The sequence below is a fragment of the Microtus oregoni genome, unplaced genomic scaffold, assembly GCF_018167655.1.
Source record: "Microtus oregoni isolate MIOR12 unplaced genomic scaffold, Mior012 000023F_ref0000262, whole genome shotgun sequence".
Lineage (NCBI taxonomy): Eukaryota > Metazoa > Chordata > Mammalia > Rodentia > Cricetidae > Microtus > Microtus oregoni.
In genome coordinates, this window is record NW_024543082.1 from 26,791,062 (window position 1) to 26,935,240 (window position 144,179).

The 144,179-nt window shown below is 40.3% G+C and overlaps 2 protein-coding genes across 2 annotated transcripts; both read right to left on the reverse strand.

Annotated features, from left to right (window-relative positions):
- Positions 1 to 948: 948 nt before the first annotated feature.
- Lnp1 (leukemia NUP98 fusion partner 1) lies at positions 949 to 19,608 on the reverse strand. Its single transcript, XM_041673367.1, has 3 exons — positions 19,276 to 19,608; positions 3,962 to 4,192; positions 949 to 1,346 (listed from the first exon to the last, which is right to left on the reverse strand). Exons 1-3 carry the CDS (start codon positions 19,435 to 19,437, stop codon positions 1,197 to 1,199), a joined length of 543 nt encoding a protein of 180 aa, XP_041529301.1. The 5' UTR covers positions 19,438 to 19,608; the 3' UTR covers positions 949 to 1,196.
- Positions 19,609 to 29,720: 10,112 nt separating this feature from the next.
- LOC121461630 (transmembrane protein 45A-like) lies at positions 29,721 to 55,501 on the reverse strand. Its single transcript, XM_041672720.1, has 6 exons — positions 55,430 to 55,501; positions 54,853 to 54,886; positions 44,992 to 45,180; positions 43,328 to 43,512; positions 33,642 to 33,787; positions 29,721 to 29,811 (listed from the first exon to the last, which is right to left on the reverse strand). Exons 1-6 carry the CDS (start codon positions 55,499 to 55,501, stop codon positions 29,721 to 29,723), a joined length of 717 nt encoding a protein of 238 aa, XP_041528654.1.
- Between the last annotated feature and the right edge of the window lie 88,678 nt (positions 55,502 to 144,179).

Sequence of the window (144,179 nt, forward strand, 5' to 3'; positions counted from 1 at the left end):
GGTCCTCCCACTCCTCCAGGCTATCGCCGCTGAGATACCAGCCCACTGGGGCGTGGTCTCTCTCCCTTTAAAAAAGCGGCCACTTCCCTCTCCTCTCTCTCTTCACTTCCTTCTCTGCCTGCGACTAGACTCCCTTCCTGGTTGTGCAGAGGGCTGATGGTGATCGGTAAGTTTTTTCTCCTTTAAATAAATACCACCCTATTAATCATAATTCCAAACTGGTGTGGCATTGTTTATGACTTACGCCTTCACTACCTGGTTCTTCAGCTTGCAGACAACCCATCATGACGCTTCTCTGCCTTCATCAGTAAGGGTGCCAACCCCCTGGTAAATCCACTCCTCTGCATTTCTGAGTTAGGATTTGAGGTTGCATCATCATGGAGGATGCCTTGTTGCCAGATGGTGGTGATGTTTTTAGAGGTGATGGAGACTGAAAAGTGAGGCTTGGTTGAAGGAAGCAAGTTATTGAGAGTATGTCTTTGAAGGGCATATTCTGCCCTTTCCACTCCCGTCTTACTCTGCTTCCTGAGCACCATAATGTGCCTTTCTCTGCCTCACCGTGCCCTGTCTGCCCTGAGGAACTGACAACCCTTACACCATAAAACTGAAGTTCTGCAGGCCAGGCGTTTTTCCACAGGGACCAGAAAGCTAATGTCGGGTCCCTTTAGTTCTGACTTTCAGAGAGCCCCAGTACAAGGTGTCACTTGAGTGTGGTAAGGGTTGTTTTAAGTAATGTGTGAAGACATTCACGGTAATACTTGGCATGCTAATTACTAATGTTCATAAGTAATGGCAACTACACAAGCTTAATTACTTGGGATAAGGACATAAAGTTATAGACAACAAGGACATTTGTTTAGGACAATCTGGGAGGCTGATATGGAAAAGGCATTGGTGATGATATATTGGTGGTTCATTAGAAACTACATTTTACAATTTCAGGAATTCTTTTATTTTATTCAAATACTTTTATTTTTTTTCTCCTACCATAGAAAGACATAAAAAGCAGATTGCACACACAAGTAAAATGCCAGAGTCCTTTGGAGGGTGGCACAAGCCATCTTGAGAAGCAGCTGTTCCAACTGCCCACTTCACTCTCAACATCTGTAGACAACCTTTCCAGCTGCCATTCTGGAGGAAGAACTGGGTCTCAGAACAGCCAGTGACATCAGCCACTGAGGTGTGGAAACAAAGCATTATTCAGGCCCCTTTGCAACCAGGGGAGCCATGGCTGCCTCTCCACGTGCTTCCTTCGCTGAGTTCCCTCTGTCCTCCAGTGTCTTGTGTGAGCTCATGTCAGTTCCTAGGCAATGCCTTTCATCTCTCTCCCTCCTGCCCTTGGGTCCCTGGAAGAGCATCAGAAAAGGGTCAAACGCACCAGCAACTGACCCTATCCCACATTTGTCCCAACAACTAGACGGGGAGAAAGCTCTGATTTTGAAGCAGACTTCCGCGTCTTACTTTCTAGTAATAAATTACATCAACCCAGTTTAACATATTAACAAAGGTTTTAACCATAAATAGAGAAGAGTTTTTACTAAATTTTAATGTAAGGGCTACGGGAAGAAGGCAGTGTTTAGGAAGGACATCCAACCAAATCAACATTCTCCAGTGGACTGGCTAGGATGGGAGTGTTGAAACCATTTACAGTAAATACTTCACTGTATCGAACACACTGTTGTCCTAGGAGCAGAATATACAGCAGTAAATAAAGTCCTTCTAGAAACTCCACATATAGGGGGTGAGACAAATACATAAGCCCAGGTATGCATTTCAGAGCAAAACAGTGGCATTGATATTGTATTAATGTGTCTACATAACAAACAAGAGAATTCTTTTTCCCTCCTCTTGCACTACCTGGGCATCAAAATGAAAGAAGTCTCCCCCAAAGTTCCTTATCATGCAGCCCTATTGGAGGTACGGGGCACAACCAGCTATTCGCTCATTTCCCTTTAGGCTTAAGTATTTGTCTCAGATTAGCTTTCCTCTTACCGAGATTAGATCACTAACAATCTCACAGAGACTGACCACAAATGCAAAATCAAGCCAGCCAATGGACAGGGGAGGGATTCATGAAGCCCCACCCCGAAGTGAGGAGCTATTGACAACTGGTGGTTCTAGAGAAGGAAGAGTCAACTTTCTTCAGGGACGGGGTCCCTAAGAAGCTGCTGATGCTCCTGCAGCAGATGGTCCTACACACACACACACACACACACACCTCACTCACACACACACACACAGAGAGAGAGAGAGAGAGAGAGAGAGAGAGCGCACAGGGGTAGAGGGAGAGCGGGCAAGTGAGAGGCAGCACTAAGAAGACTCAATAAGTTTTTAAAAACAAAGATGGAGAGAAAGAGAGCACAGAAAACTGGAAGATAGAGAAGGAGTTGGAGGGAGGAAATAGGGGGTAGATTAAATAAAACATATTATATGCACGTATGAAATCTCAAACAATAAAAATGGTTAAAATAATAAGCCTAAATTGTAACAGGACTAGTGCTGACTGATAATGATACAGCTTTATGAATATGTTCTAAAATTGAGCATACCCTTTACTTGAAAGGATTTTGAGTATGTGCATCGTAACTAAAAAAGAGGTTGGAAAAACTGTTAGAACTATATACTTTTTATTTGGAAATCAGAATATTCCTCTTTGAGTTTTAATACTAAAATAGGAGAATTTAGACAGACATGTTGACATATGCCTGAAATTCCAGGACTCAGAAGGCTGAGGTAGGGGAATAAAGTGTTTGAGGTCAGTCTGGGCTATAATGCAGGCTCCAGGACTGCTGGACCTTAACAGCAAGATCCTATCTCAGGAAAGGAGGGTAGGACAAGCAGAAGGAAGAGGAGCAGAAGGATGAGAAGGAAGGGAGAGAAGGAAGGGTAGGGAAGAAAAGGAAGGAATTGATTATGATCTAGCATCACTGGTGAAGAATAGGCCACAGATGCAGTTTGTGCTCTTTTCATGCTCAGATTTATAAAAATATGAAATATGAAATATGTTAGTATAATTGGTCTTTAAGCAAATGGTAACACAGTCAACCTTTCCTAACCATGAGTTCCACACTTGTGAATTCAACCAACAAACTATCAAAAATATTCAGGGAAGGTGTCTATACTGAAAACACAGGGGTTTTTTTCTTGTTCATATTCCCTAAACAGAACACTGTAACAACTGCATTCATAGCTTGTATATTGCATTAAACAGCAAAAGTAATCTAGAGACAGACTACATAGAAATATGTTTGTATGTTATCAAGGACTAGTACAACATTTTGTAAAAGAGAGTTGAACATCCTTCGATTTTGGCATCCTGTATTCTGACATCTTTGCTAAACCCAACAGTTAGTTTCTCTCTCTCTCTCTCTCTCTCTCTCTCTCTCTCTCTCTCTCTCTGTCTCTCTCTCTCTCTGTCTCTCTCTCTCTGTCTCTCTCTGTCTCTCTCTGTGTGTCTGTCTCTCTGTCTGTCTCTCTCTGTCTGTCTCTCTGTCTCTGTCTCTCTCTGTCTGTCTCTCTGTCTCTGTTTCTCTCTCTGTCTCCCTCTGTCTCTCTCTGTCTCTCTCTCTCTGTCTCTCTCTGTCCCTCTCTCTGTCAATAACTCTTTGTTTGTGCATGTGTATAAATTTATAGATAAATCCCACTGTTTAATATACATGCTTTAAAATTTATTGACAAATGCTACTATTTAATGCAGTTATCTTAAAACTACTATGTAGATTATTAATCATGGAAATGTACATTTTGCACTGATATTTTATAATATCCTTTATTTAGAGCTGATATAAAATAGATTTTTAATATTAAGTTATCATAAAAAACACTGAGTGGTGTTTTCAAGGCGCCTATCATAAGCTATGAGTATAGAAGTTAAAGTTGGCCTCCTCTAAACTGACAAGACAAGCGCTTTGGGCTTCCTTCCCTATGGCTTAAATAATAACAGTCCTATGCTGTTGCATACCGAAGACGGAGCATGCTTGGTTCGAAGGCGCAGGTGCTGCTCAAGGGACTCTGAAAACTCCTGCATTCTGGAATGAGCTCCCCTTTGTGATCCCAATGGCTCCTTCAGTGACCCATCCACCGAGAATTTCCTGTGATACTGCATGGGAAGATGCCTTCGGGATCCCTGGTCCTCATGAGAATGTCGTCTAGGGAGGCAGTCAGCTGATGTAATGCTGGAAAATGCAGGAAACTAGGAATATAGAAAAAGATTAGGTTTACCTCACTGTGGATATGTGCAATTCTAACACAAAGACAGGATACATATAAAATAACAACCAAAGAAATCGTACATTCTAGGAAAACTTTGTCTTCTTTTTCAGTAAGAGCTTCTTCTGCTATAAGGTGGCAGAAGCAGTGATTACAATACAGTCCAGAGCATCTCCAGACTAACATTTCTGCTTGATCTTCTACCAATAGACAGTGGAGGACTCCAAGCCTTGAGTGAAATTGCCAGAGTAATCCTTTAAATATTTAGTGACACTAAAGACATTTCAGAAATAATGAAAAGATGAATATTTATGGACTTTTAAAATAGGAAATAATGGAGGAGTTATGAGGAACAATTATTTAACCTTTATGTAAGAAATCGCTAATACATATCAAAAGCAGTATAAAATTAAGACTATATGAAAACCTTAAAATCCTATGCATTATCAATACCTAACAATTATCCAAAACATACATAACCATATCTTAAAGGTTTCCAGACATGGAGGTCATATAATATAATGACATCAATGTTGAGGCCACAGTTGAAAACAAACAAAGGACAGAGTTCAGAGAAGCCAGATTTCTGGGCAGAACAGTGATGCTCTCTGTTTTCTTCACACTCCAGCCCACTTCAGTGTAGACTCTGTACTAAAGACATGTATCTCCATGTTGCTAAATTCTGCACACTGTTTAGTCTGTCTCAGTCACTGCCTCCTACTCAGCTTAGTTTCCCACAGGTCCTCCTGGGGACAGGCGTTCCTCTCCCTGCCGTCACGCTACATCTTCAGCTTCCTTAGATCTTTCTATCATAGCAGCTCAGACATTTTCTTCATTTCTTCCTTCAGCTTTTAAGTGTGGGGAGTCTCCAAGGTTGCAGTTGGTCCCTTCGTTTTCTCTCTCTTTGCATCCTGCACTGTCCCCCTACACCTGTCTTAACATCAATTTCTAGCTATAATCCTAATTTATATCATTAATGCTGACCTCTCCCTGAGCTGTCTATTCCACTTACTGTACTGTTCCATAGACTCTCAAACTGACATGTATATCTCAGCTGCTCTAGAAAACTGTAGAAAGATACTGTTTTGGACCAGGCTTCCAAACTGGCTCCCAACAGATCAGGCTAGACTAGAAATGGAGTCATCCAAGCTAAATCTCCGAGTCACTGAACTAAGAGCCCAGAAGAAATGAGACAGCTGAACTTCCCAAACAGGCCAGTTTCAATGGGTGTGCTAATGAGGTAACCCCTGGTTTGATCCTTATGCAAAGATAAAGGCCGAAAGTATCCTCACATTAATCTATCAATCATTTTCCTACTGTTAGTCACCTGTTGTATTAATTGGAGCAGCTGGGCTGCGTCCCCGGCAACCCCGCCGCCTGCATGGCTAGCTTTAGCTTATGCCCCGAAATAATTACACGGAAACTGTATTCTTTTAAACACTACTTGGCCCCTTAGTTTCAGCCTCTTAACCCATTTCTATTAATCTATGTAGCACCACGAGGTGCGCTTACCAGGGAGATTCTAGCCTACGTCTGTCTGGAGTGGGAGAATCATGGCGACTCCTTGACTCAGCTTCTTTCTCCCAGCATTCTGTTCTGTTTACTCCACCCACCTATGTTTTAACCTATGAGGGCCAAGCAGTTTCTTTATTGCTTAACCAATGAAATCACCAGATTGATATATGACACTCCCACATCAGTCACCCTATCCAGTCTTTTAAGTAAGGAAACTTGGAAATATTGATCTGATTTTATCACTTGTTTCTGATGCTTTAAAACCAGTCTCACATCAGAACATGCATCCCATATGCAGACACAGAGCACGGTGATGAATCCACTAGCGATGCTTTCTCAACCAGTGCATCAGTTTGAATGATATTTGTGCCCTGCACTTCAAGAGCTGAGGGATCCAGGAAAGAAAGTACATTAGCACCTGTTTTCAGAAGATAAGAGGGAAAGACATGTTGAAGAAGTCAAGAAGAATTGCCTGTGTACTTCCTCTTCCAGCTCTAAGCAATGAACAACCTGCGGAGGGGAGAAGGAGGAACTGAATCAAGTCCTTAGACAGTGCACACAGATTAAACCTCTGGAACCATGTGAGACAGGTACCAAGGCAGCACTTCTCCCTCAGCTGTGAGGAGCAGAGGAAGCAAAAGCCAGCACATTGTAGAGCAGAAGAGTTACTACAAGACTTTGCATTCTAGCCCAGGGCCAGGGCTTGCTGCAGTGAAACACTCACCAGACAGAAACTAAAACCCCAAGCCTTGGGGTAGAAAACAGGTTCATAGAAATGGGTTAATTTAAGGTGTAACAGCCAATTAGTAATAAGCCTGAGTTATCAGTCAAGCATTTATAATTAATAAGTCTCTGAATAGTTATTAGGGAAGTGGCTGGAGGAACAGAGCTGATGGCAGTCCTGACAAAAGACTCCACCTACATCACTGTAGCTGGTTATAACAGTCTGGAAGTGATGAGTCTACCTGAACAACTGGCGATATAAAGCAGTGTGACCATGTGTCTTGCATGGGTGCTGCACTGTCTCAATAGGCTTTGAGTTTGGGCTGAGGTTATGAGCCAACATTCTAGTATCAGTGATCACATAACTGCTCATTGCAACCTTTCCAAAAGTCCAAACAGCATAACATGGAGAGAATACTTTCCACTTGGAGAACGTAAAGAGAGGCAAGAGCTAAACTGGCCTGAGAGCTTAAAGTTGATCTTTCCCAGTAAATTTTCCAGGAACTGGGCAAATTCCCATAGCCTAACTATAGGCCAAAGACTGTGGACAAACCCTCTGATCTACCTCAACCAAGGGGAGGCTGTGGGAACACAGCACCTTTTTTAGGCACTATTTGATTCATACTATGCCCAATTTAGGGTTTGGGACAAAACTGAGCTATGTTTCCCTCTAGTGTTGAAATATAGTAACACACCAACAGTGAGACTTCAACAAGAGTGCCATCTAGTGATAAAACAGCAGAAGTAACTTTAGGTTTGGGAAAAGAAGCAGGCACAAACAAAACTATACAATAAAACGACACAACAACAAAAAATAAAAACTACAAACCAAAAAAAAACCCCAGGTACAAATAGATACCTATCACTTAAATGTGCAGACAGCATTGCATGCTGTATTGGCTGGTATAGTGTGTCAACTTGACACAAGCTTGACAAAGAGCCATCAGAGGAAGGAGCCTCTGAGGAAATGCTTCCTTGAGATACAGCTGTAAGGCATTTTCTCATTTAGTGATCAATGAAGGAGAGACCAGCCCTTGGTATATGATGCCCTCCCTGGGCTGCTGGTTCTAGGTTCTATAAAAATGTAGGCTGAGCAAACCATGGGAAGCAAGCCAGTAAGCCACAACCCTCCATGGCCTCTGCATCAGCTCCTGCCTCTGGGATCCTTCCCTGCTTGAGTGATGAACAGCAGTGCTGAAATGTAAGTTTAATAACCCTTTCCTCTCCACTTGTTTTTTGGTCATGGTGTCTCATGGCAGCAATAGAACCCCTAACGGAGACATCACATCAGCAGGAACTTCCAGAGGTTTTTGATCTCACCTAGTGTTCAAAATATGATGCCAGAAATTGACTACATTCGTCTACATAGCAGCTCTTAGTGGATTCCTCAAAGGAGATGTTTCAGTAAACCCAATGAGCTTCCAGAAAAAAGAGAAATGATACAATACTCTAACAAAGGAATTTCACAGAAATATGGGGGCAGGTTTTAAGAACACAGCTAAAATCTTTGGGGTGAATAGTACATTAAGTAAAACTTAAAACAAAATGAAAGGCACCAAGAGCAAAATAGACCCAAGAGAAGAAAGAAAAATGGGAGTGAAGACAGGCTACTTGGAAATACAGAGAAGTTAAAAAAAAAAAAAAGGAAGAATGAGGAGAGTATGGGATCTGTTGGGTAACATGAGCAGAGAAATATTCAACTTACCAGGGCTCAGGGGAACTTGTGAATATCAAAGCGAAAGCTTGTCAGAGTTGTAAAAGGAAATTCCCCAAACACAAAGATGAAATCAGACACTCAGGTCAAAAGTCGTAGTCTGCCTCAACTCAAAAGAGTGTACTGTAATTATAGTCAGTTTCCCCAAACATACCACAGGAGTTAAAGGGAGTTTTTTTAAAGGTTAGAGATAAGACAGAAGACTCCAGCATCAGAACAAGTAAAGAAACAAATAGCAGGTACTTGGGAGTTTGGAAAGCATCGAAATGCTCTAAGCACTGCTTAATGGGTCATACTAGTAGGGGCATGGAAGACATGGTGCCTAAGAGTTGTTTGAACTATGGGAGATGGGAGATGTTTCAGAGGAGAAAAATTTTAGCATGTTGCCTAGAGATCTTTCTTGTAATATTTTGATGAAGAAAGTGACTGCTTTTTGTCCTTGTCTAAAGAGACTGCCTGAGGATAAAATGAAGAGTTTTGGATTAATTGTGTTGTCAGTGTAATGGATTAATAGAAATGCTGCAGATCCCCAGATCCCGGGTGGCTGCAGTGGCAGAAATGCTGCAGGTCCTCGAGTGGTGGCAGGCAGTGGGTCATGTAGTAGCAGGCAGGGGGCAGTGGGACCCAAGAGCAGCCAGTCCCAGGCAGGGATAGCACAATTTTCCAAGTGGCTGCAGCAGACCACAAGGAGAGACAGACAGATGAAGTCCCCGAAGTGGTGGCATGCAGCGGGTTGTGGGTCTTGAGAGCAGCCTATCCCAGGCAGGGAGCCATGAGGCAGGAGAGAGACAGACGGACAGGCACGGCATGGAGAGTGGGGTTGGATATTTATTTAGTGGGTTATGGAGGGGAAAGGAAGAAGGGAAGAAGAACAGAGAAACAGAGACAGAGACAGAGAGAGATGGAGAGAAGGGAGAGATAGAAGATGCCTCTTCTAGAGAGAGATGGAAAAGGAAGAGACTCAGGCTGTAAGCAGGAAGGAAGATCTGCCTGCCTCAGTTGGGGGGGAAGGAGTGAGGGAGGAGACTTGCCTTTTAAAGGGACAGAACAGATCATTACAGGCAGGTGAAATCACAAAACAGCCTAGTATAGATTGTGTCATGTGAATATTAGTGGTAACTCTAATGGTGCTATTTAATGAAAAGGAGCAAACTGAGCAGGGTAAATTACAAAAAGGAAATTTTGAGGAGGTAAAAGACCATCGGGAAGAGGAATGGAGCTAAATCCTGTGTTCAAGGAGATAAACAGATTAAGATATGTAACAAAGGGAATGATGACCTCAGAACAAGATCCCACCCAGCTAAATTTAAATTTCTGACTTGGGGAAAGAAACTAAAGAAAAGCTTAGAGCTGGCTATGGCAGGACACACCTTTGTTGTTGTTTTGTTGTTGTTGTTGTTTTTTTTTTGAGACAGGGTTTCTCTGTGGCTTTGGAGCCTGTCCTGGAACTCGTTCTGTAGACCAGGCTGGTCTCGAACTCACAGAGATCCACCTGCCTCTGCCTCCCGAGTGCTGGGATTAAAGGCGTGCGCCACCATCGCCCGGTGGCAGGACACACCTTTAACCCCAGCCTTGGGAAGGCAGAGGATGGTAGATCTCTTGAGTTTGAGGCAACTCTGGTTTATAGAGCAAGTTTCAGAACAGCCAAGCCTAGGCAGTGAAGGACAGAAAGCCAGTGAAGATAAGTGAACAAAGGGGTCATTTTCCAGCCCCAGCAAGCAACAGAACTTGGTAGCTTCAATCACATGGTTCTGGCTTTGGAGTTAAGGACAGAAGAAAGGAGTTATGGAATAAAACTGCTGAGGCTAGGCATGTGTCAGGACTGTTGCAGAAAAAAAAAAGGCTTAGTATAGAGGCCATTGTGTGAAGCTGAAGCCTGAACTGCCTTGAAGAATCCAAGATGTTAGAGATGCCAGAGGTGTGGGATACATGCCAAGGAGATCTGCTAACAGGGAGTGGAATCATTCCAAGAGAGAGAAGTATGTTGCAGTCAACAAAGCTGAACAGTGTTGGAGATCTAAAGAGCATTTCAACATCAGAAATGAAGATGCAAAGTTTTGAGTTTGCCCAGCTGGTTTTTAGTCTTGCTTTGGTCCGGTATTTCCTCACTGTGCTCCCCTCCCTACATTTTAGAATGGTAATGCCATTATATGTTGGAAGTATGCGATTTTGTAATAGTCTGCTCTGTCCCTTTAAGAAACAAGCTAGGCCCACCCCCTCTCCAGTCTGTGGAGGCAAGCTGATCTTTAGCTTCCAACCTGAGTCCCTTCTTTTACAACTTCCTCTCTAAGAGGCAGCTTCTGTCTCTCCCTTCTCCCCACTTCTCCCCTTTCCCCTTCTGTTTCTCTCTCTCTCTCTCTCTCTCTCTCTCTCTCTCTCTCAATCTGCCTCTCTTTGTGCTCTTCTCATTTTTTCCCCTTCCCCTCCATAACTCACTAAATAAATATCCAACCTCACTTTGCATGTTGTGCCTATCCATCTGTCTCTCCTTGTAGGACTGGCTGCCCCATCAAGATCTCTCACCTACCATATGGCTCCATGCCTGGGACTCATTGCCCCTCATGGCCCACTGCAGCCACTTGGGGAACTACACTGTTCCTGCCTGGAACTGGCTGCTCTCAGAACCCACAACCCACTGCCTGCCACCACTTCAGGGACTTGAGGAGTGGTCTCATGGCCCACTGCCCACTGCAGCTACTCTGGGACCTGCAGCATTTTACTTTTACCATTACAGATTTGCCTTTTGATTTTGACTTTACAGAGGGTGTTAAGTCGGGAGTGTAACCCAAGCCCCTGGCGTCCATCCCAGCCCCCTGGCCTGGAAGTTGCTTTGGTCTGGACTCCAAATCCCAGCATGCCAGATCCTGAGGAGGGTCAGGATTACCCCCACAGGATATTTAAGTGGACTCCCAGAAGAGGAACATGTGGTTTGGGGTTTGCATGTGCTCTCTGCTTTCCTGTCTCCCCGCCATGTGCTCAGCCATCTGAGAGCACTGTATTTAATAAAACAATGGACATTTTAATTTGGTTTAATCTGACCTAATTGGATTTCTTTGTGCCAGTGGCGCGGCTTGTCTTAGGATTTCTTCCTAACAGAGGGAGTACAGTTAAGAGATTGCCATGTGTCTCAGAAAAGACTTTGGACTTTGAAACAAGTTTGAGACTATGATAGACCATGGGAACTTTTTAACTTAGACTAAATGCATTTTGCATTATGGCATTGTTACAAGATTGTGGAGGGCCAGGGAGTGGATGTAATTGGCCCCTTTAATATCATAAGAAGTAGCACTATTAGGAGGTAGATATCATAAAGAAACCACAGATGGATGGGCTGTGCCATCAAGGAGAATCCAAACTTAAGAAAAGACTGGAAGAAATGGTAGAGGCCAAAGCCACAGTTAGACATGAGGGATGCCTTTTGTAGCCTTGTCAAAAGTCTGGAGTCAGCGGAGGACAGATGTTCTGAGCTTGGGGATATTTTAATATAAACTTCAAACATGGAGAAGCAAAGAAAACAGAACTGAAAACAAAAGTATACAAGACAAACAAGCAGAAAGGACCGTGAAGCAGCTACAGGGGGCATAGCATTTTAACAGGGATGAAAGAAGAAAAAAGGAACAGAAATGTTTAAAACAAATAATGACTGAGAATCTTCACAAATTAATGTCGGATATCAAAATTACAAACCTAGGAGGCAAGGTCTACAGTCATACCATACTGAAGGTACCCAATCTTGTAGGATCTCTGAAGCTAAGCAGGGTTGGGTTTTCCTAATACTTGGATGGGAGGGCACCAAGAAAGACCAGTTCAATGAACAAAGAACACCCATACCTGGGCAAATCCCTTATAAACTATTGAAAATGAGAGACCAAAGTAAAATAACATGTACAAAGGAATAAGACCCAGTCTGACTGGTCAGAAGTTGTGCAAGCAAGAAGAGAGCAAAGGAAAAAGACAGCACCATTGGTTCAGCGCTTTGTACAACACTAAGTTGCCTATCAAAGGTGAAGGAGAAATGTTTCTCAGACAAATCAAAATTAAGGATCTTAGATGCTAGCTGATTTTTATTTTGCCAACAATATTTTGGAATAAGCTCTTTAAGCAAAGAGAAAACGATACATCTTAGAGACAGTTCTGCATGGAGAAAAAGAAGTGCATCAAAAAGAGTCAGTGAAAGTAAAGAAAACATCACTTTACTTTTCCTTCATTTATCTGCAACAATCAGAAGTTTATTCCAATTGATAATAATACCACTCATACTTGCTAATGTATATCATATGTGTGTATATGTATACTATATGTTAATGCATGTCATATATACATATACACACATACTTACATGCTCACATATATGTGAATTGACAGCAGTGATTGAAGGAACAGGAAGGAGGAAGTGGGATTCTTTTGTGGTTATAAGGTGAGCTCCTTCCCATGAGGTGGTGCCATGTTTTATAGAAGTGAACTTGTAAACTCTAGAGCAAACACTATTTTTTTTTTAAAAAGATGTCCCATCACAATTCAGTGTCCCCACACTCAGTGGATGGCAGTACCATTTCCTTGGATTCAGGGCACTGTCTGAGGAACTGCCCTCAACACCCAGATGTGCAGTCGGCAGATCCCCCTTCTCAAGACCAATCATTTCTTCAGTCCAAGTCATCATTATCATCCTTTATTAGATTAGTGTTGTTCACCTAATGCACACTCTTGGGAGTGCACATCTTGTATCTACTCCCATTTCCTTTGTTTCCCAAAGCAGCCAGGATAGTTCAAACAACAACGAACTCTGATCAGTCACTTTTTCATTTTGTCCCGGCTCAGCCAAGTGACCCTGGCCTCCATGGTCTCTTCTCTTGCACAGGATAGTAACTATGGAGGGAGTCCTCCCTACAGTGATCTCATCCACTGCCATCTCTCTTCTCATCCCTAAGGGCTGTGAAAACCACTGATAAAAGCAGAGTTTGATGTCTCACACCTTTAATTCCAGCACTCGAGAGGCACAGACATGTGGATCTCTGTGAGTTCTAAGCAAGCCAGAGTTACATAGTGAGGCCTTAACTCAATAAAATAAAATAAAATAAAATAAGAGAACCTCTGACACAAAGATGTCCTCTATCATGCCAAACCCAGAAAAAACTCAGCAAGCAAGACTGGAAAGAGGAGTGTTCCTACTCTGCCTGCCTGACAATTTGTTGCAGAACTTTCCTCACAAAATAGCCAAATGTACAAAACCAACCAAACAAACAAACCACAAGAAAGTCCTGCAAACAAAGGATGGCTTTCATACTTCTTACACAAATCCATACTTGTGTAAAAGGATTCAGACTTTTTCACAATTGTAACAACTCTGACAAGACACTTTCCAACAATGGCATCTCCACCAACAAGCAGATGGTGACTCCTGCTTTGTGTCTTCAAAAATAAAGGCCTTTGTTTATAACCAGGGCATGTGAGTTCCTCCCTTTGTGCTAATAAAAAGACTTTACTGTTTCCTCCTTGACACTTTTTACCTGACACTTGACAGAGCATGGACTCCAGATTGTAATTAGTGTACTCATTCCTGAGTATAAAATTTGTTTGTGTTGTTTATTTGTTTATTTTCTATCCATTGTTTCAACTTTGACTTGGGTAATCATTTTCACTCTCAGAATAAGCAGTAATTCCCCATAAATCCTTTATCAGCCACTATGGTTGGGTCGGGTCTCTAGTAGAGGCTGTCCTAGGATCCCACATCTCTCCTTTGTGACACTACATAACTGTAACCAATGTTCTGGCCAACTGTCCAGTGTGTCTCTACCATTTGGCCATTTGCTCTACCATATCAAGGACCATGTTGTAGTACCTGGCCCCTTGACTTGTTCATACCGAGGGTTAGATATACACAGGAAGGATGGGTGCATAAAAAATTGAAAGAGGCAGAGGACTAGGGAGTCTGCTGTGAGATTGTGTCTCCTAAGAAAGTCAGAAACTACTCCTATACAGTCTCACCAACACAGCTGTCTACACAAAAGCTGAAGAAGGACAAGGCCAACAAACATGCTAATGTGTGCATGGGGAAAGCCCAGGAGGCCTCAACACTACGCGAAGAACTACAGGCCAGCAGCAGAAATAGTCTTCTCAAGCGATGAGATGCCAATTTGTTATCTAATACCAATGGCCAGCCCTGAAAATATACACACAAGTAAAATTATAAAGACTGAGCAGGTTGTACTTATGTATTTGTGAATATATATTATATACATATATTATATATATAAGTTATATATGTATATAATCAACAATTAATGAAAAAGAGGCCATGAATTTGAAAGAGAAGAAGAAGGGAGGTGTGAGAGAATTTAGAAGGAGGAAAAAGAAGGGGTAAATGATATAACTGTATTGTAATCTCAAAAAATAAAAAAAAATGATTTTTATATGAAAGATCTAGAGGAAAAATGCTTATGTTCTTCATCAAGATTATAAAAAATGGTCAACGATTACATAAAATAACAACTGTATCTGTTGGGTTATCATTTAAAAACATATTTAAACAACACCAACAGTAACAAGAGTACAGACATAGGACTCTCAATGTGTAGAGCATTTCCTGAAAGCCTTGAGATCTATGTGTCAACAAGCTGCTTAGATCTAGCCACTGGGCATTGCTACAGTGTGAGTTGTGTTGCTCTGAAGCTCGTCTTTGAAGCTCTCAGTAACTCAGAATATGGCTTTAACTTAGCAGGAGGGTTTTGACTGGAGCAGTTTGGTGGATGAGGCCTTTAGAATGAGCCCACTTCACTGGTTTGCTGTGCGATGTGTGGATGTTTCCTTCCTTCTCTTTTCAGTATTCTAGCAGTTTTCTTTGGCAATGTTTTATGATCTCTAATAATAGTGAGTACTTACTTGGTACCTGGTGCTGTCTTGAGCATTTATGTATATTAGTCACTGAAAGTCATGGTACCTTCCTGATGGAGGTATGACTACCACTGGTCCCATTTAGGGGAATCTGAGCAAGGACATTAAGGACCTTGTTTGGAGCCATGCTGCCCGTGGAAGCAGAAGACAACAGCAGAGCTCCTTCCAAATCTTTCACCCTCTATTACACCCCGTATAACAGCTTCCCCTCATCCCAGAGAAGGGAATAAAGACCACTGAGCATGAGGAAAACAGTTCTACTATTGCCGTTCCCTCTCTTTAACTACGGAATGACTAACTATTAAAATTGAATATGAATATAATGTAAAATATGAGAAGCCATTCACCGCCAATCATAAACTATTACAGTATCTGTCCTTTCCAGCTTTTTAGAGGTAACTTTGGGGCCCAGTTCCAGTGTACCCCATTAGTGAGCAACTACAGGGGAACTGCTATAGGAATAAGTATGTAACCACCTTTAGGGGCATCGTGGACAAAGATGAAAATTTTGAGAATTTATTACTTTAATTTGAAAATGTTCTAAAAGGATATGAAATAGAGAAATGGGATCTGAAGGAAGAAAAAGAGAATGCTGAATGTGGATGTAGAAACTTGCTTGTTCCCTTCAAATGACATCACAGGGACACATGGCGTCTACCCTGGAGCATGGAAGAGCTGAAGATTCTTCAGTCAGCACTCGGTCTCTTCCCTAAGTGATGTTTCATAACTGCAAGGTCCCTCACACAGGGCCCAGGTGATGCAGAACAAGACTGCAAGAACTGTAGTGAGCTGCGAAGATGAGCAGACAGTCGGATCCACTAAGCTATCAGAAATGGATTCACACAATGATCAGAATAAATGGTTAACATGGAAACAGGCTTGCCTCTGTTTTGTATCCCTGTGGTGTTGGAAAGGGAAGGCAGAATGTTTAATAATAGGTTGCATCTTCTCTTCTTTTTTTTTTTCACCCAAGGCAATAAGTTACAGCTACAGTTCTCCAATTCTTTAAATCAGCAATCACAGATTGAGTCCGAACAAAAAGCATTGTTCTATGAGGATTGACTTCACCCAGATTTACACTTCATTCTTTCTGCCAGCTTATATTTCCTACTAGACTAACATTTCCACAAGCATTAGAGATCATGTGTCTATTTTTACTTCATAATCCCCATGTTTGCCACAATACTGTGAACAAAATATGTGTTCAATAAATATGTTGAATGAATTAATGTTCTGTTGCTGTGTTAACCAATAAGACTGAGAAAGATGGATTAGAAAGCACATTCAGAACAGGCAAGGAGGAAACTGCCTATTCATTTAATAACAGTGAATCAATTATTTAGATTTAGAGAGGGAAGACGTTTTGATTAGAGCAGTGGGAAAAAAGAAAAGAGAATGAGAGAATGCATCCTTGTTAATCATTATTAATGAGATTTAAACAAAACAGTTAATCATTATTAATGACATTTAAACAAAACACAAAAACTGAAAACCACTATTGACCAGAACTTGACAGACCCTGTTCCTGAGGATACCACATTCTTGAGACGTAGAAGATGGAGCCACCAAGCTGGTGCTCACCTAGAAGCTATACCCCTACAGGTTTCTTTTCACAGTGTGGGGAGGCATGCTACTGAAGAAGACAAATAACCACTAATCTCATCCAGATGTTTTCCTCTGTGCGCTGCAATAACAACTGGGAAGACATGTCCACCGGCGCAATAGTGGAACAAATGTCGCAGGGTGATCAGCGACTTTCTGATTGGATTTAAGACTCACTCAACAAGATGAAACCCTTACCTGGCACCATTACTGGGCCAGGTACCAACCGCTAGACTGAGCACAGACCCCAGGAGAGAACCTACTGCTATTCTTCATTAGCTCCTTTCATTATACCGTAGATTAGTGCATCGGCATCCTTCATCAGAGAAGCTTCTGATTGCAGTAAATGATAATCAGCACAGCGACCCACAACTGCCCAAAGTGCAGGAAATAAGTGACATAGGAATGTCCAGCCCTAAATAGAACATACATCCCAAAAGCTCAGGGGTCACTGTCTGTGAAAGAGGGGGTGGCAATAATGTAAGAGCTTGAGGTGGTGGATGGCTACGGGGAAACAGTGTCTTCTGGTCACAGCAGAGAAACCGAGATGTGAACTCAATGGTTGTGACAACACACAGAAACCTGTGAAAGCTCAAGTTAAACCAAATCCCCACTCGGCGTGGCGGGGAGCACGACGTTCCACCCCTAGTCAAGTAGCTACGGAAGGAAGAGAGGCAGGTTTTCTCTGATAGAATAGCCTCTGATAGGTTGACCAAACTGCAGTGTAAGGCCACACACCTGAGAACATGTGAGCAGCACAGACTGCAAATTGATCTTGCTGGGGGGAAAGAGACACGAAGTGGGGTAGGAAGAGAAGCATGGGCAGATGTGGACGGAGTTAGAAGGCAAACACGGTTAAAACACATTGTGCGAAATTCTCCGAGAAATAATTTTCAAAGAAAAACGAAAACCATGTTATTCCAAAATGAGAAAAATTCTAGCACATTTTGGTAATAAAACCCAGATTTGATTTACAAATATACAGCATTATTTATTTAAATGAAGGAGAACTGGCAGGCTTGTTTTATGGACCTGCAGTCATATTGACTCTGTGTCCTCTGACTTGTGGGCTGGGTGTGCACTGTTCCCAGCCTCTTCTCTGGCGCTCAGATTTTAAATTTTGTTCCACATTTTGCCTCTTAAAGTACCTACAATCATGTTAGTCCATTAATTACAAAACAGATTGCTTATCTGGAGACTCTCGCCAGGTTAAATTAAGGAAACGGTCAAGTTAGAGACAAGCAGAAAAATACAGTATATGTATCCCATTGAGAAATGCTGTTGATGATAAATCTATGGTTCAACCCCCCAAATGCTGCAAGCTGAACATGAACTTCCTAGACAAAGTAGATGATATGTATTTAAAAGTATAAGAAACTCAAGTTTATTTGGGAAACTATACTTTGTAAAGCAGGGGACTTCTTTTCTTTTCACACTCTCCGTGACACTAGGAAGCCATTGCAATACAGCCAATCACAGTTTTCTCTTATTGCCTTTGTCTGGTCCTCATACCTGGAAGCCTCAAGCCAATTGTACTCCCGGTTCACAGATTTTGAAGATCTCATTAGGTCTGAAACATTTAATTCTGCTGAGATTGCATGAGACCACACCATGCTGGCATGTATTTTAAAAGAGAGAAATGGAAGGTTGGCGCTGAATCTCACTGAGCCTGGCTTCATTCTTCACCTAAGGAAATGGAAGTGAGGAAGGACTTCCACTGACCCTGCGGCACTGCCCGTTCATGTGGTGAGGGGCTATTTGAAATGTCTGTGTCTCAGAAAAGTCTCATCCCTCAAGCTGTTGACCAATGATAGTAAAAGCAATTCCTTGAACACATTACTGTACACTCATTGTGGACCTGGGCTCCTGGGACTGACCTTCAATAGGTTTACCCACAAATTTACTTTGTTCTGGGGTTGGCAATGAAGGGGTTTGGGTAAGCTGTCTATACTAGCTGGAATTCTAAGTGACTAGTGAAAAAGAAATAGCATTATTACTGCTGGTACCTGGGAAGCAGACGGCGTGTCTGTGAAGCCCGCCAGCACAGCAGCTGAAGAGGGCACTGTGCAAGCTGGAGTCCTGACCTGGCCCAGCATGCCTACCCGCTCCTAGGAGCTTCCCTCTAACACTGTGCCCTGCACCTCCAGCTGCTATGGGAAGGGATTGACAGTTGTTTCTTCTCTAATCATAAAAGCTATGGAAACCAAAAGAAAAAAGTGTATTATATTTATCAAAGGCATTGATTTGCTATTTTGGATCTCCAGTCCCTTAAAGGTCATCATATGCATGATCTAATTTCACTATTTCAACACCTATACAGAACAACTACAAATGCCTCTCCTTTGGTCCAAACACTGTCACTCGGTGGTATGAATTCTGATTTATCGGGGACTATGAGCAGTAGTTCAAGATATTGTAGGTTCCTGAAAATGAAGAAACTATTACTTAAAACTTAAAAAGACAGTTCTCTCAAAAGGCAACTCAAACACAGAAAAAGAATTTTTTATAAGAATGGAAAAAGGTTTGGAAATATTAATTTAAGCCAAAGAACTCCTCGAATATTCTCTAAGAGAACCCCCTTCCCTGCCACTCCGGCTCCCCCTGACTTTATGATAACTCACTGGGCATGGCAGGGAAGCCTTCCTGGAGCTGGCTTCATGTGGTCGGTGCTGGTCCCGGAGTCCTCGCTCATTCTTGTCTCTCCAGCTGTGACCCCAAAAGCTACTCATCCATTTGGCAAAAGACACATCATCATCATCATCATCATCATCTCTGTGATCCATCGAGATGTGACTCAAAATATTAAAGGCCTGCCCCTAGAACTGGCAGAAATAGTACCCCAAGATCTGATGAATCCACCCAGAACACTAAACGAAACTGGTATCTGAAATGGTCTCTGATAATGGTATCCTTAAAAAAGAAAAATTTACCAAACAACCACTTCATCATCAGGCAGCCTGGAGCAATGTCTATTTATAAACTCTGCAGCCCACACTCCCCTCCCCCTTGTCTCTTTAAATTGAGAGGCTGTTTAATCCTCCGGTTTCCAGGGCTGTGCCTCGCAGCCGAAGGGCAGACAGCACAGTCCACTGCCTGGTTTTCTCTGAGCCTTTCTGCCAAAGGCATGTGGCAGCATCTCCAGCTGTCAACGGTGATGAAGCGTGACCCTCACAATATGCTTGTCAGTTCCAAGCTGGGCTCTGAAATAGGGACACATTCAAAAGGCAGAAAACAGCAGCTCTCTAGGTAGTGAGCTGTTGGCATGTCATGTCTAAAGCTAGATGCTTTTCTAATAAATAAAATGATACAGAGAAAAAAATCTGTCTCCAGGTCAAGTTGGACAGCTTTTTATTTAAGCATTATCTGTACATACTAAGATATAAGTGACATAAGATACATGTAAAATATGAACATTTTAAATGTACAACTTAATAAATTTTTATATATGTATACTCCCATGCTGTCAGCCACTGTAACTGGCTAATCACAGAACATTTCTAGGATCCAAGAAAGCTCCTGATAACCCCTTCTAATCCATAATTCTTTGAAGAGGTTTCTGTATCTGGCTTCCTTCATAAAACTTCTATAAATGTATAACTCCTGAGTCTTCCTATTCTTTCTAAAATTAAAAGAGCTACAGTTCCAGAACTCGCACTTGTCAGTATATATGCAAATATTTTCGAAATGTGATTTTTTTTTATTATAACAATGCTGTAATTGCAAGCCTTGCATCATACTTTGTAGATGAAGAAATTGGGATTCAAACTTATCATCATTTATCCAAATTTGAACTACTGCTAAGCACCATAGCCAGTTTAAACCATGGGACTTTTATTATCCTGCTGATGTTCTACGAGATTTGAGGAAATGCTGCAGCCTCAAAGAGAAGGATGCCTAATCAGTTGCCATGCGGAAATCCTTCCAGGAGCTGGGAAAGAAGAAAGACTTGAAGACTATGCCCATATTCCTAGAGCTTTGATTGTAAAACATGACTCTGGGCAGACCTGTCCTTGATTCTTCTTATGGTAAGTGTTATACAACTATTCATCTGCAAATGAAATGTTGCCCTCTGGAAGATAAAGGAGGCTCCTAAATCTTAGGAAGCAAACAAAACTTACAAGGCTCAGGAAGCACATGGAACTTACAAGACTCAGGGAACCCCCTCAAAGTCACAAGCTTTTCAAAGGCCTTGCAGAAGGTGATAAAGCAGTAAATTACAAATACTAGGAGAACAGTTTCTGGCTAGCAAGTGGCCTGTAAAGTGTGCAGGGAGCTCCGTGGATGACACTTTCATGAGTCATCTTCCACGCTGGGTTTTTCAGTGTTCTTTTGACAGCATAGCCCCTGTAATGTATTCTGAGACATTCGTGTGAGGGTGTAATATCTGTTATTACCTTTCCCTGTGTGGTATGCAATGATGCTCTGGCTAGTTTTATGCCAACTTGACACAAACTAAAGTTTTCAAGAAGAGAGCCTCATTTGAGAAAATGCCTCCATAAGATCAGACCGTAGGCAAGCCTGTAGGGCAGTTTCTTAATTAGTGACTGATGGGGGAGGGTCTAGCCCATTATGAAGGATGCCATCCCTGAGCTTGTGGTCCTAGATTCTATAAGAAAGCAAGCTGTGGGGAGCAAGACAGTAAGCAGCACCCCTCCATGGCCTCTGCATCAGTTCCTGCCTCTAGATTCCTGCCCTGTGTGAATTCCTGCCTCACAGCTCTTGATGATGAGCTGTTATGTGGACAAGAACAAAATAAATCCTTTCCTCTCAAGTTGCTTTTGGTCATGCTATTTCATCACAGCAACAGTGACCCTAAGACACATGGTGCCATTCTTCACTATGGTGGCAGTTGCCTGCTTCCTGCAGTGGGTGATACATGCAATCCAAACCAAGCCATCTGAGAATGAAGCACCCTTGGGGGAAGCTCAAGATATCCATCTTCCTTTATACGATATGGAGTGACATGCCCTCTTGATAGATGGTGTCTACGGTGCAAGTACGAGAAATGCCCCCAACTGTCGATACACTGCATAATATATTGCAATCTCTAAGTGACAAAATTGTTATGATATAATAAGGCTGTGGTGTCTGCTGTGTAGTGTTTGTTGTGAATAAGAAATGCAACTGAGCCCAGATGCCTTTCCAGATTGAGTTTGCCCTTAATAATGGAGGAACAGGGTAAACATATGTGACTGTTATCTATTACAGTAGTCTCTGACTTGACAGGAACGATGTGGGGAAAACGAAAGAATTAAATGGATGTTTTGTAACTTGAAATTTGCAATGGAAAGAGAATGTAAATTAGATCTATGCTAAAGAGCCCTTTATGGCCAAAGACTTGGAACCTGTGAGAAGAATTGAACAATGGGAGTAGGGAAGAAGATACCTTTTGGGTCTGATCTTTACAAAACTAGGAGAGGAAATCCATGATTATCCTGTAGACAAGGGCTTTTTTCTTTTTAAAATTGGTTGCTGTTGTCCTGATAGGCAATAGATAGCAACTTGGGGCAAAAAGGAATTATTTCATTTGTGTAGGAGGTTCTTCTTTCTATGTGTTGCTTTTGTTTTTTCTGGATTTTTCAAGACAGGGTTTCTCTGTAGCTTTTGGTTCCTGTCCTGGAACTAGCTCTTGTAGACCAGGCTGGCCTCGAACTCACAGAGATCCGCCTGCCTCTGCCTCCCGAGTGCTGGGATTAAAGGCATGCACCACCACCGCCCGGCCTATGTGTTGCTTTTGTTGGTTAAACAGAGACTGCCTTTGGCTTTTGATAGGGCAACAGCTTAGATAGGCAGAGTAGACAGAACAGAATGCTGGGAGAAAGGAGGCAGAGACAGAGGGCCGCCCCCCATGAAGCTGCCAGGTCAGACATGCTGAATCTTTCCTGGTAAGCCACGAGCTTGTGGTGAAAGACAGATTAATAGAAATAGGTTAATTAAGATGTGAGAGTTAGCCAATAAGAGGCTAGAACTAATGGGCCAGGCAGTGTTTAAATGAATACAGTTTCTGTGTAATTATTTCAAGTATAAGCTAGCCGGGCGGCCGGGAGCTGGGCAGGACTAAAAGCAGCCCGCATCCCTTTACAACATTTCATCTTAGAACTCCCAGACCATGCTCCATCACTGAGGGAAGTCAAGGCAGGAACCTGGAGCCAGGAATTGATGCAGAGACCATGGGAGAGTGCTGCTTACTGGCTTGCTCCTCATGGCTTGCTCAGTTTGCTTTCTTATAGAACTCAGGACCAACAGCTCAAGGACGGCACCACTCACTATTAGCTGCAGTCTTCTGCACAAGTTATCCTCAAGAAAATGCCCCACAGGCTTCCCAGCATGGCAGTCAGGGGGATCAATTGAGGGTTCATACTTCCCTAATAACTCTAACTTATATCAGGTTGATATAAAACTAGCTTACTTAAAGGTTTTAATGTGAAAAACAAACAAACAAAAAAGTATGCTAACCAGGCTATACTCAGCTTTTGAATTGCTTTAAATGGGAGAAATTCAGGGCCTAACTCATGCAACTGTGAGACATGGCATCAGATGGAACCATTCTGAGCATCACAGAAACAGAGAAACAGCCATATAAATACTTTAACCCTCCTTGAGATGAAAAGTACACAGCCTGAGATAGAATAGAGAGAAATCAGTCTCTGGTGAGTCATTAGAAATACTTAGTAACTTCTGAATGAGTTCCACATAAAAATCAGGGACTAGAAGAAAATAAAGAGAACTGGTCATAAGGAGGCAATGTCTGATGCCCACTTCACTGGGACAGACAGGGCTGCATTTGGGGCACAGCTAAAAGAGGGCTCTGGTGGTTTGCGGAGCCCCTTACTGAAATGGTAACTTTAAAAAACAGATGAGGTTTTGGCTTATCTGATTGATTTACACAGGCATTAAAAATTAGTATTTTTTCATACGGGAATAAAGCAATCAAGTACAGGTGGAAACAGGCAACACATCAAACAGGTCTGTCAGGGTCACTCAAAGGCAAATTTGGCAACATTTGTGTTGAGTCATGTTTCCTGGGACGGGAGAGACAAAGAGCCAAATGCTGCATTGTTGAGATTATGAAAGGTTTTAAAGCCTGCACAATAGTTCTGAGGAGACATAAATTATCAAATAATGCAGATAAGAGAGATTAAGCTTGCCCTAGGATGGAAAATTCTCACCACAGAGCATGTGGTACATATTTTTTCCCCCTCACTTGGGTACACTTGGGGTAAAGGTTATTTTGTTCAGCAGCCGAGAGTAGCTGATGATTCAAAGGATGTGGTACTGATCCAGAGACTATTAGTGTTGTGGAGTTCAAGACCCTCAGGGAAAGACCACCAAACCAGACTTTGTCAATTTATATTTTGGTTGTGAGCCTAGCCATTAATGGCTGAACCATCTCTCCAGTTCAACTTTTTCAATTTAAGAAGATTAAAAACAAGTTTATTTTATTTATATCAATGCAGCGTTGAGACAAACAACCTCCTTTGCATTTTTAGAAGCACAAACCACAACTCTGAGAGTTTTTCTACTATGTGCATTATCATGTTCTGTTTTGTTTTCTTCTGTTTTGAGCAAGCAGTGGTTAAGAGAGATTACAGAGGCAGAATAAACATCTAGTTAATATTTTAAGATAATGATTGCCCAACATCTGAAAGGGGAAACAATTTTGGGAGATGAGCCAGGCAGCTCTGAGATCAGTCTCCTTTTTAGATTGCTGTCAGGACTCAACTGCTGATGGAGCTGACCTTGAGGTCATGGTCTAGATATCCTGTGTTGACAATCCTTAGGATAAGAATAAGGTCCTGCTGACTCCCAAGTTTTTCTTTTGTACACAGTAACAGTTTGAAATGGGGCTAGTTTTTAAGCATTACATTAGAATCGACAGTGAGCCAGCTCCAGCAGCAGACATTGCCTGCAGGAGTGTAGCCCTGCTCCCCCTTGATCTGAACCAAGCCAAGTTGTGCAAAGTGACCTTGTGGAAACTACTGGGGGATGGATCCAATATATGCTTGCTCTATGGAAACAGCAGCAGAATCCCAGGGAAATGAGGTAGACTAGCTCCTGGAGAACAACCATTGATTGTAAGGGGTTGGGGAGGGGTCATCTTCTATCCATGCCATCGTAGCCAACAGTGCTCTTTTGACAGAATTGTCAGTATAAGCAATGAGATCACTTTGGTCTGTATTTGTGCTTGCTAACATCTTTTTTTTCTTAAGCATCTCTTTACTCTTCAGAGATTATCTGTCATTTTCTTTTGAGTGCACAGATGCAACCCCTCAGACATCTTGCCAAACCTCTAGAAAGTTTTCTTTATCTGTTATTAACTTGTGCTTTATAGATTTGTAAATGCAAAGACATTAATTAAGAAGGGAACATGCCTATTTAAGTGATAAAGAGCACTCCTGGTTTATCCCAGGCTTTTTCAGACCCAGGCCAGCTGGCCTTGGTGAGTTCCCGGTAGAACATCCCCATTGTCTCAGTGTGTGGGTGCACCCCTCACAGTCCTGAGTTCCTTGCTCGTGCTCTCTCTCCTGCTCCTGATTTGGACCTTGAGATTTCTATCCGGTGCTCCAATGTGGGTCTCTGTCTCTGTCTCCTTTCATCGCCTGATGAAGGTTAATATTCAGGAGGATGCCTATATGTTTTTCTTTGGGTTCTCCTTATTTAGCTTCTCTAGGATCACTAATTATAGGCTCAATGTCCTTTATTTATGGCTAGAAACCAAACCCGGACTCGCTGAACATAGCGGACAATAAGGACTACTGAGAACTCAAGAACAATGGCAATGGGTTTTTGATCCTACTGCACGTACTGGCTTTGTGGGAGCCTAGGCAGTTTGGATGCTCACCTTACTAGACCTGGATGGAGGTGGGTGGTCCTTGAACTTCCCACAGGGCAGGGAACACTGATTGCTCTTGGGCTGATGAGGGAGGGGGACTTGATTGAGGGAGGGGGAGGGAAATGGGAGGCAGTGGCAGGGAAGAGACAAAAATCTTAAATAAATAAATAAACAAATAAATAAATAAATAAATAACACTCCTGGAAGCTCTTGTTGACTTATTGGCTAAAATTCCCAGTGCCAAGTGGGAATTAGGTTACCTCACTACAAGCTGTTGGAAAGGGAAGCTTCCAAAGTCCCATAAACCATCTAGGCTATTACCACTGTCATTGGTTATATTGTAAATTACACTCGTTTCGGCTACAAAGAATGGATTAAATCAATCTGGTACTGAGTTGAAAACTTCTGTCCTACATTCTGACTGGCATTTGTAGGGCCAGAAGGAACTTTGTGGAGTTCTGGCAGAAAATATTTACCAACAGTCTTGCTCAGTTGTGGATCCTGTTTTTTTTTTTTAATTTATTTTATTACTTTAAAAAATACCAATCCAAATTCCCACTCCCTCCCCTCCTCCCACTCCCTCCACACACCCTTCTACCCCACCCCTTCCAATCCTAAGAGAGGACAAGGCATCCTGCATTGTGGAAAGTCCAAGGCCCTCCCTACTACATCTAGGCTGAGCAAGGTATACATCCAAAGAGAATAGGATCCCAAGAAGTCAGTACATGCAGTAGAGACAAATCCCAGTGCCACTGCCAGTGGCCACTCAGTCTGCCCCAACCATACAACTGTCAACCACATTCAGAGGGACTAGTTCACTCCCAGTCCAGTTGGAGTTGGTGAGCTCCCATTAGCTCAGGCACACTGTCTCAGTGGGTCAACCTCTCATGGTCTTGACTTCATTGCTCATATTCTCACTCCTTCCACTCGTCAACTGGACCTTGGAAGTTCAGTCCAGTGCTCCGATGTGGGTCTCTGCCTCTGTTTCCATCTGTAGTTGGACGAAGGTTCCAATGGTGATATTTAAGATAATTATTAGTCGACTTACAGGGCAAGTCAGATCAGGCACTCTCTCTTCTATTGCTTAGGGTCTTAGCTGGGGTCATCCTTGTGGATTCCTGGGCATTTTTATAGAGCCAGGTTTCTTGTAAACCCCAAAATGGCTTCCTCAATCAAGATATCTCTTTCCTTGCTCTCATCTCTGTCCTTCCTCCATCTTGACTATCCCATTCCCAAGTTCTCCTCAACCTTCCCGTTCTCATCTTCCTTCTGTCCCCGATCCTCAAGCTCCCAATTTTGTCAGGTGATCTTGTCTGTTTCCAATTTCCAGGTGGGTCTATATACATTTTTCTTTGGATTCACCTTATTACTGAGCTTCTCTAGGATTATGAACTATAGGCTCAATGTCCTTTGTTTATGGTTAGTATCCACTTATGAATGAGTACATACCATATTCATTTGGGGGGGGGGTTCTGGGTTACCTCACTCAGGATAGTGTTTTCTACTTCCATCCATTTGCATGCAAAATTCAAGATGTCATGGCTTTTTACTGCTGAGTAGTACTCTAATGTGTAAATGTGCCACACTTTCTTTATCCATTCTTCAGTTGAGGGGCATTTAGGTTGTTTCCAGGTTCTGGCTATTACAAATAATGCTGCTATGAACATAGTTGAACAAATGATTTTGTAATATTATTGAGCATCTTTTGGGTATAATCCCAAGAGTGGTATTGCTGGATCCTGAGATAGGCTGATTCTTAATTTTCTGAGAAACAACCATAGTAATTTCCAAAGTGACTGCACAAGTTTGCATTCCCACCAGCAATGGATAAGTGTTCCCCTTACTCCACATCCTCTCCAGCATAAGAGCTCTATGTCTCCACATTATACATACAGTACTTTATCATCCATACAGTAAAAGGGGTAGGCAGCCATAAAATTGAAGTCCCTCCTTTACACCCCCCCTCTCTCTCTCTTTAGGTTTTTGAGACAGGGCTTCTGTGTATCTCTGGCTGATCTGGAACTCACTCTATAGACCAGGCTGGCCTTGAACTCACAGTGATCTGCCTGTCTCTGCCACCCTGAGTGCTGGGATTAAAGGCATACACACCACCATGGCCCAACTATCTTCTCAATTTTTAACCAAGAAGCTGGATGCAACCACATAAGGAGTAGGAGTGCATATAGACTAAAAGCAAATTAAATGCACATCTGCATAATCACTTAGAATAAACGAGGTAAGCAAGTCAAAGAGCAATTCATGCAATTTCTTTAGTTTTCCAAAGAGCTCCTGACAATCCACAAAAGTAAATAAATAAAAGGAGAAAACCTCTTAAGAGTCATGACTGACAGCAATCTTAACAAATGCTTTGGTAACTGATTATATGCATTCATGAGGTATCCAGTTCTGTAAGCATTGAGTTATCCAGAGAAGACCGCTGAGATAAAATATACTATAAACGAGAACAGGGAAACATTTAGGAAAAAGTATATGGTGGACATAGGCTCATACTGTCAGGAAAGAGATGGGTAATCTTGCTGTGGTCTTGTACCCCGTCACTTGTATTGTTTTAATAAAGCACTGATTGGCCAGTAGCCAGCAAGAAGTAGAGGTGGGGTGACTAGGCAGGATGTAGAGGCAGGGCAGTGAGAATATGAAAATTCTGGGAAGCAGGAAGCTGAGTCTGCAGTTGTCACCCAGACATAGAGGAAGCAAGATGAAGAATGCCTCACTGATAAAAGGTACCAAGCCACATGGCTAGCACAGACAAGAATTATGGCTTAAAGTAAGATATAAGAAATAATAAGAAGCCTGACCTAATAGGCCAACCAATTTATAATTAATGTAGTCCTCTGTGTGTTTCTTTGGGACTGAATGACTATGGGACTGGGGAGTGGGGGACGACACAGAAACTACTGCCAAATACTCTACTCAAGGGTACAGAAGGGTACCCTCAGAGATCAATGTGATGCTGAAATATTTAAAAAGCCACAATATTTTGATGTTGTAAGAGAATATATTGAAAGCAGAAAATATTATTTACCCGTATCTTATTCCGTCAAAGATCATGTTCAAAAAGGCATAATGAAGCCAAAGGATTGTTCCAAGATGGCTCATTAAAGTGACAGTGAAATGGACTACCGAGAACAAACAGACCACTGCCTGGAGCCTAAAGGTTGATAGGAGACTAAAAGTGAGACTATATCCTAGGGCAATTAAGGAATCAAGATAAATTATACAACAAAAATAGTAGCCTCATCAAAATTAAGTGACAATGTGAAAAAATAAGCAAATTAAGTCAGTATTTACAAGAATTACCAAAATCATCCACATCATTTTTTTTAGAAAACACACATTTAGTGTTTATCTCACAAACCTTACAAAGAAGGTCAATATTCACCAACTGTAATCCCATCAAAAGTTAAACTCATAGACACTGTTTTAACTAAAGATAATTATTGAAAAGAGAATTCTTATTGAAAAATATACTTTGTGTGTGTATGTGTGTACGTGTGTGTATGTGTGTGTGTGTGTGTGTGTATGGTATGTGTCTGTATGTGTGTGTGTATGTAGATATGAAGTCAGTGAATGTGGATACCATGGCACATGTGTAGATGTCTGAAGACAACTTCCATGTTGGTCTTTACCTTCCACCTAGAGATAGGGTCTCTTTGTTGGTTACCATGGTGTACACAGGGTTAGCCAGTCTGAGAGCTTCCAGAAATTTTTCTACCTGTGCTTCCCAATCTCACAGAATGAGCATTGGGATTAAAAATATGTGCTACCATCCCGGTTTATATCTGTTTCTCTGTGGGGAATGTTTCACAGAAAGAATTATTCAGCTTTTTCTATACCACATGAGAATATGGTATAGCCTAATAGTGAAAACAAAGACGTGAGTTCTATATTAATTCTCTTCATTGCTCCTTTTTAAATGAATTACAAGATACAGCAAGACCAGGAGTCTGGAGACTGTCCACGTGGCAAATTAAAATGAATATTTTTACATATGATTCTGATTATAATACCATGTGTGTGAAAGAAACTTGACATCCAAAGAATTTCAAAGATAAAAATAAAATAGTTACATTTAAGTACCTTTAAACACAATTGGAAGTATAAACAGTACAGATCTGTTGTGTGTATTGAATGCAGGTCAAACACAAAATGCAAACAAGGTTCATTACAAAAAAGAAAAGGGTTGATGCAAGAGAGAATGGCTGCCCACCAAGTTCACATCTCTTCTGATTCTTGTTCTTGCCCAGAATTTTTCAGGAGTGGAATTTGCATGGAGCAGAACTTCCTACATCTCCATTTAACCAACCTGGATGGGGAGGATGGGAGAATAAATCTTGGTTACCTGAAATCTAAAATAAAAACGGAGAGCAATATACAGCTAACAATCCAGTTTATTTCTGTACCTAGAGGAGGCTACTCAAAAAAGGCACATTGTGTTTCCTCGGTGTCAGAGATTCCTGAAAATTTATGTAGATTAAAGTCAAGCATAAGGAAACATAAATATGGCTTTTAAATGGATTCCATGATTGTTTAACTAGGCATAAGAATTTGTGGGCTGAGCAAGGGATGAAACTGAGCTCAGTGGAGTTTCGGCATCAAAACCACTCCCACGGGCTGCAAAGAGATTTCATTTCCTATGAAGGATTTATGTGAATCTGAGAGTCTTCCCAAGGTGGCAGCCCAAGTGGAGTCCTAAGGCAATTCTAAATTAATTTAGTTCTCTCTCTCTCTCTCTCTCTCTCTCCTCACTTTTTATTGATTTTTTTTGTGGATTTCACGTCATGCATCCTGACCCCATTCATCTCTCCTGACCCCAACCAAAATTCAAAAACAAAACAAAAAAGCCCCAAACCAAACCAAACAAACAGAATTCTCGGCATGGAAGTTGCAGCATGACACAGTGAATCACACAGTTTACCTTTTAGTCTTTACGTCTTTACCGGTAAGTGTTCATTACAATGAGTCATGGGTCTGGTTTGAGGCCTCTGGCTTCTGCTACACCCTCGATACTGGGCCCTCACTGGGAATCCTCTTGGATATCCTATTGTTGTCTGACCTTCCCATGGTCCAGCAGTTCGTAGATGAGGTGGGTGTTAGATAGGCTACCTTGTAATCCAGGTTCTGGGCCTGGGTGGTAGTTGGGCTGGTCAGCCTGCCAGCTTTCCTTTGTCATCACCACCCAGGCCTGCTCTCCAGCACTGCCCTGGCTAGTTCACCCTCTGGTCTAGCTCACGTGCACTCAAAGCAAGAGGACCAGCTCTGCTGTGTTGCCCAGGCTAGAGGTGCATGGCCTACTCTCTGAACTGCTGCACTCGGTGAGGGGCAGGACCAGCTCTTTCGTCCTAGTGCCTCCAAGGTCTCTCCTACCTGTTGCAGGAGGCAAGGGATGGGGAAAAGGGCAGGAGCATTCTGGGTTGACTTTAATCCCTCCTTGCCTCTTCAGAAATGTGGTTTTGCACAGGACACAGAGCACTCAGAATCAGGTGATTGCCCTGCCCATGGTGATTTAGGAACTTTCAAGAATGATTTTCTCCCCTGAGAATGTTATCACTTCAAGAGAAACTCAGACGGAAGTGGTGATGATAATTTTTGACACTGGAAGAAAGGAAATTACTTAGTGGCCCCAGCTCAGTAGGTTTTCTGAGTCTCTGATGAGAAAAGGTATTTACTAAGAGATAAGAAAACCTTTTCACATGTGTGATTTTCAGAAGGACACTGTGACTTTGACCACCTGAATAGAATATGATTTCCAGAAATGCACAAGTCTATAGAAAGACATTTGATGAAGCAAACCCTCCAGATAATTCTTTTAAGAGAAAGTTCGCCAGGCCACCCACACATGACCTTTACTTCCTGTCTTTCTTTGGATGGAGTTCTGCACATCCCTGACAATGCTCTGGACTCTCAGTCCCACTAAAAGATCAACAGAGCAGAGACTTCATCCTATCTGCTACCCAAACCCCAGCCTTCTGAATTGATTCTGGCTGTAACATTTTGGACACTTTGACGGTAGAGTCACACTGCTCATCTGAGAACAGAAACTAACTCCTGAGCCTTTGTCAACTTACGCTAACTCCTCCAGTAAACAACGGGCGCTTAGTCTCTGAAACATCTTTTGACTCAAGAGCTGAAGGCAACTGCTTAAAACGATTGACCTTGGTTATTGACTATTAATATTGTCCCTACTGTCCTCCTCAAACCTCAAGTCACTTCTGCATGAAAGGCTAATACTCTGTCATAGTGCAAGCCTGAGAACTTCCTTTTGCCACTTTTTAAAGCCACACATCATTTCCTCATTGCACAACTTCAACATGGAGAAAATGTAAAGGGTTGGCTAGCTGATGAACTAGCTTTGTTACTGAGATTTCAATATAGAGAATTTAAGTATATGTAGTTGCTTCTATCGTATTAATTATTTAAAATTTTAATTTATGTATATGTGTGTATAGACTACATGTATGAGGCTACTCTGAAGGCTAGAAGAAGTCATCAGATATTTTAGAACAGGAGTAATGGGTGGTTAAGAGCCGGAAGACTTAGGGGCTGGGAACTAAACTAGGGTCCTCTGGAAGAACAGCAAGTGCTCTTTACCACTGAGCGATTTCTCTAGCCTATGAATTAATTATTTTCATAGCCCCTAGTGACTTTGTCTTCCTTTTCTCTGCTTTTTGTACACCCTTATCACAAGCCACAAACTCCAGTCACATTCAGAAGTCTTTAACCAGGTTTGATTTTCCTCTAGTAGCTCTACGGTTTAGAGATGCAGAAATGGCCTCCAGGGGGCAGTAGAAAGCCAACAAACAAGAATGGAAAGTAACCACTATTCACTAGAATGGGGTCAATTTCAGGAGCTAGATTCCGAGTAGATACAATCTTTTGATCCCATATAGTCCCTTCACGTATGTAAGAAAGACAAGAGCTGACCTATCATTTAGCAGTCATATGCCTGGTATTTGGAGAATCTCTGCTTTGCTTATCAAAATGGCTCAAGTGAATTATCACTTGGGAACCTGATTTTAATTGGTTGTTATTTCCTGTTATTTCCACAGATGAGATCTTGTGAATTAGTTCTTTGCAACAGATAAGGCACAAAAAGATTTCTGAGCAGATAACTCCCAGATAAAAAGCCATCATAATCGAGATTGCAGGTGTGAGATAGGATGATGCTATCCTTGAACCGTCGCTTTAGGGAACTGGCAGATAGCCTCATCTTTTAGGAATTCTGGGCACAGTTATTCCATACGCTATTTAGGCTGCATGACGATCACTATGCAATGCCAAACGAATCACATAATGTTTGATAGTACATCCATGTGGATGAGATACAAACACGTGGTGAAACCTTTACTACCACATTTTTACAACTCCTTATCCTGAATTTCAGGGCTGAATTAGCCAGCCATTTAACTGTACAAAGGTAGTACTCAATCTCAGTTATATCTTTACAGTATCCATAAAAGGGCCAAACTAAACAGCATAGAAGACTTTTCCAAAATAAATGAAGGCTGTACGGTGGCTTTAATTTTACCCGGAATACAGGTCCTTTAGTGGCAAACAAGCAATGACAGATTAACTGCAGCATGTTGGGAAATGTGCCCTTATGACCGCTCAAGACAACAGAGAGGACTAACACAAATGAACTAATAGTCAACATCACTGTTAAGACATCCGGTGGATGAATGGGTTGGAGGAATCACAGGATCTTTAAGAAAAGTTGGCCACTTAATGTGAGTACGCCAGGTAGCAGAAAGTGCCCACTGGAAAGTCCAGAATGAAATGTGTTGGGGATAGGGAGAGACTGGAAAGCACATGTGTAGTTTCTAAACATAGTATATAAGAGATTCAACCTTATTAGGTACTTGATTTATTGAAATTAATGTGGCACTTGCCATGTTTAAAGTGTTCAAGGGCCAGTGACAACTAAGTGGAATGCTCTAGATAGAAATACTGCAGTCAGAGCTGTGCTCTGACAGACCATGGGATGGAGTCTGCATGCCTGGTGGTTTGGATTAGGAAATCCATTGAGACGTGGTAGTAAGAAGATGGCCCCTTTCAGGTGTTTCCTTTCAATATTATTGGGTCTTGATGATCATATACCAAGAATGAAATAGCCATGAGCAAAAATCATTAACTCACCAAGTGATAACAGCGTAGTTCACTCCAATGATGATATAGGCAAATGCATAATGCCAACAAAAATACACAGTGAGAAGCATATTGCTGTGATGATCTGTCAGATCCCATTCAAAACCTCCAGTCGGGTTATAGAGAACAAACCCCATCTGTAAGATAAACATAACAGGATAAAAACCCCAAAATTAAAATAAAGGAACATATTGCTAATAATGGCACATTTTAAAATCTCTGGTGATTAAGATAACGTCCATCATCTGAGATGTCACAGATAAATACTGTGTTTTGACCTGATTCAGTAACAGAGACAATATCTAAGTCATACCTTTAAAACAGATCTTAAGGAAATTTAATGATCAATTTTCAAAATATGAATAATAAGCATTCCTTGTTATGTGAAGATGTTCAGAAAGTTCACATATATACATTTATTCTATTATTTTAAAATTAGGTTATATAAAATTGTAAAACAGACTCTGGCCAGGGAATCAGGTAGGCTAACTGTAGGTCTTTATCTCTCCTTTCTCTCCTCCAACTCAAATCCCCAATCTCATTCCCAGCTCCATAGCACACCACCTGCTATGGCCTCCCCTCTGCTCTGTCTTCATCTCTGGTAGATCACACAATTCTTCTCCAACATTCCTCCCCACTCATTCCATTAGCAAAACCCCCAACTCAAGCCAGTATTCCCTGGGAAACTTTCAGTTCAGCCTGACAGAGAAGCAAGTAGGCCAGTGAAGCAGGTGGACAAGCCTCAGCTCTTAACTCTCTCTCTCTGCTCTTGCAAATCCAGGCCCACCAGCTTTAAAGCAGACTACCTGCTGTGGCCTCTCCTCACTCTCTGTCCCCATCCCCAGGGGACTCAGCAGGTCCTGGTTAAACAGGCTGCTCTCCTCCCTCCTGTGCACCCTCCATCCCCCCAACTCCTCCAGTCCATTTGCATTCCTAAATGCCATCTCCTAATATCTAGAAACACATTTTACCCAGAAACTCACGTGGCAACACCTAGCAGGTTCCCAGAATTTCCTACCAAGTAACACATAGGCACCAAGACTTACTAAGAATCAAAGCAACAGAAACCAAATAACAAAGCACTCACCAAAAGAAAGAAAGAAAGAAAGAAAGAAAGAAAGAAAGAAAGAGAAAGAAAGCCCGGCAATGCTACAATACTAGTCCCTGAGAATTGAAAAACAGATGAAGCACAAGACAAAGATCTTAAAATAGCCTTTATGAATATAGTAGACATCCTTAAAGAAGTAAATAAATCGCTTATAAATATATATGAAAACACAAAGAGTGGAAGGAAATGAATAAAACAGTTCAAGATGGGGCTAGAGAGATGGCTCAGTGGTTAAGAACACTGGTTGCTCCTTCAGAGGTCCTGAGTTCAATTCCCAGCAACCACATGGTGGCTCACAACCATCTGTAATGAGATCTGGTGCCCTTTTCTGGCATGCAAGTATACATGCAGACCGAACACTGTATACATAATACATAAATAAATCTTTAAAAAAAAAGTTCAATACCATCAATTAAGAAAATTAAAACCTCTGGAAGTCCAGTTGAAGAGAAAAAGGAGGGATTATATGAGCAAGAGGGGTCAAGATCATGATGGGGAAACCCACAAAGACAGCTGACTAGACTTTGTGGGAGCTCACAGACTCTAGACCGACAGTTGGGGAGCTCACATTGGACCATCCTAGCCCTGCTGTATGTGGGTGACAGTTGTGTAGCTTGGTCTGTTGGTGGAGCCCCTAGCAGTGGGAGCAGGATCTGTTCCTAGCTCATGAACTGGCTTTTAATAACCCACCCCTATGGTGGAATGCCTTGCCCAGACTTGATGCAGGAGGGAAGAACTTGGTCCTGCCTCAACTTGATATGCCAGGCTTTGATGAATCCCCTTATCTTTTCTGAGGCGTGGGGGGGGGCGCTAAAAAGAAGGTGGGGGAGGGAAATGGGAGGAGAGGAGAAACTGTGTTTGGTATGTAAAATAAATAAAATTTAAATTAAAAAAAACTAAAACTGAGGAAAATCTGGGAATGAGAAATTTAGGAATTTGAACAGGAACCCCAGAAGCAAGCCTCAGCAACAGAATACAAGAGGTAGAAGAAAGATCTCAGGCATTGAAGACACAATAGAAGAAATGGATACTGAGGTGTAGTAGAATTTTTTTTTTTTTTTTTTTTTTTTTGGATCACCAGCTTACAAATAATGACATGGAGGCTTATTATTAACTACGAAAGTTTGGCCTTAGCTTAGGCTTGTCCCACTAGCTGTTATAACTTAAATTAACCTGTTTGTATTAACCTATGTTTTACCATGTGGCTTTTTACCTTTCTCGTATTCTGTATGTCTGACTCCCTCCATGTCTTGTTGGTATCTCTCTGCCATAATTCCCTTGGCTAGATTCCTTCTCTTCTTCCTTTCTCTCTGCCCAGAAGTCCCACCTATGTCTTCTGCCTAGCTATTGGCTATTCAGCTTTTAATTTCACCAATCACAACAATGCCTCTTCACAGTATCCAAATATTCCACAACATTCCCACCTTTTATCTAAATAAAAAGGGAAGTTTTAACTTTAACACAGTAAAATGATATACAATAAGAACACTTATCAAATAAAAAAATACGTTCATAATGTTCAGTCAATTAGTATTGGTAAATTAAAAAATACTCCCTTATCTATCCTATCTTGGCAAGTCCAAAGTTTTGTACCTGATTTATTTTCTAACAAAACTATGGAAAACTATAACTATAACTATTCAATCTTCAACCCCATCTGAGATCAAAGAAGGATGCAGTATTACCTGATTAAACAGGAAGTACAGAGTAAGCAACTTCCAAAACTAAGAAATGACAGAGATATATGGCTGCCTGAACAGTCACCCCAAGCATTGTTATGTTGGGCCCTATGTACCTATATATCTGACAGACTTTTCTGATAAGCAGGAATTTTGAAGTACTGTCCTACCTTGACTTGGCAAAGTTTGGTAGTCACCTTCTTTTGTGTCTTGCTAGTCCAAATTAGATGGCATTCTGTCATCAGTTGAGGCAAGGGCAATTTCTTTGCCCAGTAGCTAATTATGCCACAAATGAAATTAAACTCCATGTGAAGGTTCTTAAATGCCCATCATTTTTTTAAAGTAAATTGGTGCTGCAAGGAGCAGACATATCTCATTGTCATGAAAAGCCTTATGTTATTAAAACATTTTAAATGCCATATTCTGTAGGTCTTTGAAGTGCTTGAAGACCATCTATCTATTTAAAATATATCTCTAGTTAACCTTGAAAACATACCTAACGTGAATATAAGCTTGATTCTTATAGATGATTGGTTCTTAACCTATATTTCTTTATTATTCTAAATAGCTTTTAAGAACTAGAAATTTACATTGTTAAATAAAATGTATAGGTACAATACCATAAACAAGAGTAGAAACATATATACAGTATAACAAAATAACCTTAAATTTGTATCAATATATAAAAATTCATGTCATTGTAAAATATTTGAGACTAGTAGTTTAGTTCAAAAATAGATTCAACATTCACCCTTTTATCCCCATCATTTCTATACTATATCCCCCTTTTTCCCTTCAGAAAGAGATTCCTAAATCTAATATCCTTTGTTCAACTCTTTTTCCTGACCATGACCAATAACAACTTGTAACCAACCTCCTTAAAGGATGACAAACAGCCATAACCCACAGGATGACCAAAAGCCATCCACCTGATTTCTTAGGATGTGGGTATCATGTTCTCTAGTAAGCTTCCTGATGTTTAGCTGTATTATTTTTTGTTTAGTCTCTGTGTGATGAGAAAGTGTAGAGCTTATCTGAAGTCTTGGCTGGATCATCTGTGAGGCTGGACCACCTCAATAAGCAGCTTTGAAGTTGTTCTAGATGCAGAATTTTGAGCAAAATGCAGCAGAGGCATTTTGAGAGGCTGGATCACCTGAGCTATTTGTCTTCATTGGTGTCTGGTCCTTTTTTTCTGAAGACACATTAACTTTTAAAGTTAACATATATATCTGCATTAATAGAAATATGGAAAGTGCAGTGTGAACAAGTCAGTTAAAGACGGTTCTTGTGGAATATTCCTTTACACTGTGTGAAGATGTGCCACTGTAGCTGGTTTGATAGAGTTTAATGACCAATAACTAGGCAGGAAGAGGTTAGGTGGGACTTCTGGAGACAGAAATAGATTTGGGGAAGAAGAAAGGAGGGAGGTCATGAGACAGACACAGAAAAAACAACATGAGCACTGTGGAGAGATGAGGTAACAAGCCATTCAACAGAACATAGATTAAAATAAATGGGTTAATTTCAGTTATAAGAGCTAGTGGGACAAGTACAAGCTAAGATCAAGCATTGATGATCAATAAGTCTCTGGGTCATTATTTGGGAGCTAGTGGTACAAAGAAAGACTTTCTACAGATGATTTTTTTGTTTTATATTTGAGCAAGGTAAAGGCATCAGTTAACTTTACAAGTTTGTTTGGACTGTACACCCAAACCTCTATCCATGATATATGAAAGGATGGCATGAAACAATAAGTCTGTAGTCAATAAGACTACAACACTGAACATGTTAAAGAAAATGTTAAATCTCAAAAGTATTGGTACAAAACATCCAGAAAATCTGGGATGATATGAAAAGACCAAATCTAAGAGTTATAAGAAAAAAAAAGGAAGGAGAGGAAATGCAAGTCAATGGCATAGAAAGTATTTTCAATGAAATTATAGAAGAAAAGTTCTAAAACATAAAGAAGGAGATGCCTATCAAAGTACAAGACAAACCACCAGACTGGACCAGAAAATTTCCCTTGACATATAATAATCAAAATTCTAAACATATAGAACAAAAAAATAATATTAAAAAGTGCCAAGGAAAAATGACCAAAATGACTAAGTAATATACAGAAGCAAAGCTATTAGAATAACACCTGACTTCCCAGTGGAGACTCTAAAAGCCAAAGGCTCCTAAAATGATGTTCTACAGACTATAATAGACCACAGATGCCATCTGAGACTTCTATAACCAGCAAAACTTCAGTTGCAATAGATGGTGAAATAAGACATTCCATGATAAAAACCTAATTTAAACAATATCTATCTACAGATTCAGCCCTACAGAAGGTATAAGCTTTTCTTCCTACAGGCAAACATCTTTGGTAGAGGAAAGTATCCTGCATGCTACCAAAGAAGAAATGTAAACACCAACCTAGTCACAAACCCTTTGGTCTAAAAAGGTGTCCTGCCCACAAGGCATGTTACCGCAGTGGTGATACAAAGCTCGTGGGAGTAACTAACCAATACCTGATTTGACTTAATGTTGTAAGGAGGAGCGGGATGGGGGGGCTGCTTCCCGCTGCATGACTTCTGGCTAGCTTTACACCCAAAATAATTACACGGAACCTGTATTCATTTAAACACTGCATGGCCCATTATTTCTACTTCTTCTTGGTCAACTCTCACATCTTAATTAACCCATTTCTAATAATTTGTGTATCACCATGTGACTGTGGCTTACAGGGATGAGTCTAACCTACATCCTTCTTGGAGAGGAGAGCCATGGCGTCTGCCTGACTCTGCTTTCTTTCTCCCAGCATTCTGTTCTGTCTACTCTGCCTATCTAAGCTACTGTCCTATCAAAAGGCCAAGACAGTTTCTTTATCTGACCAATGAGAGTAACACATAGACAGAAGACCCTCCTACTCCAACTTAAGGCCCATGCCACAAGATGGAACCCATTCCTGACACTGCTTGAATGACCAGTAGCCTGAGACTAGATAGCCCAGAGATCTAAGGTTAAACCAAATACTACTATTCTACAAAAAGAACATAGCAATAATATGACTCCTAATGACACTCTACTATATTCATAAATCAGTGCCTTGCTCAGTCATCATCAGAGAAGATTTCTACGGTAGATGGAAACAAACACAGACTCACAACTATATAATATGTAGCCTTAAACACTTAGCCCTAAACAGGATGTCTCCATCAACTTCCACCTCACACCCTCCAGGGCTCAGGGAACCCTACAGAAGTGGAGGCAGAAAGAGGGTAAGAGCCAGAAGGGATGTAGGACACTGAGGAAACAGGGCCACTAAATCAACAAGATTGGTGTACATAAGAGTTCACAGAGACTATGGCAGCATGCACAGGGTATGCAGGATCTGCACCAGACCCTGGAGCTGAAAGAGTGGACATGCCCCCATTCCTAACTCAGAGATATTTCCAATTTATAACCACTTGAAAATGAAAACCTAGTTGTTTTTTTTTTTCCAAAAGAGTCTCACTAGGGAAACAAACTACTCTTAAGGGTAGGCTGCATGCCCAGCAGTGGATGGCCAACAGAAAATGAGTCAACAGTACCTCTGGAGGTTCCTTGTCTCACAGTGTCATGCTGTGGGTTTTTTTTTTAATCTTAATTTTTATTTATATATTTTTTTCTATTTTTACCTTACAAGTTCTTTGTACGTATATTATGGCTCCCAGTTTATTGTTTTTATGGGATTCCCAAGTGTTAGAAAAGAATAAATAAGACTCTCCACATTTGTAAATATTCTGATATTACATATAGCAAAACCGAGGATTTTTTCTTTTAAAAAAACTATAGATTAACTTAGCACATCCACAAGTACAAAATCAACACAAAAGTCAGTTATAATCTTTACACACAAGCAACAAATAACCCCAAAGTGAAATTAAATGAGTAATTCTACTACAATAGAATTGAACACCATAAAAGACATAAGAATAAATTTAATCACAGATTCATGGTGGAGTATGTTGTTCCATGACATATTATTTGTGTATCATAGTCTAGATTCTGGTAAAGACCCCAAGAAACTTGCTCTTCCAAATTAAAGGGGGCCGGAGAGACAGCTTAGTGGCTAACAGAAGCTGCCATTCTGGCAGGGAATGCTGGTGTGAGTTCCAGCACCACACAGTGATTCACAATCACTTGTAACTCCAGTTCCAGGGGACCTGCTGAGAAAACAGGGCCTCTAAATCAACAGGGCCTCTTTAGACCTCTGCATGCAACGAATGCACATATATACATTTAGTAAAATTGAGAAGACCTGTAAACTAAAGCTGTCCAACACTGTTAAAGAAAATAAGAAGTCTAAAGATAGGGAATGGAAAACTATAACACATGTATGAGTTAGAATTCTTAATATTATTGAGATAGTAATAGCTTATAAAGTAATTCTTTAGTAATAAATTAATTTAGTATATCTGCAGGTACAAAATCAACACAAAAAGTCATTTATAATCTTTATACACAAGCAACAAATAACTCCTAAATGAAATTAAAAGAGTAACTCTAAAAGATACACTCTAATACCTATTGAAATACAAATGTTCTTCATTTCAGATATTTAAAAAATAATGATCTTGAAATTCATACAAATTTCAGAGGATTCTGAAAAAAGAACAACACTTTAAAATGAAAATTTATATAGCGCACAATTTAAAAATTACTACAACTATACAGTAATTAAAACTTTGGTGTTAGCCGGGCGATGGTGGAGCACGCTTTTAATCCCAGCACTCGGGAGGCAGAGGCAGGCGGATCTCTGTGAGTTCGAGACCAGCCTGGTCTACAGAGCTAGTTCCAGGACAGGCTCCAAAGCCACAGAGAAACCCTGTCTCGAAAAACCAAAAAAAAAAAAAAAAAAAAATTGGTGTTGGTTTAATGATAGGCATATAGATACAAGAAAATAAAATTTGTATTTCAGAAATAAACACACACACACACATATATATTTGGTGTTTCACAATATGCCAAAGGTATTTAATGAATTTGTCAACCTTAGTTAATAGTCTCTTCACTAAATGATGATGAGACAATCATAATATAACATGGAAAGGCTGAATTTTAATTGGACCCCTGTAGTATTTACTTGCCTCATTTCTATGTCAAAAATTGGCAAGAGTGAAGTGAAGAGGAATACATTTTGGCTCAGGGTTTCAGGGTTTGATCCATGGTCACATAGCTCCATGTGGTTGTGTAGAAGATGGTGGGGCAGACGAATATGGTGGGAAAGACCCTCATCCAGGAATGAAGCAGAGAAAATGAGAGGAGTGGGACAAGATTTTCCCAAGACCCTGCCCCTGGTGACCTGTTTCCTCAAACTAAATCCTCTTTCCTAAAGTTTCCAGAGTTTCCCCCAAATAGCTCTGCCAGATGGAGACCAAACATCCAAAATGTGAGCTTATGAGGGATAGTTCACAGTTGAGTCTTGTCTGTATTTGAGATTGTGTTTTAATTAGAACATCTCTCCCTTCCTGCTCCTACCTCCAAACACTCTCCTCCAAATTCATGGTCTCTTTTTGCTTTAATTGTTGCTGCATGCATATATGTATTTGTCCATACATATATATATTCCCAAATATAATCTGTTGAGTTCATACAATGTTACTTTTTTTGTATGTTTCCACAGCTGGTCATTTACTACATGGGCACTGAAGGCTCATGACCATTGATCTCACAGTAGAAAATGCATTTATACTGTCTCTAAGCATCTTCAAATATTGAGTAGCATCAATAGTGTTTGAAAGTCCAAATCCAAAGTCTTTTCTGAAACTCAAGATAATTAGTGGAGAGCCACTTAAAAGTCAAAAGCAAAGCTACATATTTCCAAGATAGAATGGTACAAATGAAGCCATGAGCGGTGACTAAGCTTTGAAAACATGAATCTGCCACGAACATTTCCTATCAAGACCACAGAGACACTTAGCTCCCACTACATGCAAAGTTATCTAAAAATCCAAATATTCTCTCTACAATCACAAAACATAAGAAAACAGACTTTCAGCTCTGCGTCCTGAAATTTGGTGATAGTTTCAAAATAAATAATTTTTTTTCAACAAATGTGGTTGCATACCACATTTTGGTCCATACTGTCTTAGCTAGGGTTTCTACTGCTGTGAATAAGTCCCATGGCCAAGAACAACTTTAGGGAGTAAAGGGTTTATTCTAGCTTACACTTCCACAGCACAGTCTATCATTGAGGGATGGTAAGGTAGGAACTTAGACAAGGCAGGAACCTGGAGGCAGAAGCTGATGCAGAGGTTGTGAAGGAATACCGCTTACCAGCTCGCTCCTCCTAATTTGCTCAGCCTGTTTTCATATAGTTCCATGGATGCCATGGCTTGTAGTGAGCTAGGCCCTACTACATCAACCATGTAATTGCTTCACAGCAAATATTGGTTTCCTCAATTTCTTTTTTGTTTTTGTTGTTGTTGTTTGTTTGTTTTTTCGGTGCAGGATTTCTCAGTTTAACAGCCTTGTCTCTCCTGGAACTCGCTTTGTAGACCAGGCAGGCCTCAAACTCAGAGACCCGCCTGCCCCTCCCTCCCACGTGCTGGGATTAAAGGCATGTGCCCACAAGCACCAGTCTTCCTCAATGTCTTGCCTCCCACTAATTTTCTAAACTTGCTGGTCACTGGACAGCAAATGTATCACAGATGGCTTTTGACAATTCAGACTCTCTATATGCTGACTACTTGGGTATATGTACTATCTGCCTCCTCAGGCAACCAAGCATTTAAAAAATGTAATTTCTCAGCGGTCCACATAGTATTGTAGAAGGTCTTGAACTATAGAGAGATAAGTTCCATCAAAATGAGAAGCCACAGGTGCAGGCACATGACCATCACCTCGCAGTCCCAACTTACGTGCCATAACCAAGTCCCTTGGAGCAAGATGAGACTCGACCGCAGCAGCTCCAGAGTTATGTTATTCTTTGTGAGGACCTCCATGAAGGAAACCACGCCTGTCAAAACTGTGGCAAGAGCCAGGATCTTGTGCAAAAAAATGTCCACTACAACCCGGCCATGTGTGTGGTTGTACATGATAAAAGCTGATAGAGGGAAGAAAACAGTTTGTCATACAATGAAACCAAGAGCTGTTCACAGTTTGTTTTTTCTTCTCTCTGCCCACTGCCATGACTGCTTCTTCAAAATTGAACGTTGGAATGATAAGCATCCTTTCCACTCCTCTAACATTTATTTTTTCCTTTACCACATCCTGGCATCTTCAAGCAACTATAAGTCAGAGAATTCTCTGTGCAAGATGATGGATAAGAAGCTAATGGGGCTGAGGAACTATGAGCTGTACAACTATACAGATAAATGAGCTGAAGTCTCACATCAGGGCCTTAGTCCCCTGGGAGATGTAAATACATACATAGACCATAACCTTGGACTTTTTAAATTAAAGTTATTTTCATTTTACATACCAACATCATTACCTCTACCTCTCCTTCTCCTGCTCCCCATCCTCCCCCATTCCCACCCTCCATATACTTTTCAGAGGCCTCCCTTGGGGAGTCAACAAAGTCTGAACCTTAATAGACACAGCAATATTATCTGGAATTCCTCAAGAAGTTTTAAATACGTGTATTGTTTCATTCTATGAAGAGATTCCAAATTCTTTGCACCATTTTTCTTTAAAGAGGAAAATACATTTATGAAATGTATAGTGTAGTAGCGCTTGAGATAACAGGACCATACTGCTGGCTGTTGAGACTCGTCTTTTATCTGGTTCTTGTTCTCAAAGAGTAGCAGGCAGAAGTTCTTTCAACAGATGTGGAAGGCAAGATGAAGAGATAGGAAGTGACTATATTCTGATTACTTTTGGATTTGCATAATTAATATGCATCATATGCGTGGAATAAATGAAGACAAGTCTCTAAGCACTTGCTTTCTTTTCCCCTACAATAAGATGGGAAACCAAATGAACAGAATGTGCAGTTTATCGTTGAACTCTCCAAATTTGTACCTCCTTCTTTAAGATTTATTTTCAATTAAATATATGTGTGTCGTCAGGTTGTAGGTATGCATACATGAGTGCATACACCTCTAGAGTTTAGAAGAGAGGCTACAGGAAGTTGCAAGTTTCCTGGCTTGATCATGGGAATCAAACTCTGCTTCTCTGCAAGAATAGCAAGTGCTCCTAACTGGCTGACCTATCTCTCTAACCCCAACAACCTCATTTTTAAATATGGCTAAATATATTTATTACATACTAACAGAGTTTTACTTCTTGGATTTTTTTAAAGAGTCAGTAGATGGTACAAAATATCTTGATGTTAATACATGAGTCTTTAAGACAGAAAATGAATGAATACATTGAATGGTTTTGCTGGCCTTAAGCCTATTAAATAAATTAGTGGGGAAGGAAAATCTTTGGTATTCTGACACCCAAATATCTCATTGTGGCTGGGATAGAAGTGTTCTCATCAATCAAGGCTATACCATAACATCAAAGATACCTTCTAAAAGGCTACCTAGATGTCTAATGGTTGAGAACTGTCTAGAAAAAAAGTGCTGATACTTACCCTGCACCAGGAAAGCGTTCGACAGTGCCAGCTTGGTTAGGGAGACTGGAAGACAATTAGTGGTAGAGCCTAAGATTCTGGTCACACCCAGGAGCCCATAGAAGATGTACATGACTGTGTGGTGCAAGCGCAGGACCCGCATCAACTGACTCTCTGAGGCAGCAGCATATATTTGTAGGCTGATGGCGCCTGGAAGAGAACACATCACAGTACAAATAGCCTTCTCCATCAGTTCCTAGGATGCAGGAGGGTGTGCTAACAAGTGTTAAAATTTATTATCCTCTATGAAAACAGTCCTTCAATATGAGTCATTTTGGTCCAAGTACCCATTACAAGTTAGTGAAATCTCAAAAGATTAGGTTGTTGCGATTTAAGAAATCAACCTGAGAGCAAATGATTCTTTGATTTCTAGATATTACATCATTAACATAAAGTCATTGCTCTCAATAAAATACTTCTAAAGTTTCAGCTTCCTATAATTAATACATACAATCTAAATAACCCTAACCCTGAGATAACTGGTCAGGCCTGACGGACACAGCATGCAGATTAGTCAGCTCCATAAACTGTTTAGCATTGTTAGTGATACTGCCTTATTTGTTACTCTATAGAAATTGACAAAGAAATGCCTTTCTTTGAAAAAAACTAGTGTATAATTTGAAGGCCGTAGCAAAGACCTATTCATTAATAAAACATGAAAACTCTTAATGGGAAAATAGAATATTTTGCCTCTTATAATGGCAAATTGTCTAGTCTAAATGACTTCTCTAATTCAGAAAGTAAAGAACGGAATGAGTGAATTATGAGGCCCTCCCTGACTCTGATTTCTCTTCCAAACTTCTCAGCACTGATGGATTACTGAAGTCTTCCTACCATCAGAGGGAGTGTTGATAGAGTGGGACTTTTTTCAGGGATTAGTACAACTGATTCAAGATTATTTCACTCATTCCAACTAATTTTATAAAGGAAAGTCACCAATATGGGGTGGGTAAATTCAATTATATGACTAATTCATTAAAGAATGGCCTTTGAGTCAACATCAACAATCACCTCTCTAGATGTAGCCCTGCCCAAGACAGATGTGGACACTGGACAGAACTTTACCCAGTAAGCCACAGCTATGTGGCGATACACAGATTAATGAAGATGTGTTAGTTTAAGATATAAGAGCTAGTTAGAGGCCCCAGGGCAACAACCTCCACAGAAGTAGGTACAAGGGAGCAACCACCTAGGAAGCAGGCCTGAGCCAAAGACCTCTGTGGGACCAGGTACCAGTTAGGGACCTCTGAGGGAGAAGGCCCAAGCCAGGGACATCTGCAAGACCAGGCCTGAGTCAGCTACCTCAACCAGAGCAGGCCCAAGGCAGCAACCTCCACAGGAGCAGGCTTGAGCCAGTAACCTCCCCTGGAGCAGGCCCCAGGAAAAGACCTCCACAGAAGCAGGCACAAGGAAGCTGCCACTAAGGGAGCAGGCCTAAGCCAGAGACCTCTGTGGGTCCAGATGCCAGTTAGGGAAATCTGAGGGAGCAGGGGTGGGCCAGAGACCTCTGCAAAACCAGGCCCAAGCTAGGGACTTCCACGGGAGCAGGCCTGAATTAGCAACCTTTGCCAGAGCAGGACCAAGGCAGTGACCTCAGTGGGAGCAGCCCTAAGCAAGAAACCTTCATGGGAGCAGGCCTAAATGACCCCCAGTATTGCAGAGTGACCCCAGGAGTACTGTGTGACTCAAGGAACACTGAGTGACTTCCAAGGTGACAGGAACTGTGGCCCTGATTATACCATGAGGAGCAACCATCTGAGCCTTGGATCCACTGGCACCTAAAATACTGAACACCAGAGATACAACCCCAACTATAGTAATCAAAGGAAAGATGCATAGACAATATAAGAACACACTCAACACCACAAAGAGCAATATGACACCAATAAAAACCAGTGGTCCTACAACAACAAGACTTGGACAATCAAATATAGACGAAGCAGAAAAAAACAACCTAAAAAAATACTTTAGGAGGATGTTTGAGGCCCTTAAAGAGGAAATGAAAAATTCACTCAAAGAAAAGACAAATAAAAATTGGAAGAAATCAACAAATCCCTTAAAGAAAACCAAAAAAAAAAAAAAAGCAATCAACCAGATGAAAGAAACTATCCAAGACTTGAAAACCAAAAGAGAGACAATAAAGAAAACACAAACTGAGGAAATCATAGAAATGGAAATTACGAAAAAATTCTCAGAAATCACAAATGAGAGCTTGAAGAGCAGAATACAATAGATGAAAGAGAGAATCTCAAGTGCTGAAGATACAATAGAGGAAATAGACTCATTGGTCAAGGAAAACATTAAATCTAACAAACGCTTTACACAAAATATCCAGGAAATATGGAACACCATAAAAAGACCAAACGTAAGAATAATAGGGATAGAAGAAGGAGAAGAAGCCCAACTCAAAAGCACAGAAAATGTATTCAACAAAATCATAGCAGAACTCTTTCCCAACCAAAAGAAAGATATGCATATGAAGACACAAGAAGCTTACAGAACAACAAATAGATTGGATCAAAAAAAGTCCCTGTGCAACATAATAATCAAAATACTAAACATATAGAATAAAGAAAGAATATTAAGAGCAGAAAAAGAAAAAGGCCAAGTAACATAAATGTAGACCTATCAGAATTACACCTGACTTCTCAATAGAAACAATGAAAGTCAAAAGGTTCTGGTCAAACATTATGTGTGTCAAGCATTAAGAGACCATGGATGTCAGTCCAGACTACTATTCCCAGCAAAACTTGCAATCACTATAGACGGATGAAACAAAATACTCCATGACAGAACTGGATTTAACCAATACTTAATCACAAACCCAGCCCTACAAAAAGTACTAGAAGAAAAACTCCAACCCATGGAAGTTGAGTACGTCAACAAAAACACAGACAATAGATGATCTCACAACAGCAAATCCCAAAGAAGGGAAAAACACATACAATATCATCACCACCAACAAAAACTAAAATAACAGGAGCTATAAATCACTGGTCATTAATATCCCTTAATATAAATGGACTCAACTCACAGGCTAACAGATTGGAAACACAAACAGAATCCATCCTTCTGCTGCATACAAGAAACACACCTCAACCTCAAAGACAGACATGGCCTCAGAGTAAAAGGTTGGGAAAAAATTTTTCCAGTCAAATGAACCTAAGAAACAAGCTATTGCAGCTATCCTAATAGCTAGCAAAATAGACTTCAAACTAAAGTCAATCAAAAGAGACAAAGTAGGACATTTCATATTAGTTATAGGAAAAAACCCATCAAGAGGAAATCTCAATATTGAACATCTAGGCCCCAAATACAAGGCATCTTCATATATAAAAGAAACACTTCTAAAGCTTAAATCACACATTAAACCCCACATACTAACAGTGGAATACTTCAACACCCCACTTTCACCAGTGAACCAGGTCTATCAGAAAGAAAATTAACAGAGAAATAAGGGAACTAACAGATGTTATGACTCAAATGGACTTAACAGACATCTATAGAACATTCAATCCAATCCTAAAACAATACACTGTATTCTCAGCATCTCATGGAATCTTCCCAAAAAATTGACCACATACTAGGTAACAAAGACAATCTCAACAGATACAACTAATTGGAATAACCTCATGTAACTTATTGGATCACCATGGCTTAAAATTAGAATTCAACAGCAACACTAATTCCAGAAAGCCCACAAACACATGGAAATTAAACGATGCTCACCTGAATCATCAATGGGTCAAAGAAGAAAAAAAAAGGAAGAAATTAAAGACTTTCTAAAATTCAATAAGAATGAGCATACAACATACCCAAATTTATGGGACACAATGAAAGCAGTGTTAAGAGGAAAATTCATAGCACTAAATGCCTACATGAAAAACCCCACACTAGTAAGTTAACAGAATATTTGAAAACCCTAGAACAAAAAGAAGTAAACTCACCCAGGAGGACTAGATGGCAGGAAATAATCAAATTGAAAACTGAAATCAACAAAATAGAAACAAAGAAAAGAATACAAAGAATCAAAGAGACAAAGAGTTGGTTCTTTGAGAAAATCAACAAAATAGACAAAACTTTATCCAAACCAACCAAAAGGCAGAGAGACTATCCAAATAAACAAGATCAGAAACAAAAAGGGGGACATAAAAGACGTGGAGGAAATCCAGAAAATCATTAGTTTATATTTCGAAAACCTGTACTCCACAAAACTGGAAAACTTAAAGGAAATGGATATTTTTCTGGATAAATGTCACTTACCAAAATTAAATCAAGACCAGAGAAGTAAATTAAATAGACCTATAACTGCTAAAGAAATAGATACAGTCATCAAAAGTCTCCCAACCCAAAAAAGCCCAGGACCAGATAGTTTCAGGTCAGAATTCTACAAGATTTCAAAGAAATAATACCAATACTGCTCAAATTGTTCCACACAACAGAAACAGAAGGAATATTGCCAAACTCTTTCTATGAAGCAACAATTACCCTGATACCTAAGCCATACAAAAACATTACTAAGAAAGAGAATTATAGACCAACTTTCCTCACGAACATTGATGCAAAAATTCTTAATACAAAACTGGCAAATCCAAGAACACATCAGAAAAATCATCTACGATGATCAAGTCCACTTCATCCCAGAGATGCAGAGATGGTTCAACATACAAAAATATGTCAACATAATCCACCATATAAACAAACTGAAAGAAATAACACACATGATCATCTCATTAAATGCTGAAAAAGCCTGTGACAAAATACAACATTCCTTCATGATAAAGGTCTTGGAAAGAGCAGGGATACAAGGAACATGCCTAAACATAATAAAAGGCAATATACAGCAAGCCAACAGCCAACATAAAACTAAATGGAGAAAAAAATCAGAAACAAGACAAGGTTGTCTTTTTTCTCCATATCTATTTAGTATAGTACTTGAGGTCCTATCTAGAGCAGCAAGACAACAAAAGGAGATCAAGGGGAGACAAATTGGAAAATAAAAGTCAAACTCTCACTATTTGCTGATGATATGATAGTTTACATTACCGTCCCCCAAAATTCTACCAAGAAACTTATACAACTCATAAACAGCACGATGCAAGATTAATTCAAGAAAAATCTGTAGCCCTTCTTTACACAGATGGTAAATGGGCTGAGATAGAAATCAGAGAAGCATTATCCTTCACAATAGCCATAAATAACATAAAATGTCTTGGAATAACTCTAACCAAATAAGTGGAAGACTTGTATGACAAGAACTTTAAATCTTTGAAGAAAGAAATTGAAGAAGACACCAGAAAGTGGAAAGATCTCCCATGCTCTTGGGTAGGTAGAATTAACATAGTAAAAATGGCAATCTTACCAAAAGCAATCTATAGATTCAGCGCAATGCCCATCAAAATCCAAATAAAATCCTTCACAGATCTCAAGAGAACAATACTCAACTTCACATGGAAAAGCAAAAAAACCAGGATAGTCAAAACAATCCTGTACTATAAAGAAACTTCTGGAGGCATTACAATCTGTGCCTTCAAACTCTACTACAGAGCTACAGTCCTGAAAACAGCCTGGTATTGTCTGGTATTGAACAGACAGGAAGACCAATGGAACTGAATCGAAGACCCAGATAGCAATCCACACACCTACAAATGCCTGATTTTTGATAAAAAAGCAATAAATATAAAACTGGAAAAAGAAAGCATATTCAACAAATGGTGCTGGCATAACTGGATATCAACATGTAGAAGAATGAAAATAGACCCATATCTATCACCATGCACAAAACTCAACTCCAAATGGATCAAAGACCTCAACATAAAACCAACCACACTGAACCTCATAGAAGAGAAAGTAGGAAGTACACTTGAACACATTGGCACAGGAGACCACTTCCTAAATTTAACCCTAGTAGCACAGATACTGAGAGCAATAAATAATAAATAGAACCTCCTGAAACTTAAAAGCTTCTGTAAAGCAAAGGACATAGTCAATAAGACAAAACAGCAGCTTACAGAATGGGAAAAGATCTTCACGACATTGGACAGAGGGCTGATCTCCAAAATATAAAAAGAACTCAAGAAAATGGTCATTGAAAGAACAAATAATCCAATAAAAATGGGGTACAGCTCTAAACAGAGAACTCTCAACAGAAGAATCTAAAATGGCTGAAAGACACTTGAAGGAAATTCTCAACATCCTTAGCCATCCGAGAAATGCAAATCAAAACATCTCTGAGATTCCATCTTCCACCAGTAAGTATGGCCACGATCAAAAACACTGATGACAACTTATGCTGGAGAGGAAGTGGGGTAAAGGAAATCACTCCTCCATTGCTAGTGAGAGTGGAAATTTGTACAGCTGCTTTGGATTTCAGTATGGTGATTTCTCAGAAAATTAGGAAACAACCTACCTCAAGATCCAGAAATTCCACTTTTGGGTATATATCCAAAGGATGCTCAATCATACTACAAAGACATGTGCTCAACTATGTTCATTACAGCATTGTTTGTCATAGCCAGAAAGTGGAAACAACCTAAATGCCCCTTGACTGAATAATGAATAAGGAAAATGTAGTACATTTACACAATGGAGTACTATACAGCAGAAAAAAATAATGACATCTTGAGATTTGCAGGCAAATAGGTGGATCTAAAAAACATCATATTGAGTAAAGTAACCCAGACCCAGAAAGACAATTATTATATGTACTCACTTATAAGTGGTTTTTAAACATAAAGAAAAAAAGCCTATAATTCACAATTCCAGAGAAACTAGACAATAATGAGGACCCTAAGAGAGACATACATGGATCTAATGTACATGGGAAGTAGAAAAAGACAAGATCTCCCGAGTAAATTGGGAGCATGGGAACCATAGGAGAGGGTAGAAGGGGAGTGGAGAAAAATATACAGCTCAATAAAAACAATAAAAAATAAAGAATAATAAAATAAAAAACCAATCACCTTTTTAATAAAGTATTTAAGATTAAAATTATAATTTGAATATATACAAAGGGGTACTTTGCAAACAAAATTATCTTTAGTACTTTATTTTCTATTAAATCTTATTTATACATATGGAAATATGCACACAAAAAGAAAACAGAACTCTGAAGTTAAAAGCACTCACCAACTAAAACCATGCCAGTTAGTATAATTCCATCCAAAAGTTCTGCTCGATTGATCCATGCTTTAGATTGAAGGTAAATCTGTTTATGTTTTTTGCAGATATACTTCAGAATATTCACTGAATTCCACCAAAGACTCAAAAAGATCAAGAAAGATCCTGGGAGGGCATGACCTTGGAAATCCCCTGGGATCTACAGAAATAAGAATAAACAGCAGGTAGGAATAGCATTTCTGGAATCTCTCATCTCCATACAGAAGTCGATCTTGTTTTGGCCATGGATTTACAATAGATCTCACTATAATAGCAATAACATCTATAAGAATTAAAATTTCCAGTCACTAAACACCATATATTAGGTACCAAGCCAACTATTTCACACGCCTAATTTTTGAAACCCAAGCATGAATGAAGAAGGATTACCATTTTAAAATGAGGCACAGATTCAGAGAATTTAAATGAATTGTCCAGATCTCAAGACAATGTAGAATTTCCCTATAGTTCTCTAAGGGTAGGAGCCAAGGGATTTTGTCCATCGTTCATCCATAGCTCATCGGCATATCTATTGATATTTTAATTACTCAGTCTTGTTTATGCTGCCCTTTAGAAAAAAGGCAGTCACACAGCAAACTCCCTGTTATTCTGGTTCTTTCCACCCTCTTCTGCCAAGTTCCCTAAGCCATGGTTGTAGGAGCTGTGTTGCAGATGTAAACACTGGAGGTGGGTACTCCACAATCCACTGTTTGTAGCCACTTGTGGTTTTCTGTAACTGTCTTCATTTGTTGTAAAAAGAAGAGTCTTTGGTGAGAAGTGGTAACTACACTTATCTATGGTTTGAAGGTCAAGATTTAGAAAACATTAAGTAATTTTGCTAGTCTAGCAGAGTGGTGGTAGTAGATTCTCTTCTAAGACTCACAACCTCACTAGTCCTGGGAAGCTTCTATTTTTCTAGTACCAGGTACAATTTCTGTTCTGTTGAGTGGGCCTTAAAATCCACTTAGACAGCTGTTGCTTACCACCATGTGTGAGCGTCACTATTACAGCTTTCTGGGTATCTTGCCATGCCGGTCATTGTTGTGGTTCATAGGCGTCACAGCTGGGTAGGACTACAATTAATCTCCTCCCTTGGCAACTTGCAAAGAGTACTTTCTGGCTCTATGGAAACTAGACTACAGTAAGACTTTCAGGGTTAGACCCAGCTTGAACCAACCAAGTCATCTGTCCTAAGTGTATGATGTCTTCAGTAATAGACGCTTATCTTAAACCTCTAAGAGGCAACCAAGGGCAACAGCAATAGGCTAGATTGTTCTGGTGTTTGGTACACATACATGCATATGTATGTGTGTGTGTGTGTGCATTGTATACAGATACATTTATATTTACTGTAGAATTTTAGGTAAATATAAAATATGATTCCTTGAGACTTTATCAAACTATCTTGGTATTATTTGTCCATTCTCCCTCCTTTTTCTGTACCGCACCCCCTTCTTCTCCCCAGTTAGGGTCCCAGGCTGTTTCTCCACTTATTCTTTCTTATTACCTAAATCCTGCTTTTCCCCTCTCAATAACCCTCCACCATGGTCCCTTTATACTCTTGTGATTTCTGTAGTTACCATGAGTTATATACTAACATCAGAAATGTTGGAGCTAGGAATTGAAGATAAGAGAAGAGAACATTCGATGTCTATTTTTCTGGGTCTGGGTTACCTCATTCAATATAATATTGTCTAAGTATACCCATTATTCTGAAAATTTCATAATTTCATTTTTCTTTTCAGTTGAATACTATTCTATAATGTATATGTGTACCATATGTTCATTATTCCTCTGCTAAAGGACATTTCAGCTGTTTCCATTTTCTAGCTAAGACTGCCTATGAACAGTGTTGAGCAAGTACCTGTGGAGTAGGGTATGCTGTCCTTTGGGCATATGCCAAGAAGTGGTATATCTATGTCATATGCAAGTGATTTCTGGGCCTCTCATTGGCCTCTCTCTAGTCAAACCCATCTGATATTCTAGAACACTGATACTCAAAGTAAGATAATCATTCTGGTATTTAAAAAAAAACCCATGGCTTTATTGGAAAAGCAGAAGCTGATGTCCTACAACAGACCTATCAGCTCTAAGTCCTTATTTGACCCAAATCAACACATGATTCCTATCACAATGAAGTGTAAGAAACAACAGCAGAAGACAGAATTCTGCAGAAGCACTACTATTGACATTGGGACCAGATAATTCTCTAGTGAGGTTGGATGAGTAGCTACTGCATAGAGCACAGTAGTACGTTCAGAGCATTGACATCTACCTGCCAGACACTGGTAGCAAGTAACCACCATCTCTAGTCTGACAACCAACACTACAGGCAGATAAATGTTTTCTGGTGGGAGGGTCAATCTTATTCTTTTATGAATTGACAAATGATGGTCTAAAAGACCATTTAATCTTTGAAAATGCTGACTTTAAAATCCTTTTTAAAATCAAAATACTATTTTTTCAGAAAAATTAAAATGTGACAAATTCAGTTGTTAAGTAATTTATGATTATGTACATTTTTCCAAACATTTATTCCTGCTTATATAAAAAGAAATGTTGCAATTTATATTTAAAAAATGTCCACAATCCACCAGGAGTCGCAGGCTCAACAAGGGCCTGAATCTGTGACCAACACAGATGTCGCCCCCTCCCCAGACTTACAGGTCTGCGGGGCCACAGTCACACAGGATCTCGCCTGGAATCAGAGGAGAGATGAAAGGCAACCACTCTGTGCCATCTTTTATTGGTGCAGTGGGTAGTATTCAACCTAGTGCCCCCTGTGACCCAACCAAGAGCCCTGGTGCTAGGGCTTGGGCACCATTGTGGTAAGGGAGTACAGGGTGGGAATGTAGAAGAGAGGGAGAGGCAGAATGGTTTGTGGGCTGGGGAGAGAGACGGATGCAAGACGTGAAGGTGGTGAGGAACGGGCTGACATGAATGGCCAGCTGGCTGCATGAGTCCAGGGAGATGTCTGTGCCTGGGCTTTAACCAAAGGCCAGGTCTTGATCCGGGGCCCTGGAGCCGCCAAGGGAGCCTGAGTTGATGTCTTTGGCTCCTGACATCGCTGGGGCCATGCAGGAGCCAGTGGAGGGGCCACTTCGGTGTCCAAGGGCTACACTGCCACGGGTGGGAGTCATGCCAATCTAGTGGCCTGAATAGCCAGCTACCTGGGTCTCTGGTGACAACCTGATCTGGGCTGTTACTGAGGACCATGTCTGGGTCTGTGACCCTGCCTCACCCAGGGTCTGTGGCTCCTGAGACCATCAAAGACCATGCTGATGCCGAGGGTCTGGGCTGCACCTGGAGCCATGTTGGTATCCGAAAACCGTGTTGCTGCAGGAGCCATGCTGATCCGGATAGCCTGTGCTGTCACCTGGGACCATGGTGACATTCAGGCCAGGCTGCTGTCTAAGACCATCACTGGGTTCGCGGTCCTACCACAGCCAGGGTCTCTATTGACGTCTATGGCTCATGTTGCCGCCGAAGGCCACACAGATGTCCTGGGTCTAGGTCGTAAGCTGTGACTATGTTGGTGCTAGGGTCGGGGTGGGAGGGGCATGCTGCTGCCAGGGACAGTTTGACCTGAGTGGCATGCACTGTCATCCAGGGCCATTGTGTTGTCTGAGCCAGGACTACTGCCGAAGGCCATGTCTGGGTCTGTGATTCTGCTGCAGTTGCAGCTGGGGTCTGTGGTGATGTCAGTGGCCAGTGTTAGCACCTGGGTCATTGGAACCATGCTGTGCTGAGCCAGTCCCGCCCATCCCTGGCTCTGGGATTACCGGTCCTGCCCCTGGCTGGACAGTGCAATGGGTGAGCTGGCCTTACCCTTGGGGGAGAGCTAATCCCTAAACTCAGGAAATATAGCCCCACCACTCAACATAGACACGCACCTCTCCCGGGCAACACACTAGAACTGACCCTGCGGTTAGGGACACAGGTGAGCCAATCCTGAAGGTGTGAAAGCAGAGAGCTGATCTCCCTGCCTCCCCATATGCCCCATGGAACAATCAGGACAGAGGGCTCTGTACCTTGCCTTGGCAAACCAGTAGAACTGACGCTGGCTATATAATGAGGGGAACCTGGATCGGAGGGCCCAAGAACAAGAGACTAGGCCCCACTCCTTGCTGTAGGCTGCTTGAGATGAGCTAGCCAAGGTAGTGCTGATGTTTGGATGGAAAGTTCCATCCCAGGCCCCTCCCCTGGGAGTTGCCTCAGTCCAGACTCCACCTCCAATGTTTGTGTGGAAAGTTCCACCCCAAGTCCCCTCCTCTGGGAGTTGCCTCAGTCCAGACTCCACCTCTGAGAAAGCCCGCAAAAAGATAACCCCTCCCGAGAGAAGCTCAAGACCACTCCCACAGGCTCTTAAAACTGCCTCCCAGAGACCAAACACGTGGTTTTCCAGCCTTCCTTTCTCCTCTTCTCCCTTCCCTGGTCACCCTGGAACACTGGCATCCATTAAACCCGGGCTTTTTCTAATTCAGTTTGTTTTGGTCTGATTGGATTATTGTGTTAGCGGATAGGTTTATTGGGCCATAAAAACATTTCGTTGGGTTAATCCAGGTAGTTACAAGGAGGGAAATCTAGGAGTTGACCAACCCAGCTACCACCCAGACCTAGAACCAGGGCTGGCCCACCCCAATATCCACCAAATCTGTGAACTGTTGGAGCAGGGGAAGGTGACAAACCTACAGACCCTAAACAGCAGGCTCTCCACAATACAACAGCAGGATATCCAAGAGGAGCCGCAGTGAGAGCCCATTATCGGTGGGGTGGTGTAGCAGAAGTCAGAGGTCTTCAGCCAGACCACTTTTCAAGTAAAGGTGAATGGACTAAAGGGTAAACTGTGTGTCTCCATGGGCCACATTACAGCTTCGCAACAGGATTCTTTTCTTTTCTTTTTTTGTTTTTGTTTTGTTTGTTTGTTTGTTTCTTTAATTTGGTTTAGTTTTTTGGGGGGAGGGAATGTTGCAACAGCAGAGGGTAGATTTGGAGGGACAGAGAGAAAAGTAGAAATGTATAATGTGAAATCCACAAAGAATCAATAAAAGTAAAATAGATAAGAATGTGTAAAAATGATTTCACATTCTTGGGCAAAAATTTCCTGAAAAGAATATTCAAGGCTGTTCCTTAATAGTATAATTAACAATGAAGAGGGGCTTGAAATTTAATAGTATATATGAAGCCCAGGACTATTGACTGAATGTCATACCTGTTCATTATATTTGTCCTATGTACAATCTTATAAAGGTTGGGGGAGGGGTTTCTGCTTTTAAATAACTGGATAATTTGTCACCATGCTGTGTATGTAGCCTCATGTGGCACTGGCATTCTATTTGACAAGCTATGGCTTTTGGGAGAAGCATTATTCTCTGTGTAGGGATATTACAGTTAAATGTTTTTCTGTGAATATACAAATTATATGAAGCTTGTAGGTGTCCGTAGGCTTTTCCCAGCATCTTTAGTATTAGTTATCACCCTTCTTGCCGTCCTCACTCTTCTTTCTCTCCACTTAAATCCCTTTGTTCATTATTCCCTTTTCTTCTTTGATATTAGACACATTAACCACAGGAACCAGCTGTGATGCTGTGAGCTATAATAACAACTGGTGTGGGGGAAATGTCCTTGATGAAATACTAGCATAAATACTGACATGGAGGTAGCCAGTCGCTGATTGGGTTTATAGCTTGCCCCATAGGTGGAAACAGCCTGAAACTATACATTTGATGACAAACCCATGGTTTGGTAGTTCAGAAGCACCAGGAGTGAATAGCCTATTATTATTTTGCTGAATGAACATAATATCAAACTACCCTCTCTGTTCATATCATCTCTATGCTCATAGATTATTGCAGCTCCCAGACTCGGTCAGAAAAGTTTCTTCATGTAGTGGACAGTGTTTAATGCAGAAACTCACAACCAACCAAAGTGCAGAGAAAAAGTGTCTTTGAGGTGTTCTGCCACAAATAGGACTTTTAAGGGTGTGTTCCTTGGTGTGTCAACCATGCCTGGGTGGATGGCCCCACACCCATGAGTATAAAGAAGCTCAACTTGGTCTCAGTAGGTAATTTAAGAACAGGGTGGAGATGGAGGGGGTGGAGAGGCAGAGACAGACACGGAGAGGGAAGCAGAAAGAACAAAAGTCTGGATGTGACAGAGGTTTGATCTGAGAGGAACTAAAGGGAGGCATATGGGATAAATATGACCAATATACATTGTATGCATATATGAAGTAATCAAAGAGTTAATAAAATATTTCAATATTTTTGAAAACATTCAGAAGAAACCTGCCAATAATTGAGCCACAATCAGATATTCTGATTCAGTAGCCAGGGTGGAGCCAGGAGTCATGTTTAAATACCTCCTAGAAGACATTTGAGAGCCCAGAATTGGGAATCAAATTATTTGCATTCAAGGACAGCTTTATCACTGTACACTTGGTCCAGAACACATATTTGAGCTGCCTCCCCTCATCCAAAAATTGTGAACAATGATATTAATAGAGTCTCCTGTAAGGCCAAGGATGAGAAGCACACAAACATGCTCATGCTGTAGAGCATCACTGCCCAAAGTCAAGGCTGTGTCTGTCTCAGAAATCACAAAACTCTCCAGAGTTTTTATGGAGCTATATGTTTTTTATCAGCTCCCCTGAAATAAACATTTTAAATATTGCCAAGGCAGGGAGGATGGGGATAGAAATTAAAAACACTCTGCAGATTCACAGGTTCCAAATCAGTGTGGCAGGCAGAAAGCTGCGTGTTCTATTTTCCAACACCAATGATTATTGGGATCCACTGAAGAGCCCATATAAATGCAAACAAACACAACCTAAATATTCTGCTTCAGTGGACCTAGGAAGCTAGGACCTAGTTCAAATCCCTCCTAGAAGACATTTGAGAGCCAAGCTCCTTGAATCAGATTCTTCACATAGAAGGACAGCTCCACCATTATGAACTGGATCTAGAACACATATTTAAGTTGCTTTGCCTCAGTTGACAAAATGAAAACATTATTACAAAATTCTTCCGTAAGGCTGAGAATAGAAGACATAGAAACATACCTTTGCCATAAAGAAGTCGCTGCCTAAAGTCAAGTCTGTTTCTGTCTCAGAAGCCACAAAGCTCTCCAGAGTGGCACCTCATTCTGCCTGATGAAGGAAGCAAAGGATTGGGAGACACTGAACAGACTCTCCTCTGCCCCGTGTCTTTGGCACAGGCTCTAGAAGTGCTCACTCCAGTGTGCCAAGGAAGGGTAGTATTAGGACAAGAGCTCCAGTTCTCACAGTAAGAACACATAATCAGAAGACTAAAATTCAGGAGGACTGGAGCTGTCAGGGGGAAAGATTAGATAAGCTATGTGGTCAGCAGTGGTCAAGACTTTGCTGCCCTCTAGAGAAATCGTTCTCAGCCTGACCATGTAGATGAAGCAGCTGAGGAGCCATGTGCAAACTTCTGGAGTGTCATAAAACACATGTGTGATATCTAATCCTCACCCATGACTTATTAAATCAGAATCTATGGGTGAGGCCTAGGACTGATTTCTCTCTCTTTCTCTCTCTCTCTCTCTCTCTCTCTCTCTCTCTCTCTCTTTCTCTCTCTCATTCTCTTTGATGGACCTAAAACTAAAAACCCACCAACTTCTGTCTTTAGGGCAAAATCATTTTCTCCTCAGATAGTGCATGTATAGATCTCAGTGAAGTGGTTGATATAACACAGCATCTGAGAACTGTTCATTGCTTTTGCTATTGATTTTTGAGGCATATAGAATGGGGAAAGTATCTTTCTAAACTCTCAGATACCAATTCTCTTATGCCTCCCTTGTAAGTTTGCTTGACCCTACCATTTATACTGACAAATGAAGAAAGTGAGAATAGATATGGGTGGAACCGACCAGATTCTCAGTTTTATCAACATGTCTTACACGCACTAATTAATTTAATCATGCTGATCATTACCCCTTATTTAAAGATAATAATAAAGAACTAAGTGTCATGGCAATTATAATACACTTTGAAATTGTGTTGTAATAAAATCAAGTGTCAATCATAAATCTGTCTAAAGTGAATAACACAAAAAATTAAATTTAATGGACATCACCTATCCACCAGTTACATAATGCGCTCTCAGTTTTATGATATTGAACCCCACCCCCATCCCAATTTTATACTTCACATGACTGTTTTCAGGCTAAATAACTTGCTCAGGTCAAATAGCTCTTAACAGGCAAGGCTCAGACCCTAACTCTCCATCTCCATATGTCAACCATCATTGTATTTCTTTCTCTCTTCACTTTTCCCATTCTACGTGACTCAAAAATCAATAGCAATACCCATAGCAAAGAAAATGAATGGTTTTCAGGTGCTGTGTTATATCAACCAGTTCACTGAAATCTATACGTGCATTGTCTGAGGAGAAAACAATTATACTGAAAGACGGAAGTTGGCTTTTTAGTTTTGGGACCATCGATAGATATGGTATGCTGTGAGAATGTCAGTAGGAGAGCTAGAAATGAAAACTTGAAAAGAGCCCCAGATGGCTCAAACACGCATAAAATAGCAGAGATAGTTCTGGGTCATGTTTTTTTTGGGGGGGGGGACAATTTTATTTTCTTCTTTCCATCTTTCCAAAGGCTTATTTATTGTTAATTTGCAAGAGGAGAGCTATTATCACTAGTCTATATGTAGATTCTCTGTTTACTGAGTCTTACAAAGCACCAGAAAAAAAATTACACAGGAGACACTGTCTCAGGTTTTGTGGATTATGACATCAGCATGAGCAGGGACTCTTGCCTTCCATAACAATAACACCGTCTCCCAATGTTCCATGGTTGTCCAAGGCATGGGCCACTAATTTCCAAACATCCTGGCAAGGAGTCACAACAAGATACACTGTGATTGCCTGGGAACTAATATCTTGTGAGTAATAGATAAAAGCCTTTTGGAATCTATTAACTTAGCAGGCCCACATACCCAAAATCTAAGCACATCATCATACATCATCTTAGGCCCACAGAAAAACTACCCCCATCTTGCTGAACCTTTTCTCTAATGTACCCACCAATGTACTTTAGACTTGCCTCAATTTGTGACTTTTATTGTTCAGGGAAACTTCATGACACTGCTTTCAAGTTGAAACATCACATTTTGGTTGGCCTAAATCTGTGACCTGGGACACAATTCCTCATACATGCTCAAGAATAAACTGTCCTTTGCTCCTTGGAGGTGAGAACTGTTTCTTTCGATATTAGTTGGGGGCCAAGACTGAATGAGTATTTGGTTTGGAGCCAGGAAGGAACAGCTAATGGCATCTGTGGCCATCAGCTTATCCCTCAAGCAGCAGGTTATCTAACCTCACAAGCACTTACAAGGAGTCTGGAGATCACTGGCTCTTACTGAAAGGCCAGCTCTGGCTTACTTTGAATCTGACAGTGATGGGCAGAGCTTTAAAATGAGTTACTAGGCTCTCGGAGATTTGCCGCGTTTGCACTTGAACCTGCCTGCCCTGACAGACCATGCACTCTGGTGACATGTAAGGTGTCATTTTCCATTAGCTTATCTCATCCTCAGGTGTGGCCACAATCTCTTATCTTCTGGCTTAGGCTCGCCTTCTTTAAATTGTTTACAGGGTTTATTCTTCAACCCAGAAGGAATCTCGCCTCTAAAGAAGATTCCTTCTTACTTGATCTTCATCAAGTACCCAACTCTCACTTTAGGAAGAGTTCCTGAAGGCTTGTCATATCATTCGTGAAGGGTGTAATTGACACTGCCCATGAAATTTGTCTCAGCAGAAGCTGGCATATGGCTGTCCATATGTCTCAGTGGTACAGGGAAGGAGACTGCCAGTTATGGAACTTTTCTCGTTTCCTTCTGCCTAGCATCTGCTATCATTAAAACACCTGTAAAGAGAAACAACAACCCTCACCTTCTGTATTCTTTGCTACTGTTGCATAAGAAAAACATGGTGCAAAAACAGGAGCGAAAAGGACTGGGTAGGCTAGTTAGCAATAACAAGGCTTTGTGTATATCTGCCCGTGGTGGCTCAATGAAACAATAGCCAGACATTTGTCTGAATCAAATGAGTCACCAGTTAGAATAAGCTCAGGAATGATCTTTCCTAATGCTCCCAGTTCCACACTCACGTCCGCAGGAAAACTGGGTCCATGGGCAGGTTAGCCCTGCTTGCAGTCAGGATCGGCAGAACCCTGAGTGGTGGCCACACCTGAGGAAGTTTCCCTCAGTCATTGTACGCACTTGTGTTCTTCTCCGAAGCCATTCTGATTTACCTTAATCAAGTTCTCTATTTCCTTGCCGACTACTTGGAACAAAATAGATGCTCAGATACCAGATATTCTTGAGGAACAAACCCCAACCTACCTTCCCCCCACCCGTACCCCAAGGTATCTCTCCAGTTTGAGGTACTGCACATAGCTGTGTCTGGGAGCAACTCCTCAGGACCAAGCCTGTGACATTTTTCTATTGCTAGACCAACAAGGAAGTGGTCATGGACCCTGAAATCAACAGAAGGTAGAAGCAAACTTTATTGTAAAGAAATCACAGGTGGTTCCGAAGGGTTTATTTACAACAACAAATAGATCTAGGTGGTGGTGGCAGTGCACACCTTTAATCCCAGCACTCCGGAGGTGGAAGCAGGCAGATCTCTGTGAGTTTGACACCAGCCTGTTCTACAGAGCAAGTTCCAGGACAGGCTCCAAAGCCACAGAGAGAAACCTTGTCTCAAAATCCTCCCGAAACAAACAAACAAAGACAGCCCAAAGACAAATAGATGGCGACATAAAGAAGGGTAGAAAGATGGGAAGCTGAGGCGCTGGGATGTCTCTGGAGATGATACGCAATTTATTTACTTGTGCTTATTCCACACCCTTCAGAGAGCAAGTTCCCCAGGAATCCAGAGCTAGTTTCCTATTCGTTCACTGCCAGATTCTAAGCTCTTAGAACTACACCTGATAAAAGTTTCAGTTTGTAAGTGTCAGACTTACATGGATGAATAGACGGAGCAAAAAGGCAGGTGAAAATTTAGAGACAGTGGCAAGACTTTATGTGCACAACAGCTATCAGAATCCTGAAGGTCCGAAGAGGTGAAAGCCACCGAAGTCAAGTGAAATAAAAGCCAGCACTAAAAATACCTACCTTCTTCCCACTGAGCTAGATCCAACATTAAAGGAAAGGAATTTCCCCAGAGTCATTATCATTAGGGTGCTCTCAGCTTTGTCTCAGCCACCTGCAATGCAGGATAAGCTGTCTCGGGGGTCACTTGCTGTTGTGAATATCAAATGTGATGATCTGTTTCTCCCGTATTAGAAAAGGGGACCATTCTCTATGGAGAAATACCTTACTCAGCCTATGCACGGTGAGGAAGGAGAGGAATGGCCTTGATCTTGCCTCAAAGACATGATGGGACAGACTTATTTGACTTCCCAGGGAAGGCTTACCCTCTCTGAAGAATGGAGGGGGGGAGGTGGAGCAAAGGAAAGGGGGGGGGCGGGAGGGGGAGCAGGAGGAGAGGAGGGAGGGGGAACTGGGATTGGTATATATAAAAAAGAACAAACAAAAAGAAAGCTGACAGACTCTAGACAACCATCTTTTATCTTATCACATTTTACCACACAACTGGTACAACACCGGATTCTCTGCAGACAAAATCTCATAGCGTCTTCACCGCCCTGGAGACCTGACGTCACCTCCACCTCCCCATCACAAACGAGAACACTGAAGTTCAAAGAGAGTAAATGATTTGTCCAACACCTCAAATACACAGTAAAGTCTAGAATCAAATTAAGTCTACTTGAATCAAACATTCTTGCTCTTTCCAAGATAGTAAACCAGAAGTTACTGCAGAAACGGACTGGGTGTACTGCAGTCAGCATGAATTTGAAGCCATTCTGAGCCACATGGTGAAACAGACTCATACAATGAAAACAAAAAAGGTTCTGCTGAAATGGTAAGCTAACCTTGAAGTGTCTCTGCCCAGTGGGATCTTCTGAGTTATTCATCTTGCTGTGATTCAGTATATTGCTCCCTTTAAAGTTGAGACAGTGCAGATAACAAAGAGGCTGCTAAAATTCGGGTTTTTTTCTCAATTAAAGCTGAAATTTTTCTAAAAAAAAAAATAAAAAATAGGCTGACATTTAACACATCACATTCAGTTTTACTCATATACGAATGCTTATTGCAAGAGTGACTAGGGAGACAATACAAGACTGTACTGAAAACTTACCACAATTTTCCCCTTGTTCTAATCACCCGTGAGTCGTGAGGACTGAAGCTGTGCAGCTGAATGACTAGCTCCTCATTGCTGGCGAGGTGTACCGCTTACACTGGGAAGTCTGTTATCCTTGAAGCATCCCAGAGACTACACTGGCATCTCCCAGAAACATGCCCCTTCCTGGGTTTAAATCTACCACACCTACAGAAACCTGGCCCATGACAACCTGCAATTAGTGTCATCAGACGGAGAAAAATAATGGCCAGCTCGTCAGTTAAGCTCCCAGCTACTTCTCTGCTTTTGTGAAAGTATCACTGCATCATTAGCAGGTGCTTCTCCTCTACGAAGTGTGTAGTAAGTGTAGAAAGGACTCCTAACTGTGGGCAGGACCCTTATTTATTTCACTCTCACCAAAATGCCTCCCGATTAGTTATTTCTGTGCAATTGTTCATTCAGCTGTACAGTGTGTAAACATGTAGCTAGAACGTCTCTGTGTGGGGTTAGGCACACCCATGGCTCTGCTTCCTTCGGGGCCAGTCTTCTAAGGCAATCAGTTAACATTCACTCAGCCACGCACACATGAAAGTAGATAAGTACTCCAAACTGTACCCATCCTGTGGCCTCACCATAATAAAGATTAAGAAAACTCAAGAGTGAACATTCACAGTCATTGTTGCCGGTTTCATCATCTGAAACTCCTAAGCACACACTATTTCCTTTCTGCTTAAGACATAAACCATGCAAGGTGAAGGGGAATACGGGCATGAGATGTACAGTTGGCTGTATAATGATAAAAAAAATGAAGTAAAGCAATGATGCTTAGAAAATTATTGCAAAGGGTAGAAGTAATACATGTTAAAGAGTTGAGTTGCTCTCTTAAATATAATCTTCAGCTTTGTTCTGGGCCAAGAATGGTGCCCAGATTGAGCCTATGGGGGAACTGCTCTCTTTTAAATCGTGTATTGGGTCCATAGGGAAGCTGATGCTGATTATTCTTATGCACTGAACAAAGACCTTCCTGTCTGGTCAATCTAATATCTCACAAATTGCATTTTCAGGTCTGGAAGCAACAAGTACTATTCCTAGGCTTTGTGAGGAGTAGACTGCTATATTTCCATGTTAGGATGCTATCACTAGATGCTTGAGAATGCTAACGTGGGAAGAAAAGTGCTGGAGGCTGGGAGAAAGCATCAATAGCATCTGCTCAAAAGGAAGACGAAGGACTTCTTCATATGGGTAAACAGAGCAAGCCTCTAGCTCAAGTGTTCTTCCTTATAAAGCCAGTAATGCCACCATGCAGGCTGTACCCTTATGACCCAATTGAATCCTAATGACTTCCCAAAGGGCCTACATCCATATATCACTGTGGTGGTTTAAAAGAACATGGCCCTCAAAGGGAGTAGCACTATTAGGAGGTGTGGCCTTGTTGGAAGGAGTGTGTCACTGTGGGGGCGGGTGTTGAGGTCTCTTTTGCTCAAGCCCTATTGTGACTGTCAGCCAACTCTTTGTTGCCTACAACTTAAGGTGCAGAACTCTCAGCTCCAGCATCATGTCTGCCTGCTATGGTCTCTGTCAGGATGATAATGAACTGAACCTCTGAAACTGTAAGCAAGCCACCTCAATTAAATATTTCCTTTATAAAAGTTGCCATGGTCATGGTGCCTCCTCACAACAATAAAAACTCCTAACTAAGACAATCATTTAATAGGATTTTTCAGATTGAGACTCCAGTGTATGAATATTTGGGGGAGCACACTAAAATCATAACATCCAAGTTTTACCCCCAACTTTCAGTAGTTTCTTCAAATATTTGGACTTGTGTTTTTGTTGTTATTATTTTTGCTTTTTATGTCTTTGACTGGCTTGGATCTTTCTATGTAGATCGGGTTGGCCTCCAACTGACAACCTGCTTCTGCCTCTGTAGTTCTGGGATTAAAGGCATACACCACCATGCCTGCCTCAAACACTGTTTTAATTGGTATAATGTTAAACCCTTGAGGGGTTCCTTGTAGGCCCCTAAGTTCTCCCTTTATCTGCGAAAGTCTTATGTTTCTTGAACTCTATTCTGACACTGAACACCTCAGTGAACCTAGATTTTTCTCATCAATCCCTCAGCTCAAGAAATCCAGACAGTGACGGCACCAGCATTTGGAACCCCCACCTCCCCACACACATCCCATGAAAATTCTCTTCAGGCTGTAACCAGGGCAAAGTGAATTCCTAGTTTTGCTTCTAACTTCCATATTTTTCTTTGCCTGGTGTGCAAGGGTTGTATAATGAATTTGAAATGTATTTCACCTGATAATTTTATTTGCTTTAGGCAAATGTAAATCTGGTCACTTTCATCTTTATTAGCCAAAGAACTGTTTAAAATTTAGCCACCTTTACCCAATACATAAACTATACATAGAAATCCTACTACATTACCCTATATTTGCAAAGGGAGGTCCTGGAACCATTTACCTCAGAGTCATCCAGGATTCCTCCCCAAAATGCACATTGATATACCCCCCAAATGTTGTTTTATCTTTGGCACAAAGTCTGCACCTTCTTCTACTGCTATTTCAACCAGCAAATGTGACTCTGGATTTACCTGCCTGCTTCTCTGACAGCCTCCTGATAGCTCAAGCAGCAGCCCGGTGGGAATTCGGTTCCTGCAGGCACCGACTCTGTTGTTGCTGCTAATAGTAACTTTATCTAAATATCTGTCATTCTATCTACAAATAAAGCTTGAAGCACAAAGGCTGGGATGAAAACCTGCAAGCTTAGACAGGTGGAGTAGCAACAAGCTAATCCTCTTTCCTTTCTGCCATCTTCCAAAAACCAGTCCTTTGGCTCTGCCAAAAGAGAAGAAGCTGCGCCCCCTACAATCCTTCCTCACTACTCCCACTGTATCTCTTCATCCCTTGCAGACGCCCTCTGATGCTCTATGATCACTTTCTGTCAACTAGTTACTAACTCTACCTTCTGAACCAAGGTTAATTTTGTTTAATTAGTGCAATTGCAAACTCAGGGTTCACAGAGTGATCACATATTACCCAACATCCAAATAAAAATTTCCTGAAACTAAAATGTGAGACTTGTTGTCATTGTTATCACAATTAGTTAACAAAGACAATGAAAGCTCAGAGATCACTGTGATAGGGCAAGAGACTCGTTGCTGCAGAAGTGCACAGTGGTGAGCTGGAGGGAAAGCCAGGTCGCATCCACACAAGAGCCTCTCTAGACAAGTAAGCCCTAGATATCCAAGCCAAACCAACCAGGGAACCATTGTGCCCAGATCTGTGTTTGCACTCAGTTCATTAAGTAATTAATAAACAATTCCTACCAAGGAATTTTCAGTAGTGGTAACAACATCAGCTACCAACATTTTATTGTCTAGTCTCAAGGGCATTTACCATGGCCCCTTGCACCCTCTTGGCCCACAGCGGACATATGCCTAGCAAAGGAAATGAACTGCCTAAAATTAATTGTAAGTCGTGAAGAGAGAACAGGCTGACAGAGGAGCAGAACATTATACCTCTGAAGCAGACCTTTGCCAGGGACTTGGTTTTAGGCCTGACATCTTATTTGTTTTGAAACTAGTAAAAGACTCTCACTGCTGGAAATGCTAGTGGACGTGTTTCCCTGCTGGATCTAACAGCTGAGAAAACAAAGTGTAGCTCATTGGATCAGTCACCGGGCATTCTCTCGTTGAACCTGTTTTCACTAAAATCCTGGCAGCTTTCGCTAAGCACTGGGGAAAGCTATTAGGCAAATGAGGAAATGGAACAAGTGGATACATAAGTTGGGCAGGATAATTCCCTGGACTTCTAGATTGGCATAAACATCTGATTTAAAGTGCAGTGCAAGGTCATTAGAAGGATTGAGTAGGGGATGTGGTGACTCTGTGTTTTCGAAATTTGCCTCTGAATGTTTTGTGTACATTTTTAAGGTTAGAGCTTTGTTAATCTTGTTGATTTTCTCAAAGAACCAACACCAACTCTTCATTTCATTGACCTCTTTGATTTTGTTTCTCTTTGATTGATTTCAACCCTGAGTTTCTATTTCCTTTTCCATTTTTTCTTTTTCTTTTTTTCTTCCCATCTACTCTTCTGGAGTGTTAGTTATTCTTGTTTTGTGATCATTAACAGAAGAAAGATATTGACGACAATTATGATTAACCCAATTTAAACTATATGAATCCTTTATTAGCTGGACCAAGAGCAGGCTTATGCTTCAGAGTTTCTTGGTACCTAAGCTCAGAGGTACAGAATTTTTAATGGCAAAACTCTCAAAGATCACAACTCACATCAAAGTTGGAAGAGAGTCAGAGTAACCATGAAATGTTCATTCTTGGCAGAGCATAGTAATTATTTCAGCTATAACATGACAATTCTTTCTTTCTTACATTTTTCAGTGTGGTAATCCATCTGGACTATGGTCAAAACCATGGAAATTGACAGAATGCCTGATGCAGAGAAGATGGTAGCAGGGATTGAAGTGGCAGCCAAAGTGGTGGTGACAGAGTCCAAAATGGAGGAGGAGAGCTGCCTGCCCAATGTGCCAAGCAGCAAAGGAGCTCCCTGAAGAGTGAAGGAGAATGGTTTACTCAGAATAAAAGGAAGGTGAAAAACATTTTTTAAAAAAAGAAGACATGCTAGGAAGAGTTCATGATCATCAGTCAATGAAAGGGAAACCTAGGAAATGTCTCTAAGGATCTATCCCAAGTTACTAGTGACTTTTTGGCCTAAGCTTTAGCTTTTGATCTTACATGGAAAGATCTATACTCACCAAGAATTAGTCTTGGCTATTTGGTAACTACTTAAAATTCTACTGGGTATCTACCAGAAGCACAGGTATTTACCAAATAATCTTTTCATCACAAATTAAAATAATGGACGAAATAAAGGGTACACAGGTTTTATTAATCAGTGACTTTGGTGAATTCTAAGGGTAGACTGAGTCTTGTTCCATCATGGCTTAAGTACAAAATGATACACAAACAATTACATGAAAATGGTTTTCATGAACACACATGATTTCAGAGGCTCTAATCTGGATTAGCTCCTCTGATATCAAGAATCCACTGTTTGGGATTATAACACCCCAGCAGGGACTAGTAAACACAGAATGATGATATTTCATCATTTTACATTAAGAAACATTTTAACGGTAATAACACCAAGATTTCTCAAGAAAGGAAAGAACAAGCTCTGCCCTATTTATTGAACAATTAAGGCATTCAAACAATTCAACAATCTTAATCCTCATTAAATCAAAGGGATAAGCTCTCTGTGCCAACATTTCATTAGTCACCCAGAACCTGACATCTGTTTAAAGTATCGAGGTTTCATATGAGACCTCAGAACACATAGATTCAATAGTCATATACTTCCTTATCAATAATCAATAACCAAATATGAAAAACTACAAAACATAATGGACAAAGAGAGAAATGGGTCAAATAATTGTGTTTGTTCTTGTAGACTCCATTGAAATGAACCTGTTCATCAAATGACCCTTGTCTATAAAAGCAGAGGCTAGGCCTGTTTCAAAAGCAAAGGCTAGGTTACTGAGCATATAAGTGCACCAAAGGACACCTCCCATCAGCCACCACCTGCAGCCATGTTTGATTTTCAAGGATTCAGAAACCAAGCATTGCAAGGTGAATTTTCTCTATATTCAGAAAAGGAAGAGGGTAATCCCCAACAAGATAGTCTTACAGGACCATAGAAATAACAGGCAGAGAGAAAAGCAAAAAGACAGCCTTACAGATCTCCCAAAGATAGCTAAAGATAAAATCCTTCTACTTTGTCTTACTACGTATAATTTGTTTTAATGAAATTGTGTTGTGTGTTCATGAAAACAATTTTCATGTAATTGTGTATCATTTTGACTATATACATGATGTGGAATTCCTCTCCATATGCTGAGGATACTGTCTTAGGCCTGTGATAGGGTAGAGTAGAGCTGGATGGTAAAAACTAAACTGAATGCTGGAAGAAAGGAGGTGGAGTCAAGGAGAAGCCAAGTCTGCTAGAGACAGATGCTGGAACTTTACCTAGTAAGCCACAGCCACATGGCAATACACAGATTGATGGAGATGGATTTATTTAAGATATGAGTTAGCCAGAAATACACTTAAGATATTGACCAAACAGTATTGCAAATAATATGGTTTCTGTGTGATTATTTTGGGGCTGAGTACCCAGGAACAAACAAGTGGTCTCTTACTATAAATTGACACTCCAATGTGGTCTACTATATCCATGTAAAACCTGAGAAAGCTTGAAAAGGAACTCTAAACACACACATACAAAAAAAACAATGTTTAGCTGCCCTTTTTCAGCTGGTAGCATACTGCAGCTCCTTTAAGAGAGGTCATCCTAATTCAGCGATAGTAGCAAAAAAATGTGCAGGTTTCAAAGACAGCTTCCTGAGCCTTGCCACCAGTACAAACTCTGACTCTTTCAGGAGATCTGGTGATGAAACATTTAAATGGGTTCTCTGAACAGAGTCTTACAACTTGCTTAATGGCAACATAGACCCACTGTATGCCTAAAAATGGGGTTATGAGCATGGCTCGCACTAAACTGACCTCCACCCTACCATGTTGGACTAGGCAGAGCCAAAACGCAAAGCAGCCTTAGAGGCACTTAGCATTTTAAGAAATGCTTCTGGACAGAAAAGAATTACAGATACACAATAGGACAGATTCAGACATAAAAGAACTCTAAACAAGTCACAATATTAGATAAGTGTACATAGGCTTGGGAGAGAAAAGAAAAAGAGTATAGAAAGTAATAAAAAAGAAGTGTAAATGGCTTTTAATAAATAAAACAGTCTTTAAAGAGACAGAGTACAGTCATAGATTAAAGGATAAAGATAATAAAATAATATTAAAAAGAAACAGTGAAAACAAGCCACATAAAGACGAAATATACGCAGAGAGTCTGGATTATGTATATTGTGTTTTCTTTGAATTTTTTGACTGTGCAGTAGCTAAGTAACTAATGTATATACTTTAAAGGTATCTTGTCTTCAAAATTTGGGTCTAAGGATATGTTGCTTTGGAAAAGACGTTCTTCTTTTGTTTCCACAGAAGATGAGAACCTTTGGATTGCTTCCAGACTAATGTGGCTTGATTGACCAAGACCCCCCAAAAGGTCACCATAAACACCCCCAAAAATACTTCATCCAACAAAAAGCAGGAAACAACAGTTTGGAGAGAACTATGCCCAAATTCCCAAATATTGTTTATAAATGTTTGTTTACATTTAAAGGGAGATATGATATAGATATTAATACTACTCTGCATTGGTATGGATCTTGGTCTATTAATACAACTTTAAGGTCAATTATATATATATATACATATATATATAAATGTATATATATTTCTGCTCTTAATTAAGGTAGTGGGTTTGTGTGGCTCATTTAAAAAAATTAAGTGTGCCTGTTCTAATGGGAGCTCACCAAATCCAGCTGGACCGGGACTGAACGAGCATGTGATCAAGCTGGACTCTCTGAATATGGCTGACAATGGGGGCTGACTGAGAAGCCATTGATAAAGGCACTGGGACTTGTTTCTACTGCATGTACTGGCTTTTTGGGACCCTAGTCTCTTTGGATGCAAAGCTTCCTAGGCCTGGATGTATTGGGAGGGCCTTGGACTTCCCACAGGGCAGGGTTTCCTGCCCTCTCATAAGGAGAGAGGGGGAGGGAGGGGGAGTGGGGGAATGGGAGGGGAATGGGAGGAAGGGAGGAAGTGTAAATTTTTGAATGGAAAAGAAAGGAAGGAAGGAAGGAAGGAAGGAAGGAAGGAAGGAAGAAATTCAGGTTAATAGATAAGCATCTATAATAGTCAAGCTTGTGGTCATATTAGTTAGGTTTTCTAGATAGATAGATATGTATTTCAGATGGATAGGCATTCTTCAAACCTTTCAAAGACTAAGGAATATGGCATTTTAAATGTTTTGAAAACTTAGGACTTTTCATGACAATGAGACACATCTGCTTCCGCCACCACCAAGCTACTTCAAGAGGAAGATGGGCACCAAAGAGGCTTCTTATGGTGTTGGTTAGCAATTTGGGTAAGAAACTGCTCTTGCCTGGACTGCTTGATGCTATGCTGTATGAACTGGACATGCAGGACCCACAGAGAAATGACTGATGAACTTACCTAAAGGTGAGATGGTCCTTTAAGGTTTCTTCTTCATGAAAGAGTCTGCCAGACATTCTGCAGGACACAGAAGAAAGTGACTGACAAACTGCCAATATAAGCAGAACTGTCTTTGAAATTTCTTGCTTTGTGGAAAATTCTGAATTATGGGCCTATAGGCTGAAGATGGATGCTCCAAAAATACAGAAGAACTTTGGGTGACTATCCAGGCAGTAGGATGGCTCTGTCAATTCTAAAGTTTTGAAAGTTGCTTACAATGCACTTCCTGTTTACTTAGGTAATAGTATATATCCTTCTGGAGTCTGATAGAGTTGAAGAATAAATAGTTATAGTTACAGTCTTCCTTAGATATAACAAAAGATAAAGCAGATATAAATATTATGACTGTAATTGTTGCCTTATACCTGTTTTGTTGTATGTAATTTTTCTATGTTAAAGTTGAAACCTTCCTTCTTATTTAAACAGAAAAGGGGAGGTGATGTGGGATTTCCTTCTGCATGTTGTGAATACCATTTGTTAATAAAGAAACTGTCTTAGGCCTGTGATAGGGTAGAGTAGAGTTGGGTGGTGAGAACTAAACTGAATGCTGAAAGAAAGGAGGCAGAGTAAAAGAGAAGCCATGTAGCCTCACTGGAGACAGATGCTGGAACTTTACCCAGTAAGCCACAGCCACTGCCACATGGTGATACACAGATTAATGGAGATGGATTTATTTAAGATATGAGTTAGCCAGAAATACACTTAAGATATTGGCCAAACAGTATTGCAAATAATGCGGTTTCTGTGTAATTATTTGGGGGCTGAGCAGCCAGGAACAAACAAGCAGTCCCTTACTACACATACATTTTGAGAATTTTTTTTCTGAAATAGATCTAGATGAAAAATAAAATAATATTTCGCTTTATTTTTAATAGTCAAGAATAAGAAAATTCCAAAGACATGAGATAACTTATTTTAATCAAAATGCCTCTAAGCATTATACACCTTGAAACTTTCTATGAGATTAGTTTCTATGATTTATTTTGCAGGAATGTTTCTCATATATGACTAACAAATAGAGGTTTTGCTAAGACCATGATAGAAGTGAAATGATGAGTTATGTGTGGTTGTTGTACGTCTTCATCTTAAATTTTTTCTTTACAATAGAAATTACAGAAAGTACAATTACAATAACAGTTTAACATTCTAAATATGGAAAATATTTCTCTTTATATAAATGGAAAGGGGTCTATGTTATTGTTCTATCAACAAAAGAGATGACTAGTGTCTTACAATTACAGGATAAATTTAAGCTTGAAATTACAACATTAAAGCATGAGAAGTATTGCCGGTGCTGTCCTCTTCCAAAATAACAGGTTATTCAAGGTTCTTATTTTTGGAACATGATCCAAGAATGAAATCCTGTGAGGAGAATTCTGAGTGCTTATGAGAAAACTCCAAGACACCAAGAGTCTTGTGACTTCAGTTTCTTCAAAACACAAACTTGTTCTTGAGATGTGTTTTTGTGCTTCTTCCAGGTGTAGTGTGTAGGAGCGAAGTTACTAAAACTTACTCATTATTGCTCGCTGCTGCCATTGAATTAAATGTTTAAACTATCCTTCATATGCCTTCATAGAAAAACACATTTTTACCACATGCAGCTTGTCCTTGTGATTGTATACTTTACCCATGTGATTCTTCCTAACCCTCAGAGTATACATTGTCTAGTGCTCTGAATAAAGGTGGCTACTGCATGAAACTTTAGTCTGCCTCATTTATCAGTTCTATTCTTCCAGTTCTCATGGACGCTAGAGTCGTAAACTCTTATATTGTCTAATTAAAACTAAAAGAAAAAATAGCCATTTCAAGATGAACTTACTGGTGTAAGATCAGAATTTAAAACGATCAGGTTAGGCTCTATGTCTTGGAGAGTTACAGTCTCTTCATTTCTACTGAGCCCTGTCTTTTGATTAAAGACTGCTTACTGCTATAAAATAATCAGGTATACAATTTAAAACGGAGAGATGATCTAAATAAAGCTATGATTTACTCATCTAAATAAAAGGGATAGAATCTTCAAGTATTTCTTAAATTTATGCTTATAAAATATAATGTTTCTCTGTGACTTTTTCAAACATTCTTAGTGTTGTTTTATCTCTTTTTCTCCTCTACCCCTGTATTGCCTGACCTCCCATGGCTACTTTCTACTTGATTGGCTTTTTCAGTTACTACAGGCTATACAGTCAAGTCTAAAGCTTTGATGCTAGGATCCACATATAGGAGAGAACATATGGTCTTTGTCTTTCTGAATCTGGGTTACCTCACACGATAGAGTCTTGTCCAGTTCCATCCATTTACCTGCAAATGTCATGACTTCCTGACACAATCATGCCAAGTATCAAATGAGATAAAATGCAATCTCATGGAATTGAGAGCATGTTACGTAACTGGTGGATAGGTGGTGCATAATAAATTTAAACGTTTTGTTATTCGTTTTCGACATAGATTTATGGCCAACACCTGGCTTTAATATAATATGATTGCAAGATGTATTATAATCCTCATGGCATTCAGCTCTTTATTAGTATCTTTAAATAAGGGGTAATGATTAGGATCATTAAATTAATTAGTGCATGTAAAACATCTTTGTAAATGTTAAGGACCTGGTTGGATCCACCCACATCTATTCTTACTTCCTTTGTTTAGCAAAGCCGTTGGTAGGACCAACCAAATTTACAGGGGAAGCATAAGAGATATAGTATCAGAGAGAGAGAGAGAGAGAGAGAGAGAGAGAGAGAGAGAGAAGACCTAGGCCTCACTAGTAAGTCAGGCATGAGGATTAGATATCATGCATGTATTTTATGTCTCTCCACAAGTTTGCACATGGCTATTCAACTGTTTTTGTCTACATGGCTAGGCCAAGAATGACTTCTCTAGAAAGCAGCAAAGTCTTGACCACTGCTGACCACATAGCTTATCTAATCTTTCCCCCTGACAGCTCCAGTCCTCCTGAATTTTAGTCTTCTGATTATGTGTTCTTACTGTGAGAACTGGAGCTCTTGTCCTAATACTACCCTTCCTTGGCACACTGGAGTGAGCACTTCTAGAGCCTGTGCCAATGACACGGGGCAGAGGAGAGTCTGTTCAGTGTCTCCCAATCCTTTGCTTCCTTCATCAGGCAGAATGAGGTGCCACTCTGGAGAGCTTTGTGGCTTCTGAGACAGAAACAGACTTGACTTTAGGCAGCGACTTCTTTATGGCAAAGGTATGTTTCTATGTCTTCTATTCTCAGCCTTACGGAAGAATTTTGTAATAATGTTTTCATTTTGTCAACTGAGGCAAGGCAACTTAAATATGTGTTCTGGATCAAGTGCACAATGGTGGAGCTGCCCTTCTATGTGAAGAATCTGATTCAAGAAGCTTGGCTCTCAAATGTCTTCTAGGAGGGATTTGAACTAGGTCCTAGGTTCCTAGGTCCACCTTGACTACTGAAGTAGAATATTTAGGTTTTGTTTGTTTGCATTTATATGGGCTCTTCAGTGGATCCTAATAATCATTGGTGTTGGAGAATAGAACACGAAGCTTTCTGCCTGCCACACTGATTTGGAACCTGTGAATCTGCAGAGTGTTTTTAATTTCTCTTCCCATCCTCCCTGCCTTTGAAATCTTTAAAATGTTTGTTCTAGGGGAGTTGAGGAAAATATATATATATATTGTTCTTATGACTGCCAGAGAATCTTCCTCTATCTGTTTTTCTCAAAGGGATTGTATGAGCAATGGTGCTCAAAGTTAAGATGGCTTAATTTCTGTGAATATGGAATAGGTTACTCATATGTAGAAAGGACGCTGCAGGTGTGACTAAGGATTTGTGTAGGGATAAGTCCCGCCCCTTGGGGGGCATATTCGCCTCGGGCTAATGTTTGCCTATAAATTTGGCAAGCGTGCTCCCAGCCGTTGCTTCTGCTTTCCTGGTCTCCGCGAGAATGGTGGTTCTGTAAGTCTATTTCTACATTAAAGATATATATATATATATATATATATATATATATATATATATATATTTACAATCTGTCTGCATTCATTTACGCTGTTACATTTTGGCGTCCAACGTGGGCTATTTTGTCCCCGACTCAAGCAGGTAGCCTGCTAGCTCACACAGCACCCTCCCGGGTGCTGTTTTTTAGTTCATGACTCAGGCCCCAGTGCCGAGTCCGAGACACACTCAGCCACACAGGCCCATTCTGCCTGCCTTGGCTAAGTTTGCAGCAGAACCCCACTGCCTGAATTAGCAGAAGCTCAAGTACTTGTGGTTTTGCAACAAAAGCCGCCAGAGTGGCAGATTTGGTCTGATACAAAGTGACTTAGCCAGGCGGTGGTAGCACACGCCTTTAATCCCAGCACTTGGAAAGCAGAGGCAGGCGGATCTCTGTGAGTTTGAGGCCGCCAGGCGGTGGTAGCACACGCCTTTAATCCCAGCACTTGGGAAGCAGAGGCAGGTGGATCTCTGTGAGTTTGAGGCCAGCCAGGCGGTGGTAGCACACGCCTTTAATCCCAGCACTTGGGAGGCAGAGACAGGCGGATCTCTGTGAGTTCGAGGCCAGCCTGGTCTACAAGAGCTAGTTCTAGGACAGGCTCCAAAAACACAGGGACCACCACTGGCAGGAACCGATCATTGCAGGTAAAAAATTTTTCTTTTATAAATAAAATGTCTGAACACATTAGTATTCAAGAATTTAACAGTTTTTTTAATTGTACCATGTGAGAGATTTTACAAGAGGTGTCTATCACCCCACATCTATGGATCCTTCTGGGATTCGTAGTTTTCATTGCCACTAAATGGTTTGATAATAGAAATATGATAAAGTCTTTATGAAACGAATCCAGGATTCTTAAGGCAGAGATTGAACGCTTAAAAACAATTGAGAATGACAACAATCTTCTCAAGAATCAGTTTGAAGTTCTCCAGGCTGATGTTAAGGAGAAATTCATTACTATGGAAGAGGGAACAGCTGATTTGGATCGTAAGCTTCAGTCCCTTTCAGTAAAAACTGAAACATTAATGGCTGATATTAAGGAGAAATTCCTTACTATGGACGAGGGAACAGCTGATTTGGATCATAAGCTTCAGTCCCTTTCTGTAGGAAATGAAACATTAACTGAGAGAATCAAAACTGCTGAATGTGACAATCGGATTTTGTCTAAAGCTTATGACAGATTGACGGAAAGATTGTCAATACAAGAAGGCACGGTTTATGCCATAAAAATTATGTCCAAAGATGAGATGTTATTTCTAACGGACAAACTTCATACTTTAGAATCCTCAATGAAGGCTTTGGAACATAATTCTGGACAGGAGATTCAGACATTGCAGAAGGCAATGGTGAATAGAATTGAAAAGATTGAGGAATTTCTAAATTCTGATGAAGAAGAGCAAAGGGTAGAAAGGCAAATTTTAACTACGTCTGTGGGTAAATCTCTCCGGGACAATTTCCACAAAGCTCTACCTACAGCTCTACCTGCCTTTCCAGTAATAACAACAGAGAAGGTGATTGGTTCCAAAAACCCTAGGGTCATCAAGGAGGATACATGGGAGCCTGTCCATATGAATGATCTCAAGGAAATAAAACAGGCTGTCATGACTTTTGGGATGCAAGCCTCTTTTGTTAAAGAGATGCTAAGAACTTGGGCCACGACAAGCAGAGCAACCCCCTCGGACTGGCTCCAGCTGAGCTCTGCGGTACTTGAGAGTGGACCGCAATTGAAATGGAAATGCTTATTCAGGCAAGAGGCTAGACTCTTAGAACAGCAGGAAAAAGCGATGGGAATTGACATTTCCCTAGATAAAATTCTAGGTGAAGGGCTCTTTTCCGACCCTCAGGAACAAGCTAATTTGGATGAAAACACACTCTCCATGTGTACTACAGCAGCCTTAAGGGCTTGGGACAGGGTACAAGACACAGGACAGAGAATGGAATCATTTGTCACAGTTAAACAGGGTCAGAGAGAACCCTTTAGTGACGTTTTACAAAGATTAACTAAGGCTGTACAAATAGGGATATCTGACCCAGAAGCAAGACGTATAATGATTGAGTCTTTGGCTTATGAAAATGCAAGTGTGGAATGCAAAAGGATTTTGGGTCCTTTAAAGCTCAGATCAGCGCCCTTGGAAGAATGGGTCTTGCATACACTCAATGTTGATACATTTGATTTTGGCACTGAAGCATGGGTAGAAGAAGCAATTTCCAATGGTAAAAGGAGACACCAGAATACCAAATGTTTTAATTGTGGCAAAATGGGTCATATGAAAAGGAATTGTAGACAACGGATTTTCAGAAATAATAATAATAATGCATCTTTCAGAAATAATAATAATGCATCTTCTAGAAATAACAGAAATAGGACTCAACCTTTAGGAGTATGTAGAAGATGTGGAAAAGGCAGACATTGGACGAATGAATGCAGGTCTACAAGAGATAGACAAGGCAACCTGATACAGTCGGGAAACGTGAGAGGCGGGGCCTCACAGGCCCCCATGGCAAACATGGTTCAGTCATTTCCAGTTTCTGCAGAGAACGTGCCTCGTCAGGACAATTAGGAAGCCCCATGCCTACTGATACAAGCAATAATGATCAGAAAGATAAGTTACGTGTGTTTTGGCAAACTTCTATAAATGATCAAAGACCTAAACGGAGAGTGTGTGTAAATGGCATTTTTATTACTGGCCTGCTGGACACAGGTGCTGATGTAAGTATCATTACCCCAGAATCTTGGCATCTGTGCTGGCCTCTTCAGAATGTAAATGTTCAGCTCCTGGGAATTGGAACCCTATCTCAAGTAAGGCAGAGCACGAGATGGGTTGAATGTATAGGGCCAGAGGGACAAATAGGAAAATTAAAGCCATATGTAGCCAATATTGCAATGAATTTATGGGGTCGTGACCTATTACAACAATGGAATACCGAAATTAACATTCCTGCGACTTATAGAGCCTATATTTCTGAAAATAATATTAAAAGATATTACAAACAGAGAAAACCAGCCATTAGGGCTGTGCAAGAACAAACAATTGATGTCCCTTCAGAGAAACCAACAGCCTTGCCTCTAAAATGGTTGACTTAGAAACCAATATGGACAAAGCAATGGCCTTTAGCTGAGGAAAAGTTACAGGCTTTAGAACAGCTGGTACAAGAACAATTAGATGCTGGACATATAGAAGAATCTACCAGCCCTTGGAATTCTCCTGTATTTGTGGTTAAGAAAAAATCAGGTAAATGGAGAATGGTGACAGATCTCAGGGCCATCAACAAGGTTATTCAACCTATGGGCCCTCTGCAATCTGGAATTCTTTTGCCCTCTTTATTACCAAAAGGATGGCCTCTCATAGTTATTGATTTAAAGGATTGTTTTTTCACTATACCTTTGCAAAAAGAAGATCGAGAAAATTTGGCCTTCACAGTGCCTACTTATAACAATTCTCAACCTTCGAGGAGGTACCACTGGACCGTCCTCCCCCAGGGTATGTTAAATAGCCCCTCCCTGTGCCAATATTTTGTGAACCAACCATTGCAAATAATACGCAAGAAATTTCCCAAATCTATAGTATACCATTACATGGACGACATTTTGTTATCCGATTCAAACATGGATACCTTGAACAGACTGTTTGAAGAAATAAAGATACTTTTACCTAAATGGGATTGCAAATCGCTCCTGAAAAGATTCAGAAGGGAGATTCTGTTAATTATTTAGGTTATAAAATAGGTTTGCAAAAAATTAAGACACAAAAAGCACAAATTCGGAGAGATCGCCTACGGACTCTTAATGACTTTCAAAGACTGTTAGGAGACATTTCCAGTCTACGACCAGCTATTGGAATAACACCTGATCTAATAATTCATTTGAACAAAACCTTGGATGGTGATAAAGATTTAAACAGTCCCAGAGAATTAACAGCTGAAGCAGAAAAGGAACTGACAATGATTGAGGAAAAATTACAACAGGCACATGTGGACAGGGTGAATCCAGAGCTCGATTGTATTCTCGTCATACTACCATCAAAAATTTCTCCTACAGGAATTTTAATGCAGAGAGATGATATTATTTTGGAATGGATCTTTTTACCACATAAACCAAGTAAGAAACTGAAAACTTATGTGGAAAAAATCTCTGAGTCAATTATAAAAGGCAAGCTGAGACTTCGTCAACTAGCAGGCATAGACCCAGCAGAAATTATAGTGCCTTTCGCTGCTGATGAACTAAAGAAATTATGGGAAGATAATGAACCATGGCAAAGAGCTTGTGCTAATTTTTTGGGAGACATTAATAACAACTATCCAAAAAGCAAGAGTAAAACTTCATAAAGAGAACTTCTTGGATTCTTCCTCGAATTGTCCTTGACGCTCCAATAACTGGAGCCCATACATTCTATACTGATGCCAATAAATCAGGGAAGGCAGGTTACAAATCAGAAGACTTGGGTAAGGTGGAACAAAGTCCTTATAATTCTGTCCAGAAGGCGGAATTATATGCCATTCTTATGGTGCTAAGGGATTTTAAAGAACCCATTAATATAGTCACTGATTCACAATACACAGAAAGAGTTATTTTACATATTGAAACTGCTGAATTTATACCTGATGATACAGAAATAACCTCATTGTTTCTCCAGGTTCAAGATTTGATCAGGAACAGGCTTTGCCCTATGTACATAACATACATCCGATCCCATACGGGTCTGCCAGTTCCTCTAGCACAAGGTAATGCCGAAATTGATCAATTATTGATTGGTAGTGTGCTCCAAGCCTCTGAATTTCATAAAAACATCATGTTAATAGCAAAGGTTTGAAGAAAGAGTTTTCAATTACATGGCAACAAGCTAAGGAGATTGTAAAGAAATGCCCTACTTGCTCTTTCTATAACCAAACACCACTGCCTGCAGGGGCTAATCCAAAGGGCACCCAAAGGAATGAAATCTGGCAGATGGATGTGTTCCACTTTGCAGAATTTGGCAAATTAAAATATGTTCATCACACCATTGACACTTATTCAGGCTTTCAGTGGGCAACTGCTTTAAAAGTTCAGAAAAAGCTGATTCAGTAATCACTCATTTATTAGAAGTCATGGCTATCATGGGTATACCTACACAAATAAAGATGGATAATGGTCCTGCTTATGTCTCTAGGAAAATGAAATGGTTTTTGATTATTGCAATATCAAGCATGTTACAGGTATACCATACAATCCTACAGGTCAAGCAGTCATAGAAAGATCAAATCGAACTATAAAGGATATGTTGAACAAACAGAAAGGGACTGAAAATACCCCCAGAAATAGATTACATAATGCTTTGTTAACCTTGAATTTTCTCAGCGCTAATGAGAAGGGAACAATGGCTGCAGAAAGACATTGGATAATGGAAAAGTCTACTGAACTAAATCAACCAGTTTATTTCAAGGATGTGCTGACCTCACAATGGAAGCCAGGAGATGTGCTACGTTGGGGAAGGGGTTTTGCTCTTATCTCCACAGGTGAGGAAAAATTGTGGATACCATCAAAATTAATAAAGGTTCGGTTTGAAGAAGAGAAGCCACTTGGAAAAGATAAATAGCAATTCATTCACAAGGATGGTGAGCATACTGATGGTAAGAAATACAGATAGGTTGGGGGCAGGGTTCTTTTCTTATCTCCATAGGAAAATACTCATCTTCAAAGAAATTAAGGGACCCTGAATATTTAATTACCCCTGGGTTTAGGGACATCATTTAGGGGTTGGGAGGTTGGGGGAGGAATTTTATAAGCTCAGGAATCATTTTGAAAAAAAAAAGAGGGAATGATGGGATAATAGATTTATAATTAATGGGATAATATAGTTTATAATTAATTACTGATGGATGGACACATTTTTGTAAGTATTAATTTTATATATATATGTCTTATTAAACATTTCTTTATAAATACGTAGAGCTGGTTTTGAAGTTGGACTCTGGCTCAGTCCCTCTCCAATTCCAAGCCTGTTAATAAGAGAAAAACCCAGAGTTTCTGGAGTTTCTGTCTCATGTCAAGAGCCATGATATTGGACAGAAAGAAATATGAGTTTAGAAAACATCTTTGCTTTTCTCCATATCTATCATACTTTTCATTGAATGTATCTATCATGCCTTTCATTGAAAATATATATGTAAGTCTATATGATTAATGTTTAAGTTTTTCACAATGAACAATGAGTTTTTCCTGAAGTGACATTTGAAGTTTTCCCACAACAACAACTCTACCTGGTTGATATGACATGATACTGATAGCGCTACTACAAGACCTGTTTTGGATACCAGCTGCACAAGACGATCCCAACTTGGTTAGCTGAAATAATACACATCTTGTACAACATTCTGGCCAGACCTCCACAAAATACTCAGAGACTATTTGCAATTTTAAAAGACATTGATCTTGAAATTTTACCATCATTTTACTTTCACAGGATCCCCCAGAAAGAACGTCGCCCCCATGACAGCTGGAAGTAATTCTAGAGGACAACGTCCCCTCTCCCAGTAAAGTTTACCCCTGGGTTTAGGGACATCATTTAGGGGTTGGGAGGTTGGGGGAGGAATTTTATAAGCTCAGGAATCATTTTGAAAAAAAAAAGAGGGAATGATGGGATAATAGATTTATAATTGTGAGTTACTGCTTTTAGACAAATATATTGGTATTCATTCTTGTATATTGATACAAAGTTAAATTATATTGACTATTGTATGCATGCATGTTTCTATCTCTGTTTAAAACATTTTTTATGTATTGACATACTGTATTTATAAATATATATATTGTATATATTTACCATATTGCAGTGTACATTTCTACCTCTGATTAAGATACTTATATAATGTTGTGCATTGATATATATTTACCATATTGCAATGTATATTTGTACAGTGTTTATATTTGGAGGTCATTATCCTCATTTGTTACACAGTTGTTTATTGTCTTAGTCTTTAAGTTAGATGGATATTGAGAATTATATAGATAAATAGTCATCTAAGTTGGTCATTTATAATTAGACTAATCAGGTTCTCTAGATATATAGAGATTATACTCAGTATAGATAGATAATCTTCGACCTCTTCAAAGAGCTGTAGAAAATGGTCTTTAATCTAACTCAGAGTTTCGTGATAGTGAGACACAATTGCTCCTGGCAACACCTCTCTATTCCTGAGAGAATGTTGAGCACCAAAGACACTCCACCTGGAGCCTTTCTATTTGGCAGAACTGGCCTTTGGGCAAAGAAATGCCCATACCTCAACCACTGACAGAGATACAGAGTGTGCATCAATGGATAAAACTGGACTGTCATATCCTGCCAAGACAGGGTAAGATAGTTTTGAAAAGTTCCTTGCCTTTAATAATGGTATGTCAGTTATGTTAGGCCTTAGCCAAAATTGGTTGACTCAACATTGCAAACGAGACTTTGGGTGATTGCCCAGGTAGTCAGTTGTCTCTGTCAGTTGTTGCACATTTTGGATATATCTCGTTTGTTGAGTAGTGTTTATTCCCTTCTCAGATCTTTGACGGAGTTGAAGATAATATAATTGTAGTTACTCTCTACATTATTTGGACTCCTTGAGATAGAATGTTTAGCAAAGCTTTTGTTCTCAATATTGTTTGTTATATTTATTATTTGTTGTTATTGTATATAGTTGTATTTGGTTTGGTTCTGTCTTATTTAGACAAAAAGGGGAGATATAGGGATAAGTCCCGCCCCTTGGGGGGCGTGTTCGCCTCAGGCTAATGTTTGCCTATAAATTTGGCGAGCGTGCTCCCAGCCGTTGCTTCTGCTTTCCTGGTCTCCGCGGGAACGGTGGTTCTGTAAGTCTATTTCTACATTAAAGCTATATATATATATATATATATATATATATATATATATATATTTACAATCTGTCTGCATTCGTTTATGCCATTACAGATTTGGGGCTGTGGGGGGTGAATGATATCTAGAAGGTGTGGTCTCATTTACAAGGCTCTCATATGGCTGGCAAGAGGACCAGAATCATGATCATGAAGATCTGGTTTAGCGAGAAAGGCTGAAGATGCTGTGTTGCTGACTGGAAGGTTAGGGGAACCATGGACAAAGCAGGAGAAGTTATGCTCTCCTGAAGTCCTCAGAAGGAACCCATTTGTTTGATCATCTTTGCCATTCTGACTGGGGTGAAGTGAAATCTCAAATTAATATGAATTTACATCTTTCTGGTGCCTTACTAAGGACATTGGACATTTTTGAAAAATGTTTCTCAGCCATTTGAATTTCTACTTTTGAGAACCCTCTGTTTAGTTCCATGCCCCAATATTTAATTGGTTTTGTTTATTTATTTGTTTTCTTAATGGCTGGTTTCTTCAAGTTCTTTGTATATTCTATAAACCAACCCTCTATTAGAATTATAGATTTCCCATCTGTAGGATGCCTCTTCACTTGAATGATGGTGAACTTTTCTATACAGAAGCTTTTGGTTTTACAGTATTGCCCATTCTTTTATCTTTATACCAGTGACTATTTCTAGGAATTCACCATACATAGCGAATGGGCACTGCGATTCACACTGGCTTTTCAGTAGGTGGAGTAGCTAGATTAATAGTTTTAGGTAAAAGGAAATTGAATATTTAGTTGATGTACAGCTCCTCACAAACATCTTTAAGTTAGGAATTTTATTATATTACGGAGGAAGTCAGCATCATCATATAAACCAAGAGTCATTTCAACTTTCTACATTTTACTGTATGTTATTATTATATTCTGGAGGAAGACAGCATCATCATATAAACCGAGAGTCGTTTCAACCTTCTACATTTTACTGTATGTTATTATTATATTCTGGAGGAAGACAGCATCGTCATATAAACCGAGAGTCATTTTAACTTTCTACATTCCGTTGTCTGTTTTTGAAGCAATCTCTAATTCCAGTATTTCTAGTTTTGTATCACGAAGCAGCTTCCCGAAGCTAGTGCTAGTCGGGCCATGACTCTATAAAATAAATGAAGTAGCTCAAGAAGTTTCTACTGAGAGACAAGAAAGTACCTGCTGGAAACTAGAATTCAAAGAGAGTTTTTACCTTTCGTGAATTACCCATATGTTATAGGAAAGAAAAAAAAATCAACACATATCATCTGATAAGAACTTCTCATATACACTTTTACTTCTTAGTCCCATCATATCCTCCTCAAACCATGCTGTAATTAATTGGTGGAGGAGGAAATTAAAGGAAGGAAAATGAAAGACTTTTGAAATCAAGACCCAAATTGGAGCACCAGACTGAGCTCTTAAGATCCAAATGAGGAGCAGAAGGAGGGAGAACATGAGCAAGGAAGTCAGGACCACGAGGGGTACACCCACCCACTGTGACAGTGGAACTGATCTATTGGGAGCTCACCAAGGCCAGCGGGACTGGGACTGAATAAGCATAGGATGAAACCGGATTTTCTGAACGTGGCGGACAATGAAGGCTGATGAGAAGCCAAGGACAATGGCACTAGGTTTCGATTCTAATACCTGAACTGGCTTTGTGGCAGCCTAGCCTGTTTGGATGCTCACCTTCCTGGTCCTGGATAGAAGTGGGAGGACCTTGGACTTCATGCAGGGCAGGGAATCTGGACTGCTCTTCATTCTCGAGAGGGAGGGGGAATGGAGTAGGGGGAAGGGGAGGAGAGTGGGGGAAGGAGGCTATGTGTGCGAGGCGGGGGAGGGAAATGGGAAAATTTTTTTTGCAACAACTAAAAAAAAATAAAATAAAAAATAAAATAAAAGAATTAAAAACTAAAGCAAAGAGCTCCGAGGAAGACGACTAATTAGGGACCCCCAGTACTTTCTAGCATGCCTACAAACATATCATAGAAATCCAAGTGTGTGCTTGCAGAAAGAAGAGAGCAGCGCACAATGGGGAAAACCCAGCACTAGTAACAGACAGTTTGCGAACAGCAAACACTGACATTAGTGTTAGACAAAATGCTGGAAAGGTGGGGAACAGAAAAGCCTCAGTGATTTCTGTAGGAGCACAGGCTCGAACTCTAACAATCCAGTTTAAGGCAGGAAGCCTGCAATGCAAGCAGCAAGAAGGCAAAGACAAGGGTCCTGGACCTTTCTAGTCCAGTCCCTGGAGTGGCCATGAGGAACCATCTTAATAAATGTCTTACAGCAAATATTTTAAAGGGGGTGTCTGTCTCTAATCCCCAATGGCTCCCCCCTTCTCCACTGGCTGAACTAGTGACTCCATGAAGTACAGAGTGGGCCCAGAAAGCAGGTTGCGACTTGATGTAGATTTGTTGACATGCGGTGAGAAAGACGGACCGTGCACTAGAAGGGAAGGGAGCGCACTTAGAATAACTAGGGAACTGTAGCTGACCCATGTAAAGGCTACCTGTGTGTGAATACAAGCGTGTTTGGTCACTAAGGGATGCAGGATCACTCAGCACCTTCGCCTTGCCCTGCCAGTTCAGATGGATTTATGTAACTTCCTCTTATGCTCTCAAAGACAGCAGGAGAAAACGAAGCCATTGTTCAGGCACTGGCTCTGCCCACACTTGTGTTCTCAGGGTAACTGTGATGAAAGGAAACATCCAGATGGACTTCAGGCACAACAGGGCGAGCGAGGAGAAAGACGAGTCACGTGCTTTACTGTAGTTGCTTGGTTGAAAGCACAGAGACCAAGGCCAGTGGATTGTCCAGCAGAGAGCACAATGGTCCACCCTTACCATTCACTCTCTTGGACTTCAGAGATACGCTTTAGCTTGAATAGAGGTCTTACATGTGGATGAACAGACTGAGGTCGTCTGGACGGAGTGCATGCCTGTCTTATCAGAGCTCCTGGAAGCTTTATTCTTTAGCATACAGCCCATCACACAGAGACTCTGGAAGAAGTGTCTGGCTAGCACAAATGCTTCTGAAATTTTCAGGGCTAGTGGAAGCTCTCAGTGACACTTTGGCAAAACCCTTTGGTGTAAATACATCCCTGCTAGGATCAACATGTCCTTAATTTCCGAGGCGGCAGAAAATGTGAGCAAGGGTCACCTGTACACAACACCAGTCTATTCGTGGAATCTTGGAGAAACCACAGCAGGCCTTAGTTACAACCTTACTTAGTTCTTGCCCCTTGCACACCTTGTGGGTTCTAACTGTAAAGGACCCAGAAAGACAATTCTCCAATCCAATTACGTCAATTAAAAAATAATTTTGCCTTTCAGTTTTATATTTCTTTTTTTCTAGTAATTCTATTAATTTAGTTTAACCAATCTGTGTTCTATTTTCTTCTATGAATGTGAAAAAAAATCTAATTTTAATTTTGGAAATGAAAAGCTCAATAAAAAAAAAAACTCTCATTGTAAAACCTACCAATAAAACTGCTCAGGGGGAAGGTAGAATGTAAGGGCCTGAAGACAAAGTAGATGAATTAAGACATTCAGACAGAAAAAGGTTACAAAAATAGGAAATTACAATCTGAGTATAAAAGATCTACTTGATATTTTTAAGAGACCAAATTTATATATCATGACATAAGAAGAAATATAAGCAAAAAGTTTAGGAGGTACTAAATATATAAAGCAAAGAAATTATATTGAAATCCATAAAAGAGAACTATCAAATCATCTATTTTTAAAAACTCAGCTACATAACAGTCATCTCCACTGAGACGCTGAGACCCAGCAATAGAAATAGTTTGGTACTGGCCAACTCCTGGAAGTGTATGTATTTATAAAATCATAAGCCTACAATTCATATTCTTTCAGGAATATGTTGTATCATGAGATCTGCAAGGTTCTACAGTAGATCAGATGACATTTAGAGGCCAAAAAAACAGAGATTTACACATCTGACGGAGGTTAAATTCACATAGGCATGGCCGTGAAAAACACTGCCTTTTGAAGAGCTGACTGTTAACTGCAAACTCTCTTGTGTGACAACTTTCTCCCCTTTTAACTCAGCTTTGGGACTCTCGAGCAGTGTAGTCCTCATGAGTCAGGCGCAATCCTCCTGTGTTCTGTTAATAGGATGTTTTTCCCCCAAATTGTGTAATTCTGGCAAATAAAATATGACAGTCAAACCTTTTGTCCCACACTGCAAGAAAATCCTTAGAAGCCTGTTCTCTATAATTAACTCCCTGACAGGGAGATTTGGCCAGACAGAAGTCCTTGTGGGGTGATCACAGGAGGAACTTTCACTGAACGGAATTGCAGGTGTCTGGCCTTGCTAGATCTAAGCCCTTCAAAGATTTATGACAAATTAGGGTGGTTTTACAGGTGTCTGTCATTGTTATATCACGGTCCCTCAAGAGATCAATAGCACTGTTTACCTGAGCTTCCTTCACCAGCCCCTCCATGCTCTGATTAAAAATGGTAATTAACACTTGTACCAGCTTTGATGTAGAAAATAGACTGTTTTTGTTTAGGTCCCAAGATTCAGGTGATAAAAAGGCTGTTTATTGATTAACCATATCCAGATATTAATCACACTTAAGAAATGTAAATGCACGTATTCTTTGCCTTTTCACTAGCTCTCTCAATGGTTTAGTTTTCTCACTTTGTAAACTATAGTGGTCTTTTTAAGAGACTGGCTGGTGCCTCCCCACAACTACAGTTGATGTTAGTTACAAACTAGCTTATAAATTTTGCTAGTATCTTCAAAGAATTCCTGAATCCCTGAGAATTTTCCTTGTAGATTTTTTTTTATTGCTAGCAAGTCGCTAATAAATGGATTTATATATGCTTGGGAATTTGTAACAGCAGGAGCATAAAAAGCACGACTCAAACAGCTCGTGTGTGAGTTCATTTTTTTACCTCTCACACTAGAAGTTTTCTAAGTCCCTTTTGCTATACTGAGGCAACTGACCTTAACCTTGGCAGGAAGTCAGTAGAGCTGGGCTCTGCTGGCTCCCAAAAGTTGTACTACAATCCAGAACGACTATTACACTATTTTAAAACCATTTTCTTCCATTGGTGTTCATACCAGAATTGCTATAAATGACTGGTACTTAGGGGCTAAATATTTTGTAAGTGAAGATACAGTAAATTATGACAAAACTTTCTGAATAAGGTAACAGGTAAGTTTCACTGGACTGTATTCAAACTTATTTATTATCAAGTCATGTCGTTGATTTTATTGAAAAAGAAAAAAGCCTGATTTTTTTATTGACAGATCATATTTTGTGTAGTAAAGAAGAAAGTCTTTGGTTAATGTTGCAGTCTTAATACTTCAACTTTAAGGTTTCCTTATTTGTATTCTAGTAAAACAGTAAGCATTGCGGATCAGATGGAAAGGTATCCTGGAGGTTGGGAGCCAAGGAATACCAAAAGGTCACCTTAAGCATAGCACCTTACAGCCCTACTCCAGGGAAAAATTCCCCAATACAAATGTAACAGCTCTGTTCCAGCAGGGGAGGGTTTCCCCAGTGAAGTTAGTATAGCTCTGAAGAAGCCCTACAGCTCTGCTCCTAGAGGTTTGTTGGAGGAAGTCACTGAGAGTAGCCTTGGCTCTGACCCCTGACCCCCTGAACTTCTTGTATATGATAAAAATATATCCTGGAGAGGGCCGGCAGCTCCTGCTTGATTATGACACCCCACAGACCACTACAGCTATCATGACAAGATTCTTCCTTTTTGTTTGTTTTTGTTTTGTCTATCTTTTGTTTAGATTTTGTTTTTTTCTTTTAAATTTGGTTTTGATTTGTGGGAGAGGTTGCAAGGGCAGAGGGTAGTTTTGAAGAGACAGGGAGATAAGACAGAGTGTGTGATGTGAAATCCACAAAGAATCAATAAAGGTTAAAATTTAAAGAAAGGAAGGAAGGAAAAAAGGAAGAAAGAAAAATATAGTCAACAAGCTTCTGGTTCTGGCCACCATGCTATGGCAGATGCTATCTCTCTAGAACTAAAAGCCAAAATAAACTCTTCCCTTCATTTATTTTGGCCATGGTATTTTATCACTGCAACAGAGAAGTCACTAAGAAGTTCTTGCCAAAATTACTCAACAGAGATGAATATCATTTCACTTTGCCTGAGGGAACAATCCATCAAGAGGGTACAATGATTCCAAGCATGTATGTACTGAGCATTATCGCAGTCATTTTCTAAAACAAACACGAGTGTGTTGAAAGGCACCAGCTGACTCAATACAATAAAGCACACACTGGAGTGGTAGCTCAGTCAGTAAAGTTTGCCTTTCAAGCTTGAAGTTTGCATCCCACATTAAAAAAAAAAAAACCTTCAGGGCATGATGGCACACACTTGTAAAGGGAGTGCTAAAGAGACAGAGACAGGGGGGCCCTGGTCTCACTAACTGTTAACTTGGTCAATTTCAGGACACTAGGGCACCTTGTCAAAAATGCACAAATAAACAAGGGGAACAGTACATGAAGAACAACAACCAATACTGTCCTCTGGTCTCTGTATCAGGCTTTCTCTTTTAGGCCACCAACCAGCTCCCAAATCATGGCACGGAGATGTCTTATTAGTCATGAATTTTGCTAGCCCATATAACTTAACCTGTTTCTCTTCCTCTACATTCTTTTTCCCTTTTCTTCCTGTATGTCCTATTTTCCCTTCTTCTTCTGTGTCTGGCTGGCTGGGAGCTGCCTGGCTGTCTGGCCCTGTCATCTCCCTCTCTCCCTCATTTTCTGCTTCCTTCTCGCTATTCTCAAGTCTAGAAATCTCCTTCTAATACTCTCTCTGCCTGCCAGCCCTGCCTATTCTTATCCTGTCTAGCTATTGGCCACTCAGCTTTTTATTAGACCAATCAGGTGCTTTAGGCAGGCAAGATGAAACAGCAACACATCTTGTCATAATTAATCAAATGCAGCATAAACAAATGTAACACATCATTAAACAAATGCAACAGGAACAAAGAGAACACATCTTTACATAGTTAAATATTTCACAGCAGGTCTCCACATGTGCGTGTGTGCACACATGTGCACACACACAAGTGTTTTTGTTTCTATTTTTTCTTTTATTCAATTGTTTTACTTGTTTTTCTTGTTTATTTTATCCATTAATTACATTGTTATCTCTTACTGTTTTCTTATCCCCTCCCTTTTCTTTCCATTTTATTTTGCTGCATCTTTCCCATTTTCTTTTTCATGCCTTTAAAAAACTATTTCAGTATTGTTTGTTCTGTGATAAAAAGTCCTTATCTGATCATTATTACTAGTTCTGTGAACAATGACATTAGAAGTTTAATGGATATTCACAGAATCCATAGGTTACTATTATTTTTATACTACAGCTGCTTTCACAATGTTAGTCCAGAGGCATGGATGTCTTCCCATTTCCTGTTATTTTCTGTGATTACTTTTTTCAGTATCTCAGTGTCATAGAGGTTTTGGTTAAGTTGAGTTCTAGGTTTTTTCTTTCTCTCTCTTGTGAATGGAATATGGTCTTTCTCAACAGGCTTGTTATTTGTATATATGAAAACAAATATGTGTGTGTATAATATGTATGTTTTGTAGCATGAGTAATAAAACTCATGCTACAAATCCCAGAGAGATATTGGGATTCAACCTGAAGATCAGAAAAGCAAAGCAGCTAAACCACTAGAAAGCCCTTACTTCTGCGAAATCTTCAGATTGAAAGCAAGTGAGTTCCTGTCTCATCCTGCCTTATATTTCTCTCTAGTGCTGGTATTAAAGGTGTACACCACCACCACTTGGCCACTATGGCTAACCAGTGTAACTGCTGGGATTAAAGTGTGTGCCACCACTGACTGGCCCATATGTGTTTACCGAGGTCCTGCAGTGGTTCAGTCTCAAGGAAATACACAGTGGTCTACATTAGTTATAAACTGATTGGCCCATTAGCTCAGGCTTCTTATTAACTAATTTTTGTAACTTACATTAGCCGACAATTTTCGTCTGAGTTAGCCATGTGGCTTGGTACCTTTTTCAGCAAGACAGTCACATCTTGATTTTTTTGAGGCTGAGTCACAACTGCAGAATATGCTTCCCTCTTTCTAGCATTTTTGTTGCCCCACCTTTATTTTTTGCCTGGCTACTGGCCAATCAGCATTTTATTAAAAATACAAGTTACAGGAAAAAAGACCATTGTCCCACAACACTTCCCCCTTTTTTAAACAAGAACTCTGAATCAAATTTCTTTTGTTTAGCTTTTTGTCTAGACCATTATCCATAACATCTTTTAGCCAACATTTAAACAAAGGCAAACATGCATAATCCATTTTTGGGGAATGGGGGAGTAGTTTTCTAGGCTTCTTCCTGCTGATTGTGGGTGTTGATAATTTTATGGGGACCTAAAGAAAATGTAGAATTATGATTATCCTGTGAGGCTTCATCATCTCAGGCAGCAGTCTTGAATCTGTTCTGGATGTAGAATTCAAACATCTGGGCCATCTGCTCCTATGGGAGATTTCTCGGGGGGGGGGGGCGGTCTTCCTTGATCAAACCTTAGTTTTCTTAATCCAGAATGAATCCACAGCCTCTCATTTTCTGTGGAAACAAAAACAAAGCCCTTTTTCCAAAGTAACATACCTTTTGACTTCAATGTTGAAGCCAAGGTATTTTCAAAATACCTATCTTGGATTAATTTAGCAGCATTTATAAACAAATATCTTATAGCAGCTGTTGCTCCTTCCTCAGCATTTAAACAATTTATAGAGAACATGATAATATAGAGTGTACAAATTTTCTGTGTGTTTTTCATCTATTTCTTTTATTTTTAATTTTTGGCTTTTTGAGGCAGGGTTTCTCTGTGTATGTTTGGCTGTCCTGGAACTCACTCTGTAGACCAGAACTTAAACTCACAGAGATCTGTCTCCCAAGTGTTGGGATTAAAGGTGTGTGCCACCATACCCAACTACTCTGTCTTTTTTTTTAAGGGCTTTATGCTTTTTTAAGCCAATTTATATATTTTAAACACACAGTAAACCATTTAGAGGGTATTTTTGTTTTTTGTTTTTGAATCTATCTTTACTGTATATCTTTTTTTTTTGACCACATGAGTCTTTAATTTGTTAAGCAATATGGTTAGGATTAAAGCCATGGCTTTGACGGCTGGATCCAGCCCATTTTTTAGCTTTTTGAGATTTTAGACACATGGCGAAGGTAATGGCCACAGCCATGTTCGTTACCACAACTCTATGGTGTTTTAAAGTCTCTGGCACCATCAAAAAGTATGTGGTCAGCTTTTTGTTAACACCATTTAAGTGTTTTATGGCAGGAACTCTTAAAAGAACTACAAGGTTTTGCAGCTAAAGCTGAGGCAGGAAGTCTCTCTTAAATGAGATACACTTGTCCCTAGCAAGCAGAGCAAACCCAAGAAATTGCTATTACCAAGAAGCCATGCTTAACTCTGTTCCCATGCTCTCTTAGGTTTTTTTGTGGATGCTCTTGCCCCACTTAGGTCACCATTTGTTGCCTGAGGGTTTTTTTCCCCACCTGGTCCTGCAGTCATTCAGTCTCAAAGAAATACACAGAAGTCTACATTATTTATAATCTGATTGACCCATTAGCTCAGGCCTCTTATTAACTAATTTTTATAACTTACATTAGCTCATAATGTTGTCTGAGTTAGCCACATTATGGGCTATATGGTAGGACAAAAACCTCAGACAACACATATGGCTGGCTAATGTGGCTGTTTTGCATTCTGTTCTTCAGGCAGACTTTATTTATTAAAATCCAAATGAAATATCAATACTATATACACACATATGAAAATCTGTCAATGTAATCCATCATATAAATAAACTGAAAGAAAAAACCATATGATCATCTCATTAGATGCTAAAAAAGCATTAGACAAAAATCTAACACCCCCTTTATGATAAACATTATAGAGATATCAGAGATAGAAGGAATATATCTAAAAATAATAAAAGCAACATACAACAAGCTGACAGCCAACTATAAATTAAATAGAGGGGAAACTCAAAGTGATTCCACTACAATCAGGAACAAGACAAGGCTGTCCACTCTCTCTGTGCCTATTCAACATAGTTTTTGAAGTTCTCACTATATCAATAAGACAACAAAAGGAGATCAAGGGGATTCAAATTGAAAAGGAAGAAGTTAAACTTTCATTGTTTGCAGATGATATGATAGTATATACAAGTGACCCCAAAAACTCTACCAGGGAACTTTTACAACTGATAAATATCTTCAGTAAAGTGGCAGGATACAAGAGCAATTTAAAAAAATCAGTAGCCCTCCTATACACAAAGGATAAAGAAGCTGAGAGGGAAATCAGAGAAATATCACCTTTCACAATAGCCATAAGTAACATAATATATCCTGGGGTAACACTAACCAAAGAAATGAAAAATCTATTTGACAAGAACTCTAAGTCTTTGAAGAAAAAAATTAAAGAAGATGGTAGAAAATGAAAAGATCTCCCATGCTCTTGGATAGGTAGGATCAACATAATAAAAATGGCCATCCTACCAAAAGCAATCTATAGAGTCAATGCAATCCCCATCAAAATTCCAACACAATTCTTCACAGACCTTGAAATAGCAATAATAAACTTCATATGAAAAAAAAAAAAACCAAAAAACCCAAGATAGCCAAAACAGTCTGATGTGGGATTTCCCTCTGTATGCTGTGAATATCATTGGTTAATAAAGGAACTGCTTTGGGCCTATAGAAGAGCTATAGGGTAACAGAGCTAGACAGGGAAAACTAAACAGAATGTTGGGAGAAAAGAGGAAGAGTCAGAGAGAAGCCATGTAGCCCTTCCAGACACCAGAACTTTAGCCAGTAAGCCACACCCACGTGGCAATACACAGATTAATAGAGATGGGTTAGTTTAAGATATGAGTTACCCAGAAATACACTTAGGCTATTGTATTATATTACAAATAATACAGCTTCTGTGTGATTATATTGGGATAAAACAGCCAGGAACCAACAAATGGCTCTCCTTGCAACAACAATCCTGCACAATAACAGAACTTCCAGAGGCATCGCCATCTCTGACATAAAGCTCTATTACAGAGCTACAGTAATGAAAACAGCATGGTACTGGCATAAAAACAGAGAGGTTGGTCAATAAAATCAAAGACCCAGATATTAATCCACACACCGATGAATACCTGACTTTTGACAAAAAAGCTAAAATGATACAATGGAAGAAGAAAGTATCTTCAACAAATGCACTGGCATAACTGGATGTCAACATGTAGAAGGATAAAATAGATCCATATCTATTGCCACGCACAAAACTCAAGTCCAAATGGACTAAAGACCTCAATATAAATCCAACCACACTGAACCTAATAGAAGAGAAAGTGGTAAGTAGCTTTCAATGCATGGGCACAGGAGACCACTTCCTAATTATAATCCCAGAAGCACAGACATTGAGAGAAACAATAAATAATGGGACAACCTGAAACTGAAAAGTTTCTGTAAAACAAAGGACACAGCCAATAAGACAAAAAAGGAAGCCTACTGAATGGGAATAGATTTTCACCAACCCTACATAAGACAAAGGACTGATCTCCAAAATATATAGACAACTCAAGACATTAAACATCAAAATTCCAAATAACCAATTAAAAAATGGAGTACTAAATTAAACAAAGAATTCTCAACAGAAGAATCTAAAATGGCTGAAAGACACTTAAGGAAATATTCAACATTCTTAGCCATCAGGAAAATGTAAATCAAAACAATTCTGAGATTCCAAACACCTATCAGAATGGCTAACATCAAAAACACCAATGATAGCTTATGGTGGAAAGGATGTGGAGTAAGGGGAACATTCATCCATTTCTGGTAGGAATGCAAACTTGTACAACCACTTTGGAAATCAGTATGGTGGTTTCTCAGAAAATTAGGAATCAATCTACCTCAGGATCCAGCAATACCACTCTTGGGCATATACCCCAAAGATGCTCAATCATACTACAAAGACATTTGTTCAGCTATGTTCATAATAGCATTGTTTGTAATAGCCAGAACCTGGAAACAACCTAGGTGGCCCTCAACAGAAGAATGGATTAAAAAAAGTATGGCACATTTACATATTAGAATACTTCTTAGTGGTAAAAAAAAAAACAACCCACAAAACAACAACATCTTAAATTTGCATGAAAATGGATGGAACTAGAAAATACCATCCTGAGTGAGGTAACCCAGACCCAAAAAGATGAATATGCTATGTACTCACTCATAATTGGATATTAGCTATAAACAAAGAATCCTAGAGAAGCTAAGTAACAAGGTGAACATTATATATATATATATATATATATATATATATATATATATATATATATATATATATATTCATCTGGAAAGTCAAAATAGACAAGATTGTCTGACAAAAATAGGTTTGGGGGAGAAGAGAGAATGGAAGGGAAAGAGGAAGGGAGAATGGGAGGGGTAAGGAGAACTTGAGGGAATGGGATAGCCAAGATGGAGAAAAGACAGAGATGAGAGCAGAGAAAGGAATATCTTGATTGAGGAAACCATTATGGTGTGAGCAAGAAACCTGGCTCTAGAGAAATTCCCAGAAATCCACAAGGATGATCCCAGCTCAGACCCTAAGCAATAGAGAAGAGGGTTCCTGAACTGGCCTTGCTCTGTAGTCAGACTGCTGAATGTCTTAAATATCAGAATAGAACTCTCATTCATCAACTGATGGAAACAGAGGTAGAGATCCAGATAAGAGCAATGAACTGAGCTCCCAAAGTCCAGTTGAAGAGTGGGAGAAATGAGAATATGAGCAAAGAGGTCAAGACCATAATGGGTACACCCACTGAAACAGTCTACCTGAGTTAATGCAGCTCCTCTATATCAGCTGAACTGGGAAAGAAAAAGCATAGGACCAAACTAGTCCCTCTGAATGTGGTTTACAGTTGCATGGCTGGGGCATTGAGGGGCCACTGGCAGTGACATCAGGTTTCATTCCTATTGTATAAACTGGCCTTTTGGGAACATTTTCTCTTTGGATGGATACCTTGCTCAGCCCAGATATAGTAGGGAGGGCCTTGGACCTTCCTCAAAGCAATGTGCCTTATCCTCTCTGAGGAGTGGATGGAGGTGAAGTGGAGGGAAGTTGGAGGGAATTTGAGGAGGGGAGAGAATGGGAACTTGGATTGGTATGTATAATGAAGAAAGTTGTTTTCTTTTAAAGAATAAAAAGAAGGAAAAGCAACAATGTGTTACCAGACTAATTTTTTAAAAAGCACCATAAAAAATTAAAATCTTCATCAGAAATCTCATAATGGGGGAAAGGAAAGATGGGAGCTCTAGTATCAAGTAGAAGAGGATTCTACCTCCTAAGAAAATATTTAATACAGTTATGCACATTGTCAGTAAACTTTACAAGACAGACTGGAGACAATGATGAATGGGACCATACCTTGACAAGGACTGCTTAATATGTATATCTTTTTTCTTTTATTTAACCTTAATTCACAGGTCACATCATTAAAGAAAACTGACTCTCCCCTTCCCAGCAGCCATCAGTTGTCAATAGCTCCTCAGGTAGTACTAAGGTTTCAAACCCACCTCCTCACTTCTAGCCTGGGATTTTATCTAACTTATGCTTGTGTATTTCTTATGCAACTGTTACAACTTCTGTGAGTTCATATATGTAACTGCCATGATGCATCTGAAAACATGGTTTCCTTGATGTTATCTATGATCTTGGTTCCTAACAGTTGCTCTGTCCTCTGTTCCATAAAAATCTTTGTGGGTAAAAAATGTGGTATGTATGTCGTTTTAGTGATCACTCATAGTTTGTTTTTGCTCCCTGAGCAATTGAAGATCTCTGTGTTAATTGCCATATACTCAAGGAGAAACTTGTCTGAAGAGGTTTGAAAGATGTTCTAATCTGCTGGTATAGCAGTAAGTGATTAGGAGTTATTTTAATACTATTTCCATTTAACAAAACAATAATACTGGGTTCTTCCTTAGGACCTATGATCAATCTAGCTACAGATTATTGTCCTCTTTAACAGTACCAGATATATGTTCTATCTTTTGGAGCAGACCTTAGGTCCAATTAGCTCCCCCCTTTAACATCTATACCACTATTGCCTTAGTGACCATATTTTGTCAGGCCGGTCATTGTAGTTAGTTTGCAGAATTCACAGCAGGGTGAGGATGATGACTTTTTCTTCTCTAATAGAATGCATAGGAACTTGAAGTACCATGAAAGCTAGCCAGTAGGAATGAAGCTCCCAGGTGAATACTAGCTCAATTTCTCCATGGTCTATGAGTCAAGTACATGGTGTCCTAAGCAATAGGATCTTATTGTCAATTTCTGGGTGCCATTCAAGATTACCTTTTTTAAGGCAGCTAATTTTTTCCCTGATAAGATAGAGGACTGAGGCACTTCTTTTTCTTCAGGCTTGCCTTTTGTAATTTACATGTGGAAAACAGAGGAGTTTGAATAATTTTCTCTCTAAAGCCTAAACCGGTGAGACTAGAAAGAGTTGTGTACAGGATAATCCCTGCCCTGCCTTTCCATCTAAGGTCCATGTGCTATGACTGGTGCTATACTAAATACGTGCCAGTGTCTTTCATAGTCAGGCCATTAATGTAGGTAGAGTAGAAACAGCTCCAAGCTGCTCCACCCAGGTGAGCAACAGGTCCAACTGCTTTGATGCTTCTCTGTACCAAAATGTTCTGCCAGTATAGGTGTGGACACAGTAAATCCTGAGTAAAGACTATGTTTCCCTCAAGTGTCTCTGGTATAAATGGTAGTCAGATCAAAAGACCTCAACATAAATCCAGTTACACTGAACCTCATAGAGAGAAAATGGAAGGAGCCTTGAATGCATTGGCACAGGAGACTACTTTCTAATATAACACCAATAGCATAAACACTGAGATCAACAGTTAATAAATGGGACCTCCTGAAACTGAAAAGCTGTAAGGCAAAAGGACACTCAATAAGAAAAAAACAGCAGCTTACATAATAGAAAAAGGTCATCAACCTTACATCTGACAGAAGGGTAACCTCAAAAATTTATAAAGAACTCAAAAAACTACACATCAAAATACTAAATAATCCAATTTAAAAATGGGGTATGAATTTAAACAGAGAATTCCCAACAGAAGAATCTCAAATGGTCAATATACACTTAAAGAATTATTCAGCATCCTTAGCTATAAGGGAAATGTAAATCAAGACAACTCTGAGATACCATCTTCCACCTGTCAGAATGGCTAAGATCAAAAACACTAATGACAACCTATGCTGGAGAGGATGTGGAGAAAGGGGAACACTCCTCTGCAGCTGGTGGGAGTACAAACTTGTACAACTTTGGAAATCAGTATGACTGTTTCTCAGAAAATTGGGAGTCAATCTACCTCAAGATCCAGTGATACCAATTATGGGCATATATCCAAAGGATATTCAATCATATCACAAGGACACATGGTCAACTATATTCATAGCAGCATTATTTGTAATAACCAGAACCTGGAAACAACCTAGATGCCCCTCAACTGAATAATTGTTTTTTAAATGTGCTACATTTACACAATGGAATATTACTCAGTGGTAAAAATATATAATGGTCATGGAAGTTGCAGGCAAAGCATGAAACTAGAAAAAAATATCTTGAGTAAGGTAACCCAGACCCAGAAAGAAAAAAAATGGTTTATACTCACTCATGAGTGGATATTAGATGTAAAGCAAAGGATAACAAGACCACCAGAAAAACTAGGTAACAAGGAGGATGATGTAGGAGGTCCTTCTGTTTATGTGTTGCTTTCATTGGTTAATCAATAAAGAAACTGCTTGGCATGATAAGGCAGAACTTAGGTAGGCGGAGAAGACAGAACTGAATTCTGGGAGGAAGAAAACAGAGTGAGAGAGCCGCCATGGAGACACCTGGTCAGACATGCTAAATCTTTCCCAATAAGCCACGACCTTGTCGTGAACACAGATTAATAGAAATGGGTTAAATCAAGATATGAGAGTTAGACAATAAGAGCTAATGGGCCAGGCAGTGATTTAAATGAATACAGTTTCTGCGTGATTATTTTGGGTGTAAGCTAGCAGGGTGGGGCAAACAAGCAGCCCTCTCCCTACAGCAGGAAGACCCTAAAAGGGACACATGGATCACCTTAGGAAGGGGAAATAGTTGAGATCTCCTGGGCAAACTTGGGGTGGGGAGTAGAGAGGAGGAAATGGGGAATGCAAACATGAGGGATTGCAATGGTCAAGTAGGGGGCAGGATGGAGAGGGAGAGCAATGAAAGAGATATTTTGATAGAGAGGGTCATTCTGCGGTTAGGAAGAAATCTGGTGCCAAGGAAACTTGTTGACTGAGACAGTTCATTCATTCCTGACCACCCAGGCCAGTAGGGTTCTGGCTGATGGCTCAAGTCTTTCTCCTTCCACAGCTGCATGGTGTCTCCTTGACTCTGCCTACTTTCTCCCAGAATTCAGCTTATTTTTCCCACCTAGCTCTATTCTTCCCTGCTATAGGACCAAAGCAACTTTATTTATTAACAAAACACATTCACAGCATACAGAGGGGAATCCCACATCACATTTCCTTTTCTGTCTAAATAAAAAGGAAGTTTCTAACTTTAACATAGTAAATTTACTTGTAGCAAAACAGGTATCAAGCAAGAATTATAGCCACAATATTTATATCTACTTTATCTTTTATCATAACTAAGGAAAACTTTAGCTATCTATTTTTCAACTTCATCAAACACTACAGAAGGATATGATATTACCTAAGTTAACAGGAAGTGCATTGTAAGCAACTTCCAAAACTCTAGAATTGACAGAGATATCTTGCTGCCTGGACAGTCACTCAAAGTTCTTCTGTAATGTTGTAGCAACCATCTTTAGTTTATAGGCTCATAGTATCCAGCAGACTTTACCACAAAGCAGGAAATTTCAAAGACAATTCCACCTGTATTGGCAGTTTGTCAGTCATTTTCTTCTATGTCCAGCAGAATGTCTGGCAGACTCTTTCAAGAAGCAGAAATCCTGAAGGACCATCTCACTTTTAGGCAAGTTCATCAGTCATTTTCTGTGGGTCCTGTATGTCCAGTTTATCCAGTATAACATCAAGCAGTCCAGAAGAGAGCAATTTCTTGCCCAAATGGTTAACCAACTCCATAAGGAGCAGATATATTTCATTGTTATGAAAAGTCCGAAGTTCATAAAATATTTTAAATGCCATATTCTGTTAATCTTTGAAAGGTTTGAAGAATAACTATTCATCTGAAATATATCTCTGTAAATTTAGAAAACCTAACTAATATGACTACAAGCTTGACTATTATAAATGACTTTTAACCTGTATTTCTTAATTATGTATTACATTTCTAAATGAGCTGCACAAACACAATACCTTAATCAAGAGCAGAAATACACATATATAAAAATTGATCTTAAATATGCATCAATAAACCAAGATCCATACCCAAAGCAAAGAATTACATACCTTTAAATATAAACAAACATTTATAAACAACCATTTAGGGAATTTGGGCATAGTTCTCATCAAATTGCTTCCTGATTTTTGTTGGGTGAAATAATTTTGGGGTTTGCAGAGACCTTTTGGGGTTCTTGATTCATTGAACCATATTAGCCTGGCAGGAAATCACAGGGTCTCATATTCTGTGGAAACAAAAGCAGAACCTCTTTTCCAAAGCAACATATCCTTAGACCCATATTTTGAAGTCAAGATACCCTTAAAGTATGTATGTTGGTTTAGCTTTGCAACCTGTACAATAAAATGTCTCTCTGTACTTGGCTCACTCACAGTCAAAAAATTAAAAGAAAACAAAATAATATATATAATCCAGACTCTCTGTATATTTTCCATCTTTATGTGGCTATTTTTCTTATTTTATTACTTTTTATTCAAGTTTAATATTTATTTTTATTATCTTTATTTTTTTTAACCCATGACTCTCTGTTTTCTATTATAACTGTCTTTTTACATATCTGTAATCCTTTTCTGACCAGGACCACTTCTTAAAATGCTAAGTGACATGGCTAGGACTAAGGCTGGAGCCAGTCCAACATGGTGAAGGTCCCTTCAGTGCCAGCTCTGTGACCCATTTTCAGGCACATAGAGGGACTACATTGCCATCAAATAAATTGTAGCACTCTGCTCACAAACACCATTTAAATGCTCAGTCTTCTGAAATAGTCAGAACTGTTCATGCAACTAGCATAATCCAGAAAGCCTTTTTGCTGCTACTGCTGAGTCAAGAAGATTTCTCTTAAAGGAAGCCATATATCCATCAGAGGAGACAGATGCCAGAACTTGGCCCAGTAAGCCACAGTCATGTGGCAATACACAGATTAGTAGAAATGGGTTAATTTAGATGTATGAGCTAGCTAGAAATATGCACAAGCTAATGGGGCAAGCAGTGTTGAAATTAATATAGTTTTCTGAGCGATTATTTGGGTCTGGGTTTCCAGGAAATGAACTAGCAGCCACTTGCCTAAAAAATGGCACAAACATGGACAACTACATCCACGTAAAACCTGAGAGCTTGGGAAGTAATTCTAGACACAAAAGAACAGAGTCACACACAACTTCTTAGTATCAGCATTTTCTCAGTTGGGCTCTGTTTGCTAGAGTCAAGTGCATCTCATTTAAGAGAGGCTTCCTGACTCAGCTTTAGTTGCAATAACCTTGCAGCTCTTTTAAGAGACCCTGCCACCAAACACTTAAATAGTGTTTATAAATAGCAGACAGCATGCTTCTTGCTGGTGACAAGAATCTTGAAACTCCATAGAGTTGTGGCAATAAACATGGCTCCCACCAGTACCTCTGCCATGACATTAGACTCTCAAAAAGGGCCCTTAGCAGTGGGACTAGGACCTGTCCCTGGTGCATGAGCTGACATTTTAGAACCTATTTTATATGGTGGGATGCCTTGCTCAGCCTTGATGTGGGAAGAGGAGCTTTGTCCTGCCTCAACTTGAAATGCCATACTTTGTATGTATACCCATGAGAGGTCTTACCCCTTCTTAATGGAGATGGATGAGGGGTGAATAAGTGGATAGAAGGGAGGTTGGAGGAGGAAACAAGAGGGGAGGAAGGAGGATAAACTGCAGTTGGCAGGTAGAATAAATTTAAAAATTTATAAAAAAAATAAATAAAAGTAATAATTTTAAAGAGGTAGTCAGATCAAGCCACTATGCACTGGTTAGGCCAAGCACAGGGAGTGAGTGATCCTACATGCTCTGGTGATACTGGCACCTGTTCCAGTATGCTGGCACTCACACATAGCCGCTACTCCTCTTCACAGAAGTTAGCTGCAGTTCTCTGATATAAACACCCTCCACTTCCTTCCATAGTGTAGCCCATATCTCCCATACATAGAGACCTTTCTCTGTAAATCTGAATCTAAATCACAACACATTTCCTGGGCATACTGTTCTACTTGATCGCCAGTTGATGGTCAGTGGAAATGGGGAAGACCTTAGGGCCTCAAAAACTTAAAGATCACTTTAGATCACTCTGACTGAAAACTGTGCCTGGGTGACCTCTGCTGAGATGGTGACTCACCACCACCCAATAAAGAAGCTAATAGACGTCAGGGGCCCCTTTTGCTGTTATCTACTCCATGCATGGACTGTCAATTCTGTCTTAAACTGTATTTTTAGAATGTTGGATTATGTTTCTATAGAATTCATTGATGCGCTTTGTTCTTTTGCTTGAAGCCTTCCTGGAAATCCTCCCATGATTTTGATTCCTGATAGGATTCAAAAGACCTCTTCTGCCCTACACCCACTTCCATGGCACCACCCCCACCTTGGAGCAGATATCCACTGCTAGGTGCAGACCACACCAGCCAGAAAAGCAGACCACACTTGAATGGGATTGATGTAAAAGCCACAAAGAATAAATAAAATGGTTTTTTTTATATCCTGACAGAAAACATCCAGGAAATCTGGAACACTATGAAAAGAACAACCCTAAGAATAACAGAAATAGAAGAACAGATAGGCAAATTCAGGCATAGACTTCCTCCTGGACCAGAGACCATACTGGCTACCAGAACTCTAGATTGGGGGCCCACCTGTGTGCTTCCTCTATTCTCTCAGTGCCTCAACACTATCTTCAATCCCCACTCCCCTCCTCATCAACATGCCCCATCCCCCAACTCAGGCAGAAACCAAAGGCCATGCTATACACCAGAAGTCCAGCCTCCAACTTGGATGAAGACTCCCTGCTGAACCAGAGGTCATACTGGTCATAAGAAATCCAGGTCAAAAAGACCAGAAGACCAAAGAAACCATGGAACAAAACATTCATCCAATGAAGACAAACTCAGAAATTGGTACTTACACCTACAATCACTTCAAACCCCAATGCCAGTGTAAGAACACAACAATAGCCAGGGCACTATGGCACTGCCAGACCCCAGCTATTGTACTACAGCAACCATGGAATATTTCGATGCCATTGAAGCACAAGAAAATGGCCTTTGTGAAGATTATAGAGGTCCTTAGAGAGGAAATGAATAAATCCCTCAAAGATAAGCAGGAAAACACACATGATTGGAGGAAATGAATAGATCCCTTAAAGAAAGCCAAGAAAAAAAACAAACAATGCAGGAACAGTATAAAACTGTTCAAGACCTGAAAATGGAAAGAGAAGCAATGAAAAAAATACAAACTGAAGGAATTTTGTAAATAAAAAATCTAGGCAAGTGAAGAGAAACTACAGAAGCAAGCATCACCAACAAGAGATGGGAGAGAGAATCTCAGGCATTGAAGACACAGTAGAAGAAAAAGATACATCAGTCAAAGAAAATGTTAAATCTAAAAAAAAATCATACACCTTCCTTCCTTTCTTTCTCCCTCCCTCTCTCCATCCCTCCTCTTTCTTTTTTCTTAAATTTTCTTTTATTTTGTTTGGGGTTGAGGTGGCAAGGACAGAGGGTGGATGAGAAAGGATGGGAAGATGAATGGGATTGAGCTGTATGATGTAAAAGCCACAAAGAATAAATAAAATGATTTTTTTAATCCTGAAAGAAAACATCCAGGAAATCTGGGACACTATGAAAATATCAACCCCAAGAATAACAGAAATAGAAGAAGGAGAAGAATTCTAGCTCAAAGGCCCAGAAAATATTTTTAACAAAATCGTAGAAGAATCTTCCTAACCTTAAAAAGGGCATGCCTATAAAGGTACAAGAAGCTTATAGAACACCAAATAGATTAGACCAGAAAAGGAAATCTCCTCCCCACATAATAATCAAAACACAAAACATAGAGAACAAAGAAAGAATATGAAAAACTGCAAGGAAAAAAGACCATATAGCATATAAAGACAGCATATAATGTATTAGAATTATACCTAACCTCTCAATGGAGACACCAAGAGTCAGAAAAGCCTGAACAGACATACTGCACGGCCAAGAGAAGTAGATAGTAGGAAATAAGAAAACTGAGGGGCGAAATCAATTTAAAAAAAAACAAAACAAAGGGAATAATGCAATAGATCAATGAACTTTGTTATCAGAAAATCAATAAAGATAGACAAACTCTTACCCAAACTAACTAAAAGACAGAGAGAATATCCAAATTAACAAAATCAGAAATGAAAGTCATAAATAACAACAAACACTGAGAAAATATAAAGAATTATTAGGTCATACCCTAAAATCCTGTACTCCACAAAATTGAAAAAATCTATAAGACATAGAAATTTTTCTCAATAGATATCTCTTACAAAAATTAACTCAAGAACAGATAAACTTTTCAACAAATCCTATAACCCCTAAGAAAATAAAAGTAGTCATTAAAAGCCAACCAACCAAAAAAAGCCCAGGGTCAAATAGTTTTAACACAGAATTCTACCAGACTTTTAAAGAAGAGTTAATACCAATACTTCTCAAAGTATTCCACAAAATAGAAGCAGAAGAAACTTTAGCAAATTCTTTTTATGAGGCCACAGTCACTCTGACATGCAAAACACACAAAGATACAACAAATAAAGATAATTATAGATAAATTTCATGAACATTGATGCAAAAATATTCAAATACTTGCACACAGAATCCAAGAACACAGCAAAATATCATCCACCATGATCAAGTAAGCTGCATCCCAGAGATGCAGGGATGACCCAACATATGAAAATCTGTCAATGTAATCCACCATATAATCAAACTGGAAGGAAAAAAAACACATGAACTTCTCATTAGATGCTGAAAAAGCCTTTGACAATATCCAATACCTCTTCATAATAAAAGTCTTGGAGAGATCATGGATCCAAGGGACATACTTAAACATAATAAAAACAATTTATAGCATACCTAGCACCAACATCAAATACAAAGGAGACAAACTCAAAGCAGTTCCACTAGAATCAGGAATAAAACAAAGTTGTCTACTCTCTCTATATCTATTCAATTGGAAGTTGAATTGGAAGTTCTAGCTAGAGCAGTAAGACAACAAAAGGAGATCAAGGGAATACAAATTGGAAAGAAGGAAGTCAAAGTATTGCTATTCTCAGACAAGGGTTAAAGAATGAAAGCCAACATATAAGGCAAATGGAAGCCATGTTGATGTGGCCATTCTGATAACTGATAATATAGAATTCAAACCAAAGTTTAGTGAAAAAAATAGAAAAGTCAACTAAAGAGTTACCACCACCACTTCCTCAAATTGTTCCACAAAATGAAAGAATTGCATTGACTCTGTAATTGTGTTGGGTAGTATAGCCATTTTCACAATACTGCTCCTGCCAGTCTCTAGGCATGGAAGGTCTTTCCATCATTTACTGTCCTTTTCAGTGTCTTTTTATAGTGTCTTAAAGTTTTCCTTGCTAAAGGGCATTTGCCTACTTGGTTAGGTTTTTCTTTCTAGCTATATTATTTTTAAGATAGTATAAGTAAGATATCTTTCCCATTATTTTCTCATTAAGTTTGTTATTGGTGTATATAAAACTACTGATTCTATGTAATGATTGTGTACAAGGAAACTTTATTGAAAGTGTTTATCATATTTAAATTTTTTCTGGTTGACTCTGAGGGGTATTTTAAGTGTAGAACCATGTCATTTACAAATAAGCAAAGCCAACTAACTTCTTACTTTCTAATTTTTATCTACTTTGTATCTCTCTCTTATTTTATTGCTCAAACAAAACCGTTTATTGCTGTATTCAATAAGAGTAGAAGAGTTGTCACCTTTGTCTTGTTACAGATATTAGAGGTGGTGCTCTCAAAAAAAAGAGAATAGATTGAACTTGGACAGTATGCTCATTTTGACATATTTTAATTTACATCACATATTGTGAAATGTTATTGTTTTATTAGCCTCATAGGGATGCTCTAAATTCCCAGCCTCCCTGTCTTCTGTGATTCATTAAATATGGGTGTAAGACTCTGTATTTCATTGCTATGCAGAAACCTTAAATCATTGTTTTTGTTATTGAACAATGCCTAAACCTTATGCAATACCAAAAATAAAAGAAAGAGTGGGAGACAGAAAATTAAAAAAAAGCCCCAAGGTACACAAATTCCTTCCTATGGACATCTCTCTGTGGAGAACCTGAATTCTATTTAGGAACATATAGACTAGAAGTCCTCCTGAGGTGTAAGAACTTTCCAAAGCATGAAATTATCAGAGATAGGGAGAGGAGAGTCGTGTTAGCTGTAAGAAAAAAGAGATCATATCATACCTTCCATGCCAACCTCACTGATAAAGTTACAACACACATCCTTTGACAGAAGATCTAAGTAAGAAGCCGAGTCCTTGCCCAGTCTGTGGGTTGTGTCATGCCCAGTGTCAAGCTGAGAACTTTTGTTTCCGCTTCTTGCTCTGCCTTATACTACTTCCAGGTTTCTGTGAATCCTCATGTCCTTCTCTCAAAAGTATGAGAACTGAATTTAGACAAGGATCCTTTCTTGCTGTCCCATCTTGTGGTTCTCAGGTAGAACAATGTGGACAGCTAACTTAGTAAAGACTAGTTGTCTCTGCCATGGCAGGGCAAGGAAAAATCCTGAAAGGACCCTGAAAGGTGATCTAAAAGTGGGTGAAGGGGCATTGTCTTGTGTACCAATGGAGTTGAAAGATGGGTAACTGAACCCTGAAGACTCTCAGTCATTACAGTACACTGATAAATCCAGAAGTTACCCAACTTCTGTATATCACAGTGGCCCTGAAGACAAAGAGATTCCTTCATCTTATTGCCTGAATATACTGTTTTTGCTACATTAAGTTAATGTGTGTGTGTGAAAATTTGTCTCAAGTAACACACTAAACTCTAGTGTATTCTGGCATATGAAATCTCAACATGCCATAGTCTTCTGGGGATCATGTGTTCTGTTCCACATGTGTCCTATGTCTCAGGACTATTTTCTAGTCCGATGAGATTTTGTAACTTTGAGTTTGTCAAATTTGAATGTGTGAGCAGACAGGCAACTCCACATACTTGGTGCTGCTTTTACTGGTATCTAAGTCCGATTGGGGACTCCAGGAATCACCACAGAATTAAGCCTAGAATTTAAAAAACTGATGCTGTGGTTCAAATGGGAAATGTCCCCCACAGGGGGACTTGTGTTCAGGTCCCCAAACACAAAAAACAGAATGTGACAGTTCATGAGTACTGAGTACATGCACTTGCACACATGCATGCACACGCATACATATAGAGCAGTTAAGCATAACTATTATTGAATATCTTTAAGAGGATCTTTGGCTCAAAAGAGAATATGGAAAGTAGCCATTCCTAATGTGCTTTGGATCTAAAATGTGTTATTTTTGAGAATATCTTCGCATGGCTTGTGTCTCAGACAGCTTTTTAGGGGATAAGAGAATGGCTTAAAACATAAGTAGACCAAACCTAATAGACTGTACCCCCATGATCAAGCTTCATATTGTTCCATCTGATGCAGGAGTGAAGTATGTGGTTTTCCATCCTTGGTACTACTGACATTCATTAAATGCATGTGAACAGATTAGCCAAGGAACAGGCAGACAAGCTAACCAACAATGCTTTAAGTGGATGTTGATGAGGCCTTAAGATGTCAGCAGTAGGCAGGATCCAGACGCAACTCCATGAAATTTATGGCTTTAGTGAGGAAATGAAATTCAGGGTGAATCAATATAAAACAGAGTCTTTTAAAAATCACATTCTGTCTTAATATGTGTTCAATAACAAAACTGTCTTCTTAAGGATGTGTGATGTGGGAATGTCATCAATCTATCTGTTGCTTTCATTGGTTAATTAATAAAGAAAACTGCTTGGCCTGATAGGTCAGAATTTAGATAGGTGGAGTAGACAGAACAGAATGCTGGGAGAAAGAAGTCGAGTCAGGCAGTAGCCATGATTCTCCTACCCGACACAGATGCAGGTTAAGATATTTCCTGGTAAGCCACACCTTATGGTGTTACACAGATTATTAAATATGGGTTAAAGCAAGATGTGAGAATTAGCCAATAAGAGGCTGGAATTAATGGGCGAGGCAGTGTTTAAAAGAATACAGTTTCCATGTAATTATTTCAGGTAAAGCTAGCCGGGTGGTGGGACGCAGCATGCCGCTCCTTACTACAGATCTGGAGATATCTCAGTTGAGAAAATGCTTGTGCAAGCATGAGGACCTGTATTTGGTGCTCAGAACCCATATTTTTAAAAGGCTTGTCATGGTCATGTAATTCCAGCACTGGTGAGGCACAGACAGGAGGATCCCTGTGTTGTGATATGAGCGGCGGGGCTGTGTCCCCGGCACCCGGCCGCCCACATGGCTAGCTTATTCTCTCTTTAAAGACTTTACCTTTTTTTTTTTAAACCATTAACTTTATTCTCTATATTCTTTTTCTTCTCTCTCTCAAGCCTACGTACATTCATCCAACAGTGTGGTCTTTTATGTCTGAATCTGTTTTATTGTGAATCTGTAAAATTTTTTTTTACTATCCAGGAGCACTTTGTTTTGTGCATTTAAATCACTAAGTGCTTAAGAATCTAAGCTGTGACAATTCCTAGGTCAAAAACAGGTACTGCCTACTTGCCCCGCCCAGTCCAACATGGCGGAGCCGCTCGTACCTCTGATCCTTGCACATTGCACCACTAGCATGACAGAGCTGCTTGTGCCTCTGAGCTGCGGCATGCAATGACTTCCTTTTAGGCACACAGTGAGCCTAGTTGCAAGCAAACAAATCATAGCACTTTACTCTGAATGCTCCATTCAAAGAGTCTGTCTCCCGCAGGAGCCAGACAGAGATCGCAATGGCGGCACAGCCCAGAAAGCCAGCATTTTAAAACAGCCAGTTTTTTCCTGCTGCTGAGTCAGGACAATTTCTTTGTGGCACTCAACCCAGAAACAGCAAAAAGCTGTCTTAAATTCTCTCTCTCTCCTTTGTAAGCCCTCTCAGGTTTTACGTGGAGTTCATTAGCACGTTGGGTGCCACTCTGTTGTGATATGAGCGGCGGGGCTGTGTCCCCGGCACCCGGCCGCCCACATGGCTAGCTTATGCCCCAAATTAATTACACGGAAACTGTATTCTTTTAAACACTGCCTGGCCCATTAGTTTCAGCCTCTTAACCCATTTCTAATAATCTATGTAGTGCCACAAGGTGCACTTACCAGGGAAGATCTTAACCTGCGTCTGTCTGGAGTGGAAGAAACATGGCGACTCCTCGACTCAGCTTTTTTCTCCCCGCCTTCTGTTCTGTTTACTCCGCCTACCTAATTTTATTTATTTTATTTTTTTTTATATTTATGAGTATTTTTTCCCTTATTTTTCCATAAATTTTTTTATTGAGAAAAGGAGAAAAAAAAAACAAGTTTCCACCTCCTCCCAGCCTCCCATTTCCCTCCCCCTCCTCCCACCCTACGCCCCCTCCTCCCACCCTTCTCCCCCTCCCCCCACTCCTTTCCCCCTCCCTCTCCAGTCCAAAGAGCAGTCAGGGTTTTCTGCCCTGTGGTAAGACCTAGGACCTCCCCCCTCCGTCCATATCTAGGAAGGTGAACATCCAAACTGGCTAGGCTCCCACAAAGCCATCACATTACGTAGGATCAAAACCCCGTGCCATTGTCCTTGGCGTCTCATCAGCCCTCATTGTTCGCCATGTTCAGAGAGTCCAGTTTTATCCCATGCTTTTTCAGTCACAGAAGGGCCAAGGCAGTTTCTTTATTTAACCAATGAAACAACAGATAGAAAGATGACCCTCCTCCATCATCCCTGGAGTTTGCTGGCCAGCCAGACTAGCCACATCTACCATCTTCAGGTCAGTGAGAGACCTTATATTAGTAAACACAGGTGAAAGCAACCAAGGAATGACACCTAAGATTGACCTTTGGCCTCCACATGCACATGTCCATGAAAACACAGACACTCAGATATACACAGACACATACTCGCACCTACACAGACACACACATGCAGAAACCCACATACACACACACACACACACATACACACACACACACACACACACACACACACACATCTCCCCCCCCCCATGCACGTCTTCATCCTCTACACCTGTAGAAGTGAGGTTTGCTGGACTGAGAAATATAGATTTTTAAAGACTATTCTTTCACAAGATTAAAGAGGTTAGAGGCAAGAGAGGGGCTAGGGAGATAGTACTGCTTAGCCAAGTGTGGGTATGAGTTTCTCAAGGGAATCACTTCTATACTGCACCCTTACAGAATTGAGTGTTGGTGGCTCATAAAGTTATATCTGCCAAAGTTGCTAAGAAATATCTCATATTTTATTATTTTTTATTGAAAGCATTTTTTTCATAGAATATATTCTAATTATGGTTTCCAGCTCCTCCCAGGACCTTATTTTCTAACACTGAAGTACTATTCTCTTGTAAACAAAGCTATAAAGCAGATTTATGAGGATTATTGTTTAGCCTTAGAAGAAGGGCGTGGTACAAACCCAAGCTTCCACATCATTTGGCTGGAAGTAAACATAATTTACTGTCCTTTACACCCTTGGTTGAGATGTCTTTCTTCAGTAGTGTTTCATGTGACCCCAAGTGCTATTGTCTTTGCCAAGATGCCAGTTGGAACACACATGTCTCTCTCCATGGACCATTTGGGCTTTTTTCAGTGGCATCTAAAATTTCCTGTCTCTCTCATGAAACTTTATCCTAAGATAAATGTATCCTCCCCTCCCCCATCTCCCAAGTTTTCTTCCCAAGACATCATAATCTCTCTGTCTTTCTATCTTGCTACATGACTACTTCTTTGTATTCTATGTGTATGTTAGAAATCAGTCTAATAAAGTCCCCGTTTGCCTACTTCTTATACTGGGTTGCCTTGCCCATCCTTAATACATGGGGAGCTGCTTAGTCTTACTGTAACTTGATGCGCCATGTTTTGTTAATATTCATGGAAGACCTACCCTTTTCTAAACAGAAATGGAGGAAGAGTGGCTTGGGAGGTGGGAACAGAGGAGGGTGAGGGGGAAGAGACTGGGAAGAGAAAACAGAGGAGAAACTGTGGCTGGGATGTAAAATAAATAAGTGAACATTTTTTAAAGGAAACCAGACTATTGCTATAATCATTTCAGTTTACTTTACTATGTAGGAAAATATGTGAGCCAACTGGACTTTATTTAATAAAGACTTCGACTTTATTACATTAAAAATATCCCCGTCTGATAAGTTATCTATCCCTCTAATTAAAATTTTATCTATTGCAAGCCCAGTAGTGGTGGAGCACACTTTTAATTCCCGCACTCCAGAGGCAGAGGAAGACAGAGCTTTGTGAGTTCAAGGTCAGCCTTTTCTACAAAGTGAGTTCTAGGATTGCCAGGGCTGTTATTAAAGACAGAAAAATCCTGTCTCAAAAAAAGAAATAAACAAACAAAAAGACCCAAAATGTTTATCTGTTGCAGATATTTAAGTATTAACTGTACGAGGGCAATGAGGTAGAGAAGTTGGGGTAAAATCCTGGAAGATATATCAAGTAAACAAGCAAGGGACTTGCTGAGAGCAGTAAAGGCCTACATACCTCTTTGCTTTTCAGAAATTATCCTTATTTACACATAGGAGAAATGGTCAACACATCATGTATTAACTCATAAGATTTCTTTATACCAACTTCTAGTTTTTAGCCTCATCATATCCAATTCAAAGTCATTTTGTCTTGTTGGAAGATACATCAAAGGAAAGGAAGAGTCATCAGGGGTTTTTAATTATAATTTTTATTATTTAAAACATTTTAAATTTTAAATAATCTTGACAATATTTTTCCCTTCCCCTAAGTCCTTCCAGATCCTCTCTTCTCCCCTACCTGCCCAACTTTATGTTCTTTCCCAAAAAACAAAAACTCAACATCAAAGCCACCTAAAACCAAGAAACAAAATACCCCTCAAACAAAAACAACAGCAAGAGATTATACCAAGCTGTAACCGAATAAAAGCACACACACACACACACACACACACACACACACACACACCAAAAAAATAACAAATGCTATGGAGTCCATTATATGATGGTCACTCCTGATATGAGGCCTGTCTTAGAGTGGTTGATATGCCCAGTATAATTCCAATAAAGAAAACTGATTTTTTCCCTCCCCCAGCAGATATAAGTGACAATTCAGTTGTTAACCTTTACCCTAGTGGTTAGGTTATCATCCATTCATCCATCTATCCATCCATTCATTTTAAAAAAAAACAAAATAAAATATATATAATAGAACAAAAAATATCGCATCAAAGTTGTACAAGACAAACCAACAGAAAGAAAAGAACCTAAGAGGAAGCACAAGTTCACACACTCAGGAATCCCATAAAAACACTAATCTAGAAGCCATAATATAAGCACAGAGGACCTAGTGCAAATCTGTGCAGGCCCTGTGCATGCTGCTTTGATCTCTGTGAGCTCATAAGAGCTTTGTTTAATTGATTTGGAGGGTCTTGTTCTCCTGGTGTCCATCATCCCATTTACTCTTACACTCTTTCTGCCTACTCTTCCTCTGGGTTCCCTGAGCTCTGAGGGGAAGGATTTGATGGAGACATCCCATTTAGGGATAAGTGTTCCAAGTTCTCTCAATCTCGGTATAACATCTGGCTTTTGGTTTCTATGTTTGTTCCCATCTTCTTCAGGAGGAAGCTTCTCTGATGGTGAAGCTTCTTCTTCAGGTGTTTTTAAGTCAAGTTTAAAAAAATCAAAATATGAATATTGAGAAGGGTGGTAGATTAGGTGCCCAATGTGTCTCTGATTCTTCATGAGTATAAACACAAAGCATCTAAATGCATGGCTATGGGGAGAAATGGCTGGTACAGAAAGGGACAGGAATATGGCAATAAATGGTATACAGAGACATCCAGGAATATTGACTTGTAACTCCAAAAAGTTGGTACGTGGTAAAACTGTTGGAAAGGGGGAGAGTGTCCTCTTAGGAACACTCTTTAAAAGATTCATTAATTATTCTTCTCTCATATATTACATCCCAACTGCAGTTTCCCCTTCCTTCTCTTCTCCCAGTTCCTCCCTCTCACCTCCTCTCTTCTTCAGATCCATTCCTCCTCTATTTTCCTTCAGAAAAAGAGCAAGCCTCCCAGGGATATCAATCAAACATGGCAAAACAGATTTCAATAAAACTAGGCACATCCCCGCATATCAAGGCTGGATGAGCCAACCCAGTAGAAGAAAAATAAATGGTTGCAAAAGTAGTCAAAAAAATCAGAGACATCCCCCCACTCCCACTGTTAGGAGTCCAAAAAAAAAAAAAAAACAAGCTACACAATCATTAACATATATGCAGAGGGCCTAGGTCAGACCAATACAGGTTCCCTTATTGTCACTTCTGTCTCTGTGAGCCACTGTGAGCCAAAGTTAGTTGATTCTGTGGGCTGTGTTCTTGTGGTGTGCTTGCTCCTCTAACCCCTATAGTCCTTCCTCCCCCCCCCCTTCCTCAGGAATACCCTAGCTCTGTCTAATGTTTGACTGTCTAATGTTTCTCTGCATCTTTTCCTGTCAATTTCTGGATGAAGCCTCTCTGATAATGATTACGCTAGGCTCCAGTCTATGAATATAACAGAGTATCCTTAGAAACCATTCCATTGCCTTTTCTTTCCCAGTCATGTTTGGCTCTGTTTCAGTTTTCTGAGCTATCTAAAACACTCGTTCCTTATTGCATGAATAATAAAACCCAGAGACAAATGTTGGGGTTCAACCTGAAGATCAGAAAAGCAAAATCAGCCAAGCAGCTGGAGAGCTTTTTCCTCTTTGAAATCTTCAGACTGAAAGAGAGTGGGTTCCTAGCTCATTCTGTCTTATTCCTCTCTAATGATGGGATTAGAAGTGTGACCTATCACTGCCTCTATTGTTAACTGGTGTGTGCAGTCACTTCCTGGCCTGTATGACTGACTAGTGTGACTGCTTTGCATTGACCCTCAGGCAAGCTTTCTTTATTAAAATACAAATAACAAACCATTGTAGTTCCTGGCCCTCCAGGCAGTGCCAAGTGTGGGCTCCCTCTTCTGGCATGGGTTTCATGTTAGTCATTGTTTGGCTACTCCCACAAATTCTGCCCCGCCTTTATCCCCAGCCCATCTTGCAGGTAGGACAAACTGTAGGTAGGAGGTTTTGTGGCTGGGTTGGTGTCCCAGTTCCTCCATGGGGAGCCTTGCCTGGTTACAGAAGATGAACAGTTCAGGCTCCTCCATATCCCCCATTGCTAGGAGTCTTTACTAGGGTCACCCTTGTAGATTTCTGGGAGTTTCCATTATACTAGGTTTCTACATCATTCCAGAAATGCCCCCAATTCCAGCCCTCTCTCCCAGTACTCCCTCCATCCTCCCTCCCACCTGATACCTTCTGTCTCCATCCTCACCTGCCCCCAGTTCATCCATAAAATCAATTCAAATTCCCCTACCCAGGATGATCCATGAGTCTCCCCTCCAACTCGCCTTGTTACTTAGCCTCTCTGGGTCTGTGAATTGTAGCACAATTATCCTTTACTTTACAGTTAATATCTCTTTAAAAGTGAGTTTATACCATGTTTGTCTTTCTGGATCTGGGCTACCTCACTCAGGATGACTTTTTTTCTACTTCCATCCATTTGTTTGCAAATTTCATGATATTTTTTGATAGCCGAGTAATACTCCATTGTGTAAATGTATCACATTTTCTTTATCCATTCTTCATTGAGAAACACCTAGGTTTTTTTTCTATATTCTGACTATTATGAATAAAGCTTCTATGAACATAGTTGAGCAAGTGTCCTGGTGGTAGGATAGAGCATCCTTTGGGTACTTGCCTAGGAGTTGTAATGCTGGATCTTGAGGTAGATCAATTCCTGATAGTCTGAGAAACCACCATATTAATTTTCAAAGTGGTTGTAGCAGTTTGCACTCACACTGACAATGGAGGAGTGTTCCTGTCCTCCTTCCTCATCCTGATCAGCATGAGCTGTCACTTGTGTTTTTCTATCTTAGCCATTCTGACAGGTGGAAGATGAAATCTGAGAGTCATTTTGATTTGCATTTCCCTGATTGCTAAGGATGTTGAACATCTTTTTAAGCATTTCTCAGCCATTTGAGATCCCCCTGTTGAGAATTCTCTGTTTAGATCTGTACCCCATTTTTAATTGGATTATTTGGTTTGTTGATATCTAGTTTCTTGAGTTCTTTATATATTTTGGATACTAGCCCTCTCTCAGATGTGGAGTTGGTGAAAATATTTTCCCACTCTGTGGTCTGTCATTTTGTCCTATTGATGGTGTTTTCGCCTTATGAGAAGCTTTGCAGTTTCACGAGGTTTCATTTATTAATTGTCTATCTTAGTGCCTTTGCTATTGGTGTTCTTTCTGTTCAAAAAGTTGTCTTCTTTGCCAATGTGTTTAAGACTATTCTCCACTTTCTCTTCTATCGGGATCAGTATATCTGGTTTTATGTTGAGGCCTTTTATTCACTTGGACTTGAGTTTTCTGTACAGTGATCATTATGAATCTATTTGCCTTCTTCTAGATGCCAACATCCAGTTAGACTAGAACCATGTATTGAAGATGCTTTCTTTGTTCCATTATATATTTCTGGCTTTTTAAAATCAAGTATCAGGTATTTATAGGTGTATGGACTTATGTCTGGGTCTTTGATTATATTCCATTGATCAACCTATCTGTTTTTATACAAATGCCATTCAGTTTTTATTACTATACTCTGTAGTACAGCTTAAAATGAGAGATGGTAATTCTTTGATTGTACAGGATTGTTTTAGATATCCTGGGTTTTTTGTTTTTCCATATGACACTGAGTATTATTCTTTCAATGTCTGTAAATAATTTTGTTGGAATTTTGTTGTTTTTGTAAAGGAGGGTTACTGATTTTTAGGAACACAGTTTCTAAAGCGAAGAACATCATAAGTTTAATTGAACCAAACTAAGACTGTTATGCCCAAGTTACCCATCCCCAATAAATTTATGGAGCCCAGATTCCAATGCAAACTACATGATGGTCTTTAATATACAAAATCAAGTTTGGACCACATTTTCAGTGATGTGGCATTCCCCCTCTGTATGCTGTAAATATCATTAGTTAATAAAAGACTGTTTTGGGCCTATAGCAGAGCTATATGGGAATGGAGCTCAGTAGGGGAAAATAAGAGAAATGAGGAAGAATTAGAGGGAAGCCATGTAGCCCCACTGGAGATGGATGCCGGCCGGAACTTTAACCATAAACCACAGCCAAGTAGCAATACACAAATTAATAGAAATGGGTTAAATTAGTATGTGAGAGTTAGCCAATAAGAAGCTAGAGCTAATGAACTAAACTGTATTTAAATAATACAGTTTCTGTGTGATTATTTTGGGGTGAGGTGGCTGGAAATAAACAAGCAACCCCTTGTACCATTCCAGCACAACAACACAGTGGGTGAGGAAAGTGCAGTGGCAAGCCCTGGGAAGGGGAAGTTTATAAAGGGGAAATGCCATCATCATTCATGTCCTATTGACTTGGGATTGGGTAAGGAGGGCATAGGGTAAGGTACTTTCTGAAACCATTGATCAATTTTGGGGCACAAAACCCAAACAAAGAGCCATTAATAACTGGCAAGTTATCTTCAAGGACAGGATGCCTCCTAGGAACATCTGGACCTCATTAAATTGTATGGCCCTGCTCCCTAGCTCTTAAATTGGCTATCTTCAGGGTATCTGTTCAGATTCCACTATTACAGCACATTTCTGGATGAGATCGGCCCCTGTTCATTATATGGCTTAAGATGAAGCCCTTTTTTAAAAATGGAGTTTGCAAAGTCTGGTCCTCACAAGACAAATGAAAATCATCTTTTATTCAACAACATCTAGCATAAAATCTAAGAACAATATCCAGCTATAATTCAATAGTGTACAAATTATACACATAACTGGGGGTATTCTAAAAAGGGAAATCACCTCTATTTCTTGTGGAGGTACCTTTTAAGAATGTATGTATTTTAAAGCATGTTATAAGGAAACAAGATAAAATGTGGCTTTCAAATACATCTAGCCTGATGACTAATTAAAGTCATCAGAAGATACTATGATCGTGTTTACACTGAGCAGGAGAATCTATGGGTGGTGGCAATCCTTAATAAAGTTGATGTCAGTGACACTTTACCATCAAAGGCACTTGAGCCCATCTGTTGCTAAAGGATGTCTTTTGCTGAAGCCACTACCTTCCCAAAAGATGGCAGCCCAACTGGAACTCAACAGAAATTACACTTTGAATTTCAGTCCTTTCTTGTCCTTTTAGAAAGGGGTTTTTGTTCATCACCCAGGCTGCTCAACTGCTGATGACGGCTTTAGAGAAAGCCAGAGGTGCCTATGTTAGCACTTAAGAGACAGAAGCAGGTGGATCTCTGTGAGTTCAAACCCACCCTGGCATACAAAGCAAATTCTAGGACAGCCAGGGCTACATAGCGAGACCCTGTCTCAAAAAAAAAAAATGTTTTAAAGTTCAGAAGTACCTTCTACTCTTTGATTGTTTTCATCATTTAAGAGGAACTCATATAGAAGGTGAAGAAAATAGAGATTTTAATTTTTGGCACTGGAAGATCTTCAGTTTTCTCCTGCCTGACGTTCAGAGGGCTCTCCACCACTCTCCTGTGTGACAGGGGTGTAATAAGGATGATAGAAATCTAGTAGAATCACTGTATCCAGGGAAAACATTAGGGGGGAATAGCTGTTTTTCACTGTATCTGGGGTAAACATCAGAATGAATAGCTGTTTTTTTTAGAAGTGCTTAGACCTTGAAGAAATCATGGTGGGAAACAAAGATTGTTTTCTGTGATTTATAGAGTTGTTTTTCTGAAGCAGCTTTACAGTTTTGTAGGACTTCGCTCAATAGACTATCCTGGTACGCCTGGATATCTTGGATTGTCAGGTACTGCAAACAGTGCATAAAAAGGACTAAAGAGACAGGGGGTGTGATATAGATTTGATTGGGGGCTTTGCTTTGAGGAACTTATTCTACCCCTCTCCCCTCCCCAAAAATGTGTGTAACAATCAATAAATAAGCCATTGCACTGCTGTTTAAGGTTCAGGTCGCAGAAACTGTTCCTCCCTGCTACCAGAGGGCCTAAAATTCATGTTGGAGTGAGCTTCTTTCTTTGTTTGTCTGTGCGATGCAGAATACAGAAAACTAAGAACAGTGCAAGGCTTTTCTTGTGCATTGCGATCACAGGGACATTTGAACTGTGACCATATAAGATATGAATTCCAGAAATACACAGCATTATGGAACTAAAGAGTCCAGAAATAGGATGTTAAAAGGAATATAGAAATATAGAAATACAAATTTGTAACCTAAAGGAAATGGGAACTGACAGTCACCAGCCCTGTCAGCAACAGGGATTAACTGTTAACCATGGGTGTCTTTGTTTTACAATGGGACCCAAAGCTCTGTCTGCCACCAAAGGTTTAGTTTTTAAAATGGCTCTCTGCAGCTAAGGGTTAGCATTTAGACACCCCACCACCACCACTTATAACGGGCAACTGCCGTGAACAAAGTCAACTTTTAATAACAGGTTAATGGTGACTTTTAGTTTGCATTGTTCTGTATTCTTGGGAGCTTTGGGAAACTGACAATATCTGGGAAACACTGTTAGAGGTGCTCGGAAGAAACAACAGACGAATAATAACACTAATTTAGCCAAAACCCTTGTCAGTGGAAATTGTAAAAAGCAATTTATATCTGTTTTACCTCAAGATTGTAAAAATTCTTTTGTTCATGCCTAATGTTTACTTCTTGCTGTAAAAGGAGAACTTGGAAACCACCCCAATTTGGCACAGTTTCAGAAACCTAAACCCTGACTGTGGCCCCAGCTTGAAGCTTTTGTGCCCCACGGTGATTTTCTTTTAATTTTTTAAAAATATTTTTTGGAATAAAACTTGCTTCTGGTTTACTAGACTACAGTCTGTTCCCATTTTTGCGCACTCTCAGTCCCAGCAGAACTAGATTAGGTAAAACAGATCTTCAAAATCATCCCCACCCCCATGCTCCAAACTTTTGCCTGACTATCTTGTCTGCTTCCAATTTCCAGGAGGATCTATATATGTTTTTGTTTGGGTTCACCTTATTACTTAGGTTCTCTAGGATTGCGAACTATAGGCTCAATGTCCTTTGTTTATGGCTAGAATCCACTAATGGATGAGTAAATACCATATTCATATTTTGAGGTCTGGGTTATCTCACTCAGGATAGTTTCTTTTCTTTTTTTTTTTTTCTGAATTTTCGAGACAGGGTTTCTCCGTAGCTTTTGGTTCCTGTCCTGGAACTAGCTCTTGTAGACCAGGCTGGCCTCGAACTCACAGAGATCTGCCTGCCTCTGCCTCCCAACTGCTGGGATTAAAGGCGTGCCCCACCATCGCTCGGCAGGATAGTATTTTCTACTTCCATCCATTTGCATGCAAAATTCAAATTTAGGAATCAACCTACCTCAGGATCCAGCAATACCACTCTTGGTAATATACCCAAGAGATGCCCAATCATACTACAAAAGCATTTGTTCAACTATGTTCATAGCAGCATTATTTGTAATAGCCAGAACCTGGAAACAACCTAGATGCCCCTCAATGGAAGAATGGATAAAGAAATTATGGCACATCTACACATTAGTGTACTACTCAGTGGTTAAAAAAACAATGGCATCTTGAATTTAGTTCTAGATTTTAAATGTGGAAGAATGGCCTCCTTCAATTCTGTGGATGATAATGAAAAAGAAATGGAAATGATTGATCATTACTAGCAAATTCCCTGAACTAAGGTTAGGTTATACATGTATTTTTCATTCGCGTATGTTTTATCTTCAGTTGATACAGGAAAGTACAGAGCTGATACAATGGGTAAAAACCTAGTAAGTGTCATATGACTGGGATTTGGGTGTCTCTATTTTGTTCTTTAAAAATGGGATAAAAGAAATACTGCTTGGAACACCCGGATATAAGTGAACAATATTTCTCTAATAGAAGACAGGGTGGTTATAAATAATCCTGAGCCATAAGTATACTGAAATATGAGATGCAATAAATACATAATAAAATTTCCAAACAGATACATCTGACCTGTGAGATGCCATAATCAAAATTATAGCATGGGTTCCATGGAGCAATAGCTAAATCATTGCTCTGGAAGTCTGGGAAGGACAGCTTTGTCTTTCAGAGACTCTCGAAGTTTACTGTTGTGCTAGGGTTGCTATGACTGTGACAAGTCACTATGAACAAAGCAACTTGGGAAGGAAGGGATTTATTTGGATGTACACTTCCACAGCACTGTTCTTCACTGAACGAAGTCAAGACAGGAACTCAAGAGACGCACAGAGGCGCAGCGGCGGCGGCGCCAGACGCACAGAGGCGCAGCGGCGGCGGCGCCAGACGCACAGAGGCGCAGCGGCGGCGGCGCCAGACGCACAGAGGCGCAGCGGCGGCGGCGCCAGACGCACAGAGGCGCAGCGGCGGCGGCGCCAGACGCACAGAGGCGCAGCGGCGGCGGCGCCAGACGCACAGAGGCGCAGCGGCGGCGGCGCCAGACGCACAGAGGCGCAGCGGCGGCGGCGCCAGACGCACAGAGGCGCAGCGGCGGCGGCGCCAGACGCACAGAGGCGCAGCGGCGGCGGCGCCAGACGCACAGAGGCGCAGCGGCGGCGGCGCCAGACGCACAGAGGCGCAGCGGCGGCGGCGCCAGACGCACAGAGGCGCAGCGGCGGCGGCGCCAGACGCACAGAGGCGCAGCGGCGGCGGCGCCAGACGCACAGAGGCGCAGCGGCGGCGGCGCCAGACGCACAGAGGCGCAGCGGCGGCGGCGCCAGACGCACAGAGGCGCAGCGGCGGCGGCGCCAGACGCACAGAGGCGCAGCGGCGGCGGCGCCAGACGCACAGAGGCGCAGCGGCGGCGGCGCCAGACGCACAGAGGCGCAGCGGCGGCGGCGCCAGACGCACAGAGGCGCAGCGGCGGCGGCGCCAGACGCACAGAGGCGCAGCGGCGGCGGCGCCAGACGCACAGAGGCGCAGCGGCGGCGGCGCCAGACGCACAGAGGCGCAGCGGCGGCGGCGCCAGACGCACAGAGGCGCAGCGGCGGCGGCGCCAGACGCACAGAGGCGCAGCGGCGGCGGCGCCAGACGCACAGAGGCGCAGCGGCGGCGGCGCCAGACGCGGCGCAGCGGCGGCGGCGCCAGACGCGGCGCAGCGGCGGCGGCGCCAGACGCGGCGCAGCGGCGGCGGCGCCAGACGCGGCGCAGCGGCGGCGGCAGCACGGCGGCGGCGCCAGACGCGGCTGAGCGGTGGCCAGACCCAAGCAGCTGGGACAGGCTGCAATAAGGAGAGCAGATCGCCCTACTACAATTGAATCAAAGAGGTAGGCCTTTGGTTGGCCAGGTCACTGGCACAAGGGGAGCCTGGTCCTGTCCTGAAGATCCTTCGGAAGGGTGAGAGGGTTCTTGGCCTGCAGCAGGAACCACAAAAGAGAGTGAGGGCATTTTGTAAGCGGAGCCCTTGGCCAGCAGGGAAACCTGATCCGGTTTCTAAAGGATCCATTGGATAGGATCAATAGGAGGAGATGGGCAGGCGCCAAGGCAAGAACTCACCCAATAATCCGAAAAACAACATGAAAACATCAGAACCCAATGATCTTACAACAGAAGTATTTGAACAACCTAACACAGAAGAAGTGGAAAAAATCGACTTTATGAAGATAATAGAGTCCCTTAAACAACATGTAAAAAATGCCCTTATAGAAATGGATGAGAAGTACAACAAAAAGTTTGAAGAAATGAGTAAATACGTACATGATACCCTGGGAAACCAAGAAAAAACCATCAAACAGGTAATGGAAACAGTTCAAGAATTGAAAACTGAAATGAAGGCAAAGAAGAAAATACAAACTGAGGACCAGCTGGATATGGAAAATCTAGGCCAACGAGCTGAGTCTACAGAAACAAGCATAATCAATAGAATCCAAGAGCTAGAAGAAAGACTCTCAGATGCTGAGGACACCATAGAGAAAATAAACGAACAGATCAAAGAAAACAGCAAAGCCAACAAATTCTCAACACAAAACATTCAGGAACTATGGGACACAATAAAAAAACCAAACCTAAGAATAATAGGAATAGAAGAAGGAGAAGAGTCACAGCTCAAAGGCTCAGAAAATATTTTCAACAAAATTATGGAAGAAAACTTTCCCAACTTAAAGAAAGATATTCATTTAAATATTCAAGAAGCATACAGAACACCAAACAGACTGGATCAAAGAAAAACATCTCCTCGCCATATAATAATCAAAACACAAAATATACAGGTTAAAGAAAGAATATTAAGAGCTGCAAAAGAAAAAGGGCAAGTAACTTATAAAGGTAAACCGATCAGACTTACACCTGACTTCTCGATGGAAACTATGAAAGCCAGAAGGTCCTGGATAGAGGTTCTGCAGAAGCTAAGAGACCATGGATGCAAACCCAAACTACTATACCCAGCCAAGCTATCGTTCACTATCAACGGAGAAAACAAGACATTCCAGGATAAGAACAAATTTAAACAATACGTAGCCACAAATCCAGCCCTACAGAAAGTAATAGAAGGAAAATCGCAACCCAAGGAATCCACCACTGCCAACACTGCCTACAATAACCCAGGCATCTAATGGCCCTTCACGAGCACATCTCAAAGAAAGGAGACACACAATCTCTACTACCAAAAGCAATAAGAATAACCGGAGTAAACAACCACTGGTCATTAATATCACTTAATATTAATGGGCTCAATTCACCTATAAAAAGGCACAGGCTAAAAGATTGGATACGAAAACAGGATCCAATATTCTGCTGTTTGCAAGAAACACATCTCAACCACAAAGACAGGCACCTACTCAGAGTAAAGGGTTGGGAAAAGGTGTTTCAAGCAAATGGTCCTAAGAAAAAAGCAGGTGTGGCCATACTAATTTCTAACAAAACTGACTTCAAACTAAAATCAATCAGAAGAGACCGAGACGGTCACTTTATACTCATAACAGGAACAATTCATCAGGAGGACGTCTCAATCCTGAATATATACGCCCCCAATATAAAAGCACCTACTTATGTAAAAGAAATACTACTAGAACTCAAGGCAGACATCAAACCACACACACTAGTAGTAGGAGACTTCAACACACCTCTCTCTCCAAGGGACAGGTCAATCAGACAGAAACCTAATAGAGAATTAAGAGAATTATTGGAGGTAATGAAGCAAATGGACTTAACAGACATCTATAGAACATTCCACCCAAATAGGAAAGAATATACCTTCTTCTCTGCAGCTCATGGAACCTTCTCAAAAATTGACCACATACTCGGAAACAAAGGAAACCTCCACAGATACAAAAAAATCTCAGTGTCCACCTGTGTCTTATCAGATCATCACGGATTAAAGTTAGAAGGCAACAACCACGCTGCCCCCAAAAAACCGACAAACTCATGGAAACTGAACAGTCAACTACTGAACCACGCCTGGGTCAAGGAAGAAATCAAGAAAGAAATTAAAGTCTTCCTTGAATTTAATGAAAATAAAGGGACAACATACTCAAACCTATGGGACACAATGAAAGCAGTGCTAAGAGGAAAGTTCATAGCACTAAGTGCCCACTTAAAGAAAACGGAGAATGCATACATTGGGGACTTAAAAACACACCTGAAAGCTCTAGAAAAAAAAGAAGCAGACGCGCCCAGGAGAAGTAGAAGACTGGAAATAATAAAACTGAGGGCTGAAATCAACAAAATAGAAACACAGAAAACAGTCCAAAGAATCAATGAAACAAAAAGCTGGTTCTTGGAGAAAATCAACAAGATCGACAAACCCCTATCCAAACTAATTAAACGACAGAGAGAGAACACGCAAATAAATAAGATCAGAAATGAAAAGGGGGACATAACCACAGACACAGAGGAAATTCAGAGAATCATTAGATCTTACTACAAAAGCCTGTATGCCACAAAACTGGAAAATACAAAAGAAATGGACATTTTTTTAAATAAGTATCATATACCAAAGCTAAACCAAGACCAGGTGAATGATCTAAATAGACCGGTTTCTCGCGAAGAATTAGAAATGGTTATCAAAAATCTCCCTTCGAAAAAAAGCCCAGGACCAGATGGTTTCAATGCAGAATTCTACCAGAACTTCCAAGAAGAATTAATACCTATACTCCTTAAGGTATTTCACAATATAGAATCAGAAGAGTCATTGCCAAATTCCTTTTATGAAGCTACAGTTACCCTGATACCAAAACCACAAAAAGACCCAACCAAGAAAGAGAATTACAGACCTATCTCACTCATGAACATCGACGCAAAAATCTTCAATAAAATAATGGCAAACCGAATCCAAGAACACATAAGAAAAATTATCCATTATGATCAAGTAGGCTTCATCCCAGAGATGCAGGGCTGGTTCAACATACGCAAATCTATCAATGTAATCCACCATATAAATAAACTGAAAGAAAAAAACCATATGATCATTTCACTAGATGCGGAAAAAGCATTCGACAAAATTCAACACCCCTTTATGATAAAGGTCTTGGAGAGAATAGGGATACAAGGGTCCTACCTAAATATAATAAAAGCTATTTACAGCAAGCCAACAGCTAACATTAAATTGAACGGAGAAAAACTCAAAGCCATCCCACTAAAATCAGGAACACGACAAGGATGTCCACTCTCGCCATACCTCTTCAATATAGTGCTTGAAATTCTAGCAATAGCAATAAGACAACATAAGGAGATCAAGGGGATTCGTATTGGAAAGGAAGAAGTTAAGCTTTCGTTATTTGCAGATGATATGATAGTGTACATAAGCGACCCCAAAAATTCTACCAAAGAACTCCTACAGCTGATAAACAGCTTTAGTAACGTGGCAGGATACAAGATCAACTCCAAAAAATCAGTTGCCTTCCTATACACCAAGGATAAGGAAGCAGAGAGGGAAATCAGAGAAGCATCACCTTTCACGATAGCCACAAATAGCATAAAATACCTTGGGGTAACCCTGACCAAGGAAGTGAAAGATCTACTTGACAAGAACTATAAGTCTTTGAAGAAAGAAATTGAAGAAGACACCAGAAAATGGAAAGACCTCCCTTGCTCTTGGATTGGGAGGACCAACATAGTAAAAATGGCAATTCTACCAAAAGCAATCTATAGATTCAATGCAATCCCCATCAAAATCCCATCAAAATTCTTCACAGATCTGGAGAAGACAATAATCAACTTTATATGGAAAAACAAAAAACCCAGGATAGCCAAAACAATCTTATACAATAAAGGATTGTCTGGAGGCATTACCATCCCTGACTTCAAACTCTATTACAGAGCTACAGTATTGAAAACAGCTTGGTATTGGCATAAAAACAGAGAAGTCGACCAATGGAATCGAATAGAAGACCCTGACATTAACCCACAAACCTATGAACACCTGATCTTCGATAAAGGAGCTAAAAGTATACAATGGAAAAAAGAGAGCATCTTCAACAAATGGTGCTGGCAAAACTGGATGTCAATCTGTAGAAGAATGAAAATAGATCCATATCTATCACCATGCACAAAACTCAAATCCAAATGGATTAAAGACCTCAATATCAGTCCGAACACACTGAACCTGATAGAAGAGAAAGTGGGAAGTACTCTACAGCACATGGGCACAGGAGACCACTTCCTATGTATAACCCCAGCAGCACAGACACTAAGGGCATCATTGAATAAATGGGACTTCCTGAGGCTGAGAAGCTTCTGTAAAGCAAAGGACACTGTCACTAAGACAAAAAGACAACCCACTGACTGGGAGAAGATCTTCACCAACCCTGCAACTGACAAAGGTTTGATCTCCAAAATATATAAAGAACTCAAGAAACTAGACCGTAAAAGGCTAATCAACCCAATTATAAAATGGGGCACTGATCTGAACAGAGAATTCTCAACAGAAGAACTTCAAATGGCCAAAAGACACTTAAGGTCATGCTCAACTTCCTTAGCGATCAGGGAAATGCAAATCAAGACAACTTTAAGATACCACCTTACACCTGTCAGAATGGCTAAAATCAAAAACACCAATGATAGCCTTTGCTGGAGAGGTTGTGGAGAAAGGGGTACACTCACCCATTGCTGGTGGGAATGCAAACTTGTGCAACCACTCTGGAAAGCAGTGTTTCGGTTTCTCAGGAAATTCGGGATCAACCTACCCCTGGATCCAGCAATACCACTCTTGGGAATATACCCAAGAGAGGCCCTATCATACAACAAAAGTATATGCTCAACTATGTTCATGGCAGCATTGTTTGTAATAGCCAGAACCTGGAAACAACCTAGATGCCCTTCAACGGAAGAATGGATGAAGAAAGTATGGAATATATACATATTAGAGTATTACTCAGCAGTAAAAAACAAGGACTTCTTGAATTTTGCATACAAATGGATGGAAATAGAAAACACTATCCTGAGTGAGGTAAGCCAGACCCAAAAAGAGGAACATGGGATGTACTCACTCATATTTGGTTTCTAGCCATAAATAAAGGACATTGAGCCTATAATTCATGTTCCTAGAGAAGCTAAATAAGGTGAATCCAAAGACAAACACATAGGCATCCTCAGGAATATTAACCTTCATCAGGCGATGAAAGGAGACAGAGACAGAGACCCACACGGGAGCACCGGACAGAAATCTCAAGGTCCAAATCAGGAGCAGAAGGAGACGGAGCACGAGCAAGGAACTCAGGACCACGAGGGGTGCACCCACACACTAAGACAATGGGGATGTTCTATTGGGATCTCACCAAGGCCAGCTGGCCTAGGTCTGAAAAAGCATGGGATAAATCCAGACTAGCTGAACATAGCGGACAATGAGGAATACTGAGAACTCAAGAACAATTGCAGTGGGTTTTTGATCCTACTGCACGTACTGGCTTTGTGGGAGCCTAGGCAGTTTGAATGCTCACCTTAGGAGACCTGGATAGAGGTGGGCAGTCCTTGGGCTTCCCACAGGTCAGGGAACCCTGATTGCTCTTCGAGCAGATGAGGGGGGGGGACTTGATCGGGGGAGGGGGAGGGAAATGGGAAGCGGTTGTGGGGACGAGGCAGAAATTCTTAATAAATAAATAAATTAAAATAAAAAAAAAAAAAAAAAAAGACAGGAACTCAAACAGGGCAGGAATCTGGAAGCAGGAGCTAATAATGCAAAAGCCATGGAGGGCTGCTGCTTGCTGACTTGCTCATCATGGTTTGATGAGCCTGTTTTCTTATAGAACCCAGGACCACCAGCAAGATACCAGAAATCATGCAACAGTGGCACTTTTTTTTTTATCTTGGGCATTAGGTAGTAGCTGTCTAATGGGACCTAAGACTCACAGTATATCCTTCAAGACCTGCTGGTACTATATTCATGCCTGATGCTGCATACCTAGTCAACTACCCATTGCTCGGGAAATCACAGACCATAGAGAAGACTCTCCCTCTGTCATTTTCCTGAGCTGACATAATTTCTAGTGGTAGTATAAATACTAGTGGCACTATAAATTTCTAGTGGTAGTGTAAATATAAATATCCTTATCCCCTCAGATAAATGACGCTTTCACCACCCGTTTATGAAACATCTTTTCAAAATAGATGGAAACTATTGCAGAGATCCACAACTGGTCAAAACAGAAAATTTTAGGAGTGATCGTGGGGTATTCATCCCCAACTGATACATCTAAGATGCAATCCCTACATCTCAGGCACAGGAGAAATCATGAGAGAGGAGGTAGAACTACCAAGAGCCAGAGAACCAGGAGCCCAGCTATGAGATAGTGTCTTCTAGTCATGGCAAGAAAACTGCTGTACATGTGAAATCTCTAAAGTGGTTTCCTAAGCAAGACTTGAATTAAAACAGCACTGTAAGTGTTACAGCTCAGAAGGGAAAGGCTATGGCGACGGAAACACTGCAACTCTGAGGAGGAAGGTTTCCCAGAGGGAAGTGTTACAGCTCTGAGAGGGAATTAAAGCACTGAGGGAAAAGGTATTCTGGTAGTCATGAGCCAAGGAATACCACAAAGTCACACTGTACAACAATCTTCACACAAGTGGTACAGGATAATTGTCTGTATTCTATCAATCATGTTTTAAATAAATGCTGATTGGCAAGGCAGGAAATATAGGTGGGTCAACAAGACAGGAAATAGAGGTGGGGTGATGAGAACAGGAGTATTCTGGAAAGCAGGAAGCTCCCTTCGGCATTCCTGCCCAGATCACTGAAGAAGCAGGATGTGACCTGTCCCGCTGAGAAAGGTACCGATCCATGTGGCTAACACAAATAAGAATAATGGGTTAATATAAGCTATGAGAGTTAATAAGAAGCCTGAGCTAATGGGCCAATCAGTTTATAATCTTATGGAGACCTCTGTGTGATTTTCTTTGGGGTTTGCCCGCTGTGGGGTATGGGGTGGAACAGAAACCCCAACAAGCCTGGCCCCTCATGTTTACACACAAGAGATTTATTGGGAAAGACACAAGAGGATGATTGCCTTTGCTCAGGCAAGAATCAGAGCTAACTGAATAGAAAGCAGTCTTTATATAGGTTTTCTGGAGATGGGGATCTGGGGCTTTTTAGAGTGACCTTGGATTGGAGAGATTATGTAGTCTGAACTTGGGGAAAGCTCAGGGATATAGGTGGGGTTTCATGCTCAGAGACTGGTGGGTTTTCATAAGTTTTTTCACCTGGAATTAAGCACAGAGCTTTTACTCTGCAAACATCACTTGACATGCAAATGTGGACAGGAAATTTCACAAGGCCCCGCGCCTAGATGAAGAGATACAGGCAATGAATGACTTCAAGAAAGAGAATCTGGATCTCTCCTGGAATGAGCTGCCTGACAAGTTATCTATTCCTAAGTGTTCAACTCTGTACATATGAATAATGTGAAACAAATTCAGTAGATAGTCAAGCAGCAGTTACTGGTGAAGTAAATACAATACTTATGAAGGAAATTCTCAAAAAAAAAATTTAAATTTTAGAAAACTACGCTTAGCCAAAGCCTAACAAAGACACAGAGTTAGTGGTAGCACAGGGAATAGTTAATTTAATCATGGATTTAAATGCAAGGCCTGGGTCAACAGTAAAGTCAAAAAAAGCATTGAGTAAGAAGTATGAAGTGGGCCCACCACTAGAAAGTGGAAAGCTGGTTCATCAGAATCGAGCTTATAACACAGTGCTCAGAAGTACCTATTGGATCCTAGTGAGAAGTGTCTAATATGGTAGTCACTAACTTCATATAGATTTACTACTATTGGTTGCCATGTTGAATATTGTATTTATGAGCACTATAGTTATAGAACATTTCAATCATTGTTGTAGTTATATCATATGGCAAAGCCTAGAAGTTAACTAGCAAGCCTGCTGAGATTTGGCAATAACCATATTAATGATAGGAATCATGATAGCACCTTTTCATTCTTTCTTATCTTTTAAGCTGTACTTTAATTTATGATTGTAGGGAGTCTTGCACAAACTCCCAAAGTACTTTGTTCTTCTACTCTTTCCATTTATTGTACTGTGTTAATCATCTGTTTCTCTGATTTAGTTATAAGTATAAAGCTAAAAGTTTATGATGGGTAGGGTCTCTAGCACACTATTTTCTATAGCAAAGAGAAAACACTGTAGGCAGAAGAAGAAAAAAGCAGCATTCATGGAACTCTTAACATTCATTGGGCTCAGCATACAAAATGTAGAAGACCCTCTTTAGATAATATTACTACAATATTTAAACATAATTTCTTCTGTTTGAGCAATTGACCTGAAGTATTGTAACTAATAGGCAGCAGTTCTAGGCATATAGGTACAACTGATATCTATTATAAACTTAATAGGATCCGGAACCTCTGGGTTTGCTTGTGACAGACCATCATCACTGGGTTAACTGAGGTATGAAGACCCTACCTAAGAGTGGGTCGTGTCCTTCTATGAGCTTGGGTTTCTAGGAGGCCTAAAAATGAGGTGTCATCACTACCTTCTTCTTGACTTCTTAATGATTACAGATACAATGTGATATGCTACCTTGGTTTCTTCACCATCACGACTGAACCCTCATCTATGAGCCAAAATGAGCCCTTTCTTAAGGGATTTTTGTTGGTGTATTTTAGCAGAGTAACAAGACGTGTCATCAGCAATCTGCGACATTTCTTCTCTTTTGCTTATAGAAAGCTTTAACTGGATTCTTGCTTTAAGATGTACTCACTCATAATTGGTTTCTAGCCATAAATAAGGGTCACGGAGTCTACAATTGGTGAACCTAAAGAAGCTAAATAAGAAGGTGAACCCAAGGAAAAACATATAGTTATCCTCTTGGCTATGGGAAGTAGACAAAATTGCCGGGCAAAAAATTGGGATCTTGGGGGTGGGGTGGGATGGGGGTAAGGGGAGATGGGGAGAGAAAAGTGAGAAGGGGAGGATGGGGGGATCTTGGAGGAAAAGGATGATTGGGATAAAGGAAGGTTGGATAGGGGAGCAGGGAAGCACAATTCTTAGTTAAGGGAGCCACCTTAGGGTTGGCAAGAGACTTGAACCTAGAGTGGCTCCCAGGAGCCCAAGGCGATGTCCCCAGTTAGTTCCTTGGGCAGCTGAGGATAGGGAACCTGAAATGACCCTATCCTATAGCAATACTGACGAATATCTTGCATATCACCATAGAACTTTCATCTGGTGATGGATGGAGATAGAGACAGAGACCCACACTGGAGCACTGGACTGAGCTCCCAAGGTCCCAATGAGGAGCAGAAGGAGGGAGAACATGAGCAAGGAAGTCAGGACCATGAGGGGTGCACCCACCCACTGAGACAGTGGCGCTGATCTATTGGGAACTCACCAAGGCCAGCTGGACTGTGACTGAAAAAGCATGGGATAAAACCAGTCTCTCTGAACATGGCGAACAATGAGGGCTGATGAGAAGCCAAGGACAATGGCACGGGGTTTTGATCCTACTACATGTTCTGGTTTTGTGGGAGCCTAGCCAGTTTGGATGTTCACCTTCCTAGACATGGACGGAGGGGGGAGGTCCTTGGACTTTCCACAGGCAGGGAACCCTGACTGCTCTTTGGACTGGAGAGGGAGGGGGAGAGGAGTGGGGGGAAAGGGGAGAAGGGTGGGAGGAGGGGTAGGGAAATGGGAGGCTGGGAGGAGGTGGAAACTTTTTTTCTTTTTTTTCCTTTTCTCAATTAAAAAAAAAGAATATCATTCAGATTTTTTAAAAAAAAAACTATCTTAGAGTCACTGTCAAACTACACAGATCCTCTATTTAATGAGATTCATATAAAGTAGTGAGGAAAATGGCTCCAGACTTGCAAAGTGCTATAGCTCAAGTATGTGCACATGGACATAAATGAAGGTCTTACTGAATATGAAGGAACTAATCATTCAGCCAAGAAAAGAGCACATGTGAAGATAAAACAGTGCCCTGACAGAAGATGATGGGTAGTTCAGAACAAAGCACAGACAACAGAGCTATTACAACTCAAAGCAACATGAACATATTTCTGAGAATTTTCAGTTTTCAGTTCAACCTTATGAATCTTTGGTGATCATATATCAAGGAATGGAGCTTTAATGAACCACAATCCCTAATTCACCAGGTGATAACAGGATAATTAACTCTAGTGATGATGTAGATGAATTAGTAATGCCAGCAAAAGCACATGGTAGGAAGAATACTGTTGGTATCAGCTAACAGCTCCCATCCTCTACTTACTGTTGGGTTATATAGAACTCAACTGTAATTAATGAAAAATATTTCTATGTAGAGGGCCGGTTTTGAACTGCATAGAAACTCTGTGCAAAGGAGACTTGAGGTAGCATTTTTACTGAGAGACTTGGCAAACCAAGTCAGGAGGAGGCAAACCTCTCCCACCAGTGGGGTGCCTTGCCAATGGTCAGTTTTTAAGAACACAGATGTGCTCTGTAGTTCAAAGGCTCTGCTTAGGTTGTGGTTTGTCTTCTGATGAGGTGTTTTTGCGTATTATTTTACAACAAGAGTTATTCCCATAACACTGAGCTTTTGTTTAGATTAGCTAGGGCACGAAGCTTTTGATTAGTCGCAACCAAGTGACTAATCTATGAAACTATTTTCATGTATTGTGGGCACCTAGTTTGAATCATGATTTGAGTATTATAAAAAGAGCACTGGTTCTACAATAAAGTATGCAGTTGTATCTCCTACTCTGCATCCCCTGTGTCCTGATTTCTGCGGCACTAACCAGGGTCATCCATAACCAAGAAAGTTGGGGAAGGGTCCCCAACACTTTTTAAACATAAATTAAAATACTGCAGAGTAGAACCAAAGATAGTTCATTTTAAAATACTACATGACTAAGATTATCTGAATCGAAAGAACCCTTGGATCTTGCCATTCGTTATTGACCTCTACATCAACCACCCTTTTGTCTCACAAGTTTAAATACTTTCCACAACTCACAGAAATATGCATTCTTTTTTTTAATCTTCTTGATTTTTATGAGCTGTGCATTTTTTTCCTTTCTCCTCCCTGCCTCTCGCCTCCCCTTCAACCCTCTCCCAAGGTCCATATGTGCCCAATTTACTCAGATGATCTTGTCTTTTTCTACTTCCCATGTTGATCAGATCTATGTATATCTCTCTTAGGGTCCTCATTGTTATCTAGGTTCTCTGGGATTATGATTTGTAGGGTGGTTTTCTTTGCTTATGTTCTAAAACCACTTATGAGTGAATACATGTGATAATTGTCTTTCTGGGTCTGCTTTACCTCACTCAAAATGATGTTTTCTAGCTCCATCCATTTTCCTGCAAAATTCAAGATGTCATCATTTTTTTCTGCTGTGTAGTACGCCATTGTGTAAATGTACCACATTTTCCTTATCCATTCTTCGGGTCAAGGGGCATTTAGGCTGTTTCCAGGTTCTGGCTATGACAAACAATGCTGCTTGTTTGTTATAAACAAGTATAAACATAGTTGAGCACATGTCCTTGTGGCACAATTAAGCCTGCTTTGGATATATATCCAAAAGTGGTATTGCTGGGTCTTGAGGAAGGTTGTTTCCTAATTTTCTGAGAAATTGCCACACTGATATCCAAAGGGGTTGCACCAGCTTGCACTCCCATCAGCAATGCAAGAGTGATCTAGGCCATTCTTACAGGTGTGAGATGGAATCTCAGAGTTGTTTTAATTTGCATTTCTCTGATGACTAAAGACGTTGAGCATTTCCTTAAGTGTCTTTCAGCCACTTTAGATTCCTCTCTTGAGAGTTCTCAGTTTAGGTGTGTACTCCATTTTTTAATTGAATTTTTTGTTCTTTTGATGACCAATTTCTTCAGTTTTTTTGTATATTTTGGAAATCAGACCTCTGTCTGATGTGGGGTTGGTGAAGATCTTTTCCCATTCTGTAAGCTACTGCTTTGTCTTGTTGACTGTGTCCTTTGCTTTACAGAAGCTTTCCAGTTTCAGGAGGTCCCATTTATTAATTGTTTCTCTCAGTGTCTATGCTACTGGGATTATATTTAGGAAGTGGTCTCCTGTGCCAATGTGTTTAAGTGTACTTCCCACTTTCTCGTCTATAAATTTCAGTGTAGCTGGCTTTATGTTAAGGTCTTTAATCCATTTTTGTCTTGAGTTTGGTGCATGGTGATAGATATGGATCTATTTTCATTTTTTTACATGTTGATATCCAGTTACAACAGCATCATTTGTTAAATATGCTTTCTTTTTTCCATTTGGTATTTTATGCTACTTTGTCAAAAATCAGGTGTTCGAGGGTATGTGGATTAATATTAGGGTCTTTGATTTGGTTCCATTGGTCCTTCTATCTGTTTTTTTGTTAATACCAGGCTTTTTTCAGTGCTATAGCTCTGTAGTAGAGTTTGAAATCAGGGATTGTGATGCCTCCAGATGTTTTTTTTGGTTGTTGTTGTTGTTTTTGTTTTTTTGTTTTTTTTTTTTTTGCTTTTCTTTCTATTTATTTATTTAAAACACTGCTTGGCCCATTAGCTCTAACTTCTTATGGGCTAACTCTTACATCTTAGTTTAACCCATTTCAATTAATCTGTGTATCGCCACATGGCAGTGGCTTACCAGGTAAAGTTCCCAGTGTCTGTCTCTGGCTTCTCTCTAACTCCTCCTTCTTTCTCCCAGTATTCAGTTTAGTTTCCCTGCCTACCTAAATTCCCTGTGCAGACCTAAAACAGTTTCTTTATTAACCAATGGTATTCACAGAGTACCATTCTTTCAAGGTCTGTGAAGAATTTTTCTGGGATTTTGATTGGCATTGCATTGAATCTGTAAATTGCTTTTAGTAAGATTGCCAGTTTTACATACCCAAGAGCATGGGAGATCTTTTCACCTTTGGTGTCTGTCCAGGCAGCCAGTTGTTTCTGTCATTTCTCACATTTTTGGAAGTCGTTTGATTACTCTTACTCTTACACTTCTTGCTTACTAAGTTAATATTATTTCCTTCTCAGATCCCTGATACAGTTGAAAACTTTATAGTTATAATTATAGTTCTCCTTGTTACCAGATTCAGAAAAGAAATTCAGTAAAGAAATGTAAAGTGTATTAAGTTGAGAGACACAAAAAGATAGTTTTGATAATGCAAGTTAGAATAGAAAGTGAATTAGGAATAACTTTTAGACTCACCAAGATAAGATTGATATGGAATATTTTCTCTGAATTTGTCAATTACTAATAGACAAGGCATTGTTGATGTATTTATTGATTGTATATATTGTATATAGTTATTGTATACAGTTTTTCTTGTATTAGTTATAAACTTACTTTTTTAATTTTTAGAAAAGCAGGGGAATGTGGTGATATCTTGTTTGTACAAATAAAGTATGCCTGAAGATCAGAGGGCTGAGCTCTGCACTAGCTAACCATAGAAATCTGGAGATGAACAGAAAGTGGTATGAAAGGATGGAGAGAGGAAGTGAGAAGGCGGGAGGAAGCAGGAATTCTTTCTTTTTTGGGATGGGAAGTGGTTATGATCCTTCATCTCTCTGATCTCTTAACATTTCCCCCAATATCTGACTCCAGGTTTTTACTATTAAGACCTGTTAGAACTCATGCTACATTTCTTAGTTAGGGTTTCTATTGCTCTGAAGAGACACCATGACCATGGCAACTCTTATAATGCTAACATTTAATTAAGGTGGCAGTTTACAATTTCAGAAATTCAGTCCATTATCATCATAGTGGAACAGGTAGTATGCTGGCAGAAATGATGCTAGAGAAGTAGCTGACAGTCCTACATCTTGTAGACAACAGGAAATGGACTTATGGGGGACAATTACATTCAAACTACCACATTCCACTACCTGGCCCCCAAAAGCTTTTAACAACATTATAATGCAAAATGCATTTAGGAGAATTTCAAAAGTCCCCGTAGTCTATTATAGTCTTTTAAATAATTTTCAAAAGTCCAAAGTTCAAAGTCTCTTCTAACATTCTTGCAATCTCTTAACTGTAATCCCTCTGTAAAAAACAAAATCAAAAAGCAGATGACATACTTCCAATATATAATGGCACAGGATATACATTACCATTTCAAAACATAAAGAAGGGAACATAGCAAGAGAATATTGTACGAAAACAAAACCAAAAGCCAGCTGGGCAAACTCCAAACTCTGCATTTCCAAGTCTGATGTCAAAATTGCTCTCCAGATTGCCAACTCCATCTAGCTTTGTTGAATGTAACATGCTTCTTTCTCTTGAGCTGGTTTCACTCCCTGTTTGCAGCTCTCCTTGGCAGGTATCCCATTACTCTGACATCGCTAACATCTTGCTCTCTCTAAGGCCTTCCAGGCTTCAACGTCACAGCTTCCCAAAATGGCCTCTCTGGTCCTCCATTCAGGGACCCCTACCACATGCCTGGCCTCAATGGCTATCCTTAGATCCAGAGACAATTTCTATAACCCATTTTTTTCTATCCTTAACGCTTAAACCAGAACCATGTGACTCAAGCTGTCATCAAGCTCTACTGCTTACTGGGACTGTAAAATTGCCTCCTTGTTTAATATATCTTCACCATCTTTCTGTCATTCACTGCCTAAGCATGGAAGTCTTGAAAATGGATATCTAGACCAGGCTGGCCTCAAACTCAGAAATCTGCCAGCCTTTGCCTTCCAATTGCTGGGATTAATGGTGTACACCACTACATTGAAGCTATTCTTTAGCTCCCTTTCACAAGCTGGAAATGTAGCTGGTGGGATCTTATCTTGAGATGGCCACTCCCTTTATTCCATTTATTAATTCGTTCATTACCTTGAACACAGGATTTAGCTGTATTCCACTTCATGGTGTCCCTTTTCTCAACCTGCACATTTTGTATTTTCATTTGCTCGGCTTTCCCCTTTTTATTATAAATATTCATTAGTGTTACCCCTAATAGCCACACAACAAAATCTATACTAGGTTGTTTTGAGATTTCCTCTGCCCAATGGAATTAATCCAAAGCTCTTTGCTTTAATCTCAGGCAAAAGGCAATCATATTTGTCACCAAAATATCATAAAAATGACCTCTAGGCAACATACTAAACTTCTCCTCTGAATCCTATTGATCCTCACAGTTCAAATCATTCATGGTACCATTGTCTTCCATGTTCCTACTAGTAGGGTCCATTAAACACTGATTAAAACATTTCACTGCTTTTCTAACCCAAAGTAGCAAAGTCCAAATACTTCCAAACAAAAACAAGATCAGACCTATCACAGCAATACCCCATTCCTGGTACCAACTTCCATCTTAGTTACAGTCTATTACTGTGAAGAGACACCATGACTATGGCAACTCATACAGAGGAACATTTAATTGAGTTGTGTCTTACAGTTTCAGAAGTTCAGTCCATTAGCACCATAGTAGGACAAAGTGTTGTTTACACTGACATGGTGCTGGGGAAGTAACTGGGAGTCCTCCATCTTGCAGGCAACAGAGAGTGGGCTGTGACACTGGGTGGTATCCTGATCATAGGAAACCTCAAAACCCACGCCCACAATGACACGCTTCCTCCAACAAGGCTATACCTACTCCAACAAAGCCACACCTCCTAATAGTGCCACTCCCTATGAGTTTATGGGGGCCAAATACATTCAAACTACCCCAGAAGGAAATAGCCAAAGGAACTTTCACTCCCCTTCTTCACATTTAGCATCCAATATTATTAATATGGTCCCAAAGAAAAACCAAAGAAACTTTACTTTTCTAAGACAAATATGGTGAATGAATGAGAAGAGAAGGAAGTATCAGGTATGGAGATTGGCAAGATCTTGAAGTCTGTGAGCCAGAGTGTTCACTGGAATAAAGGGAAGCTTTCCTCTATCCTCAAGGGAAGTATATGTGTGAGTCATTCTCTGGGATCAGCCCCCCAAACAGCCTTCTTAACACACACAATCTGCAATGGAAGTCACACCTGTTTGCTTACTGGGGACTGGAGATCAAGGCCATAACTGGGGAGCCTTCACTGTGTTTCTTGAATATTTTTCCTTCTGCCACAATTGTACTTATTCGGTTGCTCTCTGAAGTCCTTCTGACTCATCTTAATTTCAAGGCCTCTGTTTCTGTGTTCTTTGCCTGTAACAAGAGAAATGCCATAACATAGGCATTCTTCAGGCCTACCAAGAAAAGAAAATGAGATCTTCTTGTTAGAGCTTCCTGGATCCTGACAGACTGAAGATGTTAGCAGTTGAAATAACTTCCTATCCCAGTTTGTCAGCCCATCTGATGCTTTTAGGTCACTAACCCTTCAAAGGCAGAGACCAATGAACTTCTAGAAGGACCTCAAGCCCCCCTAGTCCAGAATACCACACACCAAGCTTCCCACTTTCCCATTTACCTTTATTCTGTGTTGCCAACTCTGTCTTCAGAAGCCCTTCAGACGATGGTGGCGCACGCCTTTAATCCCAGCACTCGGGAGGCAGAGGCAGGCGGATCTCTGTGAGTTCGAGACCAGCCTGGTCTACAGAGCTAGTTCCAGGACAGGCTCCAAAGCCACAGAGAAACCCTGTCTCGAAAAACCAAAAAAAAAAAAAACAAAAAACAAAAAACAGAAGCCCTTCAGACCAGGCTGAGATGAAATGTAGCAGCAGGCCGCTTGTTCTTTCCAGATGCCTGGCTAGCTCAGACCCAAAATAATCACACAGAAACTGTATTAATTAAATTATTGCTTGGCCCATTAGCCCTAGCTAACTCTTAAATATGAATTTAACAATTTAACCCATTTCTATTAATCTGTGTATCGCCACGAGGTTGTGGCCTACTAACAAAGTTTCAGCATGTCTATCTTCAGTGGCATCTCCATGGTGTCTCTCTGCCTTCCTTCTCCCAGCATTCAGTCCAGTTTTCTCTGCCTACCTAAGTTCTGCCCTATCAATGGGCCAAGGCAGTTTCTTTATTCATTAACCAATAAAAACAACACATAGAAAGAAGGAACTCCCACACCAATGGAATTCCCTGCAGATGAGTTTCTCTCCAGCCTCTGTTGAGTTTATGGATTGTGATCAAGATTCCCCTTTTTGCTTAAGGAAATGTTGCCAATGGCCTGGTCCTGGAGAAGATACCTCCTGTTATAGCTATGCTCATCCCCTAAGCATAGGAGGCATAGACCCTGCTGGGAATGTGTCCTGGAGTGTGAGGATGAGCAAGGCAAAAGCAAATGGGAAAGTGGGAAGCTGGGGGCTGTGGATATTCTGGACTGGGGACTTGAAGTTCTTCTAAAAGGTTAATGGTCTCTGCCTTTGTGGGTTAGTGACCTAGAAGCTTCATGTGGGCTGACTGGGACAGAAGGTATCTCAACTGCTAACACCTTCAGGCTTTCAGGATCCAGGAGGCTTCTGACAACAAAATCAACATAACAACCTCCCTGTTATGACTGCAAGGGAACTGACCATCTCAAGGAGCAGGCCCCACTCCCTCCATAGAGGTCAGTGTCCTCTTTCTTTTGTTTCCAGGCCCACCTCTCTATCAGTCCTGATCTAACCGCCTTCACTTTGCCACACCTCATTCTGCGGTCATTTGCTGTTCCCATGTTCCATTTACTCAGCAAGTAAAAGAAAGTCCCACATTCCTGTGTGCAACACCCAACTCTGTCCTCATCTGACTGAGTCAATGGCAGAATTACATCAAGCTGTACTCCATCTCCTCTCCAAAGAAGTCTCTCCTTTGTTTTCCATCTCCACAGGCCTCTCTTTCTGAAGTTCCCTAACCTAACTGGATCTGAGAGATCCCACTTTTAGACTCTTCTCTCCACTCAGTTCTGGAAGGCTTATCTGGCTTCACAGGTTGAAACACTGAGCAATGGGTCTACTTACCACAAATGCCTAACATCAGGCCAGACTTGTTCTTGAACTCTAGACATTTCTTCTGAACTTCCCTCTTGACTTCTTCATTCTTGTCTAGTATAGCTTTCAAACTCAGAACTCTCTGGAACACAGTATCCTATATTCTTCACCTGGAGCCCCCACCACCGTCTCCCTCACTTAAAGACAGCTTTGTCATTATAATTGTTCATACCAAAATTTTAGTTTTCTTCGACTCCTCATCTGCTCCCCCTCGCATCCAGACAACTGAAAACAGCTCACCTCCAAAATATGTCTGGGATCTAGCCACTTTTCGCCACACTCCTTGCTACCCCTGCTGCACACACCTGGGTTAGCATGATGGTCTCTCAACTGGACTATGCTCTGCCTCGGCTCCAGTCCAAGTATTCTCAACACAGGAGACACTGTTTTCTGTGGACATGAGCATTAGGCCCAAATCCTCAAAAGGGACTCTGTGACTTATGAGGTAGCCCATCATTCCCCTTATATCTTCTGCTGAGACTCTTCTTGCTGCCAACCACATTGGCCTCCCATATACTCCCTAAACATGCCAGGTTCACCTCCTTCACACCATACCAAGAACTGCTGCTTCTCCGGACAGAAATGGTCTCAGGCTCTGTCAAAATGTTAGTTTCCTAGTGAGAAGCCCACACCCTATTTTAAACTGTTTCAATATAGCACATCTTTTTCCTAATTTATTTTCACTATTGTACATTACTCTTTTTTCAAGTTAGGATTTCTCTGTAGCTTTGGAGCCTGTCCTGGAACTAGCTCTTGTAGACCGGACTGGCCTTGAACTCACAGAGATCCACCTGCCTCTGCCTCTTCTGGGATGAAAGGCTTGTGCCACCACTTCACAGCATCACTATTGTACATTACTTTTCAGGGAGTTACATTATTTCCTAACTTATGTTTATTATATCCTGCCTCAAACCCTTCTAAGAATAAATGTTCCATAAATCCTGCCCATTCTTTCATGCACTAAGTTTTATATATAATTAGTATTCAGTTCATAAGTGCTAGATGTATGGATGAATTGGTATATTGAAATGGCAGGTAGATTTAAAGCAGGTAGCAGCAGGCCTTATGTTTTCACTGCCATATTTCTGAATGACCCAGAAGAAAAGAATGCCAAAGAAATCAAGTAAAATAAAATTAGGCATTAAAGGGATTTGCCTTTAATTTCTTCACTGCTTATCCAGCTACCCTGCTCTAGATGCTCAGATGAAATGAAATTTTCCCAGAATCAATAGAATCAGGCTGTCCTTTGCCTCAGTTGACTTCAACCCATTGTAAGCAGGTTTGGGAATCACTTGAGTCACAAAAGTTAAACATGGCAGTCTTTATCTCCAATTCTAAGGAAACAGACTAGAAAAACAGTTCACAACCTCAATATAACCAGTTTTTATTGAATTCTGCCAATATCAAGTGCATCAGTAGGCTCTTTGCTAACAATTACATATAACAAAACAGATATCAAGCAAGAATTACAGTTACAATATTTATATTTCTTGATATAAATATCGGGGTATTGTGATTGTGTAGTTCATTTAAAACTATAATGTATAATTAAGAAATATAGGTTAATAGATAATCATCTATAATAGTCAAGTTTGTAGTCATGTTGGTTAAATTTTCTAGATGTACCGAGAAGTATTTCAGATGAATAGGGATTCTTCAAATCTTTCAGAGACATTCAGAATATGACATTTAAACATTTTAAAACTTTAGGACTTTTTCATGACAGTGTAATATATCTGCTTCTGGCATCACCAATTATTTCAAGAGGAAAGTGGGCATTGAAGAGACTCCTTATGGAGTTTGTTAGATGAACTGGAAATACAGAATCCACAGAGAAATGACTGCAGAACTTGCCTAAAGATGAGATGATTCTTTGGAGTTCCTGCTTCATGAAAGAGTCTATGAGACATTCTGCAGGATACAGAAGAAAGTGACTGGCAAACTGCCAATATAGGTAGAACTAACTTTGAAATTTCCTGCTTCATGAAAAAGTCTGCTGGATACTATGGGCCTGTAGGCTGAAAATGAATGCCCCAATGGTACAGAAGAACTTTGAGTGATTGTCTAGGCAGTGGGATGTCTCTGTCAATTCTAAAGTTTTGGAAATTGCTTACAATGTACTTCCTGTTTACTTAGGTAATATTTTTTTGTGGTTTTTTTCGAGATAGGGTTTCTCTGTGGCTTTGGAGCCTGTCCTGGAACTAGCTCTGTAGACCAGGCTGGTCTCGAACTCACAGAGATCCGCCTGCCTCTGCCTCCCGAGTGCTGGGATTAAAGGCGTGCGCCACCACCGCCCAGCCTTACTTAGGTAATATTATATCCTTCTGAAGTCTTTGATGGAGTTGAAGAATAGATAGATAGTTATTACTATAGTTTTGCTCAGTTATGATAAAAGATAAAATAGATATAAATATTGTAACTGTAGTTTTTGCTTGTTACCTGTTTTGTTATATTTAATTTTACTATGTTAAAGTTAAAGCCTTCCTTTTTGTTTAAACATAAAAAGGAAAATGGTGTAGGAGTTCCTTCTGTTTGTGTGTTGCTTTCATTGGCTAATGAATAAAAAACGTCCTTGGCCTAGTTGATAGGGCAGAATTTAGGTAGGTGGAGAAGACAGAACTGAATGCTGGGAAGAAGAAAGGCAGTGTAGAAAAGAGACATCATGGAGCCGCCAGAGACAGATGTGCCAGTCTTTCCTGGTAAGCCACTGCCACGTGGCAATACACAGATTAATAGAAATGGGTTAAACTAATATGTAAGAGTTAGCCAATAAAAAGTTAGAGCTAATGGGCCAAGCAGTGATTTTAATTAATACAGTTTCTGTATGGTTATTTTGGTGATAAGCTAGCTGGGCAGCTGGGAAAAACAAGCAGCCTGCTTCTTGCAATAATTTACTTTAT

Coding starts and splice junctions, on each gene's coding strand:
- LOC121461630 (XM_041672720.1), bottom strand. CDS start 55,501: ATGGCTCCAGGTGCAGCCCAGACCCTCGGCATCAGCATGGTCTTTGAT. Junction 45,181..54,852: donor GACTGTGGCCCCGCAGACCT/GTAAGTCTGGGG, acceptor GTTCTCTTCCAG/GCGCCATCAGCCTACAAATA. Junction 33,788..43,327: donor AAGGGACTTGGTTATGGCAC/GTAAGTTGGGAC, acceptor TTTATCTTACAG/ATGGGGTTTGTTCTCTATAA.
- Lnp1 (XM_041673367.1), bottom strand. CDS start 19,437: ATGGATCACAGAGATGATGATGATGATGATGATGATGTGTCTTTTGCC. Junction 4,193..19,275: donor AGGCTTCCCTGCCATGCCCA/GTGAGTTATCAT, acceptor CTATATTCCTAG/TTTCCTGCATTTTCCAGCAT. Junction 1,347..3,961: donor CCAAGCATGCTCCGTCTTCG/GTATGCAACAGC, acceptor ATGCTCTTCCAG/GGACCCAAGGGCAGGAGGGA.